Source organism: Lepidochelys kempii, chromosome 9 (assembly GCF_965140265.1).
Source record: "Lepidochelys kempii isolate rLepKem1 chromosome 9, rLepKem1.hap2, whole genome shotgun sequence".
Classification (NCBI taxonomy): domain Eukaryota; kingdom Metazoa; phylum Chordata; order Testudines; family Cheloniidae; genus Lepidochelys; species Lepidochelys kempii.
The window spans coordinates 3,222,880-3,365,281 of record NC_133264.1 but is presented as its reverse complement, the minus strand read 5'-3'; the positions used below and the strand labels follow the sequence as shown (position 1 = coordinate 3,365,281).

The following is a 142,402-nucleotide window of genomic DNA, read 5'->3' as shown; positions in this document are numbered from 1 at the left end:
CAATGACTGATGCCTGCTGAGGATCTGGCCTGAGGTGTTTAGTTCTTTGGCATCAAGTATAATAATTATCAGACCTGCTTGAAATGGAGCTTTCGTTTTTCATGAACATTTTAGAGAAAAACAAAGAAATTTTGCTTTCATTGGGATTTTTTGTGAACAATTTCAGTTTTCACCAAAAAAAATTCAGATCATTTTGGTGGGAAAAATCCCACTTTCTCTACCTTTTAACATTTCCCCCACTTTTTTTCCACTGGAAACCCCTATTTTTGATGGCAGATGTTTTAGCAAACATTGTGGCCAGCTCTAACAACCACAGTGAACTAAATCCTGGTGTTCTTACTCCATCCTTACTCAAGTAACATTTCCATTGAGTAAGAATTGACAGCATATGGCCCAATCTGAGAAAATGTTCTATACCTTTGGCAGGTTTCAGAGTAGCAGCCGTGTTAGTCTGTATTCGCAAAAAGAAAAGGAGGACTTGTGGCACCTTAGAGACTAACCAATTTATTTGAGCATGAGCTTTCGTGAGCGACAGCTCACTTCATCAGATGCATTCAGTATTTCACAATGATTATGACTGCTGGGAAGTAGAGACTCTGATAAAGATTTGGGAGTTGTGGATAATGAGCTGAACATGAGCTCCCAGTGTGATGCTGTGGCCAAAAAGGCTAATGCAACCCTGGGATGCATAAACAGGGGAATCACAAGTAGGAACAGAGAGGTTATTTTACTTCTGTTTTTGGCAGTGATGCGACCTCTGCTGGAATCCTGTGTCCAGTTCTGGTGTCCACAATTCAAGAAGGATGTTGACAAATCGGAGAGGGTTCAGAGAAGAGCCAAAAGAATGATTAAAGAATTAGAAAACATGCCATATAGTGACAGACTCTAGGAGCTCAATCGATTGAGCTTAAAAAAGAGAAGGTTAAGGGGTGACTTGATCACAGTCTGTAAGTATCTACATGGGGAGCAAATATTTAATAACGGTCTCTTCAGTCGAGCAGAGAAAAGTCTAACGCAATTTAGTGGCTGGAAGTTGAAGCTAGATACATTCAGATTGCAAATAAGGAGTAAATTTTAAACTGTGAGAGTAATTAACCCTTGGAACAATTTACCAAGGGTTGTGGTGGATTCTCCATCACTGATCATTTTAAAATCTAGACTGGATATTTGTTCTAAACAATCTGCTCTAGGAAGTATGTTGGGGAAGGTCTCTGGCCTGTACTATACATGGGGTCAGACTGAATGATCACATTGGTCCCTTCTGATCTTGCAGTCGATGACTCTATGAAAAGCAGGCACTATACAGACTGAGTTCTAAACTGCAGACTTTTACAGCTTTGGAGCCACGTCATTCCATGGTGATTTATGCAAAATGCCCATTGACTTTGGTGGAGTTCAATCTGTGGGATGATGGGTGAAGTCTTCCTCTGAGATTGTACCACGCCTGCGACTCCACTCCTGACTGAAGCCTCTGCTTGCTGCTAAAATGCAAACAATAAATCAACATGAATGAATCCCCGGGAGAATATATAATTGGAATTTGCCAGGTGATGGACTGAACCACACCGATGTACTCCGTCATGACGTCACAAGCTGGTGATAGCAGAAAGGCTGCTTGAATGAAGTTGCCTGTTCTGGAGTGCCAGGAATGCTGCAAATGCATCATAGTGTAGAGCTCCATTTTTAACATGCAGCAGCTCATTCTGATTCTGTAACACTTAGTCAACTGGTGAGCACTTACTCACAGGAGTAGGCCCACTGAAGCCAGTTTAAATCAGTGAGTAAATCTGCTTAGAAATCACAGCCCAGTGCTTTGTGTGTAGAGACTAGAATTCTTCTTAAACTTTGACACGCTCATGTTTGTTCCAGACAAATGAGCAGAATTCCAGTTAATATTATTCTTTCCACAGGAACATTGAAGTAATAATAACGTACCCGTAACACAATCAGGCAGCCCCTTTAAGAGCAGGTCCTGCAAGCCCTGGCATAATTGGAGAATTGGCCCTTTAAGAATGGGGAGGACTGGGAAATGTAGTCTCCAGGAGAGATTGTTGGTGGCCATATGACTGGGGGAGGGGTTAGTTGATTGGCCAGGATGATTATATAACGAGCAGCCCGCTGTTCAGTGGGGAGGGTGGGGGGGTGATCTCAGGTTGGTCTGCCCATGGTAGCAGGCTTGGGAAGACAGCTGGTGGAGCAGAGCAAGAAAGAGAAAGGCTCTAGGGACTGGACAGAGAAAGACCCCAAGGAGGGACCAGAAGGAAGTTGTATGTATGGCTGTTGAAGGGAGATAATGCTTGTACTTATTTATGGAGCCTGGAGGGGACTTGCAGCCAGGATAGAACCAAGTCTCCCTTCTGTGGCCCTGCGCCAACAGGGCAAATGGGCTGCTGAGCCCAGGATGGGGCTAGAAGAGAAACTGTAGTCCAGCAAGGGAGAATATATTGTGTGACCCTGTGAGGGTGCAGCTTGGGCCAGCAGAGGAAGAGCCATGTAGTCTAAGGAAGGATAGGAGCTGTTGTTTCCTTTTAGTTTGATTTGTTAAGTCAGGAAGGGGCGGACTCTTGTGTCTTAGCAGGATGGCTGAGACAGCCCAGTGAGCCAACAGCGTTGGGGACAAGGAGAAGACAGTGGGTCAGTTGGAAGGGGGGCGGTGCCTGAGGCATGAAGCGACAGCTACCAAGATGATCATGTCACACGACCTACGTATAGCTCATAAGAGCAAGTGTCCGTCGGGACAAAATTCTCCTACAGCCCTGGCTGGTGAAGGCCAGTCATCTTTAAGCAGATTTAATCATTGAGTTCAGCTGAGGAGGCTTAAAAACCCAGGATGGGCCTGCTTTTTTAGTAAATGAAAACAGGTTTGTGGGATGCTGAGCGGCATGCACTAAGCGAGGGCTTAAGACTGGGCCAAACCTCCAATGGTAGCACATGGTGGACAATGCTAAATATAAATGCTTATACTATAGGATAACTTTGCAACGCGTTGTTGTATGTGGTATTTAGAGCCCAGTCCAACCCCCTCTGACTTCAATGAACTTTGATTGGACCCTTGGGCCCCCATTAACATGAATTCTTGACACACCTTGATGAAAAATCACCTCCAGGGGTTAATTTTTTGGTTGCCATTAAGTTTTAGAAGAAAATAGAACGGCTCAAACCAGTGTCTTTCAACCATTTCAAGTTGGCAGCCACTTATTCAAAGTCAAAAAGCTCTGCAACCCCTTTACATTTCCTATAAAAGTAAGAGTTAAAAAAACGCATCCATGACAATGGCAAGCCTGCCTAACTTATTTTGTGTGGGTTTGGAAAGTTTGACAGAAAATATTTGATCCTGAAGGGTAAGGGCCTGAGGGTAGTGGGGGAGCCAGGTTTTCTTTTCCTTGGATTGCCATGAAGTTTTCAACATCTCATGACCTCCTCTCCCCCATTGCCTTTGACAATCCCTGAGTTGAGAAACGCTGCATTCAATTTAATTATTTATTTTATTTATTTGCATTTAAGATAAAAGAGGCCTGTCTAAGGCTCTAGGTGCACTAACATAATTATACAGTAATACAATTAGATGAAAGGTCACCAGCATTAAAATCAGCAGTTCCACAGGAGCTCAGTCAGCCAGTCACCTACTCTGTTCATCATCTGGGAAGCATGCCCTCAGCCTTCTCCAGCAGCCCTGTCAAATAGGTGTCTTTTGCAGCATGCCCAGAAAGTCACCAGATTTGGGCTTTAGTTGGGGATTGGTTGATTTAGTTGGGGATTAGTCCTGCTTTGAGCAGGGGGCTGGACTAGATGACCTCCTGAGGTCCCTTGCAACCCTGATATTCTATGATTCTATGTTGGATCAGTGGGGGTGGGAAGCAAGTTCTGAAGCCTACAGAGAAAACACCCTGCCAGCCGCTCCCTCTTTTATAACATGGGGGATCCAGCTTGAGCTGCCTGGCTGCCTGGGGCCATGGTAGTGTGACCTGGGCAAGAGAGGTGATCCCCAGGTAGGCTGGTGCCAGAGCAGTTAGGGCTTTATAAACCTTAAATTCCACCTGGAGACCAATGCAGACCCCAGAGCACAGGTGTCACTTGCTCCCAACAAGATGCTCTTCTCCATAAGCAAGTGGCTGTGTCCTGTGCCAGCTTCACTCTCTGAATGGTTTTAAGATGCAGCAGCCCCATGTCCAGCACATTGCATTGCCTAATTGTAAGGTCACAAAAGCAGGGATAAGAGTGGTACACTCCACATCCAAAAGGAAGGGCTGCAGCTTTGGAAACAGGCGTGGATGGGAAGAAAGTTATTTTGCAACAGACATTTACTGTTGTTGTGGTTTATATCGGTTCTGCCACATTTTGCTGTCCTCCTTGCCTGGAGAGGGAGTTATACTTTTTTTCACAGCTGGTTAAAATATTGTCCATTTCTTCTTTTATAACCATCCTCATAAGGGTAGATGGTGGGCCAGTAGATTTAGTTCTGGGGGCTACCAAGTTTCCACAATAGTTTTGCAAGCCAAACACATAAGAGGAAGCTACTTATAAAATTTCTTCTCGTTCCCTACTGAGTTTTGGGAGGGTTATTGCAAAATCAAAGCAGTAGCAGTGACAAAAATACCCTTTCCTTCTTTTGTCAAATAAAGAAGGGGTCTGCAAATGTTCATATCATGGATTTTCCACAAGCAGGAATTTTATGCTTCTTTAAGATTGGGACAAAGAGTACTTTGCATTGTACGAACCCTTTTGCAAATGGAAGAAGAAGGACAGGCAATAAAGAAGATGACAGACTCATATTTTCCTGGTATTTCAGGCAACTAAATGGGCACCATGGCTTTGCCTATTAAAAAATGGCTCTCTGCTTTCACAGCCGGCCCTCTGTGGCAGTGTCCATAATTAAGATAAGCATACATGCCACTGAAAGACCGACGTCCCTAGGACAGATGTACAAAACAGCCTGCCTTTCTATATACACCTCATTTAATTTACAACAGGAATAACCAGCTAATAAAAATGCACTATTTGTATTTTTTCTCTCTAAAGTACATATTGCCCTTCTACAGTCATTCCTGTAGTCCCACGAATTACTGCTGTTTAAAGACATTCCAGGACATCATGTTTTCTCTATTATTGGTTGCAATACTAAGAGCTCAGAGGAAAGGTAATGCTACCAAAGATTATTCCTCTCCCAGGAATGTCTCTGATTCTTTTTAAAAAAAACCCTAGACCTTTAATTACAACCTAATCATCTTGATCCGAGCAATAAATATAACAAATGTGAGGCAAGAGTGTGTGTGTGAGTGAGAGGGAGAGAAAGGTTTAGGGCAAGGATCAGTGGAAAATCTTTAGAAATGATGTAAGTGAAAGCAAAGGCAGGGATTGGAGTTTGGAGACTACAGCAGAGACTATAAAAACTCTGAAAGAAAGCTGAGCGTTAGGGATAAGTTAGGGTGGGAGATCCTAGCAACATCCATCAAAGTTGGGATTGCTTGTATCCAAGGCAAGGTAAGATAAGCGACGAACGGGGCGGGTGGGGGGGGGGTCTGGGATTTTTGTGTGTGTCTCTTGCTTCGTTTACAGAAACCCTTTAAATATTTGCTTTATTTGTCAAGCATATGAACATTGAACATTTTGAAATTAACAAGCAAGCACAAAATACACACAGGCACATGTCTGATGGGAAAAGTGCAATTCCTCTTTGCATTTTGGGGTCTGACAGTAAGAAGCACATCTCTTAGTAATTTGGGTACTGGAAATGAACTAATAATAGAAGACAGAGACATATTTCCGTTAGCTAACGAGTTAGCATTTAAACAAGTGTCAAACAACACATCCCTATTGAAGAAGCTGTTTTCTTTTATGCTTGTGCAGTGCTTAGAAGATGTAAAGTGCTCTCTAGATGCTAAATCATAGTGGTATTTTACTTGTTTTTCCTTGATTTTTCCCTTTTGTGTGTTATGTTCTACTCAGAATAAATCAAATGCATTTTATGGCTCTAAAGGAATTAAAGAGCCAATCTAGTTAAATAGCTAGATTGATTGCTTTGCTTTAATAAATAACGTATTTTTAGTGACATGTTTACATGGCTGTTACCTGTAACATGTTTTAAGGCACAAGATGAAGAAATTAGATCCAGGAAAGCTCTTAGCCAGCAAGTTCTTTATCCATTTCTTTTTGTAAAGCTCCTGTGTCTACAGAAGAGCATTAAGGATAAAGGGGCATCCTAATATCAATGATGGGCCAGATTTGGAATAACTCAGGTTTGCACTGGTGTAACTGAAAGCATAGTTTGGCCCTGTGGTTGTAACTGTGCTTTCTTCATACTGGGCTCAAAATCTCACTCTCTCTCAGCTGCCGTAACTGGGGTCACTTAGTGTGTAAATGTAAAGGACTTTCAGGTCTGCACTCTGGAGACTGCTGAGGTAACAGGGGGAGTTTTCTCGGGGAGCCAACATGGGCTTTGTTCACTGGGCTTCAAATCTCTGCAGTTCTTAAAACCCAGGAGCGTGCACTACATTCTTACTCGGCTGCTCACTTTAGAAGCCGCATCCTCTCTAATGGGTAGAGCATAAGAGTTGAGAATCAGGAGGATTATTCATGACGCTGACCCTGATTCCTTATGAACTTGGGGGGCGTCACTTAACTTCTTTGGACCTCAATTTCCCATCTATATGATGGAGATAATCCTGCTGGCCTTTCTTTGTAGAGCACTTTGAAGTCTATGGATAAAAAAAAACACTGTGAAAGAAATTATCGAGATTCTATAAGTGCAAAATATTACTATTCGGAGCAATGGTGCTTATCAGTACTCACTGCTGATTTCAGATGGATCAGGGTTTGTATAACTCGAACTTCGTCTAACTGCTAAGTGTATCTCTGAGTTCTAGGACTGTTATTTTACTGAGCGGGTTCAAAACATTGCAGTTTACAACATGCATCAACTGTCTACAGCTTGCCTGTAATATGATTGTAACTCACCTTTATATGCTTCTGAGTTAGCCCAAAGAAATAGATCACCTACAATTTCAACCTACAATACATCTTCACCCAGCTGTACATTTTTTCTTCACCAATAACCAGGTTTGATCTTTGTTCAAAAGGGTTACATGTGTCTATCATCCATCCCAGCTAATATTTGGGCCATTGACCTTACCATTGTAATGACATTCTTCTCTTTTTCAGAGCTGATCTCAAGAGCTTTATCTGTATAATTATGGAAGTATATTTTAGCTGGTCATCATGGGCACTATTCTCTGCTGTAATAACGTATTCTGTACTTATCTGTATGCAGAACTTCCACTTATGTCCCTCCACTGTTAAGAAAAGAGAAATTTGCTCTGCACGTATGAATAAAAACCTAGTATCTATCTCTGTACATTTCAGGTCTGTGTATATTTCCTCTTTCTGATTGTTTTAAAGATTTGTTTTCTTTATTTTGAAATGCTGAAGACATACAAGCCTGTGACACTGAAGAGCTGTTAGTTCTTAGCCTGAAGAGCAAAGAAAACTTTTGCAAAAAAAAGTCTTAAAAAGGAAATGTAAAAGTGATTAGAAACATTTAGAAAAGTTGGCCTGCTTATTTGGTAAATATATAAATGATTTAGGAGCTGAGCATTTGTTGGCAATGGATAACAGTCTAATAAAGTTTTGTTTTCCAGAGTGCATACCAAGAATGCTGTAGTTCTTTCAATGATCTTGCCTAGCAAAGGTGGAAATAGGTGCTTCTCATTAATGGCTCTTTTCTTGTATGTTGTAAAAAATCTGCTTATCTAGCACTTTTCCCTTAGCCTTCTAGGTGGATTTTGTCAGAGTCATTTGTGACTGATACATTTTGATGTCCAAGCATGATTGCCTTCAGACAAAGTTTTTTTCATTTGCTGTTATTAAATGTTTGTTTGTGGTGGGTGATAGGTACAGATTGTTCTTAGTTTTGCAAGCTGTCCAAATTGTGTAACTCCTGCTAATTCCCAGGAAAACGTTCCTAGAATATGCTGCATGGACTATTTGGACTGTACAAAATATTCAAATGAGCAAACAATGACCATGCCTGATTATCCTCTCCCTACTGCTTTTGCATCTGTGTAACTCCATGGACCGCAGCTGAGCTACTCACGATTTATGCTTGTTCGAGTTCAGATGTTCACACGGGGGGGTGGGGGGGTCTAGTCTCCTCTTAAAACCCCGGGGTATTTTTTGTATATATCCTGTAGCACTGTTGAGAATTCAACATTCCGAGATTCAGCCCTTACTCACATGAGTAGCCCTACTGAAGTAAAGCGGCTTCTCTTGTGCGTATAACTGAAGGATCAGGCCTTTGACACAGGCAAGTCCCCTCGCGAAGAGAAGCAAAGAGAATGCCTGTTGCTATTATAGGTATGTCTGCAGTGCAGCTGGAAGTGAGCTTTCCAGCCCAGGGAGACGGACACGTGCGAGCTCCACTCAAACTAGTGCACTAAAAATAACAGGGCTTGTATTCAGGTGGATAGCTGGCGGCACAAAATCCAGGTTGCTATTTTGGGTGCTCTAGCTTCTCTGGGGCTAACTCATCCGTCTACCACGGGCTGAGAGGCTCGGGTCAGCTGCAGTGTAGATGTACCCTAGGGGCCCTGTCTTGCAGTCCTCATGATGATAGACTTCCAGCTGAAGTCCATGAGAGTTTTGCCTGAGTAAAGACAGCCAAAGCAACCATCTACATGCACGTGTTCTTGCCACATCTCCTTCTTTCCAAAGTTTAAATGCAAGGAAACATTTAAGCACAATTTAACATAGGCCAAAATAGCAGGAAAAGAATTGCCGAGATGGCAAGATAACACATGCGATAAGAATACAGCATTGGTAACTGTGTTGTTAGAGTGAAGGTATACGTCAAAGTCAAGATTTTCAGAAGTGATTAATGACTTTGGGTGCTCACCTTGAGACACCTTAAAGGAGTCTGATTTTCAGAAATTGCTGAGTACTCACCCTCTGAACATCAAGCCCCTCAGATGGACTCCCAACGTCACTCATCACTTTTGGATTCTTGGCAAAAGTTCATCAATTTTAAATACGAGATTTGGAAGATCCTAGCAGATTTAAGTAGATGAAGCCTGCCATGAGCTATTTCCCTACAGTCTCAGGGGTCTGAACAGTCATTGCACTAACCAGATTAATAGTAAAAGGCAGTTTGAAGTGCTCATAGAGAAAAGCTAATTCTGACTGCATCATATATATAATAAAAAAATTGATGTGGATTTCCAAAACAGCAAATGCATTATTAACAACAGAGACTATCTGGCTTTAACTGTTTATAATTTATGGAATGCATTTTCCAGTAAGTCCCATACTTCAATGTCCTTTTAAATGGACTGCTTTCTGCAGAGTGTGTCATATCTCATCTGTGGGATGAGAACAAAAGAGCAACGCTAAGCTATTTGTGTGCTGGATTCAGCAGTGGTATTTTTCCCCTTCCTCGTACATTTTCATGGTATTACTGATAATTCCATTTGCATTTAAGCAACGCTCCCCAGAAGTTTCTGAAATCACTGAAATTTCTGATATGGGAATATCTTGGCTTTTATGGTAATGAATGCACTTGAGGGCACAGTCCTGCTTCTACAGAAATCCGTGTGAGTTTGCCCATTGACCTCAATGGGAGCAGGATTTTCCCCAGAGCCTCCAGTGCATCTGTTAGTAGCTCATATCCTAGTTTCAGATAAAATACTCTGCCATCTGCATCTTAAGAACAATGGTTTAGACCCTCGGTGGAGAGACTCACAAAACGATACATTTAACTAGCACAGGGAGCAACAGACCACTTTTGATGGCACCTGAATAATTGCAAAATAGTACAATGAGCGGCTTGCTGAGCGTGCACACCACTGCCCTCTACTGGATGGAATTACAATTGCTGAGAATGATGTCAGAGGCCCTGCGTGACTCACAGGTAATGGAGATTCTCCTTTACCTCTAATAGTAGGGGCCTGTGCTTCCAGAGCAGGAAGATCTGAGTTTTCATGTTGTTGCCATGAAGTACCTCATGTCTATGGTGCGCAGCACGGTGACAGTCTGCAGTCCTGATCCTGCCTCTGAACACCGTCCAGGCACATCCCTGCAAAGCCCCATTGACTCCAGGGGCCTGCCCGCTCCTGTTCAATGCAAGAGTAAGGTCTAAATTTCTGGAGGAGTGTGGAGATGTTACAATGTTGCCATTAAAATTTGCGTGTGAGAGTAATCAATGCACAATGGCAGGAGAGTGAAAGATTGCGGTGCAGTGTATGATGTCTTGCCTCAGTTCTGTTGCTAACTGTCAAGCAGGAGAAATAAAGCACTGTGATTTATACTCAGAGTAATCTTCACAGTGGTGTGAAATATGATCATTTGAATTGGAAAGAACAATGATGGCTGTTCACATTTTTGATAGGCAATGGTTTTGAACTCTGTGATGAATTACACTGTCTGGTTCAGCCATCTTGGCTTGGGGATGTCATTTCGCTTTTGTTATAAGAAAAAAAGAAAAAAGAAAAACATATCTGCAGATCCCGCGGGTCTGATGTTAGGGAGTTACCATGTTGCAGATGGTCAAGCGTTCTACTTTGTTTTGGCCTTCTGTTTCCTTCTTGGAAAGGCGCTTCGAATGGTACGTGCAGATTTCTGACAAAGGTTGCTGCTGTTTATCCTGTTCTTTCTTTTATCTGTTTTAATTGGAACACCAACAAAGATGCTGAATTATACCAGGAATTTAAGCTTTGCTGCGTTTTGAGCTAAAATATGGGTGAAACCCATAAATATGTCTAAATTTCAGACATGCGATTTTATCTGTTGAAAGCTGGACAGCATTTTATTTATTTCAGATAACACAGATTCTGAGACGCGCATTCACATGGAGTAGCACCTTACCGCCTCTTGTAGACCCAGTGAATTCAGTGGGAGTATTTGTCGAGTAAGTGCTACTCAGCATGAGTAAAGCTATTGGAATCTAGCCCACAACAAGGAGGACAAATCCTGCCAGGAGCTGTGTTGCTGTCATAAATTTACTCAGAGCAGTTCAGATCTAACTTCACATTTCTCGTCTGGAGTGCGGAAGTAGAACACTAGGGTTCAACACCTACCCGAGATTACGCTTGAGTCATGATTCAAGTAGAAGGGGAACAGACATCTAAAAAATCCAAGTGACAAAGGAACTGAGTAGAATTGTTCAGGCAACACCAGAATATACAATAGATGAACAAAAGAAGAAAGAGAAGTAACTGGTGTAAATAGCTAAACTCTGGGAATATGGTTAAAAGTCGTGGGTCAAATTCATGACTGACACACACAAATGTAACTCCCCTGACTTTGATGAGGTCAGTTGGTGCCGTCATCAATGGCTTTGCCTTCGCGTTCAGTGGCAAAAATGATTTAGGGCAAAATCACTCGCAGAAGGGCAAATCCTGCTTCCATCTCCCACCTCAGCAGGCCCAACATTCAGGGGAAACAATGTGCTTCTCTGCTGCAGGAGAGGGCAGCGTATAGGGGGGCAGCAGGTTCATAGTCCTCATATAGAGAGTTCAGAAGCAAGGGCTGAGGAGTGGTGGGGTTAATATGGTCTCAAGCTGGCCCTGATTTTGCTCCCATTTAAGTCAATGATACCGTACTTTTGCCATTAACTTCAATGGGAGCAGAAGCAGGACCTTAGTCCCTACAATTTCCTTTCCTTCTAATTTTGCTGGAGTTGAGTTCCAGCTAGTTATTCAAATGTCTTTTGGGATGCAGGTGCAATAGTGTTTATTTTTATTAGTATGCCAGATGCCATTTTTAGCTCTTTGGTCTTTGGGATGAATGAATACCAGTGCAGACATTAAGCCATATGAAACGGGTGTATTTAACCTCACCATTTATTTTTACTTCCCTGTATCCAAATAATCAGGATGTGGTTATCTGCAAGGTGATAGATGGCGACTTTTTATTTCAGTGCACAGCCAAGTACAAAAATACACATTATAAAGCACCACAACGGGGTGGGGGGAAGAAACCCGGGCCAGATCCTCAACTGCTGTAAATTGGTGTAGCTCTGTTAGTTTCTGGATCACTGCTCAAAATGGATGGACACTTCAGTCTCACCTTATTCATTCCTTTGTCTCTCTCCTTTGACTCCTCTGGAGTTAGTCCGGTTTATATCAGCCATTTCCTAAACCTTATGGACAAAAGAAAAGGGTATGAAACCAGATAACAGAAGCACATGTAAAAATAATTAAAATAACTCCATTTTTATACCTTCCTCTACAGAGTCCGGTACTAGCAAATATCAGTACAAGGGTAATAGGCAAGATGGCTTGTTGTTCTGATCACTTAAGGAAAAGCCCATGTGAGAAGCAGAGAAACAAAGACACATGGTATAGCTTGACTTTCAAAATAGGATTCCAAGCACTTTGCTTCATCTCTCTTGTAGTGTGGGAAACAAGAGCAAAGTCAAACATTTCTGCTGGGTATAGTCTGCCCGATCTCATGAGAGATCTGCGAAAATGAGGATAAAACAACTCTCGTACATCATCAGAATATATTTACACAGCCTTTCTATTTCTGCCGGCTCCAGCAGGAGAGTCAACAGAGAGCGGCAGAGTGAGGGTTGAATTATGCTTTCTGGGGCTGGGCATGGAAACAGATTAACAAACAGATTAGCAGATTTCTTCTGGGGCTGGAGGCCCCAACCCAACTCCCATGAAAATCAAGGGCAAGATTCCCAGCCAGGTCGGTGTGAGCTGGGTTGGCTCCTGAGCATCAAGGAAGGCAGGATAAGCGACTAAGCTATGTATGAGCCAGGGGCTCTTCCTGGCTTTGCTGAGTGACCCCGGGCAAGTCATTTCCCCTCCGTGTGTCTGGTCTGTTTGGGGCTGGCTCATCCTTGACTTCCATCACCACTTGTAACCGGTCCCTGCTGCCCTTGTCGCGTGCCCTTCCTCCTCGGTGTGTGTCGGGGTGGAGTGATTCAATAGGTTGTTCTGCTTTGCAGATGCTGCAGGTTCGGTTTGGGGTGGTGCACTTTGTCCTGGCGCTTACTCTGCTGCAGGGGCCCGCCGGCACTGCTGTCCTGGCTGAGGCAGCTCCGCAGGTAAGAGGCTATTCCTGACACTCCGCAGGCACCTTCCTTTCCTAGGGAGCTCGGAGCCAGGGACAGCTGGAGAGGCAGGTTTCTCCTTGGGACGGGGGTGAGATGGGCAGCGGGCTCTACGGGAGGTGTTAGACTCTGACTGAGCCATGTGCCGAGTGTAAGGGGTGCCCCAGGAGCAGAGGAGAGGGTGACGTGTGAACCGGAGTCACCATGTCTCCCCTGCCACTCGCTCGCTCCGGGTACTTCATCCCGCCCCACGGAGTAACTTCCCCCCTCCCCTTTGTGCACCAGCTATTCTGGCCAGGGATTAGGGGAGGAGGATGCAAAGCTGGCACCCTCTCTGCCCCATCCGTGACCCCTTGTTCGCCGTGGGGAGGATCGGATGCTGTCCTCCTTGACTCCCAATCTGAGCTGGGGAACAAGGGTGGGTCCTGAATCCCCCATGCAGCTGAGTTAGGGCTATGAAAGCCTAGCTCCAACCCCACTCCCATGAAAATCGATGGAAAGATTCCCGTCCAGTCCAATGGGAGTTGGCTCAGCTCTGAAATGTCAAGGGAGGCAACGCGGCTGGGAGTCAGGAGACCCGTGTTGTTTGCTGGGACCTCTTGGTGTTGTACAAACATGGAACAAAACAACTGTCCCTGCCCCAAAGGTGTTATCTGTGTGGGCCCTTCGCCCGACAACAGGGGAGGGAAAACACGGTGAAAAAACAGGAACCGGTGACTATAAAAACCACTGACGTCAACAGGGGGACACCTTTATTATTAGAATTACAGTAGTGTCTAGAGGCCCCAGAGCCCTATTGCGTTAGGCCCAGTACAGGCACATAGTGTGAACCAGTCCCTGGACCACTAGCTCCCTTTCCTCGCCCACCCCCCTCCAACAGACCATGGCTAACGTGCGCTTCCAGAGACACAGCAGAGGCCCTGGAGGCCGCAATGTTCCCTCCGCACCGTTAAGGTAACATTTGGGAGACGTTACCCAACCCACACCTGAGTGAAGGATGTAGCACCTACCAGGCCAGAAACCCAGCATTCCCTTTCCACAATACTTGAGACTCTGAGAAGAGAAAATCAGTCAGAGGAAATACGTACAATGAGGTGGCCCTCACCAAGGGGTTGACTGTGCTGAAGCTTGTCATGCTATGTCCTGTGAGTAACTGTAATGCCAGGGGGAAGTCCTACTGTAGTATGCCCCAAGTTCCCTTCTAAGATCACCCGCTCAATCTATACGGATCATGTTTCCCTCCAGTGAATGATAGCCAGCTGCAGTACAGGGTACATTAGATATTTAACAGCGCATGCAAATGTAATGGAACCGTTTGGAGTAGGACAAAAACATACAGTGCCTGACTGAAATAGCAGTGTAAATGTAGGTGAGCAGAATGCATTTGCCCTGTCTCTCTGGCCTTGATTACTGTTGTATCTCAATGCGCAGCTAATGAAAGTGTATGATATTGGAGGAAGATGGTAATCTGTTCGTCAAGAGACAAACAGGTGAAATTCATCAGACAAAAGTTGTGATGATCTACCAAGCTCCATGGAGACTGAGTAGAGTAAACAGGCAAATACTTTGCTCAAATGATGGATTCCCTGACACCTTTCCTGGAGCCCAAGGATTGCATCACACTGTTCTTTAGCAGGTGCAACCTGTGCAGGCCAAAGAGCCACATATCATCCTGTTTATTTATTTGAGTGGACTTCAGCTGGGATCAAGAAGGAGCATCGGATGGAGACCTATAGTCTTGCCATGCTTCACCTGCCCATGAAAGCTGTGGGATTCTGTGGGCCACACTGTAAAACATGAATGGGGCACATATGACCCAGAGGCCACACTTTGGGCACTCTTTAGTAGAGGAATTAAAATACACTAGGGCTGGTAGGAAAATGTTTTTATTTTCCACAGAAAACATCAACTTTTTGGTTCAGAAATCAAAAACTGAAAAAATGAGAGCCAAAACCCAACAGATGTTGATTCAGACATGGCACCACAGTGCCTCAGGGGAATTGTAGTTTGAGTGCCTCTTGCTCTCAGTCTCTTCTGTGGGCTGGACTCCCTGGCCGGACTACATTTCCCATGATGCACCATGATCTGCCCTGTTGCTGTGCCACTGTAATGCATCATAGGAGGTGCAGTCCAGCCGGAAGACCTGCACAGAGGAGAATACGCTCATGAGACACCCAAACAACTCCCATCAGGCTCTGAAACAGCATTTCTGAATCAATATGTTCTGTTTTGGAGTATTTCCTTTCTTTGACAAAGTCAAATTTCTCTGCAGAAAGCTGACCCTTTGATAACAAAATTTGTTGACTCAAAAAACCAATTTTGATGGAAAAATTGCAACCAGCCCTAAAAGCCATCAGGAGTTTATAATTTTGAACAGGTCTCAGCTTCTAAGGATTTTGCCTTAATATCTGGCAAGATCTTCTGTTAACGTGGGTTGTATATGAAGGGTTTTAAATGGTCAAAGCTTTCAAGTTTCCTTGAAAGTCTTTTAATCTTCCTTAAAGTCTCATCAGACTAGCGTTCACATGTGCAACAGAGTTTCCGAAATACCTGAAATGAACTACTCTTAAACCCTCAAACAACCTAATAAACACATCCTACCTGTGATCTATGTGGAGTGCATACGGTTCACGTAGCTCTACATGTAGATGGATTTGTAGAACTTCCCTGATGGCTTGTTAAGATCAAGGGAAGCCCATTTGTTCCGGATTACACACTTTACAAATATTGCAGTATAATGCAGCGATTCAGAAGCATCCTGTCTATCCTTAGCAGTGGGATCCATTTCCTCATTCCATCCATGACCATCCAACCGAATGAGATGTTTATAAACTCCATTTCTTTAATGATTTCTGACTGGCTCCCTGAATGCACACAGCAGAAGCACAAAAGGAAGGAGGTTAAAATCTGCATTTTTTCAAATATAGGGCCCGGGTGTGGATATTCTTATAGTAACTCCAGAAGAAATTCTTGTACTATCTTACCTTTATATCTAAATCTGAATCATTCCTGGGATATCAGACCATGATATCCCAGGTACCATGAACAAGACTGCACTCTTTCATGAGGACAAGTTGTTGGCCTATCACTCAATCCCCAACCTAGGGGACCAGTGGCAGCTTTTCTTCTGGTCCCTATCCTTTGACCTGTATGGCTTGGGTGGCCCTACCAGGAGTTGAAGTTCCCACTAGCATAGCTGTCAGCCTTCCCACCGTGTCAAGGTGCTGTCCTCTGAGAAGGAGACATATATTGCCTTTGAAATGCTGCCTCCCATGGAACTGAGCATATTCACACAACTGAATAAAACCAATGCCTAGATCAGAAACTGAAGAAGAAGACGGTATCCAACTGAAAGGGATTGGGGAATTTGAAGTAGGCAGAGAATAATCACCTATATTATCGCTGAGCAAGGCCACTGAGGCTAACATCCTTAATCTGCTGAAACGTGCCATGGACTCTTTTTGACCAAAAGTGGTCAGGGCATCAGCTTTACATCTGCTTTTAAAAAGACTAACCATGGAGCCATATTTTTTGCCTCTTACAAAGCAGAGCAAATTGTTTCATTGTCTGCTTTTATGTCTTTGGTATTGACAGAGGCCAGTCAGTATTTGTCACCTACCCAATATGCATAAATCTAGTCTAGTAAGGGTGTTAACCTCAACGTCGTAAGAACATAAGAACAACCATATTGGGTCAGACAAATGGTCCATCCAGCCCAGAATCTTGTCTTCTGACAGTCCCACTGCCAGGTGTTTCAAAGGGAATGAACAGAACAGGTCAATCATCAAGTGTCCTAAATGAAGTTCAAAAAACATCTTGCCTATCCAACTTCCCTGTAAGTTTCAAGAGCATATGCTGTTCTTTATTTCCTGTCCTAAACTTGCATAAGGCTGCCATGCCTTGTCCTACCTCGGAATTGGTAGCACTTCAGTGCTGGGTGAAATGATTTTGATGTATTGTTTGCATAACAGTTTGCCAGACTTGTAAAGTCATTTGGGATGGAAAATACCATATAGGTATTTATTACAGCTGGTCATAAAACAAAAGTCACTATCCTGAAAATGTCACATTTTTAAGCTGTTTTCATTTCAAAGAGTTTGAAAATAAATATTTAATCCCCCCCGCCAAATTCATAGAATTATTTAATTGAAATTCAAAAAAATATTGAATACATTATTGAAAACGTTATTGAAATGATTACGGAAAGTTTTTGTTTACCAAAAACCCAGGTTTCAGTAAATAAAAAATGTTGATAACCATTTTGAATAACATTTCAGATAAAATTTTCAATTAAAAAGTCATGCAAGCTTTTGTGAAAAATGAAGAATTTCAACAATGTCAACAACCAGACATTAAAAAAATTCATCTTGCAAAAATGACCAGTTTTCACTGAAAAAGGAGGGATAGCTCAGTGGTTTGAGCATTGGCCTGCTAAACCCTGGGTTGTGAGTTCAATCCTTGAGGGGATTTAGGGATCTGGGGCAAAAATTGGGGATTGGTCCTGCTTTGAGCAGGGGGTTGGACTAGATGACCTCCTGAGGTCCCTTCTAACCCTGATATTCTATGAAATTTGCTCCAGGTTTAGTCTTTGTCAGTTCTAATGTATTTACAGGCTGTACTGCTCACTGTACTGATTGAAATTCTTTTCCTGAAACAGAAACATCAAGCAAACCCATCCGCTCTTCCTTTGCAGCCCTTTGACTCTTCCATAGTATTAGGCATGGAAGCACATTCCACATCCAGCGAAGAGAAGTCAGCCACGGACCTGGCAGCTAAGCTGCTGCTTCTTGATGAGCTAGTATCTCTTGAAAATGACGTGATTGAGACCAAGAAGAAAAGAAGTTTCCCAGGGTTTGGGTCTCCCCTCGACAGGCTTTCTGCGAGTTCGGTAGATCTGAAAGGCAAGCAGAGGTAAGCTGAGAGATCGGATGGTACAGTGATGCGCGCTATAAAGAACGTTGATAGATACACTTTCCAAATGCAAGCTACTCATTTTCATTAGCTCACTAGTTCTGTGGTCGGCTGTGGGTAATTCATTTGTCAGCATATTGAAGTCACTGCAGACTACTCATCTTCTCAATGTTGCTGCAAGATTTATAGCTCTTCAGCTATGGTAAGTAATGCACTCTGCAGCTGATTTATCCTTGCAACCCGAATCAACCTACAAGAGACATCTGGGTAAACTTATTCCTCCAGCGCACCCTTTCCCATTCATGTTCATGGCCCTTCAGTTTAAAAGGCTATTTAGGCAGTAAAACTGTTCAAGGAATATATACTGTCTGGGGTTTAAAAGTGAAGGGGGGGAGGTTAAATATTTCCAAGAACAGATGGCTGGTGAGAGGGCATCTTACACAGCAAATCTTGACCGACACTGTAGTGTGTGTAAAAGTCATGGACAGTACATGATAGGAAGGGCATCTTGAGTAAGGCCTTCAGGATCCTGGTCTATTGGTTTCACTGAGATTGGGTCCTGAGCAAAATATGCCTATCCTACAATGCACCTGTTAATATTCAGGCCTGGTACCTTGACTGTTCACCTTAGAGGAGATGGGGCTTTATGTTGGAAAGAGCCAAGGAGATGCAAATTAAGAAGGCAAAGGAGATGCGTGTGGCTGCAGGGCAAGACTTGCAGGGTGTCTGCTGCTCATCGTAACAGAAAGCATTCGCTGAGATCTCTCTCTTTCCCCTCCCCTGCTATTTGCTGCTGGTGACCATCTTCCCTCACCTTTCAGCCCCAGTCCAGCAAAGCACTGAGTGACGTGCTTAAATTTAGGCACTCGCTTTATGTGATTTGCTGGAGAAGGGCCTTTGTATGGATGGGTAAACAAAGTTCTGATCAAATAAAACCTGATCCAAGCCTTCACCCAAAACTCACCACAGACCTGGAACCAGAATTTTTACTGAGGCCTGTAGAAGTTTGGCTGACTGTGTTTAATTTGAAAGTGAAAAATATTCACTGGAGTCAGCCAACGTTTTCCAAAATTGTTTTTTTCAAAGATATTTTTGCAATTAACCAGCTTTAATACTCGCTCTGCACTTCCAGGCTCTGGCCAGTAGGGGGTAAATGATTAAAACCTCAGGCAGGGGTTTTTGCCCTTATAGCTCACTATGAACTCAAAATGGGCCCATTTCTGAGAAAACCAATCACTGCAGTAAGTGCGTGGGGTTTTTAAGCAAAATTTGGCTGTTTTGGGGAGCAAAAATGAGCCCTTTTTTCAAAAGAAAAGTCTTTCCACAAACCCGTGGAAATTCATATTTTAGATGTAAAAATAAAGATTTGATCGAAATTACAGAGAGAGCAAAACACCTGAGGAAGGGGAGGAGGAAGTTTGGGAAATGGGCCGATATTTCTCGTGACATTTCTCAAATCAAAAACAATTTCATCCAGGTCTAGCTGAACTCAGAAGTGCCAGAGTGTCACCAAATATCGCCTTTCATGAGATTTCCAGCCCCGGGTTCACCCGCGAGTGTCATTGCTCGGAGGAGCAGGCAAGCTTTTCGCTCCTGGAGGAACCAAATGTTGAAGCCATTTGAGGTTCTCTGATCGCTACATTTTACACTGCTACTGTTCTCACCAGCATCCTGGGGTCACTCTATACAATCACCACACTAGCGTATAGACCAAGGGAATGCTGTTCGGTCATATGGACCAAATCAGAAATGTTTCTCAGCCTGTATACTAGAGCAAGTGTAAGCCAATGACAGAGTCTCTGCCTTCTCTAGTGGAGGGTACATGAGATGACAGCCTGCTACTGTGACGCCTCTAGCTCCAGGAGGTTTAGAGATCCTGAATATAATGGCTTGAAAAGCTCTCAGATGATGAAAAAGACTTTACACCCTGTATTAATACAGTGCTGTGATATACGCTCACATAAAAAAAACTTACCGCAGAGACTGGGGGAAAGCCTAGCCCCACGGAAGTCAATGGCAAAGTGGCCGTTCACTTCATCCCGGATTTCACCTACTCTTAACGTTAAGAAGCTTTGGAAAGCATAGACAAAAGCAAGAGAAGACAAGCTTTCAGATGAGATTCGAAGCTAAGGAGACCCCAGTGAGCATCACAGAGGCATAAATAATGTTCTAAACAAAATTCCTTTTGATTTTCCTGCCCAAGGCCAAGCCCTGTTTGGTCGGCAGGCGAAGATGCACAGAAGCTCAGCAGACAAAAGCTCTGCAGGGTGGGCTGAAAGTCCCTGTCATTGCTGCAGATGGCCACAGGAGGGATCAGCTCAGCCGTAAAACCTCTTAGCTTTGATCCAGTGCTTTTGATGGGAAACATCAGGCCCAAATTAAAGAATTCTGGGGCCCTGACCGCTATGGAAATGGAGGGGCTCTCCAGATTCCTTAAATTGTTACTGCCCCTTATGTACCCAGCCCCACACAGACCCCTAAATGCCCCCTCACTTCACATCTACCCCAACAACCCTCCACCAGCCCCCACTGATCCCCCACATATGTCCCAGCAGCCCTGACTTACATCCCGCTGACTGCAGGCCCCAACACTGCTGCCCCACCAGCCACAGGCCCTAGCATCCCCCACTCACCGTCAACATCCCCCAACCCCACTGCCCCGCCAGCACTCGCCCCATAGCCCTCACCCACTGCCCCCAGGACCTTCCTGGCCACTCACCGGCACATCCCCACAACTCAGCACTCCACTCCAGGTGACAGTGGCTCCTCCTTATCCCGGCCACCCAGGTCTGCGTGCTCCCATCGCCCGGCCTTAAGCTGGCAGGCTTGGCCTGGCTGCTCCTCCGTCATGATGAAGGGGCAGCTGGGCCAAGTCTGAGTGAGTGCCATTGTGATCTGGCACACAGCGTCATAGCTCTGCTCGATTTGGGGGGTTTTCTGGTGGCTGGGGACTCCTCTGAGATGGGTCCCTCTGCAAGTGCTCTGAGTGCACCTTGGTTAGTCCAGGCCTGGGACCCGTGTGACAGGGGTTTTTTTAAGTTCTAGTTTTACAGTGAATTTAGGCATGGAAGCACAATGCTGAAAGGCACCAGACTGACAGCTCTGAAAAATTAAGTCCTCCTTATATCCAACCAAACACAGACAGAGAGCAGAACTGCACGCTGCCCTGATGCCTCTGATTCCCCCGCAGTGGTGCGTCATCATTAGGAAAAAAGGTGTGTTCTTCACACAAGTTAGGTAACATGAGGTAAAACCCTGGTGAAGACCAGGGCAATTGGCACATTTCACACATTTTAGCAGGATGAGTTAAAGACCTTGGGGGATCCTATGGTTTACCTGAATCCACTAACTCTTGTGAAAACTCCAGACTGCTTGATCTTCACTAGGATTTTACACTGTTAGCTAACTTGAGTTAAGAACATGCCTTGTTTCCTAGTGAAGACAAGGCCTAAGAGAGTGAAGAGAGTTCATTTTCCAGTCCTCCATCTCTTTGTAAAGTTTCTCCAAGGACAAAAGTTAGGATTATTCCCCAGGTGGGAATTCACTAGGTGTTTGCAGAAACACCAGGGTTTTTACTGCAAAGTGGCCGTGCTTTTATGGGTGAAATGCAAGTTCCTCCACTCTCAAAAACCATGCTCAGTTTTTCATGAAACATTGGAAGCAGGGATGGAAATATTCCTTCTTCCCTTGTTTCGTTTTTCCTGCACCTCTGGCCGTATTGGTCATGATTAAAGACGCAAGGGAAGGTTTAGCTAGGAATATCTCGCATTTTGGTTTTGTTCGTTTAAAACCAATGATTGAAACCTCATGCTCATGTTTGTGGCTATTGAGTTGTCTAAACGTCGCACTGCAAACAACCATTTTAGAAAGGAGACTGGAAAACACCTGTTAGGTCTCCTCTATTTCATCCTTTCTACCTCTGCAGGATGCTTCCCCCGTGTACCTTTCCCCACAATGATGGAACGAGGAGTAATGGTCTCAAGTTGCAGTGGGGGAGGTTTAGGTTGGATATTAGGGAAAACCTTTTCACTAGGAGGGTGGTGAAGCGCTGGAATGGGTTACTTAGGGAGGTGGTGGAATCTCCTTCCTTAAGGTCAGGCTTGACAAAGCCCTGGCTGGGATGATTTATTTGGGGTTGGTCCTGCTTTGAGCAGGGGGTTGAACTAGATGACCTCCTGAGGTCCTTTCCAACTCTTATATACTATGATTCTATGATTCTATGATTTACAGACTCTAGTTCTAAATGTCCAAAACAATGGACCAGCCTCGCCACACACACTTCATTTCAGAGAGCGTCCCACAAGCTAATGTTTGAAAGCTAGTGAAGTGACTACACAGAATGATTTTAAAAAACCAAGTCACAGCCAGGAAAGTCTTTGCCCCAGGACATCCTGGACGAGGGGAGAAGTGACCTTAGACCATTGCTGAACCACCCAGCTTCTGGGCTGCTGAAATGGCCTCTGGCATAAGTTAGAGCAGCCCCCGGGGCAGCCCAAATTATCATTGTGCCAAGCTCTATGGCTACTCCCCTCCTGCCCCTGGCATGTCCCCTATACATTAACCCAACTTCTTCTTAACTTCTTCTGCACCTGGGGAATTCACCTGTGGCCTGTCGAGGCACATGTCCTGCCCCATGTGCTGCCAACGTGTTGTCCGGGGGGGACAGGATCAGCCCCTTAGTGTTTATCACAAGAAAGTAAAACACAATGTACTCTGCAATACTCAGCACGTAGAGCCCTGCCCATGCTGGGGCTCAGCCCGGATCTGGGCCCCTGGAGCTTGGAGTCGGCCCTTGCCTAAGGCATCCTGCCCTCCTTACAGCCCTGGTTCTAGAGGAGTGGGGAGCTGAGTTTGAGTTAACCCTTTGTTCACCCTGGCACATAGACGTGGCTTGCAGTAAGGCTGATTTCCTGGGATTCACCCTCTATTTCCCATCCCACTCCTCTTAGTCACACCCCTGCCCTCTCCTCCCTATGGCCTCCCTCAATAATTCCTCTCTGGCCTTGATTTTCAGACCTTTTAGGGACTTGGCTCTACCTACAGCTACCTTTCCTCATAACCCATAATCCGTCCCGCCCCATAACCTTTCTGGGCTTGGCCACCCCAGACGGCAGGGGACTTAGGCTCAGATCCTGCCCTTCATTCCTAACAAATTAAGTTGGTGGCGGTGAGGAGGTGCTCTCAGAGCTAAGGCCACCCTGGAGTTAAACTTACTAAGCTACTGAGCTGAGCTGCTGACGTTTGAGCTGAGGACGGAAGAACGAGTCTGAGGAGGTTTCAAAGGGCCTGGAACTCTGTGGGTTTGAAACGTAACCGCGGATCCAGCCCTCTTTCCTCGAAAGGCCTCATGTTTTAGCAACACCGGCCCTGTCACATTCTCAGCCTCGCCACTGAGCCAAGGGGACGCTCCTGTGGATTCCCCGGGGCTGCCAAAGATGGTTGGAGCAACATGCGCTGCATGCCAGCAAGTGCTGCTCCTGGCGAGCAGAGCTGGCGTGGGTGTGCAGCCAGCTGCCTGCCAGTGGGAGGAGAGGCCCCTCAGGGTCAGCTGGAAAAGCTGACCAAGTTGCAACTGTTCGCTGGAGGTGTGAGAGAGGCAAGAAGAAGCAAGGAAGGGAAAGTGAGTTCAGAGCAGACAGGAGGAAGCCGGGGCAGGGCTGGGTGCAGCCTGGGAACTTGGAGACAAGGAAGCGAAATCTGTTTCGTTTTACAAGCTTGTTTCATGAGCGCCATAAAAAGAGGGGGATCAGTTCAGCAATGCCATGAGGCCCTCTGCGCCACCTAGGCTGGTGCAAAGGGGCCAGATGGGGGGCCTCCTTCCCCACAGAATAACCCCAGCATGTGCGTCTACTATAGCAGGTGCAGAGACAGCTCTCCAGCCCCTTTGCTGTAGCCACTGATGCAAGGGACACTGGGGCAGAGGAGGGAGGGGGCAGATCAGGAGTGGGAGGAGGAAGAGGAGAAGAAGGCATAATGGGAGTGTACTTACCCCTCATCGTGTAGGATGGAACCTGCCACACAACACCTGTTGCTTCTTTGGAACTAGGGGACGAGTCTATCTGTCTCAATATTTCCCTGCCGTTTGCAACATTTGGAGGAACTGTTCAGTTTTGCTGTGACACATTGGCAAGGTCAGATTTGCTGCAGTGACTCAGACTGAGGGTTCATGGTCTTTGGTGTTTTTGTCTCTGACAGTGGACAATGCTGAGTGCTTCAAAGGAAGGTATAAAACCCCACAAAATACCTGACTGTGCCCATTGTACTTTGGAGGAGGGCAGGATGACCACTTTATGGCCGGAAAAATAAGGTTTCCCAGCCCTTGTAACTTAATATTTTATATTTGCCTTAATAATATCCTGCAGCAATGAGTTCCATGGGTGAATTAAACTTTGCATAAATACTATTCCCGTTCATGTTTTAAAAAGCTTTTCCCTCTTCTTTGAATAGTAGATGAACAACTTCCAAATGGGGATAATGGACCAAATTCAGCCTTGCTGTAAACAGCTGCAACTGTCTGCTCCCTGCAGGGGTAGCTTTTCTTATAGAGGCTGCAGCTTATGAAATGCAAAACACCTTATTTTGAGTAATTGTCCAGAGCCTCCAGCTTTAACAACAGAGCTGCCCTGACCAAACCCCATTGCCAAGACTGGTGTGAAATGGAGGAAGCAAAGATGCAACCACTTTTTGGTTATTCCTGTGAAGTATCTATACCAGTTTTTGCCCTGTTTTTTTGTGCAGGAAGGTGGTGGAGTTGCCCAAGCGACGATTTGGAATTCCTCTGGACCGAATCGGAACAAACCGTCTTGCCAGCACCAGGGGTTAGCAGATGGTGCAAGTAAGTCAGGTTCACCAAAGCAATGTTCAGACGTCACGCAGGATCCAATGAGGCTCTCGGTTACAGACCTGCAAGCTCATGTTGATGTCAGTGGATTTGGAAGGTCAGATCTGTGGAAAGGTGACTTCATGTCATCATGACAGGGGACCTGGTAACAGTCTTCAAATATGTTAAGGTCTGTTATAAAGGGAACTGTGATGAATTGTTATCCATGTCCACTGGAGATAGGACAAGAAGTAATCGGTAGCAAGGGAGATGTAGGTTGGATATTAGGAAAAACTTTCTAACGCTAAGGGTAGTTAAGCTCTGGACTAGGTTTCAAAAGGAGGTTGTGGAATCCCCTCATTGGAAGTTTTTAAGAATAGGTTGAATAAACACCTGTCACGGGTGGTCTAGGTTTACTTGGTCATGCCTCAGTGCAGGGGGCGGGACTAGATCACTTCTTGAGGTCCCTTCCAGCCTGACATTTCTATAATTCTGTATAACATTGCTTTATCTCTGTGTATTTAGCTTTGATGCCTTAAGAAGTTAGGAATTTGCAACCCCCACAATAAATCCAATACACCTAACTTTGCTTGGTTTCAGAGTAGCAGCCGTGTTAGTCTGTCTTCACAAAAAGAAAAGGAGTACTTGTGGCACCTTGGAGACTAACGAATTTATTTGAGCATGAGCTTTCGTGAGCTACAGCTCACTTCATCGGATGCATTCAGTGGAAAATACAGTGAGGAGATTTATATACACACAGAACATGAAAAAATGGGTGTTATCATACACACTGTAAGGAGAGTGATCACTTAAGATGAGCTCTTACCAGCAGGAGAGTGGGGGGTGGGGGAGAAAACCTTTTGTAGTGATAATCAAGGTGGACCATTTCCAGCAGTTAACAAGAACGTCTGAGGAACAGTGTGTGGGGGGGAATAGTTTTACTTCGTGTAATGACCCATCCACTCCCAGTCTCTATTCAAGCCTAAGTTAATTGTATCCAATTTGCAAATTAATTCCAATTCAGCAGTCTCTCGTTGGAGTCTGTTTTTGAAGTTTTTTTGTTGAAGAATAGCCACATTTAGGTCAGAAATCGAGTGACCAGAGAGATTGAATTGTTCTCCGACTGCTTTATGAATGTTAAAATTCTTGACATCTGATTTGTGTCCATTGATTCTTTTACATAGATACTGTCCAGTTTGGCCAATGTACATGGCAGAGGGGCATTGCTGGCACATGATGGCATCTATCACATTGGTAGATGTGCAGATGAACGAGCCTCTTTACAGTCTTTACGTAAAAGAATCAATGGACACAAATCAGATGTCAAGAATTTTAACATTGATAAACCAGTCGGAGAACACTTCAATCTCTCTGGTCACTCGATTACAGACCTAAAAGTCGCAATATTACAACAAAAAGACTTCAAAAACAGACTCCAGCGAGAGACTGCTGAATTGGAATTAATTTGCAAATTGGATACAATTAACTTAGGCTTGAATAGAGACTGGGAGTGGTTGAGTTATTACACAAAGTAAAACTATTTCCCCTTGTTTATTCAACCCCCCCCCCCCCCCCCCCCGTTCCTCAGACGTTCTTGTTAACTGCTGGAAATGGCCTTGATTATCACTACAAAAGGTTTCCCCCCCCCCGCCCGCTGGTAATAGCTCATCTTAAGTGATCACTCTCCTTAGTGTGTGTATGATAAACACCCATTTTTTCATGGTCTGTGTGTATATAAATCTCCTCACTGTATTTTCCACTTTACGCATCCGATGAAGTGAGCTGGAGCTCACAAAAGCTTCTGCTCAAATGAATTGGTTAGTCTCTAAGGTGCCACAAGTCCTCCTTTTCTTTTTGTTAACTTTGCTTGTCTTTCATAGACCTTTTTAGAGTATCTTTGTCTGAGGCTTTGAGTTTCTGACTAGGACAATGTAACTTTCACTGCTTTTTTTTTTTCCTGCAGGTGCATCTGTGCTGGATGATTGATGCTGTATTGGGAATGTCACAGAAATATGGAAGACGCTTCAGAGAGTGTCTTGTCATTGAGTAATGATTCAACATTTAAGGAATTGACCTACTGCAAAATCTATTTCACATTGCATTTTACAAACAATAACAGATTCAATCCATCAGATCAGAACATTCTCACAGCGACGTTTTGGTCTGACAATAAAAGGGAACAGAAAATGAGTGTATATAATTTCACTGCATAACCATTTTTTTTTAAACTCATAAAAGTTTCTTATCCTCGCAAGGACTATTAGAATTTTTGAAGAAAAATAAAACTTTTAGAGATGCCAACAGCACTCTATGGAAGGCAGAATTGCTTTGTAAATTTCACTCAAGAGGGTTGGTTATTCGTTTTACTGCTTAAGGGGACAAATCCAGCTTTTATTCAGTCCTTTTTCAGGCAAAACTTTTACTGATATCAGCAGGAGTTTACCTGAATAAAACCCACATAAATACCTTAGGATTTAGCTTGATACTCGTAGCAATCTTTCCCTTACCTCTGTTGTACCTATGTCATGAATCTTTTCATCTGACAGACTCTGAAACTTGGTGAGGCTGTTACTTCCTTTACACCTCTGAGCTGATTAGTTCCTTTCACTCCTTCTTGTGCATAACATGTGATGAACTGGAGGTGCCCTCCATGTAGGAGATGATACAGCCCCTGAGCCATCTTCATAGAGCACCTGGCTTTAGCTCCCTGAAATGTTTAGGGCAAGGAGATTTCACCCCCTCTTCCTTCTCTCACCCTGCAAAACATTACCGGAGCAGAGATGCGGCTCAGTCTCAGTGTTTGGATTTGCATCCTGATCTGATTTTTCCCGAAGCTGGAGGTGTTCAGTGCTGGAATTTGGGTCCAGCACAAAGAAAGGGGAGTCAGCTGGATAGCTCAGATCAGGTCCAAACTCCAAGGGTGATTTGTACCAATCTGTCGTCAGGAATAATCATATAGAGTCATCCAGGAAAGGAACTATGTCAGGAGGGGACCACAGGAGGCTGGGCCATACCTGGGTCTTTCTCTTAGGTGTGACTGAAGCAAGGCAGCAAGCAGCAATGTGCCACAAAACCCAGGTTTAGGCAGGTGGGCTGTGGCCTATGTGGAGTAGTGAATTAAGCATCCACCTTCTGATCTCATGTACTACGCAGAGGAGGGAGACTGGCCACTAGTAGAAAGTTGGCTGAGTAGGGAGGAATCCGACCAGCTCCCCAAGAGGGGCAATGATGTAAGAAACTAATGTTTAATGACAGTTCCTACCCTACCTCCCCCCCTCCCCGCCCCCCATGACTGGAACTGGAGCTGGTTGAAAACAAGGAATTTTCACAAAAATCTTTATTTTTGTCAACATTTCTCATTTAGAAAACTTCTCGATGTTACAAAGCTGTGGCCTAATAGGATTTCACAGCTGTAGCCTGTCACAAATCTGTACTCCAAGGCACTTTGACCTTCACAGCTCCAGCGCTCTGCTGTCTGTTGTATCTGCCTTTGCATGGATTGTGGGATGGCATGCACCAATTTTCTCTGTCAGATAGGAAACGATGGGTTTGGCTGTTAGTTCTCTGCCTTTTTTTAAATATAAATGTAGCTATTAGCTTTTAACCACTAATGTTGTAGCATAGTCACAAACGATCACATCCCCAGACTGAAATCTGCAATGTTACAGAAAGAAAGCAGGGCTATGCCTGAGACGTGATGAGTCGCCTCATTCATTTACTCCCGTTTTTCTTGGGTCTGCTGAAGTTTGTGTTGAATTCTGCTTATTTCTTTAAACGTGCAGTCTGAGGGGGACTCTCTCCCCGTTACACACCTGGGGAGGCTCAGACTGGAGAGATCCAGAGTTAATGCATTATGTTGGGATGCTAAAACTATGTTACAATAAAATGTACTGTGTAACTATTGGCCAGCGTTAGCCCTTTTCTCTGTTCTAACCACAGATAAATGGTGCGGTCTACAGGCATGTACAGAAATATCTCCACTTTGGAGAAGAACATTGAACATGGGGAAGGAGTGTTCTTTGTTGGTAATAGCATGGAACTGGGAGTCAGGACTCCTGGGTTCTATTCCCAACTGCCACTGGATTGCTTGTTTTACCGTGGCCAAATCACATAGCCTCTCTTTGTCTCAGTTCATCCACCAAGGCCTAACTTGAAAGGGTGCTCTGAGGCTTAAATTTGTTTGCAAAGCACTTTTTAAATCCATGGATCAAAAGTCCTACTTAAATAGTAAGCCTTAGGAGGCCCATGAAACATCTGTGTTAAAACTGAAGAGGAAAGAGTAAGACTGGGCACCATTGCTGTTCTCACAGACAAATCACGCTGGCCAAGGTCTTTGTCCATAGCATGGAAGTTAGCAAACACGAGGTGATGATACTGTGACATGTACTGTGTAGCAACTTTACCCGTTTTCCTCTGTTCACAAAACCATTCAGATGCCTTTGTGGGATGTCTGCTAATAAATCAACACAACTGAACAGAACATCTTGTGGAAATATGTTTAGAAATTCTTATGTGGGGTCCCTGAGTATCAGGATTCTTAGAGCAACAAATCAGCTCATATTATTGCCACGGACAAAGTGTGGTTATGGTGAGAAAAAATGGCTGTCCAAGTGGCACCTGAGGGAGATAACATTTTCTTTTCTCCATGTTGCAGAGGAAAGTGCAAGAAACTTTACTTAGGGACTAACTTGCCCAAGGAGGCTGTTTCTACTTAACCCAAGGCTCTTGGTGGTTGGTTTATACTTTCCTACTCAGTCTCACTGTTCCTTGTGGTAAGATGCTGTCCTGGCAGCCTGCATGCAGCAGGGCATGGAGCTGCTCATTCGAGAGAGATAGGAAGGGGGACAAGCTGCCTCCTATATACCACAGCCTCAATCTGATGGCTAAGACACGTGTCAAGCCCCTCAGCTTCCCCAGTCAGCTGCCATGAAAGCTGGTGCCCAAGCCCCATAGCCTGCCCCATGGGAACTTGAGAGGTTGCCATTAAAAGTTCAGCAATGAACTCGATGCAAGAATCACTGGGAGAGGTTCTCCGGCATGTATGATGCAGGAAATCAGAGTAGATGATCCTAACGGGTCCTTCTGGCCTTAAAAATCTATAAATTTAGTAACATTTACCACACCACGGTATCTCATATTGATCACTGCCGCTACCTAAGTACAGGGAAATACACGGTACCTCAGATGCTGCCAGGTGGGTAAACGCCAACCATGTAATAGTTACAACCATTTGATTCCCTTTGCAGACTCTCTATTCCTCATGCTGCTGTGGACACGGCCAGGCTGCAGAACCCAGCTGGCATTTGCTATTCTGGCCGTTAGAAAACCTGGCTCGTCACTGGAGAACCTGCACTCAGTTGAGCTGAAAGCCAGTGAGAGGCAGAAATCTAGAACCCTGAACAGGTCCCCAAACTATTGTGACTACACTACTGTTTTAAGAGAGCTATGGCTCTCAAGAATGGGCTGTGGTTATTCCTGTCTCCCTGGCTTTTGTGATAATAGAGAACAACAAATGAAGGCACGTTTACATAGAGATACTGAATATGTATCCATAACCAGCAGGAGAGGGGTAAGATTCAGGGCTCAAGTCCCAAAGAGTTAACTTTCGCAGCATAATGTACTTTGGGTGTGATCAAACTGAACTAATGTATGCAAACTGCTAATATATGCCAAGTACATTGACATTTGATGTGTGCCAGGTTCGGCATCATAACAAGACATGTAGTTCCCCTGTTCTTGAAGCGCCTCCAAGCTGTTGGTGTAAACATGCACCTTTTGCCAGAGCCCAGGCAGCTGGTGTAGGATAATAACTGATGCTTTGTGGGGAAGTGGTGTTTATGAAGAATGTGTACCAAGAAACCTGCAGTTAAATACTATCGCTAGACAGGCCTGGAGACACATGTCCAATTATAGCCCAAATCATTTCACTCATCCATACTGCAAAGCCAAATTCTGTTCTTATTTATCTTATTGGGAATCCAGTGTTAACTCTATTGGCTTCAGCAGAGTGATCCTGGATTTACACTTGGGAATATGGCCCAGGAGCTGGATGTATTTCATTTGCAAATAATTTAAAAAAATATTCTCCTCCTTGGTTAGTTGAACAAGTGCCACTTTCAGATGAATGCCTGCAGCAGCAGTATGATGTTTTGTGAATTCTATGCGTGTGGGTATAGTTATGGGGCAGAGGGTGAAGCCAGGAATGGGTAGAGCCTGGGTGAAGTCCACCCATGTGAGTCACAACCCTCGGTAGGTTGGCACTCAAAGAGGTTGGACCAGTGGCTTAGCACTGCGGCTTCATCTCTGACACGGAAGTGCACTGATTCCCAAAACTGGTCAAAGGAAGCAGCTGCTACTTTTGTCACTGTTGAATACCCGGCTAGATAAACCCTTGGTCTATTCCACTGTGGCCATTTCTGTGCGAAATTGAACACATGCATCGAGTATGCAAGCGCGAGTATGGAGGGAAGAACAGACCTGGACACCTGGGCCATGCTAATGCAGGAGAAAGAAAACATCAGGGGACTCTGTGAAATATAAATTGGCATTTTACCTTTATTTGACTTATATCCTAAAGGAGCCGGAATTCTGGCCCTTTTCTCCCCTAAAGTAAAGACTGGAGGATACACACACTGCACGCCGACAGGACACAAATAGAGACAACACTACAAAGCTGTGGCAACAAGCCGACCAAATCCGTACAGTGCACTCAGCCTGCTACCATTCGCCTTGTCAGTTAAACGGCAAACACCTCCCCTCCCAGCTCCAGGCCTGCCACCGCCACAGGAGATGGGGGGTGCCGTTGTCCTGGGCCCAGGTTTAGAAGGGGAATGGGACCACCGACACCACAGTGCATAGCAGCCGCAAAGGGCTTTCCCCTCTCACACTCGGGGGGCTAGGTGAGGGTGAGGCACTAGGAGGACCTGGAGAAAAGAGGAGTGGAGGAAAAGTGGAGGGATAAGAGCAAATCGGTGACACGCTGAAAGGAGACAGGGTAGGCAGATGCTATAAAAATGGAACGGGAGAGGAGTATGAGGGAAGAAGGGGTGAAACGTGGGAACTTCCCGGTCTTGTCCGAATTCCTGTCAATCCTGGCTGCGGCCCTGCCTAGCTCCTCGCTGGGAAAAGCACCCAAGGGAGCAGCACGATGAAGGTACAGAAGATACGTAACACAGTGACACCACAGCGAGGCAATTCAGGGCCGGCCTGCTCTCTCTCTCCCTATCCCATCGGGGCTTCACACGCAGTATTTCCAAAAGCAGGCTAGGGAGGCCAGGAGAGAAAGAGAGATGTTAGGAAACAGTCTTGCAGGTGCAAGCTCATGTAAAACTCGACTGGAGGTAGGCAGCCGTCCTGCATTCTTGGCAGGGGGAATGGACTGAATAACATCTTAGATCTTGGCCTCCTCTAATTCATTGTATTCTTGGTTAATTTCCATGTCCTTCCTCACCGTCTCTCAGCCACACGAACAATTGCTCCTTGTTTTGCCCATACGGAGACTCAGGAGAGCAGTGACCTTGGCAAAGGGGACACGTTTTCACTATCAGCTTGTGTAATGTGGGCTGACTCACTCTGCAAAAAAAGGGGTTTCTGCAGAATTGAGAGCCGGGATGTACCAAATAACTCCAAATCCTCTCCTGACTGAAAAGAGAGGTCTGCTGCAAGGCTGCTTGAAGTTTCCAAATGGATTTTAGAAACACTTAAAGGATCCCTGGAGTGGTTCCAGTTGCTAAAATTCCTTTATACACGAGGACCTTCAACAGAGCTATTCCTTACAGCCTGGACTCCACAGTTCCTTTATGAACCAACAAGCTCTTAAAAGCTTCTGATTTTCCACCAAAAGGGACCAAAATAGGACCATTTTAGGATGCTGCCAAAGCCCCTTAAACTATCAAAAGCAAATGGAAATGTGGACAGGCAGTGCCAGTCAGCTCAGGCTAGAAGGAGATCCTGCTGCTAGTCAACAAGGCTGATTAATTAGCAGGCAACGGCAAAGCCCGTAGATGCCCAGCTGGTGACAATGGATGGCTGAGCTCTGTTTGCCTTGGGGTTCTCAGCATATCTGCTATCGCCCCCGGGGGTGCAGAGAGAACACCCTAAAGGGAGCAGGCGGGCAGGAGGGCTACAGGCAGATAGATCCCAGGGGCTCACAGAGGCGGCTCTAAAACCAAAACCCACCACGTTTGTCAGGGTGTGATGGCAGCAGGCCCGCCTCGGCGTAGGCCTCCTCAGAGCCTTCCCCAGCCAAAAGCTCCTCCTTTAACTTCTCCAGCTGTTTGGAACAAGCACAAGGTTAGATTAACCTCTCCTGACCCACCCCCAGCCCTTCTCCCACGAGCCACCCACCCATCTATCACTGCATAGAGTGCTACCGCCTTATTCCTCTTGCCGCTGTGGCTTTGATATCCTCCCCTCATTTTCCACGCTCGTCTCCCGTTCACTTTGCCTTCGGGCAGCAGTGACCCTGTGGCACTGGTTTCTCTGGGGCAGGGATTCCATGTTAAGGGCCGTTCTTTCCCTCTTCTAGAGGCGAGGGCCGTCCGCGGCAAGGAGACTCTGTGCTTCTGCTCTGGCAACATAGCTCTCAGGAAGCCAGATCCTAATATTCCAGATCTCTGGGAAAGGTCCCATCTGAATCAGGGCACTGTGCTGGGACCCGTCTCTATCCCAGTCGCAGCTAGGTGTGATATAGTGACACATTGCAGAGGCAGGTTGGACTGAGAGTCAGGAGACCTGGGTTCTATTCCCAGATCTCCCATGACCTGCCATGTGATCATGGGTGAGTCACTTCCACTCCCTGTGCCTCAGTTTCCCCTCACATGCTTTCTCTCCTATCACAGGCTGGCTGGCCCTTTGAGGTAAGCTGAGCTCAGTCGTGCCCATGATTTAGCAGCTAAGCCTAACCAATGAACTTGAAACATAAGGGTGGATCTGTGATGGCAGCTGGTTGCAATTGACTTAATTAGCTGGGGAGGTGAAGCCAGGAGATTGCTAGTTAAAGCTGGGAACTCAGCAGAGGGAGGAAGACCCAGGAGGAAGGAAGAAGCAGGAGAGCCTGAGGAAGTCAGGCTGAGTTTCCCCATTGAGCAGAGTAGGTTCCTGTGGGGGGGATCCCTGAGATGTGGCCTAAAAGGAGCAGGGAGATCCTCAGAGGTAAGCTGCTGGCATGCCTGGTGAAGGGAAGCAGCGGGGCAGTCCTGCTGGGGAAGAAGGAAGAGAAGAGAAGTTCTGCAGGGTCAGGAGATGCAGAGAATTTCCGTGGCGCCCGAGGGGGCCAGAAGAGCTGCTAGTCTGGGCATTTGATTTGGACTTAAGTTGGATGGCTCTTTTGTTACCCTGGAAGGGGAGTGAACTGTCATGTGACGTGGCCGGAGGGCTGAGGCCCAGAAAACAGAGAGGGAGAGGGGAGAAGACACCGGCTGGGACTAGCCATCACAGCCACCGAACTGGCCACCGAGGGGTAAGAGACCAAGCTCCCTGCACTGTCATGTCCCTAGAGGTGAGGGCTCCTGCTTACACCAGCCTTGTCTGCTTAGACCCTCCGCTCTCTGGTGCAGGGACTGTCGCTCACAGTGGGGTGGATCACCCAGCAAAATGGAGACATGCTCCTGGCGTAGGCCTCGAAGTGCTACTGCGACACAATCATCATAAAGGACCTGGGAAAATTCAGATTAGGAGAAGGACTTTGTGCTGTGGTCCTGTCTCTAATCTGAACCAGTCCCCCCATCCATAGCTCCTTGGTGTGATGGGATTAAACATGACAAAGCAGCAGCTCCTGCCTCTGTAGCTAGTCCCTTCTACCTCTCCCCTGGGAAGGGTTTCCCTCTTCTGGGAACCTTTTTCCCAAGCGTGCCTTTCCAGATGCTGGCCCTTTAAATATGGCCGAGATGGGTCACTGTTGCAGCCTAAACAATGTTCTCTGCCAGCTTGCTCGCAATGCAAAGCTGATGGTGGACTCTCCATCACTGGCCTCTTTTCAATCACGATTGGATGTTTTTCTAAAATATCTGCTCTGGGAGTTACTTTGGGGAAGTCCTAGGGCCTGTACTATGCAAGCGGATCATAATGGTCCCTTCTGGCCTGGCAATTTATGAATGTATTTCTTCCATCAGGTGAGTATTTTAAACCCCTGCTGTGCTTTCCTCTTCCTCTTCCTGAGGAGACGGCCCGTTCTCATGCTGGGGCACTGAAATCGAGGAAAACAGGCCGGGGATCGCAACGTACCCACGAGTCCAGTCTGGGTATTATTGACACTCTAATGGCTTTTGTCCCATTTGCTCTGCATCAATGCATGCGCCTCTCACCTGTTCAAGTTCTTCAAATTTCTTTGCCAGCTCCAAGCCTGGAATAAGAACACAGGTAGTGTTAATATCTGTAATGCTTCCTGAAACCCCCATGAGAAGGAATTTCCTCATTCACCCTTTATAAGTGCAAGGCCTCTTTACCATTGCATTCCTACTTAGCCCTGAAAATATAGGTTAGTTGAAAACCCAACAGAAGAGCTGGCATTCCCTACAAGTTCTATAGGACTTTCCCTTAATGATAAATAAAAAAGGGGGCAGGTTGTCATGTTTGTTTTGTAACTTATAAAACATACCTGATGGGTACAAATATAACAGCTAAAATACGGTCATGTACTGGCCAGTGCCAACTCAGCAGCTCTCCATCACCTTGGATGGGCAAAAGCCAGAACAAATGGGCCTAGCCCCAGGCCCTGAAGGCCGGTAACTCAGGCTTTGTCAGATTAAAGCAACAGGGGAATCATGTGTCTGTGATTAAGTGACCAGAGCAGGAGAGAGCCAATGCAGTCTCCATTACGGTTATGCTGGAGAGCGTTGGTGCCTCCCAGCTCCCGTGTTTTTGATTATTGGCAATCACAGACCTTGCTGTGGCCGATCCACATCTAACCACCCTTCACTCAGGATCAATGTAAGTGAGAGGGGGTGTCCACCCCACACAGGCCCGGAAGGGGTTAAGGTGCCCAGGCAGAGCCAGGGAGCAGGGAGTTGATTGCTGGGCAGGAACACGCGGGGCCAATCAAGCCAGGAAGCTGGCAATAGACGGGCTGCTGCTGGGAAAGGGTCAGTCACTGCCTGGGAAGAGGGAAGAGTGTTTGAGCAAGGAGGGGAACCAGGAGTTGTTCGACGCAGGCCAGGAAAGGAGCAGTGAGGGCTGGGAGAGGAAAGCCCGGGACTATTGGGTGTAGGGCCCCTGGACTGGAATCCAGAGCAGTGGGTGAGCCCGGGTTCCCCTACCAGTCACCGGCATAGACCAGGCAGGGGGCAGTGAATGGGAAGACTGCCTGGGTCGCTGTGGGAGGGGCAGAGAATTGAAGGACTGTACCCCACAAGGGGGACACTGAGTGCCCCGGCCGGAGGGCTGAGTCACAAAGAGGACGCTGCGGTGCCTGGAACAAGAGAAGAGCTGGAGACGTGGAGTGATGGCATGTGACCACGGAAGGGTCGTCGACCTTGAGAGCTAATCCCCAGAGTGACCAGGAGGAGGTGCCAGACAAGCCACGAGTGGTGCACCCCAGGACAGTAAGAAGCAATTAAGCGCCTTGGTGGAGCAACATAGCTAACACAATAGAAAACACTGCCCAAGGGGCGAGGCTACGTGCAAGGCCAGTCAGAAGCTGAGCTATGTGGGCAGAGGTGTTTCCCTGGGTGTTCAGGGCAAACACGGCAGCTGTGCGTGGGGCCTGTCTACAGAGCCTTTGCCGGTGCAGCTCGGCCAGCAAAGCCCCCTACTGGAGATGCAGCTTAGGCCAGTGAAAGGAGTTCTGCGGGCCCAGCTACACCCCCTCCCCAAACGACATTAGATATGCTGCCAAAAGCACTCCCCTGTGGGTGTAGCTACGCTGAGGGCTTTTCCCCACCCCTAGATGACCTGGCAATGTCAGCAGAACTTTGTAGTGCAGACCATCCCTGAGAGAAGCAGAAAAGTGGCCAGAAAGCCAGGAGACATCCAGAGAAGCACTGGTAACATGGCCTTGAGAGGAAGCCAAGAGACAGAGCTTCTTTTGGGCAGAGTGCGGGTTGGAAAGATGCATGGAACCGTGGGGCTGGAAACTATCGGTTGCTGTTTGTTCTTACTGCGTTCAGGGAAACAGGCCTTTGTACAGAAAATAGACAGGATTGCACCAAAGAAACGTCTGTTTCCACCATCAATTTCTTCCCCTAATAGAGACAACCTGCAAGACTCAGAATATTGGCTAACTGCTTGGGCCAAAAGGGGCAAGAAAAGACATAAAGCCAATGCATTATATCAGTCTCGATTTAAAAGACAGCATGGTCCAGTGGGAATTAAGAGAGCTGGCTTCTATTCCTGGCTGTGCCTCCTGTGACACCTTGGACAAATCCCTTTAAGGCTCTGTGACCCGCTTTTCACATCAGCGAAACAGAGACTGCAAAAGCACTCCGAGATCTAGGCATGAAAACTGCTGCCTAAGCGCTTACGATTGTTACTGCACGCCCATCCACATGTTGCGGCATTTCGGGCGTTTGCTTTGGCTCCGGTTCCCACAAGCCAGCGGGCTGGCCAAGGACTGCGGCATCCCGAAAATGAACAGCAGCTGACATTGGAACAGACGGTCTCGGGGGAGAAAAAAGGCTAATTTACTGATGACACTTTGCCTGGGTGGAAAGCCTCTGCCTATGCTTCCCTCGGAGATTAATTGTTGGCAGTTGCCCGGCATAAAATGAAGTCTGCCTCTAGGAGTAATAAATACACTGACCCATAACCCTGCTCATTTTTGAATGCATCCCATTTGTAAGCTGAATTCCTTCATTAGCAGAAGAACTTAATCGGTTTGCTTTGCAGGATCATTCAGCCATTCAGAACTATGTCTGCCTCACTGAGTTTAGCAGAGGTAAGGGTGGAGACCATTGCAGTCCTTGGGGCATGTTGTCCCTGCTTATCCCTGTGTTTTCCTGTTTTCATCTGAATTGTCACTGTGTAGAGAACACAGCACAGTCCTGCTCTGAAGACCTACGCTGCCGGTGAGAACCCATCCATTGACTTCAATGGGCTTTGGATGGGGCCCTCAGTGAGCAAATGTTATCTCATAAGTTTGAATGATGCTCCCTCCTTTTATGCCATGAGAAGTCTCACGATACCCTGCCGCATTCTGGGGTTGGGATCCTGCCGAAATCGACAGGAATGCCTGGAGCCCTTAGAATTACGCTCTCTGGTTTTTGGTCACGTCAGATCTCGCGGGTGGGATAACGCCCCACGTGATAGCTCAGTGCCTCCAGTCCCCGCCAAACCAGAACTGCAAAGGGACGGATCAGCAAGAAAAATCCCATTGGCTGAACTTTTCCCAACTTTAACAATGTCAGGTTCTGATAGGCATTCCCCCTGGTTCTCAGCTCATCCAGAGAAACCTTACTAAGCGTATACTCCGGCTGAGCCCGATCACCTCTTTGCTCTCTGTAAAGCAACTACCCTGGATATAAATGATGATCAACTATTTGTGTGAACTCCTGGTGAAGATCTTGCTGAAGTTTTAACATTCCAGCCAGACCCTGAGCTGCATCCGAGGGCTGCTAGTTGCAGCATGGGGGAGGGGCTGTCAAAAGTGGCTTCCCTCCCCTCGACCCGGGGCTTGCTCTGAGCAGGACCAATCTGCTGGCACAGGATAGAACTCTTTCTAGCAGCCAGGGATCGCTGGGGTGCAGGGACACTTCCGTCAGGCTTCCTGGTCACTAGCCATGCCACTTGTGCTTGCTACGGGGGCGTGGGGGGCTGTAGAAGCGTCTACGGCAATTCAGAGCCACCTGAGAATCCCCCTGTGCTGCAGGAGCCTCCGGGGGCCAGCTAAGATGGCTTCAGGTCAGACTTGCAATGGAAAAACAGCATCAAGTAACCCCAGTGTACCAGACGGTCTGATCCACTGCATGTAGGTGCCAATCCTACAGGGTGCTGAGCGGGCTCCACTCCCATAGCAAGCCTTGGTAATTCGGGTGCTCAGCCCTGAAGGATCAGGCCCTTAGTATTCAAATAAACAAAGCTCCCTCCAGGGAGCTGGGAGATGGGATCGATGAGCGTGTCGCCCGCCCCCTCACTTACTGCTGTCCGCTGGTTGCCTCCAGCCAAGGTTTTGGTTAAGCAGCAGAGTCATCAGCGCATCTTGGTTGTTGGTGTCTCCTCTCTCCAGAAACCCTGGGCTTTCTGCAGCACATAAAACACCTCTCTCAGGCTGGGATGCCGGGACGAATGGGTTCCCCAGCACAAGGCAGGAGGGAAAGAAATCGCTGCTGCATAATGGCAGGTTGGGAGGGATGGGGGGCAGGGAGAGGGAGATATACTGGGGGGGTGTCTCCCATGGGTGGGTGGGGGTTGCAATCCTCACCCCCAGCCCCAGCAGAGCTGCTTCATGGCTGCTACTGCTTCTAACAGGTCCTGGTCAACGTGGTCCCTCCCTGTTACGCGGAGGGGAGTCAGGCAGTGGCATTGCCCAGTCCGTCACCACTCACTGGGGACTCCCTCCCCCCTGGCCCCCCCCAGCTGCCCCCCCCAGAATCGCACTGGAGCTGGGGAGGAGCTGGGACTGCATCCAGCCTGTCTCCCCGAGACCAATACAGGGGTGATCCCTGGCACACACTTACTGGAGTTCCCTCCGGCCTAGACGTAAGAGCCCCACCTCTGTGCTTGAGATACACACAGCACAGGTGACAAAAAGCCTTTGTGTTCGCCCAGTCTAGGGCCAGCCACGGGGCAGCCTGGCCTCAGAGCTACTCCTGGCCGCCCATGGGGCCAGGGACTGTTCCAGGTGCCAGGCAGGGCCAGCCGGTATGGATGTCCAAGACATACCTTCATTTTCCTCGGAAAGCCTCCTGGGCTGACTCTAGGCCACCGGGGGGTTCCCTGTGCACAAGGGGAATCCTCCCAGAGCCTGTTAAATCAACTGCCTGCTGCCAGAAAGGGGACAAGGCCCTCTGTGAAACCCCCAGGCAGAGCGTTCTCTGTATTGCTCCCTTAGCGAGGGTGGGGAGTCGCTGCTCCCTGGAAAGATTCTCTCCAAACCCCACGGATCCACCAATATCTGATCACTGGACAGTCACCATAGACCAGGGCCGTACGCACCGAGACCCTGTAGTACTGCAGAGACCAGGACCTCGCAGCGCGGCCCAGCGGGTCTCGTTTATAGCCTGAAGCGAGGAGTCGGGCGCACAGTCAGCGTTAACTTTTGCAAGGCAAGCAGTGGGGACAATGCATGGAGTGTGCCCAGGCTCCAAACCCATTTCAGATCCCAAAGCTATGGAGGGGCTCATGTAGAGACCATAGATAGGCAAAAATGGTGCCAGAGGAACAGCACTCTTCTCTTCCTGATCCTCCAGGCTCCCGTTCCCTCCGCACATGGAGTTGAGGGGCAATCATTTTACCAAAGTGACTTCACCCTTATCTAACCGTGATGGTCTTAAAGCAAAACATACACACAGGGGCCAACCCATTATTATTATAGCTGATCTCATGGAGCCTAGTGGAGGCTTAGGAGGTGTGGGACGTCTGTTTAGACACAGCTGCATAAATCTGGGGGAGCTGAGGAGCTGTGCCTACTCTGATGATCATAAATGCTGGCCAAATTCGTCCCTGGCATGGTACCTTGACCGGGGTCACTGGGCCTGATCCTCATCTCAGTTGCAAGCTGGAATTAACCCCCTGAAATTTAGCGGAGTCACAAGGGGGATGTGTTTATCATGGTGAGTTTAAAGAGGATTTGGGTTATGATGATTTTGAGGCATGTTGGAGTTTGCTTTAGAAAAAAAATACAGATGCACAATCAAAATAAAAGGCATTATTACAAAACCAACCAGGCAGTAGAGGAGGAAAAATCAATTTAAAAGCAATGTTATTTTCCAGCTGATATTTGGCTGCTCGTTTCCCCCTCACAGGCTCTGTAACAAAGAAGATGAATGACACCATTTCCCTGCAGAATAAGTGCAAGCCAAGACGCACTTAAGTTACTAAAAAAAGAACAGGTGAAAAAGAAGCCACCTTGGCTAAAACGTCTAGTGCTGACACCTAGGACCTGGCAGGTCTTGTACGTTCTGTGTCAGGACCATCACTGGGTAATGCCAGGGCATTTTTTTCCCTAAGAGATTTTCTTTATGAATAGCAAGAGACATTCTCATCAGATGCATCCCTTCCGATCTGACACGATCACTGTTCAATGTGATGTATTATACAGCCAGAAACGGACATAGGGATCGTTATAGGTCACACGAATAGAATGAGGCCTCTCAGTCGCTCACATGTGTAGTAGAGTGAGGTAGTAATGGGTTACCTTATGTCCTTCCCAAGTGAAAATCAATGCTGTAGGGTTGTGTCAAGCAGAAAGGAAAATCCCCCAACCAACCAACCAGCAGAGATAAGTACCTACCTGCGTCATCTAGGCTGAGTTTCAGCTTACCTTGTAGTGCAAGAGGTTTTCCATGTGCAGACAGTATCGACAGCATTATGGAGAAAACAGTTAGGACCCCAAGGCAGTGCTGGACCGAACAGATTTTGTCCATGTTCCCGCCACCCAAAAGAACTCTTCCTTCACGCTCGATGGAGGACTTCAGTGCAACCCGGCTCCAGAGGAGCTCACTTTTAAAAGCCAGTGAATGTGCAAGGATTACAAATGGTCTTTGGAGGAGGGGGAGAAAAAAAATCTTCTGAAATATAATTCAACCTGTCAATATGATTCACTCCTTGGATAATGGACAGATCAACCCAGGAACAGACGTCATAAGGAACACGGTCAATATGTCTCTTATCTGACCAATCCAATGAATGTTCCCTCTCACACACACACGCGCGCATCCATATACAGGTTCTGTGACTCTATTACAGAAATGTATTCCGTGAGCTGGCTCGAAGGGAGCTTTGCAATTTATTATTGTACTCTCCCGCGCCTGTGCTAATTAACCTGAGATGTAGAAAGTGCCAGAATGGTGGAGGGGAAGACAGGGCTGTTCATTTAATTTAACTGATTGCTGGCACTCAGGTGCATTGCTCCATCACAATAACTTTGTTGAGCATTGGCTTTATCATCAACTGGAAAAACGCTGCATTTGATTGCAGGGTAGAGTTTAGGCTGGGGGTAACATTTGACATCCGATATGAAATTCAACAAAGAGGAGCCAGATCCCTTCAGTTTTGTCCATTCGGGAGAAGGAAGGGTGTTTGGATGATCCATTTTGTTGGGCAAATGCCTATATTTTATTAAGATAAAATGTGGTATGATGCACTGTGCAACCTTTCAGTGTCTGTTTTAGGGGTCTGGCTCCATCTTGTTTGGCTTGTATGTATTGCCTTCCAAGCTCTCTCAGTGACCTGTTAGTAATTTTCTACTACAACTTTATGATACCAAGAAAGATGCTGCAAGAACAACCGTCCCGGTAAAACTCTGTTCTCAGCCCCTGCTACGTCCCCCGAGTGACGCTGCAAAGATGAGCTGCAGAACTGAGTCACTCACAGCCTGCGCTCGCAACAAGCTGATGTGGACGCACGGTGCCACTGACTCACCTGATCTTCTTGGCTGCCGCACACTGTCCCGAATTGCCCATCTCACTCCGCCTCATGCTGCCTGCAATTAGCATTCACTGGAAGGCAATACTGACTTGGAGTTGGGATTTCTGGGTTTTGTTTCCCAGCTCTGCCAACGACTTGTTGCGTGACCTTGAACAAGTCACTTGTGATGCCCCAGCTTACCCAGCTATACAACGAGGACTAAACCAATTAATGCTGGTGAAGCCCTTTGAGATCTTTAAGTGCAAGGTGCTATTTAAGTGCAGAAAATGACAGCGGTTGCTCATGAGAATGAGTGACAAATAGCACTGGCTTCTGCTAGACATAGAGGCCTGACCCCACAAGATGCTCTTTTGCAAGGTGCCAGTGGGCCTCAGCTCCCACTGAAGTCAATGGAAGTTGCATTGACAATGTTCAATGCATCCTTGCAGAATTGGGACAATAGCACACGAAGGTCGTGTAGTGCACATTTCCCTCTTGATCTTGATTTGCTGCACCCCTGCTTGCTATACCACTGCCCAGGCTCACCTGAGCAGACGTGGGCAATCGTGCTGGATTGCACTGAAGTTCTGTGATGGGAAGGGCACGACTATAGCTGGGATGACAGCATCTTTATTTTCAGCTGTGTCCTGTCCCAATGCAATTGATCTTCTAGGGCATGTGCAAACCATTATCCTCTAGCCAAATGAGGTGCAACACGGAGGGGAAGGATAGCTCAGTGGTTTGAGCATTGGCCTGCTAAACCCAGGGTTGTGAGTTCAGCCCTTGAGGGGACCATTTAGGGATCTGGGGCAAAAATTGGGGATTGGTCTGGGGGTTGGACTAGATGACCTCCTGAGGTCCCTTCCAACCCTATGATTCTCTGGCTTTGACAGGACTATAAAGCTAGAGGGAAAATAAATCTGTCTTTTGGGGTGTTGACAGAAGGTAGTGACTAGGCTGATTCCCAGGACCAGAGAAGCTGAAAGTTATCCTGCAACTCAATTATGATATGAATGTGTTTAGCATCTTATTAACTGGCCACCCGGAGGCCTAGATTTCAAACAAGGACAATGTCAATTACAGCTGGTTGAATTTATTTTATTTTATTTTGGTCAAAAAGTAATGTAAATGAAAATGACTTCTGGTCAAAATGGAGATACTTCATTTTTGATGAAATTTTCTGAGTTTGTTTAAATGAAAATTACCAAAAGCTGAAAAAAATGTAGGTTTTCAATTTGGAGTTTTCAATAACAAACAAACAAAGAAAAACAACCTGCACAAATCTGAAAAATTCCTGCAAGAAAAATTTTCAAAACTTCCTGCAAAATATTGGTATTTTCCCACTAGCTCTAATTCTGATCTTTCAGAGACCAAACAAACCAGGACTTTCTCCATCATCAGAAGTTAGTGCATCAGCTGAGTGTGATATCTATCCCCTCACTGCCTCTGAAGCTATTATTCCATTCAGACATGAGAAATCCCACATTATCCTGGGAGCATGTCCCCTGATAACACACAAGTTAGCATATGTCACCAGTTTGCCTAAGATCAGTTTAATATATAACAAGTGATTCTCAGGCTGAAATAGTACTACCTTAAGCAGGAACTCACTGTGGATGTTACAACCTTATCAATTATAGGTCAGACTCAAACCACCCTTTTAGAGGGAAGGGTCAGCTACAGAAACACTTGCGGCAGCTGGTTTCCTGGCCCCCTCTCAGCTTGTCTCCAGACCTGGGGTAGAACTGAGTCTTGTATTGATATCAATGGTGGCTGCTGCTCTCCTGGTGATAGGTCTGAGTAAGGTGTCTCTGCTGAATCCATTTGTCAGCAGCCCTTGGTACCAATGAGGCTTTGCTGACGTTTTGTAGTATCTTGTAGAAGGATGCTGGAAAAGCTCCTCGCTGGGGTTTGCTCTTTCATTGCAGAGAATTCCAGGGAGGTAGCACTGGGCTGCTACGACTGTTTAGTTGCCCAAAGTGTCCTTGCATCTATGGTGCCACCTCTCCAACATTGGGCATGTGGGGTCTGGTGCTGCAGTGTGATCACAGTGCGGAGCATGATCATTCTGCCGGGCTCGGATCCTACAATGTCAGGTGTCTGGCCAAATGAAGGACCTGGGTGAAGGTGAATGGGCAGCCAGATATGATGAGACAGATATGAGACTGGCTGGTACAGAATGAGGAGGGATCTAGAGGAGTGGGAGGGATCTGTACATGCCAGCCTGTTACCAAAGGTCCTATTGGGTTCATTGCTGCTGTGGGATTATTGGATGGCAGTGATTGGCCTTAATGAGAAGTTTCCCTGAATGAGGGCTGAATAAAAGGGACTCTGTGTTTGGCTCATTCATCCAGCTGGGAGAAGCTTTGTCAAGTTGCAAAATGTTGACAAAAAAATGTCATTGACATTTCAATTAAATGGAAACAAATTTGGATGAAATATTTGCGATATTTTTCTTGTTTTCAAAATCAGCTTCAGTCGTCAATAATGTCTTGCACGTCATCTGTTGAAGGACTGCCTCCTGTACTTGCAGGCAGCTGGCGCCTAACATAAGAGTTCGCCAACTTTAATCTTCATGGTCCTAATCTGTCATGGCCACTTCTCATGGGCACAAGCTTGTGAAGCTGTTGCTAGCACAGCATAATGTATCTGGGGTCAAAAGGGAAATGAACAACAATGGACAAAACCCACCAGTCCATATTGTTGGGAATATGCAGACCAGGGGCAAGCTGGCTGGATGCCACTAACCTCAGAGGAGCTGCTTCAACATGCACCAGCTCTGTGTATGGACAAGGAGGTTAAGCTCCTCAGTGTAATCCCACCTCCATGTCTTTATGCGTTTGGCTCGTCTCTCTCCGCCCCTTGTGCAGACCCTCTTGGTTCTTGTGTGATAAACCATTCAGTCATGATAAGTGCCATCAATGGAGCTTTGCCATTATCTTCAGCGGAGCCAGAATTTCACCCAGTAGCTACCGGCTGCAGGATCGAGTCTCCAAGTAGCCTAACCTCGGATTCATCCCAAAGCAGCATTCGCACCTTTGGGACAAGCATCAGTCAAAGAGAATTCAACACATTCCTCAGATAACTGCTAAGACATGCCACCAGCCTTGGACTGATGAGAGGGAGAGAACGTGGAGGGGCCGCTTCACACAGCAGAGGTGGGGTTTGGAGAGAGAAATCCTGTCTTCACTGGCACCCGGGAGGCTCTGAAACCCTTCAAAGCTCCGCGTGGGTTCCAGGTGAGCCGGAGCGGCGTGGGCTGGGCTTGCTCCGGCTCCTGTGTTCTCCACTGAGCCGCCGCACGCTGGATCCTGGTGAAAACACCCTGCTGAATGTGCACCTCCCGAAAGAGTCTTCCCGTCCAGGACATGTCATCGCTGCGTCCCCCAGGCCATAGCTAATGACAGTGGTCGGCTGGCGTCACTGGCCAGGGGAGAAGGACGCTTCAGAGAGACATTGGCCTCATGCCCACAGTTCCTCTGTTCATAGAGGCGGGGGTGGGGGTGTGGGGAACGTTGCCCCGGAGCAGGGCCACTGTCAGCTTCACTCATTCTTTCCACTGGACAGGGTCATTCATGTAGCTTTCTCCTCCCGTAGGGCCAGACTGCCCCCTCTGGACCCCAGTACTCCTCCTTCTCCCCGCTCACCCGGTCAGGTCCTTCCTCCCCCCACTCACTCCAGTGCACCTTCCCCTTCCCCCCGGACTCCTCTTCCCACGTGCCTCGCTCCATTCAGGCGTCTCCCCCACTCCTCCTTTCCCAACTCCCTTTCCTCCAGACGGGTTCCCTCCTCCCTGCTTGGCCTGGCTCCTCCCACCATGCCAGGACTTTGCCCTCTCCCTGCCCAGGCTGCCTCCCCACCCCGCCCCACCCAGCCCCACGTCCTCACCCGTAGCTATCCAGTCAGAGTCAAAGGGGAAACAATGGAAAATCCCCTTCCCCCTCCCAGCTGGACACAAGTGTCTCCTCCTTTCACACACATTCAGCCCCCCCGCAGGCACGGTGCCCCCCGCCCCGTGGAAGGGGGCGAGTCTCTGAGTGAGGGAATGAATGGACCATGCCTGTAAAACACCCCTCCGCACACACACGCTCCCTCCTGGGAGCAGCCCTCAGTGGGGCAGGAGCTGTAGTTATTAGAAAATTAGACTTTCTGTTCCCCGGGGGCCGGTTAAAGCCAGTCAATATTTATGAAGCTTTTAATCTGACTGATGCAATTTGTTCCTCCACTACGTGCTTGTTGCTCAGCTCAAAATGACTATAAAATTAGACACTCTGGGTTAACTGTCTCCTGGCAAGCTCTGCTAAGAGAGGTGGAGGGGAGGGGTCCAGGCTGCCCACACGCTGTGGGTCTTGTTCACCGAGGTAACTAACACCAACTAACACTGAGGGAAGGACCTGCCGGCTCCGCACAGGGGTGAGGCATACTGGAGAGGAGCAATGCCTAGTGGTTAGCACAAAGGAGTGGGACTGAGAGGAGCTGGGTTCTCATCCTTGCTTTCTCCCTGACTTGCTGTGCGTTCTTGGGCAAGCTACTTAACCTCTGCCTCTGCTTATAATGGTCACAGTGATGCACACCTATGCCCTGGAGGGTAATTACCGTTGATTAAGTGCTTTTAGATCCTCAGCTGCAGGAGACAATACAATGATACAAACGCACTGGAATTTCAAGAAGGCCACCCTGGTTACAGGCAGAGCAGCTGTGCCAGCTACCCCATCAATGTCCTGACCTGGAGGCATCTCCTCTATGGGGCAGAAGGGGCATGGGCATCTCTATTGAGACTGACAACGGGGAGACAGGTGTGCCGCTCCCTCCCACTATGACCTAGGCGGTAACACCCCCACCCCAGCCCATTTCACAGGGCGCTGAACACAGCATTCCCCAGTCATGACTCAGAATGACCAACGTGGGGTCTAGGTAGCATTTCCATGAACCCCATCACGGGGCTCTGAAAAGGGGCCATCTTCTGCTCTCGTTTACACCAGTGTAAATCTGGATTGATTCTGCTAAAGTCAGTGAAACTATTTCCTACTGTCAGGCTGATACCCACTTGGATCAATCTCCGTTGTGACAAGACTCCTATCCGCCCTGGGCCCAACCCCAGTCCGTGGAGCAGCTGCCGTATCCGACCTCTGAACACAGCCGATTAGCAGGAAGCCATGGAAGTCACGGGAGTGACACCAGATGTAACAAACGTGCATGCTGCTGGCACCAGAGACAGCATCACTACAAATCAGACCCCAGGAACATCCCCGCCACAAACGTAGGCACCAGCCGCTTGAGTAATGGGCGATCTCTCCTAAGCGATGGTAGCTGTAGGCCTCATCATCCTTTCTGTGGGCCAGCCCCCATGGGGCAGCGTTACCCGCTCTGCCATGCATATGAAGCCAGTAGGTCACACAGTGCTAAACCCAGCCGTGGATCTTCCAAGGAGTTTTCCATAGGGCAAGCTAAAAGGGAGGCCAAGGGAAATAAAGGCATTTTAGGATCCTCATGGGCTTTCCAGCCCTCAGGATGTTGCTGGTTTCAGAGCACAGTGTCCTCCTAAAGGCACCCTTTAGTTTTAAATCCTTTTCATCTAAAAATGCATGCCTCTCACTCTCTCTCGCTCTCCCACTCCTATTCCTCTCCCCACCCATCGCTCTGACCGTCGGGATTATTGAGAGTTTTTAGCTGATTGGCTGAACATTATAGCATCAGCGTCTGCTCCGAATGGACACTCAATAAACCGATTCTGGAGGCAAATCTGGGTCGCTCCCCTGTGTAAACGCTGCACGCTGCTTTCCCACTGTGCCCTCTGCACTTCAGCTCCGTCAGCCCTTGGTGCTTCATGTCTTCTGACAACGCTCTTCTGTTTGGGCTTTTATGCCACACCTGTTGGGCATCCAAGCACCCCTCCCTTTGGCCCGTTCGCCGTGGGGAAGCTGTGTCTGTATCCCACGGCAGGGACGAGGTTTCCAGACTGCCCAACGTGATTTCTACTCCCCAGGTGTCGGGGCCAGCCCGGGGCAGGGAGGGCAACAGGGGGGTTGAGGACCTCAGTGCCTTCACAGACCCTGAAGCCTGTCGATGGTAATAGATATTTGTGTCCCTTAAAAGTGTGCCTGGCCCACGTTATATCTGGGGGGCGCTACCTCTAACTCCGTCCTGGAGCTCAAAGGATCGTCAGCCTCAGCCTTCAACCTCAAGGCCACAGCTACAGCATCACAAAGCTGCCTGAGCTCCCCCATCCCCGGCTCTGAACAGATACTGCAGCAGCGGCTGCCAGTCAGCCCTCCACTTTGTGAGGGGAGGTTTCTCTCCCCAGTCAGCCTCATGCTGGAATCTCCCGCACATTGGGGACAGGATTTGGGCCTCCCCTGGGACCTGGAAAGTGCCCCGCAGCATTCAGGTTCTCAGCCCAACCTGCTCTCCGGCTTGAATATCTTTGTTGATCAGTGGAGACGGGCCAGGCTGAACGAGCAGAAAAGAAAGGGCTGCAGGTGAAATGCAAACCTGAGTGAAAAGTCTCAGGCTGTATGACTGGGTTCCACTTGATCATTAATGACAATAGCCGTGAACAGAGAGAGGCCCAAACCAAAACCTGGATCTGAGCACCCTGAACTTTGGAAATGTGGATCTGGATCCAATGCCGAATGTGACAAAGGGCCACCGCTTCCCTCATGGGATCAACGGGTCTCCTAGCTGGAGCTGGGTCTGTATTCTGAACTCACCGGTCCACTGACATAGCACTTCTCAAGCTGAATTCACAGCACTTTACAAACTGGTATAGGTGGCGTGGGTGTCAGGGATGGGCCTTTTCCTGTTCCCATGAAAAAACACCACATTTGAGAAAGTTGACTGAAAAGGCCTCCAGAAACATCTCAGTTCACCCATGCTCAGTCGAGACTTCCTAGAATGGGGCAACTGAATTCTCCACGATTTCGTACACTGAACATGGTCCAGCCCAGGGCTGCAGGAGCTGAGCAGAAGCTGCAATTGTTCCTCCCCTGTGCTGTGGGTCATTCTGGTGCTAAGGCACCAGAACTGAGAGCAGGGAGACTGTCTCTCCTGTGCCCTCAAGGCTCCCTTTGAGGGGGAAGCATGGCTGGACTGCAGTGGGAACAAGAGCTAGACCTGTAGGGGGGGCTGGGGGAGAAGGAGTAGATTCAGTCTAGGAGCCTGGGAGAGGAGACTGGGCCTGGCTGAGCAATCAGCCCGGAGGGGAGTCCGGGGTGAGGAACCTGAGGAGGGAGACTGGGAGTCAGGGTGGGGAGAATACTGACTCTCTCATGGGGATCCTGGAGGGAGACACTGGGACTAGTGGAGCAAGCAGCCTGGTCCTGGGTGGAGGAGGACTGGGAGGAAGAGCTGTGATTGAGGGAAGAGAGAGGACTGGGACAGGAACAAACTAGAAGGGCCAGGGCCCGGAGTCAGGGGTAGGAAGATGTGTTCCTCGTTTTCTGAGTGCCTGACTTCAGATCCTGGGTTCTGATGTGCAGAAGTGCTGAGCGCTCACAGCTGCACCTGAAGTCAATGGGAGCTGGGAGCTGTGCTTTGGAGTGCTAGATCAAGGTGAGTACTCTGAAAAATCAGGCCCTAATCTCACATTAGTCACCCAAAATTAGTGGACATTCTTGACCTTTATCTCTTTGAGCCTCAGTTCTGCCCTGGAAAGTGGGGCTAATCACACCCATTTATCTCACAGGGCTGTTGTGAGATAATTAACTAATGATTGTGGAGCATTCAGCTCCTATAGCAGTGAGCACCATAGAAAAGCCAAATTAGTCGTTCTGTATGTAGAACAGGGCTTGAAGAGTGAGCAGTAAATAAGGCCTCAGTTCATACATTGAACCGTGAGGATAAAACCATTTATTGAATAGCTGCTCATTATGTGAGCATCATCCATCCAGTGCACTGAATGAGGCAGGGTCCTGTGGAAAAATAGTATGTGACCATATAATTAAAGACTATCATAATGCTTATGCAAAAGAGGGCTGAGTTCGGGTTGCATGGGCAACCTTCATTCTGGCATTTCCTCACTTGTAAATGTTTGACTTTGCAACCTTAATAATGTTCTTTGAATACAGTGTGTGTGTGTGTGTGTGTGTGTGAGCGCGTATTAGACATGGAAAGGGGAAACAGGGCTTCTTAAATCCGGGGAAAATTTTTGCAGGCACAAAACTTTGAGTTTGTGTCAACTGGAATTTTTGTATGTGCAAAAACTTGGGCACCCAAACCTGGGATCTAGAGACTACTGTGGACAAAACTGCCCATTCGCCACCACTGCAAAGCAGTCACTTCTGGGTGGTGGTGGTGTAGGCATGGGGTAGGGGGAACATATCTGCCAGCCGTACTGCGCAGTGGGAGATGGGTCTAGGAGGAGAAGTGAAAATAACTTTCTCAGCTGAAAATACCAGTGGGATTTTAAGAGGGTTGAGTAATTATTCAGGCTGGAATATGGTGAGAGCCCCTCCATAAATTGAATTGACCCCATTGCCTGGTGTCCAGTGCACTGATTTCAGCCCCGTTGAACTTTCTCTAAATGTATCTACAGTTTATTAAAATTTTGTCCAGAACCAGGCAGTGTTTGCAACAGTCTGGGTGCAAACTGTGGACCCCTCTCCACCACCTACTATCACAAAATTCTGTTCTCTACAGGTTCCAATACTGTGACATCTAAAGTCCAGATCCTGAAGGATAGTTAGGCTCCTAACTTCTGCTGGGCCTAAGTGCCTTCTAGGTGCATTAAATGATGCGGCTAACATCCATCTGTGACACAGAGGCCCATTGGTGCTGATGGGCAAAGGGTTCATTGTTCTTTACAAGCAAGTTCTGTTTGAGACCGGGCAAACTCAATACCCCTAATATACCACGTTCATGTATTTATCTGCGAAGGGTAGTATGTGAGGCCTCTACTGAAAGCTTGTAACTTATCAATACTCATAATCATTGTGAGATAAGTGTGCGGGTAATGTTTTCAATAGTCACAAATTATGCCTTATGGCCTTGGAGTAAGTCACTAGGGATGCATCTGTCTCATGATGAGCCATCCAAGTGGGAGGGAGTTGTCACCCCTCCCTGGTCAGCTGGTGATGTAATGCAAGGTTCAATTGTCTTGCCCCATCCCAGAACAGTCAATGGAAAACTGTCAAAAACAGTTGCAAACAATCAAAACCACTTGGAGGTAAAAAGGAGCATTACAGGAGACGGGGATCTCCCTGCCAGTGGATGAAGACAAAAGATGGGTTCAGTACGTCACAGGGTGGAGAAAGACTCTCTGCACTCATTCACTGAGGAGACATCTTGTTCTGCGGGGATGTTTTGTGAAAGACAGATCCTGATTCCTGGGAATCCAGCCAGCTCTGTAACAGACTGAACTCGGCGGGAGGGTGGGAGATCTGCCTTATAAGATAGGAAAGGTTGCTGCTGATAAGTGTGGGCCATAGTTCACATTTTTTATGATTTCATTTTGTATTGTAACCATTTGTTTCCATCCCTCCGGGGAGTAACTGCAGCGCTCCACCCAGAAGCAACCAAGGCCAGGTCTACACTACGGACATACGGGGTAGAACTATGTCGCTCAGGGGTCTGGATTTTCCACACTCCTGAGCGAGGTACTTATACCGACCTAACCTCCCATGTAGACAGGGCTATGCTGGCAGGAGGACTACGTCCATCAACACAGCTCCTGCCTCTCAGGGAGGTGGATTAACTACGCTGGCGGGAGAAGCTCTCCCATCAGCTCTGGAGCGTCTTGGCTAGAGGACTGCAGTAGTGCTGTACACGGAGACAAACCCTAATACTGAACAGGGGACCAGCGCTTCCAGTATTTCGCTTGTAAGGCGCTTTGGGATCCTGCAGGACGAAAAGCACGACAGAGCCGTAAGTTGTTATTACAATGCTGCTGGCAGTCTGTAGCAAACTCTGAACATCAACCTGTTTCCTTGGTACTATTCAATTCATCCCCACCTGGAGGCCCTCGGGTCATGTTCTCTTCATTATCTCTTAGATTTCCTGCGCATTCCAGATGATTAGTTCCCTTTTCCTTTCTCAGAGGTCTTATCTAAATATATATTTCAGCATCCAGCGCAAAGAAGCAGGACACTGATGGAGCAGTTGCAAAGGAAATGCTTTGTTTTGCCTGCCGGATGCAGCCTGAGAGCATATTATTTCCCGATGTCTTTTGCAGTGCCTTGTGTCACCACATCGGGTCTCTGGGGGGTCTCCGCAGATATTATATCCTTGCTACAGCAAGACTTGTGGGATCCAGGCTGTTGAGAGTGGATGTAAAGAGCTGCACCAAGGAAGCTAGGCCCAGTGCATAAATTATATGGGTTCTGCCCACCCCAGAACTATGCTACATATCTTTGAGCTCCATCTACCAGCACTTTATCGATTACTTATTTACATATATACAGGCACAGAGCACTCTTGTAACAGGCCTAAGTCACTTCAGGGCCCAGTGGCACTAATATGGTAGCTGCTGACAACAGTTAAATTAGCTTTTGATTCTTTCATGTCTGATGGTTTGATATTGGTATTTTGGGCCCTAATCCAGCAACTGGCTGGCCCCTTGGCCTCATGTGGCCCTAGGAAATCAGTGAAGACTACGGCAGGAGAGTGTCTCCATGGAACAAGTGGCAGAACTGTGGACTTAAAACAGTGCTGTCCTTTTTGACATGAGCAGCTGGTCAAAGTTTAGGGCCTGCGGGTGTTCCAGTTGGCTGCAGGAACTGATGGAGTCTGGTGTGCTCTTTGGTGCAATCTTGCTATTGACAAGGAACGGACTGAATTCTGCTTCTCTGAACACAGAAGGAAACAAGAACAACAAGAGCAGTTTCTTAGCTTACAGCCCTCAAGCTTCTTTAGCTACCATCACACCCCAAAGCTCTCTCTCTTGCTTCTTCGAGGGTCACACTGTGCTTACAGGCTCCTGCTTGGTTGTCTTGCCTCTCCCTCTCCCTTTGGTCTTGTCTGGTCTGATCTTAGGCTTGGTCTGCGCTAGCAATTCATGTCGGTATAACGCCGTCATTCGGGCGTGTGGAAAATCCATGCCCCTGAGCGACACAGTTATACCGATCTACCTCCCAGAGTGGAAATGACTAAGGCTTCTCCCGCCAATAAGGCTGCTGCCTCTCGGGGCAGGGGATTACCAACGGCAACAGAAGCTCCCCCGTCAGCGTAGGTAGTGTCTTCACTGAAGCACGACAGCTGCACCACCGCTGCCTTTTAAGTGTAGACAAGCCCTGAGTCCTTGTGGGATCTCTCCTCCCACACACACCCACCCAAACCAGCGCGTAGGTAAATGCTCCTGGATGGGTTCGCAGAGAGGCTGCACTAGCTATATGCAAGCTAGGAAGCTGCCTAGGGCCATAGATTTCACGGCAGCTGGTTCTGGCCACAGATTTGAATGGCATTGTGACCCAGTGCTCCAGGCGACAACTCCATTCACTCAACTTTGGCCTAGTTCTCTGTCTGTCATGGCAGATGAGCGGTTGAGCCAAACCGGGGTGGCGTGGCACCTCAGTGAACCGGATCACATTGCCACTTACTTAAATTTGGCCCAGCTGCTTCTCTGTCATCATAGAGGGGCGGCCATGCCAAATTTGAATGGTGGGTGTGTCGGGGGGGCGGGGCGGTACACTGAAGTATTGTCTAGGACGGCAGATTGTCTTGAGTGGCCTCTGGGTTCACACACCCTTTGTTTTAGGTGGGAGTTTATGCTCACAGTTATGTTAACTGAATGCTGAGTTCACACCTTTCAGTCTCAATGGGGTTTTAACTCACCCCATAACAAGCTCATAACAATAGCAACAACCTAAGCACCATGTGTGCAGGTATCCAGTTGTGGAAAATTATGCAATTATGCAAAATTATGTCAGACAGTTATTTAATGACAATAGATGCTGAGATTCAAAAAGTTAAAGCTTTATAAACTGGTAAAAGCAAATTGACAACATCACGATGTCAAAATATACAAGGTATATATAACTATCCTTAACCCAACAAATCACACCTGGTTTTACCATTCATTCACTAGTCCATTTGTAACAAGCAATATTTCAAAAGTCTAAGTCACTGGATTTTGACTCTAATAAGTTCTCAAGTAGCATTTTGCTTCCTTTGCCTATCTGTACATTTTGATTCTTATCAATGGAAATGTTTTGTCATCAGTTTGTGTGTGTGTGTGTGTGTACGGTGAAACTGATGACAAACCCACGTTTACTGATAAAAATCCAAGCTTAAATATAAACTTCAAGCTCTTTGCATTAAAGCGGCTGTACAAATGCAAAAAAAAAAAAACCTTCAATTTTCTAGTTGTGCTGTGGTTCTGAATTAACTACATTACATTTAGACAGGATGGGAACAAAAACACACTCAGATTGGGGATTGGTCCTGCTTTGGGAAGGGGGCTGGACTAGATGACCTCCTGGGGTCTCCTCCAGCCCTCATCGCCTGTGGTTCTATGAAATGGTGGCAGCGTTTGGATCCACATCAGAGCTTTGTTGCCGCTTGTGTTCCTTATGTCTCTGGTTGAGCTTTCTGGTCGCTTGCCCCTCCCGTCTTTCCTCCCAGCTTTGTTCAAAATAATAATAATAATAATAATAATTAAAAAAAGAAAACTAATCTAAAGCTGCAAAGCCAGAAATCCAGCCCATTCTGGTGCCAGCCGATTGCAACCCAGACGTGACCGTGGGGGTGTCATTTGCAGCCCCCTCTCTACCCAAAATGCTCACGCATAGGATCAAAAACCCAGGCTCCCACGCAGTCCTGGTCTGCGCCGCCGGGGAGGGAGCCCCGTGCTGCTCTCCTGGGGGGTATGACTCGGACGGGCGAAGGGAACCTGCCGCGCCGCTTTCTGTCCCGTGTCTCTCTCCGTACAGAACGCACCGCGTCAGGCTCCCGGCTCCGGGTGCGGGGGAGCGCGGGCCGGAGGGAGGCGTTAATCGCCCCGCGGCGGTTGGGGCGGGGGGGGGCTGGAGGAGGGGGGGGAGGGGGAGCGCTCCGCGGCTGTGCTTTGCCTTCCCTCCCCCTCCCCCTCCCCCCACCCCTCCCGCCGGGGCCGAGCGCGGCAGCCCCAGCCAGAGCTGCGCGGGATCGATCCCCGCGGCCTGCCGCTCCCCGCGCCGGGCGGAGCGCCCCGCTCCCGGGCCCCGCCGCCGGAGCCGGAGCCGGAGGAGGGGAGAGCGAGAGCTCCCAACATGGCTGAGATCGGCATCGACCAGTCCAAGCTGCCGGGCGTCAAGGAAGGTAAGGCCGCCCCCCCCCCCCGGAGCCGAGCCGAGCCGAGCCGAGCCGGCAGGCGGGGTGGGGGGTTCTCCCCGCCTCGGGGAGCGAGCCAGGGGTCAGCCGCAGGTTGGATCCCCCCCCACCCCACCCGCTGTGCGGGGCTCGGGCGTCCCTGGGAAGTGGTGGAGTTTCTGTGTGTGTGTGGGGGGGGGGGGGTGGTGTGTGTGTACACACAAACTACACACACATTTCGGGGGGAGGGGGGGTGTACACACAAACTACACACACATTTCGGGGGGTGGGGTGGGGGGTGTACACACAAACTACACACACATTTCGGGGGGTGGGGTGGGGGGTGTACACACAAACTACACACACATTTCGGGGGGAGGGGGGGTGTACACACAAACTACACACACATTTCGGGGGGAGGGGGGGTGTACACACAAACTACACACACATTTCGGGGGGAGGGGGGGTGTACACGCAAACTACACACACATTTCGGGGGGAGGGGGGGTGTACACACAAACTACACACACATTTCGGGGGGAGGGGGGGTGTACACACAAACTACACACACATTTCGGGGGGAGGGGGGGTGTACACACAAACTACACACACATTTCGGGGGGAGGGGGGGTGTACACACAAACTACACACACATTTCGGGGGGGGTGGGGGGTGTACACACAAACTACACACACATTTCGGGGGGGGGTGTGTGTGTACACACAAACTACACACACATTTCGGGGGGGGGTGTGTGTGTACACACAAACTACACACACATTTCGGGGGGGGGTGGGGGGTGTACACACAAACTACACACACATTTCGGGGGGGGGTGGGGGGTGTACACACAAACTACACACACATTTCGGGGTGTGTGTGTGTGTGTGTGACTGTTTCTGCGGGCGAAAAGAGGAGCGGCCAGGGATGAATGGGGAGAGAGAGTGTGTGTGTGGGTCAGCGTGTGTCTTGTGCTGTTGTGAAATGTGACCCCCCCCCCTCCTGTGCTGGCGGCCCCTGAAGCAAGCTGCACACCCCGCCTGTGATGGAAACCGCTTCGCCCAGCCTCCCGGCGCCGATCCGGGGGGGCGGCTGGCCATGAACGCCTCCCCCCGGTTTGGTTCAGGGTGCCTGTGGCTGGCGAACAGAAACCCAGCCCCAGCCCCCCCCGTCCGTGGCATCCGATGTGGCTTTGCGGCACCCCTTTGGGCTACCAGGACTGGGGGGGGTCACAAGCTGGTGAAGATCAGGCGCTCCAGCGATGGAGGGAGCCCGTGGGGAGATCCGGCTTTTGGTTCAGAGCCCTTTTTACCGGTGTTGGTTTAAACTTAGGTCGGATGGGGGGTTTTTTTGTTTGTTTGTTTTTTTACCGGCCCTAAAACGGGGACGGGAGGGGGATGGGACTCGGCAGAGGCAAACCAGGCGCTGCTTTCAGCTTCCTCGGGATCTGCGGGTCACTTCCAATTCCGCTGGCCGCAGACCGGACCAGCCGCGCTTCTCCTTCGCTGAACGCCGCAGAGCTTCTGTGTGGGTCCGGGGAGCGGCCCCGGGTTTATTAGTGTCCCTGTGGAAGTGGGGGGGTGTGGAGAGAGGGCAGCGGGGGGCTTCAGCATGGCAGACAATAAGCCTGGCTGTGCAGTAGCTGGGAGCCCGTTCATGCTATTGATATGCAAATCTGCTCTTCACAGCCCTTGCCACCAGCAAGTTAAGGGCCCAGCCTTGGGAACAGAGGGGGAAAGGCAGAACTGTGGAGGGCGAAGAGGTTAATTCTTCCTCTTTTGGGGCAAAGCACGTTGTCAAATGAATGGTGCCCAGGATCTAGTTAAAACACGCTGTGGTCCCATGCATGCTGTGAGATTTAACCACGTTTTAAGGGTGCCCGGTGTGTCATGGTTCAAAGACGTGGGTAAAACATGGGTCAGTCCTGCCCCTGCTGCAAGGCCAAATGTGTTTTTGCCTGTGTCTGGACTAGCCATGTGGTAACCCAGTCCTCTAGCATCACAGGTCTTATCTGTGCTCAGCTGCAGCGGTTAGCTCACGAAAGCTTATGCTCAAATAAATTTGTTAGTCTCTAAGGTGCCACAAGTCCTCCTTTCCTTTTAACTAGACTGCAGTGTAGCTGGGATTTTACCTCTCAGGGCTTTCTTGGGTTTGCATTGTTCTAGAAGGACAACAACCACATTTTTTGTTTTTTTGTTGAAAATTAGTTTAACTCTTACTCAGAGTGAGCGTGATCTAGTAACTGTAGCAAAGGCCTGGGAACTGGGAGCTCTGGGTTCAGTGCCCAGCTCAAACAGTCAGTGACTCAGTTTCTCCAGCTGGAAAGCAGGGATAACAATACCTGCCTACTTCAAAAGGGTGCTGTTGGGCATTATTAAAAATGCTCTGAGGTCTTCAGATGAAAAGTACTGTTTACGGGGAAGATATTGTTCCTGCTTACAACAGAGCAAATCTTTAGTAACGTCACCAGTCGAAGGAGTTACTCTGGATTTACACCAGTGTTACTGAAAGTGGTGAATGTTGTAATTACTGTCTACATCCATTCAAAACATCTTAGACATGTTTCCAAGTCTGTAGCCAATAGTATTTGTTTCATAGTTAATACAAAATAGCAAGCATACACTTGAAGATCCAGTTTAGTCTTAAAAACTTGAGTAGATGGAGGGGAAACAGGCCAAACCCTAAGAATTTTGTGTTAAAGCTTCTGTTTATTGCCAATAGAGAATGGTAGCATTCAGGGTGAAATCTTGGCCCACTTAAGTTAATGGCAAAACTCCCACTGATTTCAGTAGAGCCAATATTTCACCCTTAGTGCCAAATAACAATTTGATTATGGAGTGTTACAACATGGCTAAAATGTGCAGGGTAGGTGGAGCCTTTGTGTTCTGTAAAAAGAAAAGGAGGACTTGTGGCACCTTGGAGACTAACCAATTTATTTGAGCATAAGCTTTCGTGAGCTACAGCTCACTTCATCGGATGCAAAAAATACCTCCCCCCACCCCACTCTCCTGCTGGTAATAGCTTATCTAAAGTGATCACTCTCTTTACAATGTGTATGATAATCAAGGTGGGCCATTTCCAGCACAAATCCACCAATTTTTTCATGCTTTGTGTGTATAAAAAGATCTTCTACACTTTCCACAGTATGCATCCGATGAAGTGAGCTGTAGCTCACGAAAGCTTATGCTCAAATAAATTGGTTAGTCTCTAAGGTGCCACAAGTACTCCTTTTCTATTTGCGAATACAGACTACAGAACACAGGTTTCAGAGTAACAGCCGTGTTAAAGTTTCAGTCAAATACCTTTAATTTACTGGGAACATAATTCATCAGGTTTTATTCTGATGGAAAGCGCTGAACCCCAGTTGCGCTCTGTTTAGAATAGATTGCTTCATTACTGACCTCGCTGTTTCTAGCATCTGCTTATGATACCAGACAAAGGGAAGAAACAGAACAGCTTCCATAACCAGGGAAATATTTGTTCCAGAGGCAGAAAATCACTGTCCGTCCTTTTGGAGAAATGTCCACTCTGTTTATTTTGGACACAGGTCAGTGTGGTGATTCATTAACGGTTTGGAAGACCATTTTGCTACTCTGTTTGCTTCGGTTTCTTTATTTCTTAACTCTCCCCCAGATGAGAACTATCGCTGAGGGTCTAGTCATTGTGACAATAAGATGCCCTGGTACTGCTTGGAAGAATAAGGGTATCGTCACTGTTTTAGTGCTGCGGTCATATAAAATCTCTTCTAAGCTAAAAAATGTTAAGCTGATTCTGTCCTCGGATGGATAATCTAGCTAGATGCTGCAGGAAGTGGTGCTGGTTATTCAAATCTGCAGATGACTTCTTACTAAAGCCAGGTCACTTTTGCCGACACTTAAAAAGAGTAAATGGGATGATCTGGGTAATTAGAGGCTTGTCTGTCTGACATTGATCCTGGGCAAGATAAGGGAGTGGCTTACATAGGGCAGAATTAAAGGAGGGTAATATAATTAATACCAATCAACATGGGTTTATGGAAAATAGGAAGCTAGTTTGACAGGGTCTACTTTTTTTTTAAATGAGACCACAAATTTGGTTGATGAAGGTTATAGCATTGGTGAAATATACTTAGACTTCTGCAAGGCATTTTGACTTGGTACCCCACAACATTTTGATGGATAAAACTAATTTGGCACACACTAAATGAATGAAAAGTTCTCTCAAAATACAATTGTAAATGGGGAATTATCATCGAGTGGGTGTGTTTCTACTGGGGTCCTGCAAGGATCTGTTCATGGCACTCATCAGTGACCTGAAAGAAAACAAAATCAGCACTGATAAAGTTTGCAAATGACACAAAAATTGGATGAGTGGCAAATAACAAAGAGGACAAGTCACTGATAGACTGATCTGGATTGCTCGGTAAGCTGGATGCAAGCAAACAATATGCATTTTAACACAGCTAAATGTAAATGTGTGCTTTTGGGAACAAAAAATGTAGGCCACACTTACAGGATGGGTGATGCTTTCTGAAAAAGATTTGGGAGTTCTGGGTAATCAGTTGAACATGAGTTCCCAGTGTGATGTTGTGGCCAAAAGGGCTAATGTGAACCTGGGATATGTAAACTGGGGAATCTTGAGTAGGAGTCGCTGGAATACTGTGTCCAGTTCTTGTGCCCACAATTCAAGAAGGATGTTCTAAATCAGAGAGGGTTCAGAGAAAAGCCGTGAGAATGATTTAAAAAATGAGTAACCATGCCTTATAGCGACAGACTGCGACCAAGTCACCCTTAACCTTCTCTTTGTTAAGCTAAATAGATTGAGCTCCTCGTGTCTAGCAGTACATAGATAGGGGAACAAATATTTAGTAACAGGTTCTTTGATCTAGCAGACAGAGGTATAACAAGATCCAATGGCTTGAAGTTGAAGGTAGGATACAAGGTGTACGGTTTGAACAGCGATGGTAACTAACCACTAGAACAGTTCAAGGGTCATGGTGGATTCTCCATCACTGGCAATTTTAAAATCAAGATTGGATGTTTTTTCTACAAGATTTGCTCTGGGAATAACTTTGGGGGTGCTCTCTGGCCTCTGCTCTGCAGGAGGTCAGACTAGGTCAGGGGTGGGCAAACTTTTTCACCCGAGGGCCACATCGGGGTTCCAAAACTGTATGGAGGGCCAGGTAGGGAAGGCTGTGCCTCCCCAAACAGCTTAGCCCCCACCCTGTCCCACTTCCCGCCTCCTGACTGCCCCCCTCAGAGCCCCCGACCCATCCAACCCCCCCTGCTCCTTGTCTCCTGACAGGCCACCCGGGACCCCACCCCCCATCCAACCACCCCCTGTCCCCTGACTGCCCCCTGGAACTCCCTGTCCCTTATCCAAGCGCCTCCCCCCTCCCCCTTACCATGCCGCTCAGAGCACAAGGACTGGCATACACGCCTCCCGGCCAGAGCCAGCCACACCACTGTGCTGCCCGGCAGGAGCTTGCGGCCCCGCCGCCCAGAGCGCTGGCAGCACGGCGAGCTGAGGCTGTTGGGGAGGGGGGGGACAGCAGGGGAGGGGCTGGGGGCTAGCCTCCCCGGCCAGGAGCTCAAGGGCTGGGCAGGACGGTCCCGCAGCCCGTATTTCGCCCACCTCTGGACTAGATTATGACTGAGGTCCCTTCTGGTCTTAGAATCTGTGAATCAGTAGTAATATCAGTTCAGGGTTTGATTTTTTTTTTCATTGATATTAAAAGCCGTAACAGCCCTAAATGCAGCTATACCAGCAAAATCACTTTTGTGGCGGTATAACTTATTTCTTTTGGGGAGCTGGTATAGGCTACACCGGAACGCTTTTGTCGGTAGAAGCTGCCTCTACCTAGCTATCCTGGCAAGCCTCTTCCAGTGTAGACTAGGCCTCAGTGCTTCAGCCCGGTATTAGAAGCCACTTTGTTGTTGGAGTTGCCATCTTTTAGACGAGATGCAAAGTGCAGTTTCTGACCATTGTGGTCACTAAAGAAACCATAATAATATTTATCCAAAGTAGTCATGTTAGATGCGGTGCCTGGCCAAGTTTCGTCTTGAGCTATTTCTTGCCTGGGTTCATATTTGCTGTTTTAAGAGGAAACAGTCTTTTTCCTTCCCAGCCCTGAGCTGCTGGGCAATGTTACTGTGCGCTGTTTGTCCGCTGTCAGTTTCCATCCCAGAGGTGCTGCACGGTGGCAGTGAAAAGATCCATATGCATACTTCATGAGGCCTTTTTGACAACCTCTGGGACAAAAGCATGCTGGAGATAGACAATTATTCCTAATCAGTTACTTATGAAACTGACTTGTGATGCAAGTAGTTGCATGCCAGACTGATCCCCATCCCCTAGCATAATACCAGAGGTTAAAGCAAGGGAATTGTGTGTAGGGAAAAACACATTTCCCTGGCTTAAGTAACCAGCCCTTCTCCACAGCTCCTCACCTTGTTTCAATCTGCTTTAGCCACTTCATATCAACTCATGGATGCAGTACACACGTGTATCCTAAGGGGCGCAGGTGGGCTGGAGCCAGGGTGTCACTGGCAGGATCCAAACTGTTATCTCTTAGGGCACGTCTACATTGTAGAGTAAGCCCTGGGTTTGAGCTCAGGCTCAAGCTTAACCCTCCTTCTGCCTACACACAAATCCAGTTAAGTCAGGGATTGGTCCAAGGACCCAGGACCCTACAGGAATGGAGAGTCTGACCCTGAGTCAGTCTGGGATCTATGGTTCAAGCAGTGTAGATGCTGCCTTGTTGGATTTGTGCTCTAGGAGTCTGCCAAAAGTATCGCATGGGCTGACTTTGTTTGTCCTCTGGACAGCCAAGCTAGGTGGTTGCACCATGAACAGAGGGCTAGAATGACCACATTTTGGGAGGGCGCTAGGAAGTCTGGGATATGGGTGGTTGGACTTAGCAAATGCAATGCAGATGCTGGGACCCAGGGTTCAGGAATTCCTGCCCTGGGGTTGCAGATGAGTGTAGATGCTCAAGCCCTAGGCTAACAAACCCAGGGTCTGCTAACTCGAGTTCCCCTAACCCTTGGCTTACTTTGCAGTGTAGACAGACCCACAGGGATCCCCCAGAGCTGCAAAGATGCCACCTCTCTTTCCAGGATAGTCGAGTCCCTGTGGTCCATTTGGTTGCTGCTGCCTCTGCCAGGCTGCGAGTTGTGCCACTGGCTTTGTGACGCAGACACCTGCCGTCTGGGACAGAGACCCAGGCCGCTGACCAGGCAGCAAGGAGAACGCAGCATAGATTCCAAGGCCAGAAGGCACCACTGTGATCCTCTGGTCTGACCTCCTGTACAACGCAGGCCACAGAACTCCCCCGGAATAACGCCTAGAGCAGATCTTTTGAAAAAACCTCCCTGCTTGATTTAAAATGTTCATGTGCTGCCTTATGATGCCAAGTGGATCTGAACCGGTGAACAGCTCTGGAGCCTACTTCCAATCCCCTGTGCCAGCTCTGGTCATTTGTTTCCCCCTCCTGTTTCCAACAGGTACCTGCCCTCTGACATAAACCACCCTTTCTGGGCCCCAGGCTTGTCGCCAGCTGTGTCCCCTAATTTGGAACTGGGTTAAGCTGTCCTGGGTCAAGTGCCATTTAGTAGCAGTGTAGCACATGTGTGCTCTGCCGCTAAGCCCCCAGTGTAGACAAGGCCTGACTGTTTCAGTGCGGCTCTTCAGGGCGGGTGGCCATGACAATGGCTGCATTACAAATTCCGCTCTCATTGAAGACTCTCATTTGACTTTTTTTTACAAACACTGAGCTGTAGTTTCAAAAGCTGCTCTTTGTGCCGATGCCAGCTTGACTGGCTTCTCCACACGTGTCCCTGGCAGGCACAGCTGCTGCCTTGGGGGAACAGGAAGGGCTTGTATGGCTATGTTCTGTCTTGGCCAGGGTTTTCTCGGTGCAGGCAGGCTGCCTGGCTCCCGGCGCAAAGCTCTTTTATATGATTGAATACAAGTTTGTTCTGAGCATCAGCCCTGTCTTCCCCTTTCTCCTCCCCCTCCACCGCCTGCCCTCTGACCGCTGCAGCTTCCCCGACCTTCACGGAGACCCTCGCTAGTAGATCCTCATAGCTGCTGACTTTGAAGGCGGCAGATGCCGGGTCACGGAGCAGAGGTTCTGTTTCTCTCAATCTCTCTTGGAATCTGCCCAGATCTACTGATGCTATTGGCTTATGTCAGGCTTTTCAGTGATTGTCTATGGCAGAGGTGCTCAGACAATGGCCCGTGGGCCACATCCGGCCTGCGGGACCCTCCTGCCCGGCCCCTGAGCTCCTGACCTGGGAGGCTCGCCCCTGGCCCCTCTCCCACTCTCCCCCCTCCCCTGCAGCCTCAGCTCACTGTGCCGCCGCGCAATGCTCTGGGTGGCGGGGCTGCGAGCTCCTGACCTGGTGCTCTGTGCCGCGCGGCGGCGTGGCTGGCTCTGTGCCGCGCGGCGGCGTGGCTGGCTCTGTGCCGCGCGGCGGCGTGGCTGGCTCTGTGCCGCGCGGCGGCGTGGCTGGCTCTGTGCCGCGCGGCGGCGTGGCTGGCTCTGTGCCGCGCGGCGGCGTGGCTGGCTCTGTGCCGCGCGGCGGCGTGGCTGGCTCTGTGCCGCGCGGCGGCGTGGCTGGCTCTGTGCTGGTGCTCTGGCCACTGGTGCTCCAGGCAGTGCGGTAAGGGGGATGTGGGGAGGGTGGATAGAAGGCAGGGGAGTTTGAGGGGTGAGCAGGGGACGTGGATGGGGTCAGGGCGGTCAGCGGGCGGGGAACAGGGGGGTTGAATGGGGGCAGGTGTCGGGGGGGCAGTCAGGAAGGAGAGGAGGGGTTGGATGGGGCGGCGGGGTGCAGTCAGGGGCAGGGGTTCCGGGGGCAGTCAGGGGACTGGGAGAAGGGGTGGTTGGATGGGGCAGGGGTCCCGGGCTGGGAGGGCAGTCAGGAGTGAGAGGCGGGGTTGGATGGGGTGGAGGGGGGCAGTCAGGGGCGAGGGTTCTGGGGGTGGCCAGGGGACAGGGAGGTGTGAATGGGGCAGGGGTCCCGGGGGGGGGGGGGCATTAGAGGACAGGGAAAAGGGGTGTTGGATGGGCAGGAGTCCGGGAGGGGCCATCGGGGTGAGAAGCGGGAGGGGTTGGTTAGGGGGCGGGGGCCAGGCCACACCACACCTGGCTGTTTGGGGAGGCACAGCCTCCCCTAACCGGCCCACCATACAATTTCAGAAACCCAGTGTGGCCCTCATGCCAAAAAGTTTGCCTACCCCTGGCCTATGGCCTGTGTTGTGTGTCTGCATGTAAATGGGGGTAGAGGGAAAACAACTTGGTGTCTTTCAGGACTGGAAATAGGTTCAGAATTTTAGATTATTGGTATGGGAGCGGGGAATCTCCTTAGGATTTCTCAGAGGTTCAGTATGGAAACCCAAACACCTTGCTCATTAAGGTTTCACTTTGGTCTCTCTGAAGCCAGAGCAAGCAGGCTTTGGCCTGTCAGTTTTAGTGTCATCAGGACAGCAGTTGTTCAAGCGGTTGAAGATCTGCAAGGTCATTGCTAAAGCACCTGTTGCTGGGGTCTGGGTGACTGACTTCTAGCGTTCGCTGTGCAGGGTCGTGGTTTTCTGCTTCGTGGCTTCTTCTTGGAAATCACTCTAGGCCGGCGCTTGGGGACTGGATGGCTCGGGGGGATATGTTCTGGGTTATATAGGGCCTTCCATATCCGGGGCACTGTTTCACATCGGACCCTGGTGAACAGTAATTGGTTTTCTGAAGTGCACAGATTCCGTAGGGGCTTGGCTGGGACTCATCACGCCTGTGACTAGAGCTGTGGGGAAGTTGCCGTGTGAAGCTGTTCATCTGAGCGTTGCTGGCCTGGGTGTGAGATTTGCATGAGCCTTGTAGAGGGTTTGGTCTGGGCTAGAAACAACTGGTTCCTTACTCCAAAAACTTTTCCCTGAGCAAACAGGCTCGAGTGTCTTCTCCCATCCCCCCTTTTCACATGACAGTGCTACGGATTGTCTGTAGCTAGCCAGGGACATTGCGCAAGGAAGAACAGTGTTTGGCTGAGGGCTGTCGGTACGCTCACCCCTGGCTCCAATGTTTTCTGCAGGCAGCAGCCAGTTGATTCCTTTGCTTCTGCATGGTATAATAGGGGTAAGCCCCATCGTTTTCAGTTTAAACCGATTTCTACCCAAAAAATCCCAGGTTTTACAAAACGTTTTATTTGTTTTTTTTCTAATTTTCACCCTACGTTTGTATCATTCAAATATATAAAAATAACTTGTTTTATTGTGAAAATACAATACGTTGCATGAGAGAGCTGTATTACGATAATACATTAGTCTGTGTGTATAGGCAAAGCTGCCTGTTGAGTAAGGCTAGGTATTAGTCTAGACTCAGGATACACACAATAAACAAACAGGGATGCACACAAGCTCTAAAGGGTGTGCACCTCTGAAGCTACTGATGAATCTCCCGCCCACCACGTACACATTTCGAGCTGTTAGCAGATAACGATTTAAAGATCTGACATACTAAAATGGGAAGAAAAAAATTTAAAATAACAAAAACAGGAGAAAAGGACGAAGTTGAGTGTATGCGCTGCAAATGGTGTGGCCCAGGTATCAAATGTTAATATTTATAGCCTAATACTTCTAAGTCTACAGTAAACTGTTTATTCAAATAAAAGTTTTCATTTGTGATTTAGGGATATATTGTTTTCTTAAACTCAGAGGTGGCGTTGTGTTTTTGAATTCTGTTTTAGTTCTGCAGCAAACCACATTGAATTCCATTCATCAAAGCATTAATCTAATCATTGCTTCCCCCCCATCCTTCCCTCCACCAAAATAACCCAGATATTTTCCTAGACAAATTATTAATAGTTTTTTCCCACTGATTTCCATCTATTTTTGTTGTTGCAGGAATAAACATGGGTAAATTCCTGGGAAAAATAAAATAATAACCAAATCGAAGGGCCCTAAGTATGAGGTATGTGAGGCCTCAGGTTCAGGGAAGCAGTCTCTCTCCTGCCCTGATCCTGAAAGGAGAGCAGGGAAGACTCAGGTGCCCCCTCTCCTCCTGGACTGTAATAGGCTACTTCAGGAAAAGCAGGGCCATGGGGCCTGCAGGAAGGCGGGCGACCGTGATACTTTTCAGTTTAGAAGGAAATGGCCCTGTTTTGCAAGGGTTTGCCCTCTTGTTGTCTCGGAGACTTCTGAGTTGAGCCTGTTTGTTCAGAGAAAAGTATCTGGCGTAAGGAACGAGGTGTTTCTAGCCCAGGTCAAATCCTCTGCAAGGCTCACGTGACTCTCACACCCAGGCCAGCAACGCTCCGATGAACCGCTTCACGCAGCATCTTCCCCGCAGCGCTAGTCCCCAGCGCATGAACTTGACAATCCATTTGCCAGACAGCTGGTCAGTTTCACACCAGCCTACTTGCTTCCTCATCTAGATTTAGCTCAAGCTCAAAACATGAAAGCCTCTGGGGGAAGGGAGGCGGCTCTTATGCTTAAAACATTGAACTAGTACCTAGGAGATTTGGGTTCAGAGACTCCCTGTGTGCCCTTGGATAGATCGTGCAGACTCTTTGTGCCAGGTCCATGTCTGTCATCCCTTTTATCTGGCGTGTCTGTTTGGATCATAATAGAGAGTCACCGTGTGTTTGTGTGGTGCCTCGCACAATGGGGCCCCGATACGGCTATTATGGTTGTAATAACTTACATTCTGATCCCAGTGTCTGTGCCCCCGATGCACTGTCTGACCTCACGGATCTCTCTGTGAATCAGTTACTCTGCCTTTTAAATGCACCGTGCCTCAGGTGGTATTGTGGGGATTAACTAGTTAGTTTCAGAGTAACAGCCGTGTTAGTCTGTATTCGCAAAAAGAAAAGGAGTACTTGTGGCACCTTAGAGACTAACCAATTTATTAGAGCATAAGCTTTCGTGAGCTACAGCTCACTTCATCTGATGCATATCGTGGAAACTGCAGCAGGCTTTATATATACACAGAGAATATGAAACAATATCTACTCCCACCCCACTGTCCTGGGGTGGGAGTAGGTATTGTTCCTGCTGCAGTTTCCACGATATGCATCTGAGGAAGTGAGCTGTAGCTCACGAAAGCTCATGCTCTAATAAATTGGTTAGTCTCTAAGGTGCCACAAGTCCTCCTTTTCTTTTAACTAGTTAGTGTTTGTAATGAGCTTTGAGATCTCTGAAGGCAGGTATTGAAGGAGCCTGATCCAAAGACTCTCAGCAGTGTTCCACTGACCTCAGTGAACTTTGCATCGGGCCCTGATGATGATTTGATTTGTGCGCTAACCCACGGTACAACCAATTAACCCAACAACTCTTTGCCGTCCAAATAAAATAGTCTAACTTGAACTTTTTTGGCTTGAGCTGGTGATGGTGGTAGATTTAGTCTGTGCACTGCTGACAGCTTTCCCTGTGGTCACCGCTATGTGGGATAAAGCTGAAAGTGTGGTAGGAGTGAGTCACTTTCCATTAACTTCCGTTTTACAGGCTGTTTCGAAAACCGTGTGTGGTAAAGTGTGGAGCCCACATGTGCGTGGGTGCAGTGTTTATCTCCTTCTTCCCCCACACCAAGCAACTTCTTTGAACCAAACTAATATTCTCGGGGGACGGATTGACTTATGAGAAACTGTTGAGACATAATTATGTGGAGTTCAGCTAAGTGATGACTAAGGGGGAAGGGGACATAAGTCTACAGATATTTGAAGCATATTAGCACCACTGAGAGATGGGAATTACTCAGTGTGCTACAACAGGCCAGAACAAGAGTTAATGAGAGACAATTAAGAAAAGAAGCATTTGGTCTGAATATTAAGAAGTTTCTTGACAGTGAGATGTGGTCTGCAGAATCCACTCCTAAAGGACATGATGGATGTTGCTTTTACAGCTAGACTGGACGAGACACTAGAGCGTGTCCCCATCGGAAATGCTCCTAGAGAGATGGGCTGAGATGGCCACATGTGACATGCGTGACTCCTAGAAAGCGCTCCACGGGTTCTGCGGCAGCCTCTCCCACCGCTTTGAATAGAAACCTCTCTTCTATGCTCCTCAGTTTTCCCCTTAACCTTTCACTAGAGTGTGGCTCTTTCTCCTCACAATACAATAATGCTATAGCCTCTCCCATCGTAGAAAACCCACACACCCTTGACCCCTCTTGCTCTCCACCTATTGCCCCATCTCCCTTTTATCTCCAAGCTGACTGGACATGCTGTTTAGTCATTGTCTGGAGTTTCTCTCCTCCAGTTCCATCCTAGACCTTCTGTAGTCTGGCTGCTGCCCCTTGCACTCAGCTGAAGCCACTCTTGCCAAAGCCTCGAATGACATCTTCCCAGCCACATCTCAGGACCAGCACTCCATGCTCAACCTCCTTGACCTGTCAGCTGCATTCAACATCACCAGCTGAGCTCTTCTTCTTGTAATCTTGTCTGAGCTTCTGTGACTCTATCCTCTCCTGGTTCTCCTCCTACCTCTCCCTTTGCTCCTGCGGCATGTCCTTTGGGGATCTTACCCGTCCCCTCTCCAGATTTCTGTGCGGGTTCCTTAGAGCTCTGTCCTTGGTCCCCTTCTCTTCTCTTGCTACATCTTATCTCTGGGTAATCTCATCTGCAAACACACATTCAACTACCATCTCTGTGCTGACGACTCCCAGAACTACCCTTCTACTCCTGACCCGTCTCCTTCTGTCCAAAGTAAAATCTTTGCTTGTATCTCTGGCGCCTCTTCCTTGTGAATGTCTAGCCATCAGCTCAAGCTCGAAGTGGCTGAACCAGAGCTCCTAATTCTCCCTCTGCCCCAAGCCCTGCCTGCTATGTCCTTTCTACAACCCTGTAGACAATAGCACCATTCTGCCTGTCACTCTGTCCCGGAACCTGGGTGTCATCTTCGACTCTGACCTCACGCTAGGTCCTCACTCCAGGGTATGTCTAAATCTTGCCAATTCTGTTTGCATAATATCTCGAACATATGGGCTTACGTGTACATCCACACATCTAAAACTCTTGTCCATACTCGCTAGAGCGGGGTCTGTATAATCTGTAATGACGTTACTGAAGTCAGTGAAGAAGCTCTATAATCTTTCCCAGAGGAGCATAGAGAGCTCTCTCGTTCATTCAATCCTGTCCTCCTTATATTTTTTTCTAAGTTTTACCTCTAAGGATTGAGCCAGTGGTGACATGTTGGGAGAGCTGACACTTCATGTTATCCAGCGAACTCTTTACCATCCCCCTTTCCATCTGTCTGTGCATCTCTCTCCTGAGTGGCCATGTGAGCCCCTTCACCAGGCTGCACGGTCGAGGGCTTAAAAATGCTGGCGAAGCATCCAAGATGCATGACCCTGTCTCTTCAGAGCGCTGCCAAGCGTTGCACTGGAGCCTGACAGGCCTGCAGATTAGAAGAGAAAGCAGCTATTTGAGTGAGGAATTTATTTTTGGATGTAGCAGAAATGAGAAGCGCAGCCCGTCGGGGAAGTCCAGCATGTCCCTTGCGTGGCACAACGTCACTTGGAAATGCTGAAGAGAAAGCGAGTTAATGTAGGAAAGCAAATGCACCAGAGTACAACATGTTCAGAGGAAGTAAATGCCCCAAAGAGTGCAAATACTGAGTGAGATATTAGCTCTGTGGCTGTCAAACCTTCAGGCATGCAGCTGTTCCTAGTGCTCTGGGTAAGATATACTGGGGTGCATACAGAAGTGCCCTGATTCTCTTTGTGAAGGGCCTGATTCTGCACTCACAAGTTAAATGAAAGCCTAAAGGTAGGTAGGCAGTGGGCACCAAGTCGTACAGAGCTAATCCACTGAAGACACAAAATGCTGCTTAATCATCTCCATGTGACATTTTTGGGGGGACCGTTTTGTGCACGTGATGGAGCCGCAGGCTATTTGGCGTTCAGCATCCTCAACTCCTGTTGCTTTCCTTCGGAACTGAGTGGGGGCTCTTGGATTTCCTAGGACTGGGGTCAGTACACACGGTGCCCAATTCACTCCTCCCTGCTCCTCGCGTAGACTGCAAAGGGGATGTAAAATGTTACCAATTCTGATCTGCACTGGGGTGCTGGGCAACGATAACCTGGACTCCTCGGAGAACGTCTCTGTGCTCTGCTGTATCACTGATCGGTTTAGTATAATGCTTGGGGGGCCTGATCCTGAGTCACTGACGTGAATGGGGGTTTGGTCATTGAGTTCCGTGTGGGCTGGATCAGGCCCTGGTGAGAATATTAAAAAAATCCAACCTTGCAAAAGGCCTGCTGCAGTTAGTGATGGGGGCAGGTTTCTTCCGGTATAAGCCAAAACGATGACTCCTCAAAACCTTTCTCCTGGGTGGGCTGGCTGGGGTCTCCCACCCTACCATGCAGGAGGTACCAGTGTTTCCTGAGTAATTATAATCTTGTTCCTGTAACCTCCTTCGCCACCCACCTGCGTTCTTCCCGGCCCCTCCCCCCCGCATTGCATTTTGGGTGAAGTTATGTTGTAAGCTCTTAGGGGTTGGAACCATTTCCCATTTGTGCTAAGAGGCACTCTTCAGGATTTTCAAGAGGGTCTAGTGACTTTGGCAGCCCAATTTGACTGCCCTTAAGGGGGACTGATTTTTCAGCCAGCACTGAGCACCTAGCCTGGAAAATCTGGCTCCTTTTAAGTGCCTCAGATTGGGCATCCCAAAACAGAAGTACCCCAAGTCACTAGTCATTTTCAAAAACCTGAGCAGCTCGGGTCTTTAAATTCTGTGGCCCAGGGCCAGAAGGGAAAGAGGAGAAAGTATTAAAGTCTTATTTCAAAGCCATTCTCCCCTCCTCTCCCCTCCCCACCCACCCCACTCCTCCTTCCAGGAACCGGTTTTTCTGACTCCAGAGGATAAAAAAGGCCGATCTCTCTTTCCAGGATCCAAGCGTTGTTATTCCAGAGAACCCTAGGGATTGTCAGTCTCCTGTTTTGACCATGGAAAAACTCATCTCCTTGAGCTATGGGTGTGTGCAGCAGACGCGCACTGAGCTGCGGGAAGTTTTGTAAGACTTGGTGTGCAGGTCACATTGACAGAAGTGAGTGTTCACAAGCAGGCTCAGAGAGAGCATTTCACAGAGGGAGGAGGGCTGGTGGGTTTAAAAAGAAATACTGTTACTCTGATGCTTTAACTTCAAAATATGCGTTTTGTGTCCAGTCTGGTGCTGGTGAAAGGTGCCGGACTGACACTGGCCTAGGAAGAGCATGATCCTGGCCACTTAACCCTGACCTGAAGACACTAACTCTAGGGCAGAGAACATAATTCATGCTCCGTAGCCCAGTCCACGTCTGCTGAGACTGGCAGTCAGGAGGCCAGTCTCTGCAGAGGTACTTTTCCTAATGGACGTTTGTCCACTAGGCACTGGGCTGAGACTGGGGTGGCCAGGTGTCTGGTGTTCAACCGGGAAGTCTGGTCAAAAAGGGGACCTGACAGTGTCTGGTCAGATCTATTGACCGGACACCCAAAGTCCGCTGACTGCAGGCGGGGGAGGCAGGCAGGGAGGTGCTGAGTCATCACCCGCGCCAGCCCCTGCTCAGCCAGGACCACCTCTTACCTGCATTGGCAGCTGCCGCTCCTAACCCTGGCTCTGCAGGCAAGTCCCTCCTGACCCATGTAGGGCAGGGGGAGTGGGGGAAAGCCGTGAGCGAAGGAGGGAGAGGGAAAGAGGAGCGAACGGGGGCAGGACCTCAGGGGGAAGGGGCAGGGCAAGAGCAGGACCAGGACCTGGGGGGAAGGGGCAGGGCAGGGGCAGGTCCTCAGGGGAAAGGGCAGGGCAGGGGCTGGCCCTCAGGGGAAAGGGGCAGGAGAAAGGGAGGTTCCGACACTCCCGCTGGGGTGTCTGGTTTTTAGATATTACAAAACTGACAACTCTGAGACCCTAAACTCAGTTTGCCCCGGGGCCAGCAAACATCCTCAGATGGCCACGCTGCTCAGTTACCATTAGCATGGGCTGCATTTGAGACTGTGGCTTAGAAGCAAAAGGCTCCAAGGACTGATGTCCTCCACTTGAGCCGCCCAACCCTGTTTTCCACACTTTACCTGGCTCCTGCCAAAGCCGAATTCCTCTCTCGGCAGCAGTTTCCTGATTTCACGCCCCTGCATGGACTGCGTGAAACAAAAAAAGGTCTTAACGTCATCTGTAGAACCCAAGTTCAGGCTGTCTAGGGTTGTTATGGGCAACATAAAGAGGTGCTTGTTCGTACCATGCATTAGCGTGCCAGCCCTAGGATCTTATCTTTGCAACAGGGGAGAGAGGGAGGGAGGATGTGAGATCAGGGCAAGTGCCTTGCAGAGCAGTTTCACTCATTATTTGGGGGTGAATGTTTCCTCTGGAAACTGCCTTCTGGCTCTTTCTCGGTTATCTCCAATCCGGTGTCGTCTGAGTCACATTTACCTCCGTGATTCAAGGAAGTATTTTGCAGCCTTCAGAGAAGTCACCCAAATTGGAAAAGAGACTTTCAGGAGAGTTTTTTAACAACTCAGCATCTTTCCAAATCCGTTGGGCTGGAGCTGAATGCACCTGCCGCTTTCAGCCTAACTTGTCAACAGTTTGACAGTTCTGGGGTTTTTTTAGCTGACTAAACTGCTTTGTCTTGTCCCTTCTCTACTCCCTGCTCAGGCTTTGAGATTCTAGAAATGCAGATGTTCCCCACCAAGTGTGACTCTGACTTGCTAGCAGCTCCCATGTTTTGTAAACAGAGTTTGTTTTGTGAATGGAACAGCTGATGGAAAATAGTAGGAAAAAGAGAGCTAGATTTTGGTACATACAAAAAGAAATCATAGAATCTTAGAATATCAGGGTTGGAAGGGACCTCAGGAGGTCATCTAGTCCAACCCCCTGCTCAAAGCAGGACCAATCCCCAATTAAATCATCCCAGCCAGGGCTTTGTCAAGCCTGACCTTAAAAACTTCTAAGGAAGGAGATTCTACCACCTCCCTAGGTAACGCATTCCAGTGTTTCACCACCCTCCTAGTGAAAAACTTTTTCCTAATATCCAACCTAAACCTCCCCCACTGCAACTTGAGACCATTACTCCTTGTCCTGTCCTCTTCTACCACTGAGAATGGTCTAGAACCATCCTCTCTGGAACCACCTCTCAGGTAGTTGAAAGCAGCTATCAAATCCCCCCTCATTCTTCTCTTCTGCACACTAAACAATCCCAGTTCCCTCAGCCTCTCCTCATAAGTCATGTGTTCCAGACCCCTAATCATTTTTATTGCCCTTCGCTGGACTCTCTCCAATTTATCCACATCTTTCTTGTAGTGTGGGGCCCAAAACTGGACACAGGATTCCAGATAAGGCCTCACCAATGTCAAATAGAGGGGAACGATCACGTCCCTCGATCTGCTCGCTATGCCCCTACTTATACAACCCAAAATGCCATTGGCTTTCTTGGCAACAAGGGCACACCATTGACTCGTATCCAGCTTCTCGTCCACTGTCACCCCTAGGTCCTTTTCCGCAGAACTGCTGCCTAGCCATTCGGTCCCTAGTCTGTAGCTGTGCATTGGGTTCTTCCGTCCTAAGTGAAGGACCCTGCACTTATCCTTATTGAACCTCATCAGATTTCTTTTGGCCCAATCCTCCACTTTGTCTAGGTCCCTCTGTATCCTATCCCTGCCCTCCAGTGTATCTACCACTCCTCCCAGTTTAGTATCATCCGCAGATTTGCTGAGAGTGCAATCCACACCATCCTCCAGATCATTTATGAAGAAATGTCTGGGAGGAAGGCTGATCAATTCCTTGGCTGTAGAAATGGGCATTAACTGGGAACACAGCAGAAAGGCCACGTAAGCTACTGGACTCGATCAGATGGACGTAGGTGTAGGGTTTGAGACTTCATGGCATTTGTGTGGCATGTGAAACTCTGTGTAACAACACAGGGAGCTGATCTTGTTGTCAGTGTATTGGACCTGTTAAGGCAGCTGCCATTTGGTGCAGCATGGTACAGAGGGGACAAACGCACACTGTGCTCTCCCCTGTACTTTACTTTTGCTCTTTCTTTGTTGTGTTTCTATAAATAAATAATCAGTAGACCTAAATTTGCCTCTGCCCCCTGTTGACTCTGTGGTTATCTCACTTTCTCTGCTGCAAAGGAGCATTGGAAATGCTGACTTAAGATGATGAGGTAATAGGGAAAGCTAAGAAAGCTGAAGTGTCGTTTAAATTAGTATGTATTTCATGCCTTTGGTTTGTCTCTGCCCTTTGGCAGGTTGAGATCTGAGCAGGGACCCCAGGGACTCTGTAATAAACCACAGAGGCTGTGCAGCTTCATGAGGGTCTCAGCATTTTGGGTTTCATTCACTCCGCTACAGCAGACCTGTACATGGGGCCTAGGTGGCGATCCGTCCATTGTGTGACCCCTGCAGCAGGGCGGATTCATCCTGAACGCCATTGCTTTGCTTTGTCCTTTGTGGAGGTGGTCTCTGGAGGCCTCTCCCATGAAGGCACTTCCTGCAGCTGTGGGAGCTAGAAAGAGCGTCTGGGATTCCTAGACTGACAGCTCTGCCCCTCCCAGCTGGGTGGGAAGTGTTTAGCATGGCCTAGCCCCTTGCTGTTGCAAGGCCGGCTTATTTGGAGGAGAGTAAACCTGTTGTCCGACAAAGCATAACGCAAACTTGCCCGTTAGAGCATCTCTGTTTGTGTCCCTGCTGCTTCTACGACTGTCTGATAGCCCCCAGTGTGGGCCTACAGAGGTGAAGTCCAGTTAATTTGTGATATGGAATGTGCATTAATCTGTTTTCTTTCTTAATGCATGTAACTTAAGGACATGGAATTTCTTTGGTTTAGGTTTGTTTGCGGAGATGGAAGGGTGAGCTTCTCCATTACTCTTTGGGCCATGCTGTCTCTCAGCTAGAACTCTGTGTCCAGCAAATCCCATGTAACTAGAGGGTATTGCATATAGATTTAATTGTGCAGGCTGAGGTTGGGGAGCTTAATTTCAAAGGGCCAGGCATGGACTGAGAATGGTACAGGGAACTAGTCACTTGTATTTGCCCCCAAAACATGACGCATGCCCATAGCGAAGGCTGTGCGGGTTTTCTTGAGCTTGTTGGCCGTTGCTGTCATATTGACTTCTTTCCAGTATCACAGGGCCAAATCCTGACAGGTGCTGTGCACCTGCAATTGTTCCTAGCTTCAGCGGGAGTCACAGCTGTTTGGTGTCTGGCCCATCGGAAGTACTTGCCCTTCTGTCTTACTTTCAGTGTCGTTCTCAGAACAACGGGACCTTGGCCATAAAGCACACAGCTGAGTTACAGCGGCCTCCAACCCAGGCTGGTGTCTGATGATGGCAAAAGGCTTCCTCAGGCAGCCTTTAGCAGCCCGGAGGGAGAACTGTACTTGAGCGGTCAGAGAGCGGATTTAGAAGAGCAGATGAGCACGTTGCATCTATGGCCAAGTGGATTCTTCAGCGCTGCAAGCATGAGTCCAAATGCTTGCTTGAGCAAATACAAGGCTAGCCTCTGTCGCTCTCCTCCTGGGATACCTGGCTTACTGAGTAAAGCTGTGCTCGGTGACCAGCTCCTAACACTTTGGAGGTACTCCAAGAGATGCAGAGAGCTGCAGTGCATCTCCCCAGCAACAAAGGGAAAACACGCCAATATTACAGCGCTGTTGCCAGCCCCAAATGTTCAAAAATCAGGAGTCAGGCTCACCTCAAATCGTGAGATTACAGTATGTAGTAATAGTAGATTTGATGTTCTTGTTATTTGCCTTCTGCTTTTTGATCCTTTAGGGTGCACTGGGGTCACATTTTGAAGCTTTCTCCACAGCCACCAGGGCTAGAAACTTACTTCTTCTTTAAGAAACAAGGCTGAAATCCTCACGTATCCACTTGGCTCCAGGAGCTGGGGCTTTAAGGAAAATACTAATTATCATGAGAGTTGGCAACGCTGCTTACGGCGATGAGTGTGGTATAAGGATCTATAGAGAATAGGACTAAAGACTTGGGCCTGTTGTTTAATGGTTCTGTCTCTCGATTTACCCAATTGTGTAATGGATAGACTGGAGTTATGTGGCTTATTTCTCTAGTGTTTGTGAAGTGCTTGGAAATCCTCTGATAGATGGTTCACTGCTGCAGTAAGTGCAAAGCAGGATTGCTGCTTTGCAAAGATTTGTGTGAATTTAGTGTATATTTAGTGCATATGAAAATGAGGGACTGAGTTGACAGATTTATGCAGGGTTCGCTTCCTCCTCTCACACACAGCCCCTGCTATTCCAGTCCTGGGCCTCCCATGCGCATCCGTTGCTAGTCGAGATTGTACTGTGTTTTTTGCAGTCAGCTGGCCAAATGGGAAGCTAGAGAAAGATTTTGTTTGTTTATACATGACTTGTTTCCTATGAGCAGTTAACATTAGTCAGTGGTTTGTATCATCTTCCTTAATTTTGTTACTGCTATAGAAAAAAACATAAGAGAACCATCCAGAGTGGTATATGCTGAAAGTGAGTCACAGTGGGATCTTACTGCTGTAACCCTCGTCCTCTTCTCCATCTGACTCTCACTCTTATTCAGGGCCTGATCCAAAGCCCACTCTGTATTTAATGTTTGTTATTACTACTTCAAGCCAGGGGTGCGGAAGCACCCCTAGTTCTAGCTCCCCTGGCTGGATTTGTCTTACAGATGAAACATCCAGCCACACTATTCCTGTCCCCTTGTGGTATTAGGTGTGTACCACTTCCTCTTCAAAACTATTCTGAACTGTTGGTATGCTCCGTGAAGCAGTGGCCACTTCTACCCGGGAAATGACAGCATTTCAGTGTCGGGCGAAGTGGTTCATACATATAAGTTCAGAAAGTTTGCTGTGATTATTGTTGCGTGAATAATTGACTTTTTTCAGTTCAGGAGATGAAATGAAAAATAATTCAGTTAAAACCAAAACTGATTTTTCTGGGGGGGCTATCTCACCCTTTTGAGTCTAACAAAATGCTTTGTTCAACCCAAAATGACGCGCTTCCCCCCCATTTTTACATTTTCTGTTAGCTCAATTTAAAGGATGCAAAATACCCTAAGTTTCAAAATGAAAATCTAAACTTTTCATCTCTAAATGGCTGAAACAAACTATTTTAATATTTTTTGTTCTTTTTTTCATCTGAAACTTTCTCATAAATTTGGATAGAATTCTGCATAGTTTCAGTGCCCTGAAAAATGCATCTTATGGAAAATTTACTATTCACTGAAATTTTTTTACCCAGCTATAGTTATGATTCCTTGGAATGGTAGCACTCTATAAACGTAAGAGATTCCTCTTTTGTGTCTTATTGTCCATCACATTGGCCTGTCAGAAAAATCAAAGTACTATAATTCTCTAGCCTTGATTTTGCAAGCTGTCCTGTGTGGAACTCCCCCTAAACTGGATAGATACCCAGTGCATGGAAGACCTGCAGGATTGAGCCCATGTTTGGCATGGTTAGGGGCACAAGTCATAGTTTATTTTCAAAAAGAAAAGGAGTACTTGTGGCACCTTAGAGACTAACCATTTTATTTGAGCGTAAGCTTTCGTGAGCTACAGCTCACTTCATTGGATGCATTTTCCACTGAATGCATCCGATGAAGTGAGCTGTAGCTCACGAAAGCTCACGCTCAAATAAATTGGTTAGTCTCTAAGGTGCCACAAGTCCTCCTTTTCTTTTTGCGGATACAGACTAACACAGCTGCTAGTCTGAAACCAGTTTATTTTCAGTTCATACAGATGTTGGCACATACATACTATGGAGAGACTGAAGTGTGTGTGTGTGTGTGTGTGTGTGTGTGAGAGAGAGAAAGAGAGTGTGTTACTAGTCTGCTGGCTATCATAACAAGTTAAAAATAAACCGTAGTGTTTTCCCATGGTGTGGAAATAGCATCCCTTTGAAATTCGAAGTGTGAAGGTGTCAGGCATTTCCAGAGCTGTGACATGCAAAACATGTTCCTCCCAGACTGGAGCCAGAGGGAGGCCGGAGTGAACCTCTTCCTGTCTAATTTGTCTCCAGGCCATTCTCAATTTCTTTTTTAAGAATTTATACTGATAGCTCCCTTATTCTTATGCTAAGGACCTGATTCTGCACTTACTGAAAGTTTTGCTGTTGTTTTCCATGGGAGCCCACACTTGTAGTAGGCCTGATCCTTCAGGGTGCTGAGTACTGCTGGTTGGAAAATGGGTTATTTTTTTTCCTGCTGAAATCTTAAAAAGCCCTCCCCACTCTCTTGCACCCCCCCCCAATGTTTTCTGTCAATTTTTTCCACAGAAAATGTTGACTGTTTGTAAGCAAACCAACAAACGTCCTCACAGTTTTGGGTGAAAATTTAAAAGGTTACCATGGAAAATCTTGTTTTATTGGAAACCCAGTTTTCCGATGAAAGACTGTTTTGACGGACAACATTCGACTAGCCCTGGGGCTGAACCCCAGCTCCCCGCATCCCCAACCCTTCATCCCTAACCCCTGCACCCCTAGGGGGGCATGGAGAAACTTTGGGGTGGGGGGGGGTGAGCAGTAAGTGTGCGTCACTGCTTGCCTCCCCCTCCCCCATGTTCCTCGGCTGGGAGGGAGCCGGGAGAAATCTGGCTGCTGCCCTGCCAGCCAGGAGCAGTTTCTGATTCTACGCTGGCGGTGTGCACCTCTGTGCTGCTGCACCCCCCTCCCCCCCCCCCCAGATTACCGGTGCCCTGGGCAGTCACCCAGGTGGCCCACCCCTAAGGCCGGCCCTGCCTGGCTCCAACCCTTTCAGTATAAATCCGCCATGTCATGTAGGTGCACGTGTGGTCTGAGATGTCTGTGCAATGGAAATGAGTGTGCAAAGGGGATTAGATACTCCGATTATGGGGATTCTTGCCCACGGGCAGAGGGATCAGCTGGGTGCTACAATAGGAAAGGTCTACTGACACTGAGTGTGCATGAAGAGCATATTCTTGCTGACTTGGAGAGGGCTGTTTATTTTTACTGCCCTCCTCTGGGGCACTGAGTGAAAATAATCCATTAATGCCACATGGTTGGACCCCACCCAGTCAGTTCCAAGGAGTCACCACCGAAGGACACTAGCCTGACCTAACTCTTTGTTCATTTGAAAGGCAATCACGCACATGCCACACACAGGAGAGCTGAAATGCAGCTTCCGTAAGAGAGAAGCTTAAACAAAAACGAAAATGTACTTGTATTTTCATTCTAGTTTTCAAATCAAATCATTTGACGCTATCCCAAAAAAGCAAAAAAAAAAGTCCCAAGGACTTGAGTTGGGGGGAATTGAGAAAAAATTCTTACCCTGGACCAAGTCCCACCCTACTCAGCTTGGTCGGACTCCCCAGTTCAGGGTGCCCATGGTGGCAAAGCAGGGAGGGTCCTGAGTAATAGAATCCTAGAATCTCAGGCTTGGAAGGGACCACAGGAGGTCATCTAGTCCCACCCCCTGCTCAAAGTGGGACCAACCCCTAGCTAAATCAAGTCCATATTGCTAACCCCAAATGTTCAGAAACCAGAAATCTGACAAAAATCATGAGATTGGCTTTAAAAATCACAAGATGGTGTAAAAATAATAGATTTGGTGTTTATTGGCCTCCTGCTTTTTGAGCCTTTCGGGTGCACCAGGGTCACGTTCTGAAGCTTTTTTTTTCTAGCCCTTGTTTCTGTAAGAAACCAGGCTGAAATCACCACCTATCCACTTGACTCCAAGAGCTGGGGCTTTAAAGAAAACACTAATTATCATGAGACTCGTGGCAAAACCCTCTCGTGATTGTATGGCAAGTCTTGTGTGTTCATGGTTTGTCGTAAGCCTTTGGACGCTGAAGTCAGGTGAGCAGAACACTCGGCTTTTAGCACATGGTTGCAGAGAACAAGTTTGCACGTGACCCCCAAAAGGTGCAAAAGCCAGAGGACAATACAAAGAGCATGATGAATCTCACTTTTTTTGCATCTGTCTCGTGGTTCTCGAATGCTTGGAACCGGCTGTGTTGAAAGCATGGGCAGGGCAGGACGTCATAAGAAACATGAGCAGAGATGCAGGCACTGTGGAATGGCTCGGGGCTGAAGGTGAGGACAAGGGAAGGAAGTGCATGCTAAAACTACTCACTTAGTGGGAAAGGAAAAAGCTCACCCTAGAGCCCAGCAGAAGGTCGGGTGGGGAGGGGGGAGATTGTGTCTGATTTATTTGCAACTGTTTGTCTTCCCCATGCTCCTGGACCCTTTGTGTTCCTGGGATTGACCCTCTGCCCCTCTCCTCCCCCCACACAGTGTGCCGAGACTTCGCCGTGCTGGAGGATCACACCCTCGCGCACAGCCTGCAGGAGCAGGAGAGTAAGTGTCTGGTGTCTGTCCCTTGCGCTCAGTTTGCATTGAGTCTGTCCCAGCAGGGTCCAAAGTGCAGAGACAGGGGAGCAAAGAAGGCAGAATTGTCGCTGGAGCAACGGTGGGTTTTCTATATGGGATTTAAATGTTTTGCTCTTGGATTCTGTCCCCTTACGATGTCAGTGTTGCTAGCAAAACCTCTGCTTTTAATTGGAATCAGATTTTTCTTCCCAATTTAATTGTTCAGATTATTCTTCCTACCTTTCACAGTGGTTGCACACTGTTAAACAGCTGCTGTGTTACACCCCAGTGATGGCTGCATTTGAGTGGTGGGTGAAGTGATCTCTTTGGGCCTAAATCTCTTTGAGGTGGTTTTGGTAAAACGTTACACCGGTGGTGTGTTTTTGTTTTTAATATATTGGCCCAGGTTTTCAAAAGTGCCTAATGATTTCAGAAGCCTCAAGTTTTAGGTGCCCAGCCTGAGGCACCTTAAAGGTGCTGCCTGGCATTTCCCTGACGCAAAGCACACCCTCTTTGAAGCCCGCCTGCCCATTTATGTACCTATATTGATTCTGACGTTCCTCTTCCATTTCTTTCCAGTTGAACATCACTTGGCAACAAACGTTCAGCGCAACCGCCTGGTGCAACATGACCTGCAAGTGGCCAAGCAGCTGCAGGAAGAGGAGGATCTGAAAGCACGAGCCCAAATCCAGAAGCGCTACAAAGACATGTGAGTGGGGGATGGAGTCACACAAGCGCTTGTTTCACAGGGTCGCTGCCCTCCGAGCTGCTGCTGTGCTTTCAGCTGATCACTAGCAGAATCTGTGCCAAGGCCAGTCAACTTTTTGCTCTTCTTATGCTCCTGTTTCTCTCTCCCCTGTACGGAATACAAATCAACGTCCGTAAACTCTATCTGGATCAACCGCTTATGTCAGGCAGCGTGGTTAGTCGGCTCGGATCTGCTTTTTATGGTTGAAAAACGTTTTCTGGCTGACAAGTTTCACCCAGCTCGGGTTGTGGGTTCTAATCTTGGCTCTGCCAACTCATTTGCCTCCTGGCCTTGGGCAGGTCATTTCTCCTTTGTCTCGTTTGGCCTCTCTGTGAAGTGGGGAAGACTTAGCCACTGCCGTCACAGCTGGCGAATGTTTGACATAGCTTTGAGCATATAAAGTGCTACAAAAATGCCAGGTATTGTGATGAATCCCCCTGTTATAAGAGGTGCAGATATCGGCATGTTCCCATTGTGAGTGTTTTGTGCTACTGAGTCGTGTAGGTAGCTGTGTATCTTCTGACATTGCTTCCTATGTACTACACCTTCAGGTTTTCAGGAGTTTGTGGAGGCAGGCACTGTTTTGTGATGCAGCGTGTTTCAGAGGCAACTTGCGCTCTCCCATGGAGACTTGATTTTTTTTTTTTTTTTGTCTTGTTGTTTTCCTTAATCTTAGATCAAAATCTCTCAGACAAAAGAAGGGTTTCACTTTGTGCTTGGACAAACATAAATCACTCTCTGACCTAATCGTTTAACTCCCTGTTCACCCTATCGGTTTTGATGTCCCTAAAACACTTTGGCTGAATAGAGGTGAAGGAAGAGTGAATGTATGTGTGTATAAAATACATACTTACTTTTTCTAGCCTCTGTCTGCTCTGAACGTGTGAACTGCACCAGCGTGTGTGTACACAAGGTTCACATTCCAGTCTACAGCGAACATCACTGTTTGCCGACTAGCCCCATTTCTCAGCAGGTTTTGATGCTGCTGGGGCCCTGCAAATGGGAATTTCCAACCCAGCAAGCTGCTGGGCTGGCAGAACGGTTGAAGCTTCCTGCTAAAGGTTGGAAAAGCATCGTGTCAGCAGCACTCCTGTGTCCTCTAGCCTCTCAGCAAGAAGAGATGTGCAAGGCTGGGGATGTTACGGGGTGTGCAACTGGATCTCTGTTTCTTAATCCTCTGTTGGCTCCTGCTGCCTCTTTCCTGAATCATAGAATATCAGGGTTGGAAGGGACCTCAGGAGGTCATCTAGTCCAACCCCCTGCTCAAAGCAGGACCAATCCCCAAGCAGGACCAATCCTGCCTGTGAGCATTAAGCCCCGTTAGAGAATGACTTCACCGCCACAGCTAAACCAGGAGGATTTCTCATTGGAAGGGGATTGGTGAGTAAGGAAGCAGGAACAGACAATCTCTTAAGAAATCAATATCTTAATATCCTAGCTTTCTGAGGCTTTTTAAATCCTAGATTTCCAAAGTTAGGAAGCACTGGGGAAGATAAATGCAAGGACAGAAACACTTGGAAACGGATTTTTTTTTTTGTTTCAAGTTTTTAATGAGGTATCAGGTCATCTTTTACATTAAGTCTAAGAGCTCTTCCTAAATGTGGTTGAATAACCTGCTCATCCTGCCTGTCCTAATAGCACCAAAGCTCACAGGTTATTGTGTGTATATATACATGCACACACGCACAACCTGCGCTGGTATGTAATTTTGCTTTTCACGGCACTGCTCCAAATTCCACAAAGCATCTATTAAAGGGACCATTTTAAATTTAATTTATCTCTTCCCCTACCCTTTCTCTTTGTGCCACTCTACCCCACTCCAATTATTTGCCAAAGCTCATATGAACAGAAGTATTTTCATGAAACAGATTTCTAAAAGTAATGCAGTAAAAATGGAGCATAAACCTATGAAGCATTTTTCAGAACAAAGCCCAGTGGGTTCTGGCTATCCGGGGATGAAGGACAGTTGAAGTCCGGAGGTGCTGGCACCTGCTCCTTCCATTTGACTTGTAGGGGCTGAAGTTCGCTTAAATAAAAATGGAAAGTTCTTCACTACACTCTGTCAAGTGATTAAACCAAGTTCCCAGTTATTACCGGCCAAACAGTGAAAGAGAAAGTATAACCCATCGGTGCAATTCAGTGGTTAAAAAACAGCTTAGTATATTGCATTCCAAGAGACTCATCAGGAGCAAGAAAATGCTTTTGCTTTTGTGTAATTTTTTTTTTTTCCATTCCCACACAGCCAAGCACACTAGAAAGTGCTGTGAGTAGAGAGGAAGTGACTTTGGCTCCCATGCTCGGGGAAATGATTAGCTGTGTCTCTTAGCCATCTGCTGGAAGTGGTGTTTTTTACATTGAGCAGACTGTCTGGCACTGGTGAATGGAGCTCCTCAGCTCTGCTTGCAGACGTCAAGGGGGATTGCAGGCACTCGGTACCTCTCAGGATCTGACTCTTTAGGTTTACTCTTCCTGGATCTGTGCCATGTCCTCTGAGGTTTCGCTGAGTTTCTGGTCCTAAAGGACCCAGAATGTTAGAGAGAGAGAGAGACAGACAGACAGACAGACACTTCCGCCTCCCCTGCTGTAGCCTGTTGGACAGCAGGTTTGCATGGGATTCACTTGAGACTGTAAATCCCTGCTTAGATCAGGTTTGCCCAAGACCAAACCATGGTCCATGCTTGGAGCCGGGTGAGTTCACCTGCATTTGAGGGCTCCAGAAGGAAAGTTTCACACCCATCCAGTTGTAAATTCAAATGTTGCTAGTGCAGGAGAACTGGAAAGTGAAGGTGACCAGACACACAAGTGCATCGTATCAGGCTAGTCTCACTGTCTGAGCTGAGTGAAATGCAAAGAGATGCAAACCTCAGTAACAATGGAAAATCGATGAGAGGTTTAAAATTCTTTCTGAGTGATGTAGGTTCTGTCCTTCATCTCCTCTTCTCCCTCTACACCATATCTCTGGATAACCTCATCTGTAAACACAAATTCAACTACCATCTCTGGGCTGATAACTTGCAGATCTACCTGTCTACTGCAGACTTGTCTCCTTCAGTCCAAACTGAAATCTCAGCCTGTCTCTCTGACTTCTTTTGGGGGATGTCTAGCTGCCAGCTCAAGTTGAACATGACTAAAACACAGCCCCAATCTCAGTGCCCCTCTGCCAAACTCTTTCTGCTGCCTCCTTTCTCAGTCACTGTGGCCAGCACCACCACCCCACTTGTCACTATGCCCAGAACCACAATGTCCTCGCATCCACGCTCTATTCAAATCACAGAGAAAGAATCGGCAAAAACGTCTCTAAGATGTGACCTTTTCTAGCCATCCGTTCAGCTAAAACTCTTGTCCAGGCTCTCGTCATCTCGCACCTCCACTACTGCAACGTCCTTCTCTCTGGCCTGGACAAATGGAGTCTAGTCCCACTCGCATCCATTCAGAATGCTTCCTACCCTGCAACTTTCACCCGGTCACCTCTCCACAGCCTATCCCTGCCCTGCCTATCCTCTCTCTTTCGCTGTCAAGCTGTCGATGCTCTCCTCTGATCGCCCTGTGCTGCCCGACTCTACTGCCCAGCTGTTAAACTTTCAAACGCCTTCATACTTTCTTCTGTGCTGCCCCTCCTGCTTGGGAGGAGCCCCCCCAAAACATCCACAAAGCAACCTCCTCCTCCCTCAAAACTCTCCTTCACCATGATGCCTGCAAAAAAACTTGAGTGGTTGGACCATTGGTGTGCTGGGACCACTGCCTCTCATGCTGACCAATACTGTCCCTTGTTTCCTGGTACTCCCCCATCTGTCTGTCTGTCTCCATCTCTTGTCTTTTGTCGTCCACTTAGTCCCTGCCGCAAAGAGCTGACTTCCTGTATCTTTGTTCTGTGTTTGTACAGCACCTTGCACGATAGGAGCCCCAGTCGCTACAGTAATACAAAGAATAAATAATGCTGGTCCTGGAGTCCGTTGTGCTCTGTCTCTGCAGTCTGGCTGATGTCCATGTTGTTTGGCGCGTGTAACCTCTTCCTCCTTCTGCCTTTCAGAGAACGGCAGGACTGCGAGATAGCTCAGGAAATTCAGGTGAAATTGGTGATTGAAGCAGAGCAACGGCGCAGACAAGAGGAGAAAGACGAGGTAACCCTTCAAGATGTGGGGAAAGCAGGGCTATTTTTATTAAAGCGGTGCAGGCATATTCCAGCCATTGGCCAAACCAACCCTGAAGATTGTGTTTGCCCGGTGGGGGTTGGATTATGCCCAACTCCGTGTGGATGTGCAAGATGGGAGATGCCATGCAAGGGGAATTCATGCAGCCCCTTATGTCCCTGTGCAAGAATGGAGCATAATCAGTCCTTGTGCTGAAGGTGTGCGAGAGCTGTGTCAATCCCCTTGCACTCTAGGTGGTGCTGTGCCTGCCTGACACACAATGCCGTAAGGAGAACCTCCTGGGGTGGTGTGACAACGCACTGCTTCCAGGGCAGCCAATGGATGAGAAAACACAGTCTGGCCATAAGTGTCCATGTTCTCTGAAGGGTTTGGACTGAAATCGTTTTGCTGAGCCCAACTTCCAGGCTATGTATCCGGGGAAGCCACAGAGCGAGGGAAAAGCTGCATCACCAACCAGGGAGCAGCACCCTTATTTAGGAAAAGGATTCTCTGAGGCCCAACTTCTCCTCTGCAGAGTAACAGATGTGCTGTCTCTCTCCTAACTCGGGGAAATAGAAATAGGAATTAAGACTCTAAAGAGAGGCCATGATAGCAAGCGGCGCTTGCTCTTTGGGGAGTTGTTACACAGCAGAGGGCATTGACCACTGTATGGTTTCTAGGAGAACTTCAAAGAGCAGAATTTCTCCCTTTCATTTGACGGTCAGCTTGCTGGGAATATGATTTTGTAGCTTTCTTGGACTCCAAAGCATCATCCCCGCTCATGACACTAAACAGGTGATCTACAGTTGACCAGACAAGCACTTAAAAGCTAAGAGGGTGTGAACATGCTCTCAGGAAATAAGCGAGTGATATTAACAAACCAAAGGGTGTGTGCAGTAAACTTGCCTAGCTGGACAATGGGTGGGGCATTGCAGAGCCTTCCCTTGGCTTTCCCAGAGCACTGTGTTCTGCTCTCTCTGAGACCACATCCTTCCTAGCTGCTGCACAAATAGAACTGAGGTAAACGCAGCAGGTGCATCCTGGGCCATAGTCAGGGCAGCAGTTAACAATCTGATGAAATGATCGTAAGTGGAATAATAGCACTGGCCTCCTTGATACAGCAAACAGAGGCCCTTATGGATGAAAAGTGCTCGATAAGAGCTACGGGGTCGTGGTATTATTGTAGTCTTCTTCTAGTCAGTCGTTTTCCCTCCACCCGGCACATGGGAGGTAGCTGAACTTAGGTGAAATTAACTAAACACTGGATTGGCCTGTACCTATGGCTGCAGATCACTCCTATCCTTGAGCCTGGGTTTCTTGCCTTTTTTTCGGGTAAAGGGACGGAGAGAGACCCGAGCCCTATTTAGATGATCTGGATACGCGGTGCGCTTGCATGTATTTATGTTAGTGTATTTTTGGTACTCAGCCCCGTAGTATGGATTGGGCGGAGTTCAGAATGCCACACTCTGGATTCTGGCTCCACCGGAATCCCTTCAGGGTCACTGGGGCTCCTTATGGAGAAAGGGGCTTCTCAGCAGGAGTCAGAGTTGGGCCCTTTGTGATGGGACTGCATAACCCCTTGTGCAAAGGAAGAACAGACACGGACCACGTAGTGGAATTCTTTCGCCTGTGCAGATTTGGGCCCTGATCCTGAAAGCTGGCCAACATAGGTAGAGCCCCAGTGACATTTTGGATCAGGATTATATGGTGGTACTGCCCGTGTTAGCAGGGGACTGGACTCAGTGGCCCAGGAGATCCCTTAAAATCCTGTGTCCTATGTCCCTAAGTAAAAGGGGTCTATTCCTGGAGATCAGCTTGCAGGATGGGGACTTCATTAGTAGTTCTGTTGTAGTCTGTACTATAACTTTGTGAATAAAATCCCTGGAGCCGTGCCAAACTATTTATGCTCATACTGTACACGAGGGTGTATTGTTTACTGAGCATATCTGGTAACTCCTGTCACGCTGATAGCATCCCATGACTGCAGATTGCAGTGGCTCTGTGCTAAGGGCATTGCCGCTGTCTGTCGCACAGGGTTTTGCAATGAAGCGCTTGGCCTACCTGGTCAACGATCCACTTTCTAAGAACCAGCTGATACGGATTTACAAGTCCAGAACTGTCCCAGTCCAATAGGTAACATGCTTAAGTTGATCTATTTATAGACTTGCTGTACTCAATAGAGATGGGGTTGTCATTAACTCAGTAAGGCAAAAGGATGTTTTTGTAAATGCCACTTGGTGCCCCCACCTGCCGTACAATGCAGATTACCGTAAACGGCTGATTTAAACCCTGAAATAATGGAAATCCCATATCTGAATTTAAATCCCAGCAGTAAGTCCTTCAATGCCACAGCAGAAATAGAAGTATATCTGGCGTGTTTTCAGTAACAGTATTTATCACCACAATACTTTGCATTTTTGTAGCGCCTTTCTTGCTAGCACTTCAAAATCCTCACAGCACCTTTGGGAAGAAGGTGTTGCCCTCAGTTTCTTCATCTGCAAAATGGGGACAGAGAGGAGAAGGGATTTTCCCTGGTATCTCAGTGAGTCAGTAGTAGCCAGGTCCTCTGACTTGCTGTGTCCTCTCCCTGACTGGCATTTCTAAAATCCTCCAGCTGCTTCATAGTTCCAGTCTAGGGCATGGAGAAAACCTAGGGAGTTTAGACTAGCACAGTGCTAATGTAGTTCCTATGCTCACTTGCACGAGGGAATTTTTATTACACACCGGCAGGGTCCACAGGCCAGTTGGTGCACGACAAGCTGGTGTGGACTGAAATTTCCATCCCTCTGGTGTAGACTAACGCATTGTGCAGACAGCTGGCATTCTCTCCTCAGCTCTCCCATTGGGTTCACTCCAGGTGCAGGGGGTGTCTCCTAACGAGGACGGGGTATTTAGAGAAGAGGCCAGGAAGACTGTGGTCTACGGTGCTGTATCAGCGTCTTTGCCCACTGACGTGGAATGGAGAGAGAGTAGGACTTCAGTGCTTCGCTCCTGAGGAATCCTTCCTTGTCTGTGCTGGCTCTGAACCATTGTGTGTCCCAGGTGCCATTGGGCGGCTGCGTTCAAGGCAGACTCACCTGAAGCTGTCTTCAAATCACATGAAACATGGCCTCAGACCCTGGGGATAGAGGGCCAAAATGGCCGCTCACTGTCTGCAGACTTGGCCCACGTCCCAGGGATGTTGGGACTTCTCTCTGCGGTTCCAAAATGGGGGGTGTTGGATCCCACCATAAGGCCTGCCTGCCTGGCCACGTTCACTCTCAGCCCTTCTGGATTCCAGGGGGTCCTCATGTCGTATTCCTCATGTTCTTTTTCTTTAGCTTTCTCTCTCTCTAGACATGGTTTAGCTGGCGACAGCTGAGTTCATTCCCTCTGCTTTTCTATCAGCCTTGGTGCACCACGTTCTGGCCTTCACTTTACAGTGCCCCAAGACAGCATCTTCTCCCACCAATTCTGCTGCCAGAATCTAGTGTTGAGTTTCTCCTCCTCCTCCTCTTCTTCCAGCCCTGATCCCTCTGCTGCAAATCAGGCTGCCCTGGGAGTTGCAGAACATGGGGTCCCACAAAGAAGAGGCCCCCAAGCAGCCGGTTGCTTTGTAGGCACTACAGTCTCGCCCTCCCAATAATCACGAAGGAAAACCAATTAGGAAAGTGGCACACTCTGTGGTCTTAGTGCACCTCCGTGGACAAGCAGTGACCGCACTGGCTGCAACACCTCTCCACCAGGCACTGTTCCTTTCTTATAAAGATCCCTCTCGAGTTTCTTTCCCTCCAGCCCTTGGCCATTACATTGATGCATTTCTGTGCTTGACGTACCACAGTCCCTGTAATTAGCACCCAGTTTGAAGCAAGTTCATACCTGACTTTGGAAACCCCGGCGCTAATAAACAACTCGCATTTGGCAATGACGCAACCCAGAACTATGCTAGTGGGAGGAAAAACAGTGGGGTAAAGAGGAAGGTGCTTTGCAGTGCCGCGTGGGTGGGCATGCGAAAGGGTTTTATTTTTAATAGCCTAGCTGTGGATCCTGAAAGCCTGGAGCTTTAAAATTCAGTCTCACCTTCCTTGCTTTGGATATTCTGGCTTTCAGGGCTGGACTATGCATGTGATCACCTTCAAACATCAGAACGGGCACCTCACACCTTCCGCATACAATTGTAGAAACATAGGACTGGAAGGGACCTCAGTAGCTTATCTAGTCCAGTCCCCTGCACTGAGGCAGAACTAAATATTATCTAGACCATCCTTGACAGGAGTTTGTCTAACCTGCTCTTAAAAACCTCCAGTGAGGGAGGTGCCATGGTCATAACCAAAGTGATGGGGGCATGACAAATGGCTATAAAATTATGAAGGCTATAGGGATGGGAATTCTCATCCTACTATTCCCAACCCCTTTCCTTCCACCCCTCTCCCCCCCCTCCCCCACCCCAAGAAAGAAAAGAGAGAAAAAATCCAACTAGCTATGAAAGCAGAGCTTTGACCCTGGAAAGGGAGAAGGGTCAGACAGGGATTTTGGTATTGCTTTCTTGATATTTTTTGTTTGGTGGAAGGCGCTCAGATACTATATTGTTGGGTGGAAGTATATACAACCCAAAGTAGATAAAGTGAATTGGGTGCTCCTAATGAGCCATTCTTATAACACAAAATAAGGGGGGTTCAGTGAAATGGAAAGGCACCAAATTTAAACCCAATAAAAGAAATAGTTGTTTACACGACTCATAATTTACCTATGGAACTCGCTGCCACAAGAAGATACTGAACTAAGAGCTTAGTGTAGGATTCAAAAAAGGATCATTCATTCAGATAGTTATTGAGAAGATCTCCAGACATATTTGATATGAGGATTTAAAAGAAAATGTGTTTTGATTGGATGTGGAAACCCTCTTGCTTCAAGGTATAAGGCAACCAGTAACTAACAGGTTAGGGAGAAACTTCCCCTCTGGGCTGGTTACTCCATGAGTGACTATTTCAGAGTTTCTTGCACCAACCCTGAAGCATCAGGCAGTGGCCACTGTTCAAGCAGCATAGTGGAATTGATGGACCACAGTATGGCAGTATGTGGTCCAGTATGGCAATTCTAATCCTCCTATAGCCATTTCAAGCTCTGCTCGTGTTGGGTATTTGAGGAGCAGCTGCAAGATCTGTATGTAGCTAAGGCTGGAGACCTGCTGATTTGAATGTGAGGGAGGTGGGCCTACCTTTTACAGACAGGAAAAGTGAGACCCGGGTGACTTGTCTGACCCTATCGAGGGAGTTTGCATCAGGGCTGGGAATAGGACTCAAGAACTCCTGGCTCCCAGCCCAGTGCTCAGACCTACGACAGTCAAAGCTCCCTGAGCCAATGGCTCATCAGACTGATTGGTTAAGGCACATCAGTTTCAGAGCTGACTATCCACAAGGGAGCGATGTGGCCAGTGTCAGGTCCGGCTGCCTTTGATTGCCCTAACCCCATGGAGCACCCGGTGCCCATTTTGTAATTGGAGGTAGCCGTTTGGTGTTAGAACGAGCGAGACTTGAGCCCACGGCCTCCAGGATTGCAGCTGAACTTCTTAACCACTCCGCCAGCGCACCTACAATTGGCCTCGCTTAAAATAAAATCAATACTTACTGCCTGCAGTAGCTAAAATTAACCCATTCAGATATTCACAACTTCAGAGGAGAGTAGAACACCACAGCACAGTCAGTGCCGATTCATTCCCTGGCGCCCCTTGCATGCTGATTTGTGCACTGGGGGGTTGGTGGGCAGGAGGCTGTCCTGCAGGATCCCTTGTCCCCAAAGGACAGGAGGACAGAGCCATGTAGTCCCCTAATTCATTCCCTTTGGTAAAGAGAGAACTGGGGAGTGTACTAGCCAGCATGTGGGTCAGGTTATCGCTTGGTCTCCTTGTGCCTTTGTCTTCCCTTGTGTAAACTGAGGGTAATGAACTAAATCCCTGGGATGTTGCGAAGGTGAATTCACGGTCTGTGATGCTCATTGGGATCTTTAGATAGGGGGCCTTCAGAAATGTGAAGGATTGTTACTTACAGCATATCGCAGGAGAGGCATCCACAGCTGTTACAGGTACAACTTAGCGTCTCCTTGGTGATAATAAGTGAAGGAGAGAGAGAATTCCCAGTGCTCTCTGGAAATGTCCTGACTCTGTCTCTCCTCCACCTCTAGGACATTGCCCGCATCCTACAGCAGAAGGAACTGCAGGAAGAAAAGAAGAGTAAAAAGCACTACCCAGAACCCCAGGGACACACCGCTCATGAGGACAGTTACTACCCAGAGAACGGAGGTAACCTTTCCTCTCTAGCGCAAGGATCACACGCTCTGTAGTACTGGTGATCCTGAGCTATACAGTTTGACCTTCTGCCGGAGAGCTGGGATTTTGGTTTAAGTTCATTTCTTCTGCTCTGCTTAAGGACCCAGTGACATCTATTGGGGTTTTGTCATTGACTTATTGGGCCCTAGGCTAGAATCAGGAGATTAGATAAAACCCTTGTCCCCATTTTTATTTTAATGTTCCGTTAAAATGGGTTATAAGGTGGGGATGGTATGTGTGTAAAACCTGCTTGTGGTTAAAGATGATATGTGGCAGACAGTATATGTGTCTAATTTATTAACATGGAGTGTACTAACAAGAAAGCTTAAGGTAATTGAGGCACTACAATTTTAAGGACAGTGTTTCCATTTTTGATTTGTGTGGTCATCTGAAATACCCACAGTGGTCTAAGTGTGTAATGAATAACTGGTCTATGGAGTGGCCTTTCAAACAAAATTCCTATCAGGTATGTATCCAGCATTAGAACCAGTATATTCAACTGGTATGACTTACTGGAAAACAGGAGGGTCTCCAAAGAACAGCTTCACCAAGATTATCACTCTGGTCTGTTAATCATGGAAAGAATATAATCTGCAGGGCTGTTTTTCCTTGGGGACCTGCTTTTATGATCAAACACAACCTCCCTCCAGGTCAGGGGAGAATCAGGGTGTTTAATTATTGAACAGCCTGAAAATTGCTCTATTTGTTGGTGGCGGTTCTTTCTGACTTTCTTCCTCCTGAAAAATGTGTGTTGGGAAAGGATTTGCCATTTTTTGATTCAGGAATTGCACAGTTGAAGAGCAGACCTCTGATTTCTGACCTTAAGATCTGTGTCTGATTATTACATATTTCATCTGCCCTCCCAAGTAAAATGTTTAACTAAAGTTCAGTCAGAAATAAGCTTTAGGATGGCCAGAAAGTTCATACCACAAACTGTGGAGCAGCAACTAGATGGAAACATCAGAATGATGAGATCTACCATACACAGAATGTTCTCCCAGTGAAAGTGGTGACGGACTCCCTGCTGGAATCTTTTAGAATGCGACTTGGGAAGTCAGTGGGGGACATGCTGTAGGGGAATAATCTTGCTCTTGCTGGGGTGTGAGGATTGGCTAGATTTTGCAGCAGAAGTTAGAGATGGAAAAGATCTATGATCCTCTGAACCTGTATGCTAAGAAGATATGCAGCATCATGCGTGATGCACCTGGAGGGCAGGATATCCTAAGAGAGGCTGCAAACTGGCATGATGACATTTCCTCCCACCAGACTTCTTCCACCTGTCATGATCCAGCCGTGGGAGGGGCAGGGTAGAAGGTCCTTAATCAGCCAGTAATAGTGGCCTTTTTTTCTCCTTGCATTTAGCAACTAGATAGCTAACCGTAGTGCGTTCTCTAGAAGCACCGAGAGCATCTAGCATGTTGCTCTGGCACCTGTGAAGTACCTGAGCGCAAGGTGGTAAGGACCCAGCATTATTGGTTTGCATTATCCTCACTTGATGTGGGTTCTAGCTGGAAAGTGTTGTGATCTGCATCCAAGCTTCCCCCATATTCAGAGTGGGTGTGGATCTGAGATTCTAGTTCAGAACCATCCCTATTTTTAAAAGGAAAAATAAATACAAAAGAAGAAAAATTCTGTCCTGGAAGAATCTGTCCCTTGGAAAATATTGTCCTATTCACCCTGTCTCTTATTGTTTGATAAAGTGGCACCAACCCCTAAGAGTGCTTATGTTGCAACTGCTGCAGGGCACCACGGTTACTGCAGGTTGGGTGGAAGCTAACTGTCCTGAGATTCACTGACACCAAATCTCCTGCTCAGGTTGTCTGGCATGGTAGAGTTACCCACACAGAAACAGTCCTTTCCCAACCGAGCTTCAGCATTTCATGCCATCCTTCCCTTTCTTTTCCCTGTCAGAGGTGATTACTTGGCTTGTTTTTGCTTTTTTCTTGAGCTGTGCAGACAAGATTAAACGAATCACAGGTGATGCTGGGTTGTAGGCACTTGTTTGTGTTGTGCAGAAACTGACTCCTTGCTTTCCGACTTTCCTTTCATTTCTAACCACTGTTCAGTAAATCATCCAGATAGCGCTTTTTTTTTTTAAAAAGCGCTATTCATCATCTGCAGATAACAGTTGCCATTTGAAATTGTCCAGGAAAACCCACCATTTAACAGACACTGCCATACTTATCCTTTCAGCTCTTGGTTTTTTGTTCGTTGTTTTTAAAATATATATCTATCTTGCATAAAAGTCATGCAGATTTGCTTTCAAGATTGGTTTGCAGTAGGCTGCATTTCTTTATAGCTTTGAAGAGATTTTTCTAAACAGTATGATTTAAAGGGACCCAGTTGTTTTGATCCCCAAGTCTGGCTTCTTGTTTCAAAGGATAGTAACAGTTTAACTGTGCTTTCCTTAAAACAGAACACAAACAATGTGCAACAGAACATCCTTAAAATGAGCATTGCTATTATATGCAATGTTGTAGCCATGTTGGCTGCAGGATATTAGAGAGACAAGGTGTGTGAGGTGGTATTTTTTTTTTTTTTTATTGGACCAAGTGCTGTCGATGAGAGAGACAAGCTTTTGATCTTACATAGAGCTCTGCTTCAGGTCTGGGAAAGGTACTCAGGCTATGTCTACACTACAAATTACTTTGGTACAATTTACGACGCTCAGGGGTGTGAATAATCCACACCCCTGAGCGACCTCTGTTATACCAACCTAAGCACTGGAGTGGACAGCGCTGTGTCAATCGCAGAGCTTCTCCTGCCGACATAGGTACTACCTGTCGTGGAGGTGGCGTTATTAACCCAGCAGAGCTCTCTCCCGTCGCTTAGAGCAGGGGTTCTCAGGAAAAAAACTTTGGTGTTCCTGGTGTCCGCTCTCTCACTTTTTCCTGAAATACTTAATTAGCTTTAGGAAAACCAAATAAATATGCACATAGACACCTCCAAATCATTGAGGTTTGTTTATTGCTCGTTAGTAAGTCTGTTGTGAAAAGTGATGTTAACAAACATGCAGCTGTCACTTTTCAGAGCTTTCTATTTACCTGTGGGACACTGGTTACGTCTACCCTGGAATAAAAGACCCAGGGCATGGCTGTGGCTGGCCCAGGTATGGTTTGGGCTGTGGGGCTAAAATTGCTTTGTAGATATTCAGCGCAGGTGGCCGGAGTCCAGGCTTGGGGTCCCAGAGCCAAGCCCGAACATCCACACAGCCATTTTACAGCTCCCTGGCCCAAGCCCTAGAAGCTCAAGTAAGCTGACCCAGGTCAGCCACAGGTGTTTGATTGCAGTGTAGACATACCCTCTGAGTACACTTCCCATACCTGAAGAAAAGCTCTGCGTAGCTTGAAATCTTCTCTCTCACCAACAGAAGTTGGCCCAACAAAAGAGATTCCCTCACCCACCTTGTCTCTCTTAGCTATTATGAAACTGTGTCCACAATGGAGAAGGAAAGTCCCTCGCTGTTTCATTGTGCTGCAATCCTGCTTACAGTTATCTCTGCTTAGTGTGAATTCTTTCTCATGGCTGTACTCTGAGTTCTTCACTGTACTGCTGTATGCAGCACTTCACTCTGCCCCATGACTTTTCTTAGAAATTAAGTCGAACAGAAGATTGGGGGGTGGCACATTTCCAACTCCCCCACAGTTAAATATTTGTATTTAGTTGTCACTGTGAAAGCAAAACCAAAGAGGATTTCCACCCGCTTCGTGGAAAGCTCAGATGAAGCAAATCTGCGAAACAACCAAGGGAAATATATATATATTTTTTTTAAACTACATTGCTTAGGTCAGGAACCATTTTCTGAACTTAGTGTGCAAGTTTTGTCAAGTACCATCCGGCCCTTAAATTTCCACAGTGATACTTAGAGTCTAGACTTGAGTTCTCTAATGTGGGAACTAGGGCCCTCAGCCCTCCTGCTTTCTGATTCACAGAAGGGAGGGTTGTTAGTCTCGGGTTACTTTTCGAGCAAGGTGCTCAGATACCATGGTAATGGGTGAGCTTATAAAAAGGTAGAATTGGCCTGTCTCCAAGCTGCCTTAATTTCACAGCATGGAGCTTTATTCCTTCCCCCAAGAAAACACATGGCGGTGATCTTCTCTCCCCACCCCTCCCCCCTTCAGAACAGGTTTCAGAGGAACAGCCGTGTTAGTCTGTATTTGCAAAAAGAAAAGGAGTACTTGTGGCACCTTAGAGACTATAAATTGGTTAGTCTCTAAGGTGCCACAAGTACTCCTTTTCTCTTCAGAACGGAGACCGAAACATTTCTGGAGGGCTGAGTACATCTCTCCTCTCCCCCACCCTTCCACCCCTCTCCACTGAGCTGCCCTTTGCGAACCTGGTTCTGGTTGGGTCCAGGAGCAATCGGAAGTAAGGCAGCCCTGTGCAATGGGCTTGTCCCGTGCTCTTTGTCAGCCCAGCCGGCAGCGAGAGGTCCCCCCATCTCTCGAGTTATCCAGCCTTGTTTTTTCAGGCGCTCAGGCTTTAGATGAGGATCCAGATGGCTGGGTGCTTAGCAAACCAAAGCTGCCCCACGTCAGTCCCTCCTCCACCACTTGTTCCTCCTAGTTCAGCTGCTTAATTAGGTCCCCATTGTGTTGTGTAACTCTCAGCTGCCCCCCGTATCTCAGCCTCCCGTTCTGACCCTGCATGTTTGTGCTGCCCATCTTACCTGCTTCCATGTGGAGCTGCCTTTTCCGCTAGTCCTGCGTCACGCTTGTGCCATCACATGCTGCGTGAGCTCGCCCCTATTCGTTGGCATTAACTTGTGTGTCACTAACCTGCTTCGTTGTTTGTCCCATCCCTCGTCGCTCAGCCCACCTGAAGGGTAGCTCCAGGGAGCAGGTTTCTGAGTGCTCGCGGCCCCGCCGAGCCCGGAGTGGTGACAGGCACGCGCGTCAGCGGAGAGAACCCCAAAGAGCCTCCCTGACTCTTTCTGACAACGCCACTGAATGCGAGCACCCTGCCGCCGAGGCATCTCAGAGCTCTCCTCCGCTGAGCAAGAGCAGGGACGGCCAGCAACGTAGCAGGGAGCGGCGGAAACCAGCCAGCCGGGAGAGGCCTCGGAGACCTCCCAGCCTTGACCTGGACAGGACAGCTGACTATGAGCCCTGGGACTGCAGCAGCAGCTTGGAAAGGAAGCCACTGAGCCGTGAGAGATCCAGGAGACCTCCCAGCCTTGACCTGGACAGGACAGCTGACTATGAGCCCTGGGACTGCAGCAGCAACTTGGAAAGGAAGCCACTGAGCCGTGAGAAATCCAGGAGACCTCCCAGCCTTGACCTGGACAGACCAGTTGAATACAATGCCTGGGACCACAGCAGCAGCTGGGAGCGGCGGGAAAGGAAACCAACTAGCCAGGAGAGGCCTCTGAGACCTCCCAGCCTTGATCTGGGCACAGAGGTGGGACGTGCCAGCTGGGAGCAAAAAGAAAGAAGGCCATTGAGCCAGGAAAGGCCTCGGAGGCCACCTGCTCTTAAACTGGACCTGGAGACTGACCAGGCAGCCTGGGGCCACAGCAAAAGCCAGCAGCAGAGAGACAGAAAGCCGCAGAGCAAGGAGAGAGCGAGACGACCTCCCAGTCTTGATCTGGAAGCAGCTCAGGACCATAGCAGCAGCTGTTTATCATACCCGGAAAACCACAGGTCCCACCACCAAGACCGCCTGTCCCCTAGGGGGTCTTGTGAAGTGAGGCTCCGTGACGCAGAGGAATTTCACAAGCAAGATCATAGGAGGGGTCAGGAGAGCGATTATAAAAGAGCAGGACACGGGCCAAGAACGTCTCCCTCCCCCCACACTGAGAACTGGGAAAGGGACAGAGACCGCCATCGAGACCCAGGTAACACAGAAAGGTGGGTGGGGGAAGGATCCCAGGGTATGAGGCTGATTTGTCAGGTTGTCCTGGTTCTTCTCAAGGTCCCTGTCTAGAATATCTGTCTGGGCCCCATCTGTCTAGACCGCCAGTTTGTTTCCTAGGCTTGCGTTAGAAGTGCCATTGGAAAGTTCCCGGGTCTCCCCTGCTCCAGTGTGATAAAGATAGTTCTGCGTCGACTCTTTGGACACGACGGTGATCGGAGCTGCCCAAGTACCTAGAGAGACAGAAAATGGTCTTGGCTCTTGTTCTCTGTACCAGGACGGCCCCCTTCCTTAATAAGACCCTCCTTATTCGTATTCAGACTCTTTCTGGTATATGCTAGTGGGCGGGTGAAAAGGAATTGCTATGAACTCTATTCCCGCTGTCTAATGGAAACAGCCTTTTACTAATAACGATAATTACCGTATCTGCTGTCTCCTGGCATCAAAACAAAAACAGTGAAGGCCAGGGCCTGAATGAGCCAGATTCTGCTCTCAGCCACGCTCTTGCCACCCTATTCTGTTAACTGGAATTGTAAACGAGGGCAGAATCTGGCCCCCCGAGTGAGGGGTGTGCTCTCTTTGGGGACAGCTTTTCAAAAGCGCTCAGCACCTAGCTGTTTCCACTGTCCTCAGTGGCTCCTAGCCACCTCCCTTAGGAGCTCTTGTTTTTGAAAGTCCAGCTGTGTGTTTAGATGCCTTAGTGGGAGCCACGGAGTTCGGAGTGGCTGTACAAGATCTTAGCTTTTTGCCAGAGAGAGAGAATTTCTGTTTTGCTTTTGTTTTTTTTCTAGAGAAGCGTTTCCTGGTTCATTGTGTGGTGTGTGCTGTACATGCTTGTAGAGCACATGGATTAAGTGCACTTTAAAAATCCAAATATGCCATTAGAATTTAAACACCTACTCTAACACCTCTGCTATCAGCGAAGCGACAATGGTCTCGTTGCTAAAGAAAAAAAGCCAGGAGTTTGGAGACTTGGGGTCTAGCTTCAGCTCTGCCCCAGACTTAGTGGGAGCTTGCACTCGTCACCTAACTGATCTGCACTGCAGCGTCCCTCTCCGTAAGGTGGAGATGATCCTGCATATCCACCTTGCAGGGTGTTGAGTCTTGTGCTCTTAGAAGCTTTTAGAAGTTTGTTTTTTGGAAATGCAAGTTATTGATAAGGTGTGTGTATCAATAAGGGTCACGGTCATTCCTCTGGGAGACCACGGCATAGCATCCCACTGGATGTATAGCGACTGTACAATGATGAAAATAGCCAAGCTATACAAGTAGCAGCTCATCTCCTCTTCCTGTGGGTCTTAATTATAGCTGGTGCTTTGTGCCAGAGGTTCCTCCTTCATGTGGGCAGGAGTCATATGGAAATTACCACTGTATTTCTATATTCGGTCTGTTTAGCTTAACAAACAATTTATTTAGCTTAACAAAGAGAAGCTTAAGGGGCAACTTGGTAACCGTCTGTAAGTACCTACATGGGGAACAAATATTTGATAATGGGCTCTTCAGTCCAGCAGAGAAAGGGATAACGTCATCCAATGGCTAGAAGTTAAAGCTAGACAAATTCAGACTGAAAATAAGGTGTACATTTTTAACAGTCAGAGTAATTAACAGTTGAACTACTTAGCAAGGGTCATGGTGGATTTTCCATCACTGATCATTTTAAAATCAGGATTGGGTGTTTTTTCTAAAAGCTCTGCTCTACGAATGATGTCTCTGACCTGTGTTATCGAGGAGGTCAGACTAGATGATCACAGTGGACCCTTCTGGGCCTTGGAAGCTATGAAATAAACGTTTCTCTTTGTATTCTGAGGAAAAAAGACTAGCTAAGCCCTGGTCTACCCTTAAAATTTAGACTGGCTGAGCAACATTGCTCAGGGGTATGTACAATTCACACCCTTGAGTGCTGTAACTACGCCGACCTAACCCCTGGTGTAGATGTGGCTGGCTTAATGGAAGAATCTTCCCATTGACCTAGCTACTGCCATTTGAAGAGGTGGATTTACCTACATGGAAAGAAAAACCTCCTCCCTCCTTGTAGGAAGAGTCTGCGCTACGGCGGTAGGTAAAGATTATTAATTTTGGAGCAGATCGTAATTGCTGAATTGAGGGTAGAGAGAGATGATCTGATATTCAGAGAGAGGCACTTGCTGGATGATCCTGAGATCAGAGTATTGTAGCCCAGCATCTGAAGATGCGAGCTAGATAGGGCTCTCATTGATTGATTAAGTGCAGCATCCTTGTATCTGGTCCAACAGGAATGAGGACAGCCCCTGAGCTTCCTCCGACTCTCTCTCCAACTCCTGGTCCAAAGGGAGACTGGACTGGCTCTAAAAATGTATCCTTGTGGAAACCGTCTAAAATAGGGGTGGTTTGACCCCACTTTCTGCCCAGAACAAGAACTGAATCTTGTATGAGCTTCAGAAAAGTATTTGTTTAATTATTTTCTCTCCCAAAGAATTTGCTCCTTGCTGAATTTGTGAACCAATCGGGGGCAGTAATGACCAGACATCTCACGCGAGCCTGTCCCAGGCTGGTTCTGCAGAGCCCAGCATTTCAGAGAGGCTTTTTCTACATCACTGTCTCCAGTACTGGATCTCTGGACCTTCTGAGCAGAGCCCGTTTGGGCTTCTGGGAAAGTAGCCGATTGCAGTTGGGTGGATGAGGGTGTGGGGGTGGTCCCATTCCAAGCTGCGTGGGAGCTGAGGGATTTGATTTCTCTCCTGGTTTTGCAGGATTGAAGTCGAGGGGGATGAAAGAAGCTGTTCATGCCAAACCCCGAGTGGCCCGTAGGGACCTGGAGCTGCATGATGCAGAGATCGCTAGGAAACTGCAAGAGGAAGAGCTTCTGGTGAGCAGAGATGGCAACAATTAACTAACGAGTGACTGGGGAATTAACCCCTTGGCCAGTGTCAGCTGCTGTTGAGAGCTAATGTGCAGCTGTCATGTAAGGGGCCAGATTTTTAAAGGTATTTAGGTGCAACGGGAGTTAGGTGTTTAAATACCTTTAAAAACCCATCCCTAAATGCTTTGGATCCTATTCCATGCATTGTAACTGTGACCTCGTGTAGTTTTCAGTAAATGCAACTCGATTTTTATCATTTCTTTCACGCGCACTCAGTCTTTCCCAGAGCACTGGGTAGAGTCTGGTAAGGACAGAGGCAGACACACCTTAGGCGGCTCAGGCAGGTGGAGAGCTGAGGTGTGATCAGCAACAGGGCCGAGGAAGGAGACAGATGCAAGAAGGGCAGCATGGGAAGATGGGAGGTGCAGTGGAGGAGTCTGTCTCACTGATGCTGGGAAAAGCTATGCAGGAGACTGGATTGGACAGGGAGGGGAGCAGGATGAGTTGTGGCTGGGGGAGGGCCGGGGGTGGGGTAGTCTGGAGGGTTTTAAAAACAAAGCTGGTCACTTTAACCTGGCTCGTGAGACAAACGCGGAGAGGGTTGATGTGCTTGGGGAGCAGAGAGCAGTGTGCGTCTAGGCAGGCCCCGAGCAGCATGGTTTTGCTATTGTTTGATTGATTCGAGATGTCTCAAATGTACTGCTTTCCGTTCTCTAGGCCAACCAGGTTGATAAGCGGGCAGCACAAGTAGCCCAGGATGAGGTGAGCCCCTGTCCCTCTAAGAGTTTAATCATTTGAACCAAACTGCTGAGAATCATGGTGCATGAGAAATGTCGGCCTGCCTCTGGCACTTTCCCCCGTCCTCCATCCTTGCAGGGCTCCGCCTGCTTGTCACCTCTTTTCACTCTCTCGCGACTTCAGGGCAGTCCTTTTCTTCCTTTGCCAGCTCCTGATGGTGGCCACGTAAGAGTGACTCTAGTAGCCCTGAGGGGGACTGTCCGAGAAACCCCACCCGGTGGGGAGAAAGAAACAAAGGGCAGAAAGGGGGTGTCCCGATCCAGACTGGTCTGCCACCAAGTCAGAAACAAACAGTGATGGGCGATACGTGCAGTGTCTCATCTGCCCCATCCCTGCAGTGTGGCCTCTTCTCTGGGCAAGTCCTGGCCCCTTCAAAGTCAATGGAACTTTTGCCATGGACGTCAGCGGGGTCGGGGTTTCACCCTTCATTGGTTGTTAACTTTGCTGACACTTTGCATCATGGCGTGCCCATAAAGCAAATGGAATCGAAGGGCAGGTCTGGCCGTTTTGTCCAGCTTCCCGCTCAGTCTGGCCATTTGAAGAATGTGGCCACGGTGAGGTCAGCTAATAAGATGTGCCATGAATTCCAAACCCAGGGGCTTTGCCGCTGTCTCGTTCTGCAGCCAGCCGGATGGGGGATCAAAGTGCCTGTGATGGCAAGTGGGCAAAAAGCACCATCCCTAGCTCCTCTGATAACAGTGGTAATTGTAAAGCACAGTGGGAAAGCATTGAAAATTCAATTGGCTTGAAATCAAAATAAAGCCAGAGCTCTCTCTGCGTGGGTCTTGTATTTTTTCCTGGTAGGAGATAGCTCGCCTGTTGATGGCGGAGGAAAAGAAGGCTTACAAGAAAACGAAGGAACGAGAGAAGTCCTCTCTTGAAAAGAAAAGGCAGGACCAAGACTGGAAGGTATGCCTGGCTTCAGAACACCCCTACAAAGCGAGTGGTGGTGGTCCCATTATCCAGATGGGGTAGCTGATGCACAGGTGAAGTGGGGTATCTAGAAGTGGTGTCAGTCCAGATTGCAAGAGGGGCTGTAGATGCCAGCACTTGGAGGGTTAAAACAGGAGAGTAGCTAGGATGGAAAATGTTAAAGGGCTTGATCCTGAAAGGTGCTGAGCACCATGACCTGCTGCACCTGTTTAAGCCCTCTCACGTTGTGAGTTCTCAGCATCTCATCTTGGCCCCAAGCCCCTGAAGAAATTCTGCAGATTGTGTCTGAAACCCTGCAGATTTCCTCTGGCTTAATGGATATAGTTGTGTCCCCTGCTAGTAACAAGCCCCAACAGCATAACAACCTGCCTCGTATTTACAGCAAAAGGAGCTTGGCTCACGAAGTCGGTGCTTTTAGTTTTGGAGTCGCCAGGTTTGCTCCCTGCTGAACGGGTGTGGTCACGGCTTCTTTCATGCAGTCGTAGGGGGCTACTTTGGACAATCTGGCCCATGTTTTGTAAGGAAAGTATATGGCTCCCCAGTGACCTGCCCTCTTCTCTTCTCCCCCTCAGCGTGACACAAGTGAATTTGCGCGTCCAAGGTCAAGAGAGAGGCTTGAACCTCAGAGACTCAAGAGTGACAAACCTGCGCGGTGAGCTGCACTCCCAGTCTGTAAAACTGGGCAAATCTGCCGAGGAAACCATCAAATGGTTGAATCTCAGGGAGCAGATGCTGGAAGATGACATGGAGGCGGGGAAGTGCAGTGGTTTGAACACTGAACAGGGATGGAAGGTGCAGGGTCCTGTGAGGTGCTCCTTGAGGTTTGGTGTTTGCTTATATGGGTCCGTGGCATTTAGCCACTGTAGGGTCCCCATCTTATAGTGGCAAAGACAGCTGAGTTTGGGCAGCAACACTTGATAAGTGGACAGTCGGCTCTGAGTGGGCTAAGTATGTCCAGGAGGTGGAGTGGCTGCTTTTGAATGCCTGAAATCAAGTGGACGCCACAGTTGTCTCTGTGCAGCGTTAATAAATGGAGACATGTGCACTGCCGTCCCCCCTCCCGACTCATAGACACGCTCAAGTCAGACAGCTGCCTGAGTACAGGCAATCCATTGCAACTGGTTGAATCTTACGGATTCACCACATTGCACTTCAGTGGTGGAGGCCCATATTCCACCCTTCCCACGCACTGATACAGTGCTCGCAAGACAAGCCCAAACGCTGGGGTTGAACGTGGTGGGTTTAAGCCCTGTTACTGGGACGAGACTAATAAAGACTTTTTTAAAATGAATAAAAGGTAAGGCTGGTCGGGGTGGGGGGAGGAATCAATAAAAATATTCGACTTTCAGAACTTTGCAAGGTTCAAAATGTACCTATTTTCACTGCAGAATTTATCCTGGTATGTTTTTTTTTATCGAATTTCCCAATTGAAATGTTTTGTTTACTGAAAACACATTGAAACCATTATCCAATGAAAATTTTCAGTTATATAAAAGCGACATATTTGGAGAACCTTGAGGAATGTTTGTGAGAAAAGGCCTATTTTTAGATGGCACAATTTTTCATTCAATAAACTCTGACCACATCTATTAAAATGCGACTATTTAAAAGCCTTAAAGGCTGGAAATAATGCCTAAATTAACAATGGTAGTAATTAACCATTGGAAACAACTTACCAAGGGTTGTGGTGGATTCTCCATCGCTGGCCATTTTAGAATTGGGACTGGATGCTTTTCTAAAAGCTCTGCTCTGGGACTTATTGTGGGGCAGGTCTCTGGCCTGGGCTATGCAGGGGATGATCACAATGGTCCTTTCTGGCCTTGGAATCTGTGAATGAAATCTCTGAATAAAAGGCAAAAGTTCAGCCAGGAGAGCAAACAACACAGACGCCTTTGCTGCAAAATTGCAGGATTGTGCTCCGGGGTATTATTTTGGGTGCTTCATCGTTGCTGTAATTTTTTCCCTGACTGTCTCCTTTCTGTTCTTGGCAGGCCGCCACCACCTCCAGTCACAGAACTGGCTGACTTTGATCACAGTCGTGGTTTTACAAGCCAGCCTAGCTCTGTGCGTCAGTTTTCTAAACCGGAGTCTTCTCCGAAAGGTAAGAAGAGAGGCCCATTACTGCTTCAGCACTTTGTTTACTTCGGTGACGCAGTTCAAAGAATCAGCCTGAAAAGTATTACTCTCTGGTGGCTGCTGGGTGTGGATAGATAGAGAATATCACATTACACCTTGCAGACACATGATTCTGCTCAATAAGCCATCTGTTCTCAAGTCCCTGCCGCAAAGAGCTTACATCTAAGAGCTAAATTCTGCCTCTTGAGAACACGCAAGAAAGAACAAGAACAGAATGGTCTGGCAACTTCATTTTCATGCGTGACTAACTCAAGGCACAGGATGAGACTGAATGGTGTGAAGGCAGTAAAGCAATTTGGGCTTCAGCTGACTCATCCTGCTACATAGAACAATCCTACACACTAGGAAACCTTCCAAGAGTTGTCTGGCTGGTGGATGACAAGGCTGAGGCTTTTCTGTACAGCGCTAGACTTGCCGTGTTCATCAGTCTGTTTGTGGTTTTTCCATAGCCCTTGTTACTAGAGCATCTAAGCACGGTGCTTTCTGAAACTGCTGGGGACTGGGGTCCCTCAGTTCTCCAGCTTCCATAGCTAGGTGCACAAGACAATGGAGAGGAAGGGTTGCGGGGGCTAGCGTATGTGAAAGAGAGGGGAATGTTGGGGGCACTTGGTATAGGTTACTAGATGTTGAATCAGTGCCTAGTGCCATTCTCACAGGTGGGCTGTAGGGGGCCATTCACAGACTGAGCAATTGAAGGGTTTGCCTTCTCTGTGGACCTATCCAGGTGTTTCCCAAACCTTTTACTGACCCTAATAGTACACGTTCCCCACTTCTGAATGTTTGAATGCACCAACGCTCAGACAGTTAAACAAACCTCGGGGCTGCTAAGAACTAGAAGAAAGCTTTAGATCCGGCAATCCTCACTGTGCTATATGCCAGTGGTTCTCAAACGTTTGTACTGATGACCCCTTTCATGCCCAAGCCCCTGAGTGTGACACCCCCGCCCCCATGCAAATTAAAAATGCATTTTTTCATATTTAACACTGTTATAAATGCTGGAGGCGAAGCGGGGTTTGGGGGTGGAGGCTGACCGCTCGCAAACCTCATGTTATAACCTTGCGGCCCCCTGAGGGGTCACGACCCCCCAGTTTGAGAACCCCTGCTCTGTGCTAACTGATTTTTCCCTTTTGTTTTATAGGTTTCCATTCCAAGCAGTAAAAAGCTAGACTTCGCATTGATACTGACGCTCTTCTGTAGCAGACATTACTGGAATTCCCAGGAGAGCTTCTCATTTCCTTTACCCAACTCGAGTTCCATCCTCAGGACTTCTTCCTTTTTAAATATCATGCCAATAAGTAGTATATGTTCATTCCGGTTTCCTGGTTGTTTGTGATCACTTTAGTAGTGCAGTAAAATCTAGCCACTGTGTAGCTGGCCAGCTGTACCCAGCTAGCTGACCTGACAACACCTTTACAGCCCTCTAAATCCCATTTTAGCTACAGCTGCATCTTGGACAATTAGTGGCTTGATCTTTGGGAGAGAGAGAGAGACAGACAGACAACGGGGGGGAAACGTGTGAGGTGGATTATGGCAATGCAGAAATCCAAGGAATAGGATGGAGATTAACACGTGACTCAGATGACACACAGCTTTCTGTTGTAACCAGGATTGCACATCTCCCCGAGTCCTGAGTGAGAAACCGGAAGCAAATCAACACAGAGCAACTGCTGTTTTCCATGGTAGTTGGCATGAAGGTGAACGCGTCTTCGTACATCTACCAGCAGGCTGCTCAGACGTCACGCCCTTTGGAGAACCCCCTGTTCTGTCTACCAAGTCTCTGCTGTGCTGTCGCTTCTTAGGAAACACCTTTTGGGTGACCCATGTAACATGCTTCTGTGTCCGAGTGAGGCCTCTGAATAAGGGGTTATAAAACTTCAGCTCATGCAGTACGTCTTGTATGTATTGCTTTTGAGAAGTTCTCAGTTTCTTGATGCAGCTGTCTGGTGGAGCCAGAGGGGAATATAAATTCGTGGGCCATAGGGCCAAAAGGGACCATTATGATCATCTGGGGTGACTTCATGCACGGCATGGGTCAGAGAACCTCACCCAGGAAAAATGTGGGGAGCTAGTATTCTTTACACCATTGAGCCCAATCACTTGTGGCTGAACTAGAGTGGGTCTTCTAGAAAAGCATTCAGTCTCTGTTTAAGATGCCATGTGAGGATGAAGTAATCACTTCCCAGAGTGCAGGAATCCTCCCTCAATTGAAGATACCCACTTAGGTTCTCTCCTGTACTGATTTTTGTGCTCCCCGCCCCATGGGAGATGAGTACCTCCTGAACCACCTCCCAGTGCTTTCAACCTCAGCGTTTTTGTCAATCTCTATGCAAATACACTTGAATTGCAAAGCTGACCATAGATGTACAGTAAGTTCTTAAGCCTGTCCAGCCAATAAGGGCTAGATGGCCAGTCCGCAAGTCAGTGGTAGGAATCTGAGGCAGTGGACTGGTGAGCAGCCTGGGAGGGAAATTCCTTGATTTGCTGCTACTCCAGAGAGGTAGTAAACTGCACCGAGTCTGTACTTGGTGCATCACCTCCCAGGGTCAAGATGCTGCGGGGCGCACGGAGAGGTAGGGAACGCAGCGGCTCTCCAGAGCCTGCTTGCATGAAGCGATGGTGCACTTCACTGGCACAAGGGAGTAAGGAATGCTTCTGTCCCCTCTGCTCCTTATAGCAGTCTGCAGGAAGGGCTACAATCCAGCCCCAAGGCCACATCTTCGCTAGGAGGAAACAATGTGTTCTTAACTCCAGCTAAGACAGGGCTGTCTGTAGCTGTCCCACGAGTTAAAGGCTATGGAGCAGCCTAGGGTTTACCCTGACTTTCTAACTTATGTGAAAACTACAAATTGCCCTGGTCCTCACTAGGATTTTACCTCTGATTAGTTACCCTGTGTTATAACAACAATACCTGCCATGCAGCACCTTTCATCAGCAGATCTCAAAGCAATTTACAAATCATTTTACAGATGGGGAAACTGAAGCATAGAGAGGGGAGGTGACTTGCCTAAGGGCACCCAACCGGCCCGTGGCTAAGCTGGGACTGGAACCCAGTTTTCTGAATCCCAGTCCAGTGCTCTATGTGTCAGGCCACACTGCCTCTGTTAGCTAGCATGAGTCAAGAACACACCTTTGTTCTGAATGAAAAGAAGGCTTCGGTGAGTTAGAAATAACGTGAGGGTTTTCTGCATTGTTGGTATCCCCCACTGTCGAATGGACTCACACCGACATCTCCAGGCTGCAGACGAGCGTGCCTGCTTTCCCCTCTGCCTCTCTCCAGGGGATTCTGAAGCTGTCTCTTCCTCTTCTCAGGAAACAGCCCAGGCCGTGGCTAGATTTGACTGCTCTTGTCTCCTGCCCTTCTAATTGCCCCACATCCATCTCGTCAGGAGCGTTAATGGAGTTTTAAAGGAAACAGTCCCAAAATGCACAGTGTGTTTTTTATTTGATAATCTTGGCATTTGGAAGGTTTTTATGTTATGAATGTTTATTTTTATATTTCATGGAACAGTCAGTGTTTCTACTGCTGAGAATGTCACTTCCTTTCCTGCATCCCCCCAACCTGTATGTATTGTGAAACGGAACAGGGGCCGGGGTGACAATTCTCAGATGGTCCAAGACCAGGTCCTGCCCCTTGGGTCATCCGGTAGTTGCCAAATCAGAATATGGTTGCGTTTTACACTGGCTTTGTGCAAGTATAAATGATGTCACAAGGTGGGGAGGAGAATCCAACCCCTGGAGCTCAGCTACTGTCGGGGTTTGGCAGTTTATGATGATTTCCCCTCCCACACCCTGACTGGAGGCTGCAGTTTCCATCTTATCCCCATTAGGAAAGTCTTTAGGAGCCCCATCCTGCTCCTGTTTCCGGGCTCGATTCTGGAAAACATCCCTATTCAAGAAGGGTGCTCAAGTCCCATTGAAGTCAATGGGACATAACATGGTTAGTTAGGTGGCAAAGCTCCCATTGACTTGAATGGGAACTGGATCAGGCCCTAAGAATCCATCCCTGCTCCTGTTGAAGTCAATAGGCATCTTTTGTTGAGCAAGGATCAGGTCCTAAATAGGTGGAAGATCGAGGACCTGATTCACCACAGGCCTAAGCAGCCACGAATGACTCTGCTGATATCAGTACAGTGGCCGCTGCTTACGCCAGACATAACATTGGCCCTTAGAGCTAAAGCTCCAGCTGCTTGGTTGGTGTCTGTGATGATTCTAATAAGACCCAGCCAAGGCTATGTGCTCTTTCCCTGATGGAAAGCCAGGGAACCAACCTTTCTGTTGCCCCATTTAAGTAGCTTGGCCTATTGCCTTGCTCTGGATTAAAACGTATATGGCAAAAGGCCGGGGAAACCTGCCGGTGTCGTTCCCACCTCTGTTGCATTTCTTCCTGTGTGCTTTATGACAAGTAACAGAAAGTCCATGGTAGTGAAGCATGTTGCTTCCCGAGTTTCCATAGCCGGCAGGCACACGTTACTAATGCTTCCCAAAGCTTTGATTTACATAGCTCACTTCTTACAACAAGAGTGGGAAGCAAACGAATTTCCATACTCAGTCTTGGTTGATGCTCTTGCCACCACTTGGTCTTCCGTCCAAAGCACAACAGTTGTAGCCATCTTTGAGGAGTGCGGTTAGGCAAATGGAGTGATCGTGCCTTAATCCCGGGGTAGTTGACACCATAGCCATTCTGATCAGAGTCAGTGTGCTATAAAATAAACCCAGCCTGCCATCTTAAGACATGTACTGTACAATGAGGAGAATGGAGGATGCCAATGGGAGACAGAGGCAGCAGGTTAACCTCATGGTTTTTAAAGGACTTTCTTGAGTGAAAAATCGTGTTTTAATTGGTAGGTTATTTTTTTATCATTTGGCTTCCCTCATGGGGAGGGAGGGTAGAATCTACAACAGCTGAAGCTGCTTAGCTCCACAAAGGGATCTTGTATGTACAGTATTTTTATATTGCAGCAAGGCAGGCTTTTATGATGGGAATTGGAACAATTCATCTTTAATACAGGAAAAAATGGATTTTTTTTTAATAGCCCTCAACTTTGTGATTTTCATTTTGTGCCAAATTAGACCAGCTGTTCCAGCGTAGGGTATTCATTCAACTTGCCACACTGGATTGATGTATGTATGTATTTTTATTTTTTTTTCAGGATTTAATGTTTGATTAAGATTAGCCTGTATGCAAGCTACCTGTGGATTTCAAATTGATGATTTCCGTGCGTGGGAATGTTTTGGAGGCAGTACAGATACAGTGATTTTATTTTAAGGCTGCAGAATGCCCAGCCTTACTGTGTCCTCTTGTATCCCAGCATGGCCAATCAGTAAAATAATCAAAAGTGGCCTTCTTATGCAGCATATCCTCCCGGGCATCTGCCGCCCTGAGCAGGTTCTCAGTGCTGTGAGCCTTGGAGAGCCAGTGTGGCTGTGCTGAGATACGACAGGGATGGGCACAATATTTAGGCCTAGATAGAAGTGGGTTGTCCCACAGGCCTTGCCCCCTGGGAAGCTCGATCCAAGCAGAGTTGTTGTTATGGAAGGGATCCTGCAGCACCGGGGAACAACCTTTGATTTTGCACTTGCCCCATCATTGCCCAGACCTGCAGTTGAATTTTGCCCATCTGCCAGTGCAGGGGACAGTTCTTGGCCCTTGTCTCCCGGGTTCCAAAGCTCTCTTGACTTTCCCTAATGTTGGTTTGAGAGACCTCTATGGGGCAGCACTGATTCTGATGGGAGGTTTGGCAGTGCAGCTTGGAGCTGTATATATCACTCGATAGCTGGTTGCTTCTGTGGAGAAGATATTTTTAATCACTATAAGTAGCAGTTGCACAGTTTATTTTTTAAGATGATGCTGTAACAGACCTTGTGGTTCTCTAATAATTTCACGGTCGTTGTCACTATGCTGCACACAATGGCTACAGCAGGCCTAGAACTCAGCACCTCCTGCGCTGAAAGCACAGGGCCTTGCCTCTTGAGCTAGAAATGTCTCTCCATTACCTTTTAGCAGCACAGGGTCTATAATAAGACGCAGTTCAGACTCTATCCAGCAAAGGGCAGTGGTGGAGACAAACCCTGCCCCCTTAACTACAGTCCTGTCTCTGTCCCAATAAGCCGTTTCACTGTATCAGTGTTCTCTTTAAGTCTATTCTGCTGCGTCTCCAACTGTGTTTATGCACTGCAATACAGCTAACCACCTCAAAGAAGTAACTAATGTAGCTCTTCAGGGTAAACTTTCAGCATGGGGCAAGGAGATATTAGCCATAGAGTAAAATTAATTAGTCAAGTGGCTAAATCCCTCAGAGCTGCAAATATACCCTGTGCTCTAACAGCTAGCCCATAAATGTAAATTGGACACTGACAATAATCCATCTATGCAACCCTGTTATTTTTTGACTGTTCGTCCTCTAGTTTTATCAGGTTTAACATAGAACTTCTGAATGATATTTAACCAAAGTATCACGTTTGTGTGTATAGCATGATTTGCTTCTTTTTTCCTGAACTCATTGAATGTAAAGAGAATATCGCCTTGTCCATCTTGTTCAATAAACCGTAGTCTTTTGTTATCCACCTGCATCCATCTGTGTTCTTCTCCAGCGATGCATAAGGCTATTGAACTTAATTATTTTTCTTGATGTGAGTCAAAAGACTTGCTAAGTACATTTTCCTTGTCAAGTGTCCACTTTTTGTTGCTTCTGTAAGAGCTGGAAGGTGTGAGATTTCACATTCCAGTTCGTTCCATCCTTGGCTTCTTTTGGTGCTTAGCTTATAATAGCAATGATTATGTTCTTCCAACTTAATAGAAGTAGCAAAATATTAGTTTATATTTTAACTTGATTGTATTGTGTCCAGAGGGATTGAGAAGGGGTGGGTAATGTCATGGAAGGAATCTGGCCTGTGTCACTTATTGAGACTGTGATACTGGAAAAATAAAGCAGTGGATTCATTTGCAAGGTGTTTTGTTTTTTTTTTAAAGTGTGGTTTATAATTGGCAAATAGTCCAATTGAAACTTCCCGAGTCTACCTAATCATAGTATCATAGAATATCAGGGTTGGAAGGGGCCTCTGGAGGTCTAGTCCAACCCCCTGCTCAAAGCAGGACCAATCCCCAATTAAATCATCCCAGCCAGGGCTTTGTCAAGCCTGACCTTAAAAACTTCTAAGGAAGAAGATTCTACCACCTCCCTAGGTAACTCATTCCAGTGTTTCACCTCCCTCCTAGTGAAAAAGTTTTTCCTAATATCCAACCTAAACCTCCCCCACTGCAGCTTGAAACCATTACTCCTTGTCCTGTCATCTTCTACCACTGAGAATAGTCTAGAACCATCCTCTTTGGAACCACCTCTCAGGTAGTTGAAAGCAGCTAACAAATCCCCCCTCATTCTTCTCTTCTGCATACTAAACAATCCCAGTTCCCTCAGCCTCTCCTCATAAGTCATGTGTTCCAGACCCCTAATCATTTTTGTTGCCCTTCGCTGGACTCTCTCCAATTTATCCACATCCTTCTTGTAGTGTAGGGCCCAAAACTGGACACAGTACTCCAGATGAGGCCTCACCAATGTTGAATAGAGGGGAACGATCACGTCCCTCAATCTGCTGGCAATGCCCCTACTTATACATCCCAAAATGCCATTGGCCTTCTTGGCAACAAGGGCACACTGTTGACTCATATCCAGCTTCTCGTCCACTGTCACCCCAAGTCCTTTTTCGCAGAACTGCCTAAATAAGCCTAAAATGGGATTAGGGAAGCAGAAAAGGGATGTGATGTGATCAACCACCTTAGAGGCGCCAAAGACTACTTTCCAAATGTGTGCAACTGAAACATGCAATCAGACACGAAGCTGCTCCCAAGTCACAACTTAATTTGTAGCTGAACAAGCTAAAATAATGTGAGGGTCCTAAAGACTGGATCAAGGTTTGGAGTTCAAACTGTAGACCTTCCTTAATCATTTGTTCATTCATCTCCCGCCTGTTTGCTAAGTGAATTCACGGTGCTGCTGCAGAAAAGAGTAGCCAGAGGATGTTGGGTCACTGCCAGGGTCATCAGAGGCAGAATCCTTGTCCGCAAGAGACCACCTTTCATATCAGGCCCTTTCATAATGAGTCAGCCTAACTTCCATCCTTAAAGGGTCTTTGTGAGTTTAGGGGCCTGGTCTTCCGCAGTGCTGAGTGCACTAAACTTCCATTGATTTCAGGGGGCTTCATGCCGCAAGCCATGTCCTCTCCTGGTATGACATCATGCTGATTTACCATTCCCACCATCCTGTCCCCTCTCTTAATTAAATACTCCGGAGCCTTGTGGACTGCTCCGCTGTGTGCACCTTTGCCATTTCCCAGCTTCAACCTCTTGCCCTCGGGTCAGGGTTCCCTTCTAAAGCCAATTCCCATGGGGGACGGCAGAAGAAAAATTACCAATGTGTTGAGAAAATGAAAATAATATGGAGCAGTTAAAAGCTGGAAGGCAGCTGGCTATAAATAAATGGCATTAAGTTAAAAATTGCACATGTGTTTCAATGTGCTTGCAAATTATTATCAGCATCGTGCTGGTCCGTGAAATGCCTCTTTCTTTTCTCCGGGCACTTGTCTATAAACAGCCCTGTGCTAGGAGATCAGGGGACATATGCTGGGGACTGGTAAACTGGGGGTTCTGAGGGGCAAGTAGTATACCGGAGAGGCAGTATTCGTTGCCTGCTGGGAGAAAGACGTATGTGAGAGAAGGGGTTTGTGACGGGTTCTACCCAGGGTGCTGCTTGAAACTGGGGTCCTACTGAGCCCACCTAACCCACCAGCCTGTGCTCCCTTTTCACTGCACTGCTGTGACAGGCTCTCAAGCCCCCTCCAGCGCTCACACACACACAGGTAGGGACACACCCCGCTGCAGCTTCACACACATGCTGAGATCAGCTCTGTATGGGAAGGCTCAGCTAATGAATTGCCCAATACTCAAGTGCACACCCCCCTCTAAAGGGTAAACCCAAAATTGTAACGTCTTGCGTTGCACAGAGAACTATACAGTGCAAGCTCATGAAATTCGCCCCGTCCCTCAATGTGGAGAGGGATATGCACAGTTTTCTGCCGCAGGGTATAATTTCCATACACACTGGTTTTAGACCAAACAAAACAAGTTTATTAACTACAAAAGATAAATTTTAAGTGATTATAAGGGATATCAAATAGATCAAAGCAGACTACTCAGCAAATGAAACAAACTACTTACGCAGTCTAAGCTTAAGATACTAAATAATCTAGTTACAAGTAGTACTTTCTCACCCTAAATGTTGTTTTAGGCAGATTACAGAGATTCTTGAAGGCCAGCTGCACTTACTGGCATCTTACACCTTCAGATACTCCATTCACTAGCTGGACAACCTTCCAGCCTGGGCTCAATCCTTCTCCCCTCATTCAGTCTTTGACTGCTGTAAACATCTAAGAAACATCTGAGGCGGGGATTCAGTTAAGAACAAGCCATGATTATGTCCCTCCTCTGCCTTAAATAGGTTTTACATATGGCAGGAATTCTTTGTCTTCCAGTGTGGTTCCTAGCCCTGCTCAGTGGAAAAATACTAATATTATCATGGAGTCCAGCATCAGGTGCCTTGATCACATGACCTTGCAGCCATACTTCCGAGGCTGTTTGTAGTGTCCCCAGGAAGGCTCCCCGGTGAGAGATTAGCATCTTCTAAGACCTATTGTTCTTCCGAATGGCCCTTTCCAGCCAGCAATCTAGACTGATTGTATTCTGTCTAGTGGGAATTCCCCAGGGGTAAACACATTTGTAATAGATGCATAGACAATATTCCTGACTTCAGATACAAAATGATACATGCATACAAATATGATAATCATATTCACTAAATTAGAACCTTTCCAGTGATATCTCACATGCCTTATCTTGCACAAAATACATCATAATTATGCCATACTCACATCATAAAAATTTTACTATGAAGAATATTGGGCGTAATGAACATGGAAACCAAGAGAGAGAAGCCAGTCGGGACTCCGCAATTGCTACCACTTTATTGTGGAAAGTGCTCAGATATTATGGTGCTTGTTGGTACTATAAAGCCCTAAAGATGTAAAGATAGTGGGTGGGGGAGGTATAGGTGGGCCAGACTGGGTGGATGAGACAGCTTCAAATTGGCTTGTCCCACTGGCTCCAATCAGGCATTCTGCCACATGCCTTGTCTTGAGATCAGGAAGGGGGAAGCTCTTTTGGGACATCATAAAAATAGAGTGGAAGGAAAATGGGAGAGACATGGTAGCTGCCACTGGGGGATGCAGGGGCTACATTGGAAAGCAAATAAACAGCAGGAAATAACTCCACCTGGAACTATGTTTGTTGTATTAGCAACCTTTCATACGAATGTCTGCCATTGGCTTGGTACTGAGCCTCTAGTAGAAAATGTCCAGTTGTTCAAATTTCCATCTTGCCAAATACATTCTGTGCTTTAAAACCCCTTCTAAATTAGAGCTGGGGCATGTCCCACTGTACACACGGGTGCAGAATTCGCCAGCTGTATTACCTACAGAATAAGATTCCACTCGTGCAGTCAGTGTGAAGCAGCTACAAGCATGGGTGAGAGCTTTTTCTGTGCAGAATATCAGCAGGTTGAGTCATAGCTGAGATGCATGGTCTGTTACCATCTAATTTTTAAATTCTTGGCTATTTTGACTTCATGAGTGACATGCCATGCTGTTGCATGAATGTATCTATGCTATGCCAAGAGTCCTAGATCTTTGGGATATCAGAAGTAACTCAACCAATGACCACCCTGGCTGTACAGCTAATTTGGATGCAGCGATTTAATTGGTTGTACGAGGGAGACTGCACAGATGTTGGATTACTTGGCCCAATTGCTACAGTTCTTTAAAAACTCAGACCACAACCAGTGCACAAGATTGTCGCAAATGCACGAAGCTCCTCCCTGCAGCAAAAGCCTCTCAATTTGCCACCCACGCAAATCAACACAAATGTCCCAGCACAACTCACCTAGACACAAATCACCACAACTGAAATAATGCCAAACAAGCATAGGTCCCCCACTGCAGCACGCCCACCTCCTTTGCCACCTGCACAAATCAACACACATCTTCCAGGACTGTCACTCTGTCATTCTGAAGCCTAGGATGTCTGCTGCATTGCAGTGAAGCGATGGAAACAGCTACAGGTGTGGTTAAGAGCTCCTTTTGTTCAGAATATCCCCAGGTTCAGACAACACCAGGCTTCATGAGAACCAAACGGGACGGTGGAGTCCAAAGGCGGTGGGAATCATAGAATATCAGAGTTGGAAGGGACCTCTGGAGGTCATCCAGTCCAACCCCCTGCCCAGAGCAGGACCAATCCCCAACTAAATCATCCCAGCCAGGGCTTTGTCAAGCCTGACCTTAAAAACTTTTAAGGAAGGGGATTCCACCACCTCCCTAGGTAACGCATTCCAGTGCTTCACCACCCTCTTAGTGAAAAAACTTTTTCCTAATATCCAACCTAAATCTCTCCCACTGCAACTTGGGACCATTACTCCCCGTTCTGTCATCTGCTACCACTGAGAACAGTCTAGAGCCATCCTCTTTGGAACCCCCTTTCAGGTAGTTAAAAGCAGCTATCAAATCCCCCCTCATTCTTCTCTGAATGTGACAGCTGCTCAGAGAAGGATGGAGTCACAGCTCTGTGGAAACAAAGAGATGTCTGTGCCTCCAGCCAGGGGTCAGCTCTGTGTACAAACTTTGGGGAACATGTTCAAACAGCATCACTGCTCTCTGCAGTGCAGTGCGTGGAAGAGCAAAGGACAAGGAGTAATGGTCTCAAGTTGCAGTGGGGGAGGTTTAGGTTGGATATTAGGAAAAAAATTTTCACTAGGAGGGTGGTGAAACACTGGAATGCGTTGCCTAGGGAGGTGGTGGAATCTCCTTCCTTAGAAGTTTTAAGGTCAGGCTTGACAAAGCCCTGGCTGGGATGATTTAATTGGGGATTGGTCCTGCTTTGAGCAGGGGGTTGGACTAGATGACCTTCTGGGGTCCCTTCCAACCCTGATATTCTATGATTCTATGATTCTATGAAACAAGTGCTTTTGGTTTGGGCTTTTACACACACATAACTTTATGAACTATATCTGTGGACCAGCATGGGCTTTCAGCTCAATATACTATGTATCAGGAGGAGGGAGATCCATGTGATAAAATGCAACCACTGTAATAAATAAATTTGTCACGCCCATTTGACCACCAGCCCATCTGTGGGACTTGTTTAGTGGCTTGGGATGTTAGAATGATGTCAGAGAGCTGCTAGTTACTGCTTCTTTTTTTTTTTTAATCAACCTGTCTGAGAAATGTTTGCTCTTTCTCCTCCAAAGTGTGAAATTTCTCAGCCTTAAAAAAAGAAGCAAATACTATGAGGGATGGCTGAAAAGATCATTTGATTGGAAAAGGGATTTTTAAGCTGTACCAGCATTTTTGTGAAAGAAAATCCTTATTGGTTGAAATTTTCCAGGTTTTTGATTAAATGATTTGCAATGAAATTTTTGTGATGCAACTTTCATGTTTTTACTAGAATGGAGCCTAAATGAAAATATTTCAGTGTTTAGTTTTTTAAACTGAAAAATTCTCTATGCAAATTGTTCTGTTGAGACCCTGGAAAAATCTGTGAAATTTAGAATAAATTTAAAGTTGTTCATTATGTTCAAATTATCACAGAAAAGCAGTCTCGTTTTCTCCATCAGCTAGATAACACTTCAGTATCCATTCTCTGCGCGATAATACTTCCCTGCCTCCCAGAGCGGCTGTGAAGATTGAAATGCTAGAGTGAGACATGAAGTTAACTGAAAAAGCAAAGGGTAGGATGATCGCCCATTTGACAATTTTTCCTGGATATTTTGGGTTTAGTTTTGGTTTTTATTAAGGCCTGGTTTCCACCCAGTGAATGAACTGGTATCACTATGAGATGCAGAATTGTGATTTTTAAAACAAATCTATGTAGATTATACCCTTTCAACCCCTTACCCGGATGCAGTCATGCTGGTATAAAGATGCCATATACCAGAATAGTTCAGTCCGGTCCCTGTACAGCTATACCAGCATAAGCAGCTTTATGCCAAGATAACTGCATTCATGCTGAAGGGGTTGTAAGCTACACCAGTGTAAAGTGGTGCTTATTCTGTGCGCTGACAAGGACGCTAACTATTGCCAGGGTTATATCTTCTGCCGGCCACTAGAGGTCTCTCCAATATACAGGTTTCAGAGTAGCAGCCGTGTTAGTCTGTATCCGCAAAAAGAACAGGAGGACTTGTGGCACCTTAGAGACTAACCAATTTATTTGATCATAAGCTTTCGTAATATACAGAGAGACCAAGAGCCCTGCTTTCAGTTCCAGCTATCACTTCCCTGCCCTGTTTTGGGACAGTCTCTTAGAGGGGATGAGATAGGAACTGAAAGCTTCCTACTGCTCTGAAATAATTATAGATTAGAAGATGAGGTTTAAAAATTTAACCCAGCCCAAGCGTCGTCATCCCCATGCCCAATAATAAAAGAAGCCGGAAGAAAAACCCAGGGGATCTGCAGTACCATTGGATTCAGCTGGACTTTTCTTGCTGAGGGCGAATGGGCCAATTGAATCGCTGGTGTAGCTCAGCTGATCTCAGTGGAGATACATGAGGGCTGAATTTTTTGGCATCTTGTCTGCAAACCAAGAAAAGAGCAGATGAAAGCAGGGCAGGGCACATGCTGAGTGTGAGCTGAGGGGCTCTAGACCGTGGCTTCCATCCAGACAACCTCTGACTTTAATGGCAAGGCCAGGCTTGTATTGCTCATAAACTGAAATGAAAAGCAAGTTCTGCTCCTCTATGGAGGAGAACCAAATACAAGCAGCTACTGAGACAGCGTGGTCATTTGCCACTAGCCCTTGGTCAGCATCTGAGCAGGAGGTTCTCTCCCCAGGCCAGACAAGAGCCCGGCTAGGATGGGCAGAGCAGCAAAAGGCAACCGTGTGGCTTGCACTGTACCTGCTACATTCAGCAAGGGATGCTGCAGCTGCTGGAAGCCAGGTTTCTACTAGTGGCGGCCAGAGGCAGGGCATCACCAGGGAAGGCCTCCATTTACGGATGACTGCGATTAGACTGAGCCTAAATCTCAATGCCGGTGGGAGCCCCTCTGACACCTGTCCATCCCCACCCACCCACCTTTTGAACCACTGCGGAAGAAGACACTCGATGCAGATGGCAGCAGCTTGCTGGAGAAATGAGCTGAAAAGAGAGTTTGAAAGATCTTCAATCCATCTCTAATCCTGCAGGACACTCACCTAGGGCTGCCAGGTGTCCCCCGCTCATGTGACAGCCATGCATTTGGCTGCCCTGGCACCTATTCCTGCACACTGGTGGGATCCTCATGCGTTTAGCTGGCCTACAAGCAGAGCTGCAATTCCTCCCAGGGCTGCGTGATAGGTCCTGGTTTGAGGCAGCCCGTCTGACACTCGCCTGGCTGTTCCACTGCTGGATCTGAGGGGAGATGGCCACAGCAGTGGTAGCCAGAGGCTGGGAAGGTGGGGGCAGCAGGTGGCCAGATGGCTACTGAGAACAGAAGCTGATGGAGCTCAGTAAAAGCCCCAGGCTCCCCGCAGGGAGCTGCCTCTACCTAGGCAGGCTCCCAAACCCCCAGGCTGAGAGAGAGAGAGAGAGAGACACCCCCACCCCGACCAGACCCCAACCCTCTTCCAAAAGACACCCACTTACCCTAGCACAGTCCTAGCTAGGGGCCTGTCTGAGCTGAAATGGCAGCTGTAGCTAGTGCGACTCTGAGCTTTACCAAGGGGCTGGGCTACCCGCATGAGACGGAGCCAACAGGGGAGGGCGGGCAGCGTGTGGGAGGGGAGGGGATTTTAGGCTGAGGAATGAAGACGGTTGCATTGCTCTATGAAAGAAAGCGGCCAGTGGTTTGTATTGGGTCTGGACCTCATCCATGAAGGATGCCGAGGGATGTGTTTTACCTTCACCAGGCCTGCTGTATGTTTTCTCCCCAGCTGCTCAGACCCTCACCTGCCATGGTGCTTAAGAGACGTGACTTTTTGGCTCTCACAACATCTGAAGACTCCTGCCTGATATCTACATCATGGGGAGATGCTGAATAGCTCTCCAGGGAGGAAAGCGTTGATATACGTCCATCGCTGGACCCGTAGGTGGGGCATCACAAGGGCAGATACCCCTCAAGGAGGGCACTTCATGGACAAGAACCATGTGCCCAGTGTTGTGCCAGCCACAGAGAGCACCACACAGTGTCTGCCAGATTTTCCACTGAATGCATCCGATGAAGTGAGCTGTAGCTCACGAAAGCTTATGCTCAAATAAATTGGTTAGTCTCTAAGGTGCCACAAGTCCTCCTTTTCTTTTTGCTCTCCATTAGTCAGGCAGTTCGCGGCTGGCCAGAAGATGGGGTAGCCTCAATGGGATGCAGAGGGAGGAATTTTGTTGTTGCTGACAAGCAGTTCTTAGCAGGGGGGCTGTGCAGAGCTTTGCAGGGGGAAGGACAGGCAGGTTCACTGTATGTGACGCGCACAAGTGAGGAGCACGAGACCTGCACAATGCAAACTGCTTACACCACAGCTCAGGTGTAAACACAGGGGGCAGCTGAAGTGTGTCTTGAAAATTGTGCATTGGCTAGAGGAGTTCATGGGGCCTGGTTCTCTCCTGCCTTGCACCTTGCATAGCTCGTTACACATTAGTTAAGAGGGCAGCAAGCGTTAGGAGCGGTGTAAAGTGAGTGCAGAGTTCTGATCTGGCAGCATCTAACTCCCGCTTAGCACAGAGGACAGTGATGACCCAGGCTGGGGAGAATCGCTCAGCATGGTTCTAGCTTGGGCGGGGGCTTGGCAAGGACCTTGCTTTTTCCTCTTCCAAGCCAAAGGGAGGGAGCTGGGTGGATAAGGGTAACTCGGGGCAATCTCTTTGCTGAGCCCGCACCAGCCACAGCAGCGGTCAGACCAGCCCTGCAGAAAGGGCCTGACACACAGGAGTGCTGGCCAGGAACCAAGACTTTGCTCTTCATGCGAGGGGGGGGGCAGGGGTAGGGTAAAGTGTCTCTGGGGGAAGTGGATGAATAATTACAGCACCTGGGACACAGGGCGGAACAGCAGCTGTTGTGGGTCTCTGGGAGGGAGGCAGGGACTGGGGGTCTGGCCTTCCAAAGACAGGAGCCCAGAGGGCAGCAGTGTCCCAGGGGTGAGCTGGGCCCAGCAGCAGCATGGGGTAGCTAGGACAATGTAGTGCAGAATCTGGCTCGAAGCCTTCAAGAGGAACAGGCGCAAAAGTAGCTGATGGAAGGTGGCCTGTCCTTGTGCAGCTCCTTGAAATGTCTGCTGTGCTTTTACATGAAGGAGACAGCAGAATTCTAATAATTCCTGGTGAAAAGGACACGGTTGCCATCGACATCACACAGATAAATGAAGCAAATGTTTTCTTCTCTCTGGCTTGCCTAGCCTGGGAAATAAGCTGCTTTCTTCACAGAATCAGAAAATATCCGGGTTGGACAGGACCTCAGGAGGTCATCTAGTCCCACCCCTTGCTCAAAGCAGGACTGACCCCAACTAAATCATCCCAGCCAGGGCTTTGTCAAGCCGGACCTTAAAAACCTCAAAGGAAGGAGATTCCACCACCTCCCTAGGTAACCCATTCCAGTGTTTCACCACCCTCCTAGTGAAATAGTGTTTCCTAATATCCAACCTAGACCTTCCCCGGCTGCAACTTGAGACCGTTACTCCATGTCCTGTTCATTACACTTAGATCAATCAAGCTAAGGTGCTTTTTTAATTCAATTTAGATCAATTGAGCTAGCGAGCTTAAGTCAGTTGAAAACCCAGTTTGACAGCAGTGTAGATGCAGTGTTGACACCTTCAACTGGATTTTAGCAGGGCAAGTGGTTGCATTAGGGGCTTTGCCTGAGCGGATAGCCCAGCACAGGTTTAAAAAGGAAGTCACTTTTTTTCTGCACTCATATCTTTTGCTTTTTGTAAACATTCTGGCAATTCACTGGCCAGCGCATTCACAGACACAGCAAATACTCACAGGAAGTGAATTTCGAATTTAAAAAAATCACAAGGATTGACACCAGAAACCTGAGTTGAAGAGTTACTCTCACCCAGTCAGGGAAGGGAATCCAAGGTGACCTACCTAGCCAGTCAAAATAGCTGGAATTCTGAATACTGAACACTAGCAACAAAACTGCTCACAAACGAGCCATAGCACAGAAAGTATTTGCAGAAATGAGAACCGCAGCCAATGGGAGCTGCAGGGGCGGTGCCTGCGGATGGGGCAGTGTGCAGAGCCGCCTGGCTGCGCCTCCGCATAGGAGCTGGAGAAGGGACATGCTGCTGCTCCCTGGAGCCACTTGAGGTAAGTGCCACTCAGAGCCTGCACCCCTGAGCCTCTCCCCACTCCCCAACCCCCAGCCCTGATCCTCCTCCCACCCTCCAAACCCCTCGATCCCAGCCCAAAGCACCCTCCTGCACCCAAAATCCCTCATCCCCAGCCCACGCCCAGAGCCTGCATCCCTTCCCGTGCCCCAGCCCTGATCCACCCTCTGCCCTCCGAACCCATCAGTCGCAGCCCGGAGCACCCTCCTACATCCCAGTCTCCTCATCCCCATCTCCACCCCAGAGCCCACACACCCAGCCAGAGCCCTCACCTCACCCCCTGCACCCCACTCCTCTGCCCCAGCCCAGAGCCCCCTCCCACACCGTGAACTCCTCATTTCTGGCCCCACCCCAGAGCCCGCACCCCCAACCAGAGCCCTCACCCCCTCCCACACCCCAACCCCAATTTCGTGAGCATTCATGGCGCACCACACAATTTCCGTACCCAGATGTGGCCCTTGGGCCAAAAAGTTTGCCCACCCCTGATCTAGACCATCCCTGGCCGGTGTTTGTTTAACCTGCTCTTAAAAATCCCCAATGATGGAGATTCCACAACCTCCCTAGGCAATTTATTCCAGTGCTTAACCACCCTGACAGTTAGGAAGTTTTTTTCCCGTCGTGGGCTTTTTTCCCCATGGCAGGCTTTCCCCATGGTGGGCTTTTTTCCCCATGGCAGGCTTTCTCCCATAAACAGGCTTCCCACCTGGTCTGGTTGAACCCATTGTCAGGTGGCAGCAGAGTAGCTCTGTCTATGGTCCCTTCAGTTTTTAGGCTCTCTGCTGAGCTTGCCAAGGAAGAGATTCAGCAAATGTGCCAAATGCGGTGACCTCAATCCTGCAAGGTCTCAGCGAAGTTAGGGGACTGCACATGCTTTGCTGGATTGGGTCAGAGTTTATAACACCCTGTAGAGTTAAGCCCCATCTGGGAACTGGACTGAGACCACTGGCTCATTTTATGTAGGCCACTTAACATCTATCCAAGGGAAATAGCTTGTGGTCACCTCCTGGTAACTGTAATGGAACCAGTTAGTCTCTAAGGAGCCACAAGTACTCCTTTTCTTTTTATAATTGAACCAGTCACCTATAGGCAGAAGGCTCCATATCTCATTTCCAAAATAATGTACTTATTTCTACAGGCCTATGGCTGGAAACCAGCAACTGTGACAATTCATCCTCTGGGGGTCCGGGAGCCCCATATTGGAATGTGATGGTGCACTGGTATTTACCATACACGTTGTTGATGTGGGTTTATAGGGGAGTGGGTAGGAACACCTATAGTTAGTTCTTAACACTTTTAATTGCTAGGGATTCTTGCCACCTTTCTTTTTAATGATACTGCACCAAAGATCTGTGCATATGTTCTTTTCTTTATACAATTACACACCAAAGACCTATGCTAAACAAACTTTATGTAGGTGGCAAAGCCAAGCACTCAACATTTAGGAAATGCCAGAATTCAGGTTTCCTGTGCAACCTTAATTCAGCTCCCCTTGTGCGTATGCATCATGCTACAGCCTTTAATGACATGATCACATACTATTTTCCCCCAGGACACCTGAGTCATTCAGTGCACAGGTTGAGTGTTCTGGGGGAAGAATTAAAGCTGCCCGAGCTTGCTCAGAGCCTCTGTGCTGGGACTCTGAGTAGAGATTTTTGGGGAACACTGTTCCACTGCTGTGTTGTCAATTATGAGTTTCCCATACCAGATAAAACCTTGATGTGTGGTGACAATTAAATCTCATGTAAGGGAATCAATTAATGTCCACAAGTAATCTGGCTATTTAATATACAAACACAGGGCTGCAATTCCTGAAAACCCCAGGTTATCTTTCATCCAACTCCCTAACCCTCACACAGGCAGGAACACAGCCTGCTTTCACTAAGAGCTTCCTGCTTTCTGAGTCCCACACTTTGGGTTTACTGCTTATAAGAGCCCTTCCCAACATGCTCTCCTGGCTGCTGGCCCTTTAAATCTGGGGGAGAGTGCTGGCTCCAGCCCTAGGATGGCTGCTGGGTCTCTGATTACTGCAGGCTGCAACTCCCTCTCTCTCAGCTAGTATGTGAGTATTTTGCTTCTTGTATGTTGCTCAGTTTTTTGCTTCTCCCTGGGGAGGTGACAGGTGCTCGAGGATGCCAAAAGCATCAGACCATCTCCTAGTCTGTTATTGTCTGTCATCAACACCACAGTCGTTAATCCAGAGCACCTGCGTGTGCTGCTGCGTCCTTGGGAAGGGAGCGACCAAGGGCTTCTCTGGCTTATTTCGTTGCTGTGCTCCGGGGAGGCCTGGCCTGCTCTGCTGCAGCCTCAGGCAGTGTCCTGTCCTATATACAATGTACCACTTACAGTCTGCAAGCTTGGCAACTTGGTTCTCTGGGAATATGCCTGGGAGAACAATGTGCTGGTCCAAACGGTCGCTGAAGGGGAACGTCCTCTGCTGGAGCTCAATGGGTTTGCAATGGGAGAGGGTGCTCATGAGGAATTGTTTGCAGCTCTCATCTGGTTGGGTTTGTTACACATGAAGCAGTAAAACCAAATCACTGTATTGCAAGGTGTGCTTTGTTCTTTGTTTGACTCCGTTCACTGTTCAGAGAAGAAGCCTGGGATTGGTATGGTCCTGTCACTGCTGCTTGAGAGATGATGGATGCCCTGGTGTTCAAAAGCGCTAGAGAATATCCTGTAGAGAAAAGCTCTGCCCATGGCTGTGCAGATAGACAAGTTACTAGAGCAAAAGTATTTTATCTGCTGCGCGGGAAAGCGGGCTCAGTGCATGCAGAGCAGAGAATGGACCAACGACCTGCCCCAAGCAGTCTAACACAGAGAGTTGGTCTGTTCCAGCTCTGTTTTCTACAATCAGATGTCCCCCACACTTGGCATTAACTGCTCACTATTATCCTATTACGAACCTTTATTCTTACTGTGTATTACTGTGTCCTCTACTAGTCATACCGTGAGCTTTCTCTCAGCTGGTTTTTGCACTGGTGTGTTCAGGTAACTGGAGCTACCTCAGTACCTAGAGAGAGAAAGATGAGAACTCAGTGTCACTCCATATTCCTACCTAGACTGTTAAGGTTGCTATGCCCCTCCCATAGTCATTCCCACCCTTGGGGAGTGAATATAAAAGGCTGCTAAACTCTACCAAGGTCTTGTCTACACTTAAAAGATTTGCTGCTTTCACGGTGCTGGCATAGTTAGAAGAACAAAACTTTCCCAGTGTAGATGCAGCTGTGTTAGTACAAAAATGCTTATGCTGGCATAGTGTACTCTGCTCTGGAGCAGAATAAGCTAAACCAGGCTAAAGGATCTTGTACCAGGATAATGTGCCAACATGAAGACTGTTCCCAGCACAGCTGTGCTGGTAAGAAATCACCCCCTTTACTGACACACTTATGGCAATAAAACTTGTGAAGTGTAGATCAAGCCTGACACTGGGAGGAGTTCACATCCATGCTGCACGCCCTTCTGGCTACAGAAGGTGCAAGACTGTGGAGAATAGCCTTCCACGGGAAGCAGTGGGGGCAAAAGATCTATCTGGCTTTAAGATTAAACTCGATAAGTTTATGGAGGAGATGGTATGATGGGATAACATGATTTTGGTAATTAATTGATCTTTAAATATTCATGGTAAATAGGCCTAATGGCCTGTGATGGGATATTAGATGGGGTGGGATCTGAGTTACCCAGGAAAGAATTTTCTGTAGTATCTGGCTGGTGAATCTTGCCCATATGCTCAGGGTTTAGCTGATCGCCATATTTGGGGTTGGGAAGGAATTTTCCTCCAGGGCAGATTGGAAGAGGCCCTGGAGGTTTTTCGCCTTCCTCTGTAGCATGGGGCACGGGTCACTTGCTGGAGGATTCTCTGCTCCTTGAAGTCTTTAAACCATGATTTGAGGACTTCAATAGCTCAGATATAGGTGAGAGGTTTTTCGCAGGAGTGGGTGGGTGAAATTCTGTGGCCTGCATTGTGCAGGAGGTCGGACTAGACGATCATAATAGTCCCTCCTGACCTTAGTATCTATGAATCCATGATTATTATGCAACATGTTCATTATGGTAATGCCTGAAGGCCCCCCAGGAATGGGCCCGTTGTGTGGACACTGTACAGACCCAGAGTAGCACCTGCCCATTGCTTCGTATTCAGAACTCTCAGATGCCATTGAAGGACTGAAAGACGTCAGGGAAATGAACAGCTGCCGAATGGTGGGAGAGTGACTGGCACACGGCACCTTGGACGGCAGGCCCAGTGTTGACTCTGCTTAGACCTGGGTAAAACACTAGTCCATGAGAGATTTACCTGAGCTGGGGCGGCTGCAAGGCTGGACGCTGCCAAACCTATGGGGCTGGCTCTCCCCATGTCTTTCACCTGGCATTGTTATTTACAAAGTAATTGTGAGTTCTCACGTAGTCGCATTTACCTCTCTCTGGATATCTGATGCAGTCACTGGACAATCAAGCTGCTGCCTCATTACACATACTTCTTCTTTCTCTGCCTTCCACCTTTCCAGCAAGTTAGAGGCCTGGTTTCCCCCGGCACCAGCTTCACACCCAGGCCCCTCCATTGACTTCTCTGAGTTATTCCTGAGAGCAGAGTTAGGGCCCAGTCCCTGCTCTCGGCCTGCCAGTCCTGCAGCCTCGCTCAGCCGTTCTAGAATGAGTCCCCTTGCTGAGCTCGCAATCTGTGGAGAACAGGAAAAATCAGCTGGAAAGGGACATGGCAATTTGCTTTAGTCTCCAGATAGCGCTGGAAACTAAAGCTCTCTAGCCATGGAATAGGGGCAGCAATATAAGCTTCCTCCACAACATTCTCTGCCAATATGCCTCTACCCTCACTTAGAAAGACCTCGTGGCTACCGTGACCATTCAGTTCTTGGCCTCACAACTGACACTGACAGTTGTGACGGTGGGTTTTGTTGTATGGATATTTACCCACCTGGAAATGGGCAGAGTCAGCCAGATGTATTGCATGGGGACCACCCATCAGTCATCAGATGATAGCGTTTAGATTGGGCCAGATTCCGGTGGGCTGGCATACTTACTGTGAAATTTGGGGAGTGCAACATACAATATCTCAAGCAAGTATAGTTTGGCTCACACTCTAATGATTGGCTTGGTCCTTCGTAATCTGGTAAGAAAGCAGGTTTACTGCGTGGGGGTGTGTTAGGAGAGCCACCAGGCACAGCAAGTTGTAGGTGACGCAGTGGACTACCCACTCCACCAGAAACAGTGACTGAAATTGGTTGATGTCATTCCAGGCACGGTTTCAGGTGAGGTGGATGCACAACCTCAGATCACAGAGAGAGAATCAGCTAGCGTCTATCACACCAAGAGGCAGGGTCTGTATCTTGGCTCCTCACTGCTGTTTCATCTCCAGAGATTTTGGGTGCTGTGCAGCAAACACACACCACCTGCAAAAGAAACAGTGTGTTGAGAAGACAACGTGCTGTTCAAATAATACCGTAAGGCCTGCAAGTAAGGGCTCCTGCTGGATTCGTGCAGCACCCTGCTGTCCGGTGTGGCTGGAAGTGTGCTGCACGCCATGGCCGTTGGGAACCTCCCAGAGACAGCTGGGTAGAGAAAGCGGCCACTCCTGCTCCAAATGTGCACGCCGCTACCGTCTGCGCGGATGGGGAGCTGCGGTTAGCAGCATAGGGCTTATCGGGGCACCGTTGAGCCGTTCTCATTCCACCCAGGAGAGTGGCACGTGCGCTTTTACCAGTTGTCGCCGTGACAATTGAGCAGTTGGGAAAAGGTGCTGAGTGGCCACCCGGGAGTGTGAAGTCCTCTGTCGATCCACAGAGCAGACAAAGCGTGAGCAGTGACAGTGCAACCTTCCCCCCTGCTCGGACCCGAGCCTGCCTCACCCCCAGCCTGGAGGGGTGGGAAGGGAGTCCAGTCTCCACGTCCGCTCAACTCGTGGCTTCTCCACTGAGGCGGCCAGAGACACGGTGTTTTGTTTGCTATCTATTGTTATCGCTCCGAACCCCGGATGGCCTTATTCAGCTTCTCTCTGTGTTACGCAGGCAAAACGTGGCTGGGAGTTTGCCTGCGTGAAACCTGGGGATCCGTTCTCCCCTCCACATGGGATCCTGGGGAGGAGCCTGCCTGGGTGGAACAGGCAGTGATAGGGTCTTGCATCTCACCTTGCCCGATATCCACTCTGGAGGGTCCCCGTGCTGCAGAGCACAGCTCCTACAAGCCTGAAGCGGGTCGGCTGCCCCCTCCAGACGGGGTTTCCTTCACGCACTGGGAGAATGGGGCCCTGGGAGGGGATTTCAGAATCATCCCCTCCTTGTTATCAAAGGCCACATTTCCTCCTCCCCCCACCCATCCAGCGATTTGGCTTCGGTTTACACTGGCTGTAGGGCAGACCTAATGTGTTGCCCCGTGCTGGGATCAGCTGCCGATTGCTTTGAGACTAAGTTCCACCCTTTCCCCCTTAATCCAGACTGAAGTAAGGACCATTCCAGAGATCCCTCTGTGCCCTCCAGCGGCTGTGCATTGCAGCTCACCATCCCAGACGCTCTTGGTGAGCTACAGCCTACCTGTTACCCCTCCCCAGGCTACACCCCACAGCAAAGCTACAACCAGCTGCCATAGATTGATGAGAAATGGCAGCAGTGTCTCAAATGAGCCTTCCGCTAAACAGTGCCCGCTGGGAAGGAGTCTCACTATTTTAAAGACAGAACGCAGCATTCTTGCTATTTGTTGTTTACTGGCATTGCAGTAGTGCCTTGCTTCCCTGGCTCAGGGCTCCGTTGTGCTAGGTGCTGTACAAACACAGGACAGAAAAATGCTCATGGCCCCAAATTTTTAACCATCTAAGACAAGAAACAGCCAGCTGGGGAGCAAGGAAACAATGAGCCGAGAGCAGAGAGGACACGTCTTTCTGAACTTCTACTGGAGCTGCATGTTTCTCTGCTTAACAGCTGGCGAGACCCAGGCCTATGAAAGCGACTGTCACAGAGCTGAGGGGCTGTGTGGGCTCTGCTCCTGGCTCTGCAATGCGGGTGGTGGAGCAGGCCACTGTGACGGTTCAGAATTACCCTGTTCCTTGTGCACTGGGGAGCTGCTGAGCACCATAGCTTCCACTTCTCCCTCTTGCACGTATATTCACCCAGTATGGATTATGTCAGCATCATATTACCGAGGCTGCCTGCTACTTAGAAGGTCAGCAGAGTGTCTCATTGAAATATTTATGTCCAGTGCCATTACTTCACCGAGGCAGTGAGCTGAAATGAATGAGCATTGAATTATGCCCTAAATGCACATAAAACATGCCTCAACCTAATGAGTCTCTCAGCACATGACACATTTGTGGCCCGTGGTATCCTTAATTTTTCATGGACCACACTGTGGCTTATAGATGTGGCTAAAGGGATTTCCTTGTAACAGAACTGGTTTTGCATCAAATTACTATGTGTATTTCTTATTTATAACTTGAGGTACATGAGAACATAACTGGGGTCATATTTTCATCTCAGTGCAGGGAACTAAACACAATGCACAATACGCCTTCCCAGCCCAGGCGAGATCATAGAATCATAGAATCATAGAATATCAGGGTTGGAAGGGACCTCAGGAGGTCATCTAGTCCAACCCCCTGCTCAAAGCAGGACCGATCCCCGACTAAATCATCCCAGCCAGGGCTTTGTCAAGCCTGACCTTAAAAACTTCTAGGGAAAGAGAAAGAAAAGGAGTACTTGTGGCACCCCAGAGACCAACCAATCCACTCGAGCACAAGCCTTCATGAGCCACAGCTCACCTCAATCGGAAGTGAGCTGTAGCCCACGAAAGCCCACGCTCAAACAAATTGGCCAGTCTCCAAGGCGCCACAAGCACTCCCTTTCCTTTTGCGAATACAGACTAACACGGCTGTTACTCTGAAACCTAGGGAAGGAGATTCCACCACCTCCCTAGGTAATGCATTCCAGTGTTTCACCACCCTCCTAGTGAAAAAGTTTTTCCCAATATCCAACCTAAATCTCCCCCACTGCAACTTGAGACCATTACTCCTTGTTCTGTCATCTGCTACCACTGAGAACAGTCTAGAGCCATCCTCTTTGGAACCCCCTTTCAGGTAGTTGAAAGCAGCTATCAAATCCCCCCTCATTCTTCTCTTCCGCAGACTAAACAATCCCAGTTCCCTCAGCCTCTCCTCATAAGTCCTGTGTTCCAGCCCCCTAATCATTTTTGTTGCCCTCCGCTGGACTCTTTCCAATTTTTCCACATCCTTCTTGCAGTGTGGGGCCCAAAACTGGACACGGTACTCCAGATGAGGCCTCACCAATGTTGAATAGAGGGGAACGATCACGTCCCTTGATCTGCTGGCAATGCCCCTACGTATACATCCCAAAATGCCATTGGCCTTCTTGGCAACAAGGGCACACTGCTGACTCATATCCAGCTTCTCATCCACTGTAACCCCTAGGTCCTTTTCTGCAGAACTGCTGCCGAGCCATTCGGTCCCTAGTCTGTAGCAGTGCATGGGATTCTTCCGTTCTAAGTGCAGGACTCTGCACTTGTCCTTGTTGAACCTCATCAGATTTCTTTTGGCCCAATCCTCTAATTTGTCTAGGGCCCTCTGTATCCTATCCCTACCCTCTAGCGTATCTACCTCTCCTCCCAGTTTCGTGTCATCTGCAAACTTGCTGAGGGTGCAATCCACACCCATCCTCCAGATCATTTGTGAAGATATTGAACAAAACTGGCCCATGTGAAATGGTGTCATGTTTGAGGCATTTGTTGACAATGTATGGTTTAAAGCTGTAATTAAGGGAATTGGAATTACAATTTCCCCATTGGATATAAATTTATGATTTGGAGAAACTTTGGCAATGCTGCTTTCTACGTGAACTCTTCATGCTAGTCAGGAAAAATAAAATATTTTCCTTCAGCACTAAATTTACAAATCCTGTCATACAGAGGCCACTACAATTACATTTGCTCTAAGGTTCCCTCACACTTGCAGGTCAGAGCAGGTTTCCTGCTATATTAGAAACCTGCAAATAAACTCTACATTATAGCTTGGACCTTGTAATACATTGAGTGCAGCTGTAGAAATTAATATGTTTAGATCCTTCCACGTAAGCCAAAGAAGTTTGATAAACTTTTACAAACCCAGATATTCTCTGTAGATAAGATGCTAAAACGAATTCCACTAAGGCTGCTTTTGATAGTCCATGTCATCTACATGCGGTGTGACTGAGAAGAGAAATCCACTTTAGGGAAATCTCCCTGCACGTAGAGGGATGCCATTCAGCATTCTCCAACTTCTGAGAAGGCTGCTACCTGTGTGGGGGAAAAAACAGGAGTACTTGTGGCGCCCCAAAGACCAACAAACCTACCAGAGCACAAGCTTCCGTGGGCCACAGCCCACCCCATCGGACGCACCGAATGGAACACACAGCAAGAAGACATACATACACATACAGAGAAGGTGGAATTTCATACAAACTGTAAGAGGCCAATCAAGATCTTGTCCACTGTCTAAATTATCACTACAAAAGCTTTTTTTTCTCCTGCTGATAATAGCTCATCTGAATTAATTAGCCTCTTACAGTCTGTATGGCAAATTCCACCTTTTCTCTGTGTGTGTGTGTGTGTATATACATCTTCCCACCACATGCCCCACCCAATGCATCCAACGAGTGGGCTGCAGCCCACGAAAGCCCACGCTCCAATAAATGTGTTAGTCTCCAAGGCGCCACAAGTCCTCCCGTTTTTTTGCAGATACAGACTAATACAGCTGCTACTCTGATACTTGTGTGGGGTGAGTTCTGGGGGAGAGGTGACTTCAGGACTCACAAGCCACAAAGAGCTGTTTTAGATTACTGCTAAGAAATGGATGCAGAAGCAGAGTCACCATCACCCCTGTTTTCTGTTTATTAGAAAACATTTTAGTGCATGTGCTCTCTGCACTGTTCCTGACAACTCAGCAGCAGGTGTCATCTGAGGGTTCCTTCACTGCATTAACACAAAAGAACTTGTGCACAATCCCCAGACTGTGAGACAGAGCTACTCTGAGCCAGTATGCCCTGCAGGAGTTCTCCCCAGTGCTGATGGGGTACAGTTACTGCTTCCTTGGCAGGAGAAGCACACATAAGCCTCTTGACTTCATGCACACACAGCCCACTTGATTGATGCCCACAGTGGCAATAATACCTTGGAGGGGAGCAGGGGAATGGAGCATTTTTTACTGCACAGCTGGTATAATGGCTACATTGTGAGATCTTGGGGGAAACAGACAGCTGCCTTCCCACCACATCTTAGCACAAAGGTAGTGTTGTTGCACCTACAGGCTGAAATGCATTGCTCAGCAAGACAGCATTGGCAAGACAGAAAACACCATGAGATCTTCTGCTTCATTTCCATTTGACTGGGTAAAATATGCATCATGTCTGTAAAATATACCAGGATAGGGTAAAGGGCTGCTCTTGTGGTTGAAGCTCTAAAGAGCTTAAAACCACTGGTATCCATTTGGTGAAATACTTAATAGAAGAAAATTGACACCAGTAGACACTGTGTTGGTGTGCCAGAGCTCTTTAGCCAGCTAACTTGAATTGTTTGCTACACGATAGTATGTGTAGTTACACGGGACCACCACTGGGTGACAGCATCAAGGCGAAAACGTCGCAAAGACACAAAACTAAAGTGGGCATATCAGACATTAATACCCTGGTTTTCAAACATGTTTTATAATCTTTCAGTTTTTTTTTTCCAGCAGACCCTACACTCTTTCATAGTGGATGAAATTCCCCCGTGTGCAGGTCAGTACAAGGTCCATGCACTGCCTAAGTCCCATGTAAGTCCTGCTTTGAGGACATAATGGAGACTCAGTGGTACACAGACATTATTAGTCTAGCCTGCTCCCTAGGAATTTCACCCACTGAGACTAAATGAGAGAGAACTTCATGGGTCCTTTGGTTTTGCCTGCCTTGCCACCCATGTTCTTCTGAGGCTGTATCTACGGCCATTGTCATTAGGAGAAAACAACAAGGAGTCCGGTGACAACTTAAAGACTAACAGATTTATTTGGGCATAAGTTTTTGTGGGTAAAAAACCCACTTCTTCAGCTGCAAGTGGTTTTTTACCCATGAAAGCCTCTGCCCAAATAAATCTGTTAGTCTTTAACAGATTCCACCAGACTCCTCGTTGTTTTTGTGGATACAGACTAACACGGCTACCCCCTGATTAGAAGAAAAGTTATTCAGCTGTAGGAAAAGTTTATTCTTCACTTTTTGTTAAAGGAAGAAGAAAGGAACATTCACAAAAAACATAATTTTTTGTAATAGCTTTTTCCTAAAGCTGCAACACCACAGAATTCATTCCAGCAGGACAAAAAGGAAATGGACTGTTCTTGGAGATATTTAGAGCACAGGGGAAACCACAGTATTATGAGGATTTGCTTCTCAAAGCAATGACTGCAGTGGTGTTTTAACACGCAAGGTAACCTCACTTAGTGAAACCTACTGGTTGGACAGTAACACACGCAGAGATTTCCTGTTAAATGAGGAGTTGGGGCCAGACTCTGTTAATCCAGAAGAACTCCAGGGAAGCCAGTGGAGTTACTTGGGAATTGCACTGGGTAACTGAGATCAGTAGCTGCTGGCTCACAGACTTATCCCCTTACTTAAAACTGTTTTAAAAGATCTTAACATCTACTTGAACCTTAATATCCCTGGGCGGCTATAGTGTGCCAGGCAGCAAGGAAAACCCATTTCATGCAAAGAGGAATTTATTAACCTAGTTTTACTGGATTATGTGGAAATCAGATGAGCATCAGTTGGGTTGACTGGAAGATAAATAGTCTACAGGGACTTTGCAGCTGTCCAGCTCAGGAGATTCCTTTAGCTTGCTGGAAATAGTTCCAGCAGCATCTTTGTGTCACTGAGACGTCAAGAATTTCTCCCCTTTAGGACATGAGTGGCAGGATGGTCCAGTGGTTAAATGCCCAGGCCAGGGATTCAGAAGGGCCAAGTTCAACTCCCACCTATGCCACAGACTTTCTGGGTGACATTGGACAAGTCACTTAGTGCACCTACCTCAGCTTCAAGCAGCAAATTGAGAACAAGGATATTTGTCCTGTCAAACAACTCCATTGACTTCAGTGAGGTTTTTGCTTCATTAAGGGCATTTTGGATTTGACACAGTAAATAAGCAGGATCCATTGGTACACAAGGCATAAAAAGACACACGGTTAGTAGCAAAGTTATTAAGATAAACCACAGCAGGAGAGGCCTAATCAGAGGTCACGTAGTCAGACACCACTTAACAGTGCAGCACCATCATTTCTGACACAACTGAAATTTAGCCTCATGACGATCAATTGATCTTGAAGATTAATTGTCCCCAATAACATAGTTTTATTCCAAGCTGAAATACACAAAGGACAATTGTCCTTTGAGTTTAATGGATCTGTCTCGCTTTGGTATTCACGAAGGTAAAGCTGCTCCCCGCATCTGCTGTTTGTCTCAAACCAAAGGAAGGCAAATGCAAGCAGCAGGGAACTGGCGCAATCAAAGGGATGGGTTTTGTTCGTAATGGGATTCCCCAGCCCTGACCTGGAGGGAGCACATGGTAGGGTAGGAGGGTCACTGAGTCCCCATGGCCTGTTCACTCATTGTCTCAGTGCTGAGATGGCTGACAAGGGGTCCGTTCCTGCCGCTTTGTGGCCGTGGTTTTTGTGGAGCAGAAGCTCCTGCCCTGGTAATGTTCTCAGGGAGCACAGTGAGAACCCTTTGCTGGTTTGTCTCACGTATTTTGGCCCTTTATAGAACCGTGGGCTCCATTGGCTCTCTGACGGCAGTGCCGCGAGCGCTCTGACCTTGCTCTGTGTAAGCGTGTTCTACGCACAGAACAGGGGAAAGTGTGCTATGATGGGTGAACTGGAAAAAGAAGGCCCGGTTCAGGAGCGGGACTGAGTTTGGTATCGCACCAGGGTCTCAGGAATATAAAGGTTGCAACCATGCAGACTCTAGAGCCTCAGCATAGAACACTGTCCTCTTGGCCTGCCCAAAGCGACTGGCCTCTGTACAGAGGCCTCAGTGACGCCAGGTGTCCAGTTTTCGGTCAGAATGTCTGGTCGAAAAGGGAAACTGGCAGCGTCCGGTCAGCACAGCTGACTGGACACTTAAAGTCCAGTTACCTGCAGTGACCAGCCTCTTCCACCGGGGGTGGAGCCTGGGGGGAGCCGAGCTGCTTAGCAGCTGCTGCTCTTCCCACCCCCCCGCCTGACGGAGAGAACTGGCGGGCCCCCGAACTGGGCTCCAGGGTAGGTACTAGTCCCATTCGGCGGGGGGGAGGGGAGGGAGGGGGACGGACAGGACCTGTCTGCCCCCCCCACCCCCTGCTGTGCCCTGATTTCCCTGGCCCCTCACTCTGGGGACCCCCCTGCCCTATTGTGCCCGGATTTCCCCAGCCCCTCGCTCCGGGTACTGACCCTTGCCGTGCCCCGCTGGGCCCCGACTGGGCAGGCAGGCTCCACGTCAGCTCCTCCCAGCCTGGCTCTGCAGGTGGCAGTTGAGTCCCAGGGTGAGCGACAGGGGTAGGGGTGGAGAGCGAGCGATGGGGGGGGGGAAGGTGGGGCAGGGCCTTGGGGAAGGGCAGGGGTGTTCGGTTTTCAGGGATTAGAAAGTTGGCAACCCTAGAGGCGATGCATGGGGGGGGGGCAGTATGTAGGGTCACATGCTCCCCCGCCCCAGATTTGCTGCTTGGCTTGTATTGAGCATGCTCAGTAACACTGCGGAAGCCGGCTGTCCTCACTCTCCCCCCGCACTGTCGGCAGGCGGGGGTCGTCTTTGCTTCTGTATCTCAAAAAAAGCTTATTTCGGTTTCCTGTCCAAGACGGGAGGAGCCCCACAGAGGTGTGGGAAGCCAGGGCCATTAGCCTGGAGACTGCACACTTCCACCCCGGCATTCCCCTCTGCAGCCAAGTCCAATGGCCATAGGGCCCTTGGCAGAAGACTCTGAGCTGAATTTATCTCTACCAGGCATTTTCTGTGGGCCCCAGAAGAGGGGCGGATGGTGCTGCAGAAGCAGCTGAGCCCTGGGAGTGCAGGCTTCAACCTCAGAAGAGCTCCTTGGGTTAATTGATCTAGTGAGAATAGGCGGAGCCAATGTTTGTCTTCATCAGAGTGGATTGCATGAAGTGAGGGAGAACACTGTTGTATCCTGCTGGATAGGGCACACCTCAGCTTTCCCCTTCCCCGCAGCCTGTTGTGGAGTGCTGCTGTTACAGCTGCCATATTCCACCTCAGAGGTGGCTGCATATCAGTGGTGGGCAAAGCGATTTGTAAATTCATATGCCAGCTGAGCTGAGATACTTAGGTTTGTAAAAAAATAACTTGACACTTTTTAATGCTCACATCTCAAAGTGTTTCACAAGGGTGTACAAGTATTATTATCCCCATTTTCAATGTGGGGAAACCGAGGCACAGAGTGATTAAAATGACTTACCCAATGATGCAAAGGGGAGTTCAGAGAACAGAACACAGATGTCCTGATTCCCTCACTGGTGTCTTTTTCACAGAACCAAGCTCCTTTCTGATGCCTCTTGTTCTGCAGTATATTCACAGTCACTGTCTGACACTGTCTTTGGCCCCTTCTCTGTTGTCTCGCTGGTTGTTCTTTTGAGGCAGTAGGGGGTAAGGGGGGACTACTGTCCCCATGCATGTGGGGCTGTGAGTGCTGAGCTCCCCAGGAACCTTTGTGAATCTAATATCTAGGGACAATATCAGATTTCAAGATGTTAATCTCCCTTTTTCCCCTTCGCTGCATTTCTCAGATCATGCGAATGCAGCTAAATCCAGAGCCATCAAGTTCTGCCTTGAACATGGGTGTCGTCAGGCTGCAGTTTGTGTGTTTCATTTGCCCTCTAAAGTTCCTTCCTTTCTTTTGGAAACCGTCTCCCAGAACATGGTAAACCTCTGCATGACACACAGGCATGGGGAAGCATTAGCCGCTGTCCGATTACTCTGGGCTTCTGCCTCTTTAGGGTTAGAGAAGGGAGCTGCTTTTGAATTCACTTGGTACTGATCCAATGTGGCAAATATGGGGCCAGATTCTGGCCAGCCACTGTATGGATGTGCAAAGGGTTAGCGGACACAGGGGGGGGGGGGGTGCCTGCTCATCCCTATGGCCTGGGTGGGTCAGTCCCTACTCCCTCTGGAACCGCTGAAGCACTAGCTGCCCAGAAGAGGGCAGCAGACAGGAGAGCAGGGCCATGAGTGCCACCCTTTTGAGGCAGCCCACACTGCTATCTAGACACTGCGCCTCTCGGGTGGTAGAGGACAGCTCTAACATGTGTGCCCTACAATTCTGGCTCAAGTTGGGGGACATCCTCACAGGCACTCCAACTGCTTTGCAGCCCCAAACCTACCTCCCTTGGCCCCAGTAGCTTGCAGGGTAACATCTCATCCATTATGTCCAAGTCAGAAAGAGTCCAAGAAGACTTGGCTCAGGCTGGTTTTGGTTTATCCCTTCTCCTAGCCTCCATTGGCACAATGTCTGCTCAGCGAATTAGCTCTGCAGGCCAGGGACCGTGTCTTCACACCTGCTTGTAAAGCGCCTGGTGCACTGCAGGTGTTATAGTAATCATATACAATGACAGTGAATAACGTTTCAGAGCCACAAGGGCTTTAAGGCTTGGAAAACGAATGTGCTAGACTTAAAACTAACGTTAATGCCAGAGCCCTGGCATTTCTTCCTTCTAATATTTAATCTGCCAAGACATTAAATATTTTAACTTTAATGTAATTAACTGAATTAAATTGAACCTGCTGGAGTCAGACATTGAAAAAGCCCTAGCCCCCACCGCCAAGTCTTGCCTCATATATCCTAACCTTGCTTAACACAGGGCTGGTGAAAATCCCACTGGGCCAGCTCATTAGGTAGAAGGTTTTACTTGAGTAAGCGGAGTCCAACAGAGCTATATGAGGCTCCCACAACTGGTACATTTCTTCCCAGGATCTCACATTCAGCGCGCACAACTACCAGAGTTCAGACCTACCAGCATCTACGGGTCCCATGGCTTTTCCACTGAGGTCAATAGCTGAACTCCTCTATGGTTAGAAGCTGGACGCTCATGAAGAGGCAGTCGCTGAGGAGAGCTTTGCTGAGAAAGGCCTTCAGATTTCCAGAAGAAAAAGAGGGCTTCTTCCCAAGATCACAACAATAGCAAACGACTTTCATGTTTCCTAGGGTTTTCTTCTGGTTTGTTTTGTGTTGCTGATAACAGTGTAGCAAGGGCTCAGGAAAAACTGGTTTACTTCCTGAGGGAGGGAGGAGCGGGGAGAGAAGAGGACAAATACAAGGGAACAAAGTCACACAGTCAGTTTTTTAGTTAAGTAAGATCTTCCTTTAATGAACCATACAACAGCCTTGGTCCTGCAATTGGATCCATGCAGGTAGCCCCTACACCAGTGCAGAGCTCCAGTGAGGTGCAGAGGTTTGTTGTAATGGGCCCAATTGCAGGATCAGGGCCAGCGTGTGTGGAAAGTCCTCGCTCTATTCACAGCAGGGGTGTAAATTCATCAGGACTCCTGTAGAGCTATGTAAATATCGGATTATTTGGTTTGTTGGCAGTACTGAAAAACAACTGTTTCTTGTTGACCCTAAATAATTTTTTTTGGAATTTTTCAGTGAACCAAAAAGTAAAAAAAAAAAACGTTTTTTTTTGTTTGGGTTGAACCCCAAACAAGAGGTGTTATTTTGCTTTTGAGCTTTTTGAAAGATTTAAATTTTTTTAAAATAAAATGGAAGTACATTTTAAAAGGAAAAGTCATTTTGAATTGAAAAATTGAAACATTTTGTTTTGAAAATGATGAAATGAAACGTTTTACTACTTTGGGGATTTTTTTTCCCGCACTGAAACAATTCAGTGAATGCTATACAAATCTGTGAAAGGTTTCAGTTGTCCCAAACCTGCATTTTTTGGCTAAAAAAAAAAAAGTTCTGGTCAAAATTTTTTGCCCAGCTGTCTAACTGGATTTTTTAATATGAGCTCAGATTCAGCAATGGAAATGAGGAAAAGAAAAGATTTACAGAGCTAGTTGAGATCAGGTCAAGTCTAGCTGCAATAAAGATGTGGGGAGGGGTGGGGGGGTAGAATTTGATCTTTTGCTGTGTCACACTGAATTGTGAGCTATTTTTTCTCCACACCTGAACATAGCCATTGTATGGACAACATACCCCCGTAGCTCAATGTCTGTACTTTGACCGGTTAAACTTTTACCCGCAATCGGGGAGACTGCAGATGATGTATTCCTTAAGCCACCAGTTCCTAAACCGAATTTCGCACCCCTTGATAATCTGTACCTTATCCCCTGATAACCAGAAACCTCTATGCTTGAACTCTGTACCGTTTTCTTTTTATTTCAACATCATCTTAATACAATTATTAAATCTGTTCAAGCACCTCGGAAACTCTGAGAATGAGTCAGGAGTGAGGAATGCAGTGAACCAGGAAACAAGGGGCCCTAATAAAACAGCTCCATTGATCAGGTGCCACATAGCCTCAGGGCGACTTGAGCAAGAGCTGTTGTGACAAAAGCCTCACACTGAGCTTTCGCAAAAAGGACAGGAGGACGTGTGGCACCTTAGAGACGAACCAATTTATTTGAGCATGAGCTTTCGTGAGCTACAGCTCACTTCATCGGATGCATACAGCGGCAAATACAGTGGGTAGATTTTATATACACAGAGACCATGAAACAATACCTCCTCCCATCCCACTGTCCTGCTGGTAATAGCTTATCTAAAGTGACCACTCTCCCTACAATGTGTATGATAATCAAGTTGGGCCATTTCCAGCACAAATCCAGGTTTTCTCACCCCCCCCCCCCACACACAAACTCACTCTTCTGCTGAAAAAAAGGGGAGGGGGGGTGTGAGAAAACCTGGATTTGTGCTGGAAATGGCCCACCTTGATTATCATGCACATTGTAGGGAGAGTGGTCACTTTGGATAAGCTATTACCAGCAGGAGAGTGAGTTGGGGGGGGGGGGGGGTGAGAAAACCTGGATTTGTGCTGGAAATGGCCCAACTTGATTTTCATACACATTGTAAGGAGAGTGATCGCTTTAGATAAGCTATTACCAGCAGGAGAGTGGGGTGGGAGGAGGTATTGTTTCATGGTCTCTGTGTATATAAAGTCTGCTGCAGTTTCCACAGTATGCATCCGATGAAGTGAGCTGTAGCTCACAAAAGCTTATACTCAAATAAATTGGTTGGTCTCTAAGGTGCCACAAGTCCTCCTTTTCTTTTTGCAAATACAGACTAACACGGCTGTTACTCTGAAAACTGAGCTTTCTGGGTACCTGCAATTTCCCCCTAGGCACCAATAAACTCTATTAAAGATGACACTATCTCCTGCCCCCCCCCTCGTCCGCCCCCCTCCCCGTCCTCCAAGTCGTTTGCAGCCCATCACAGACAGAAAGTAGTAACTGGCTTGAAACAAAATTCTACATCTAAACCTCTGGTGCCATATCCTCAATGGTGTAAACTGGTGGAATTCCATTGACTTCAACAGAACAAAGATGATTGACACCGGCCGAGGAAGACGGAAGCCATACCAGGTGATCTCTGCATCTTCTCAAACCCGCTCACCTTTCAGGTATGCCATGAAATGCTTGCAAAGGAGCCCAGGGGGGCAAGGAATACATGAAAAAATGATCTGGCAAATAATTCTGAATAACAAATGTGTTTGAGAGAATCATGCTCCATCCATGGACAAGTCTCCAGGAGAAAGCGGTGGGATGGGTTCAATACATTATCTGCTGTGAAAATTAGCTCCTCTCTGTCTGGGGACATAGCAGGTCCCTTCAAGGCTGTGCCTGTGCTTCTGACCTTTTGGCTTCTTTTAGAAGCCAAGCCAGCTCTTGTCCTCTTAAAACACCTGCAGACCTGTACAATACCCATCTTGCATCAACCGATTTCTGATGAAGGGACCTGTCTGATTACAAAGAGGCTGATCTCAGGGAATGGAAGCTATCAAAGATCTCCAGGATCAGTGTTATGTCCCAGTTGTTAAATAGCCCCTTGGAGGAGCCCCTTCAGCGTGTCAGACCCCCAAGCAGTCCCACTCTTCTTTACGGTAGACCATGAGACCCCAATGCCTCCGAGACTGAACCCCTAGGCTCCAGTCTTCCTGTTACTAACCTCGAGTTCTGCCCGGTGAGTCCACCTGGGACAGACTCTTGGTCAGAGGCTTTTTGCCCTCTTCAGGGACTAGTGCACCTTGGTGAGTATTTGCAGGGACACCAGGCAGCCTTTCAATAGCGAGTAGGGTTTATTAGTCCAGGGGAACCCAGCGTCAGCAGCCCTCAGGTTAGCGCAGAGGAGCAAGGGTTCAAACAGCTAGTCAGTGTCAGGCTCCACCCAGCCAAGCTGCTTATCCTGCCCTCCTGTCACCTCTTGGTCCACTGTCTTCCTCCTGCAGAGCCATGCTGAGTTGACATGTTCGACCTGCCCAGAGGGGATAGGTGTCAATGCTTCAGTCTTTGTGTTCCCATTGCCTTTCTGGATCCTCCATTGATATGGGGCAGTTTAACAACCTAGTCATAGTACCCCCCAGACAGTTTTGTGACTAACATCTCCTGTCTCCATCTCTGCCTCAAGAACAGCCTCTAAACCCTTTACACTCCATGTGCAGCAATGCAAAGCAAGAGGGAAAGTGAAGCGCACACAGGAATGGTAAAAGTATTACAGAACATCGGCCAGCCCAGAGAGTCAGAATAGCTGTTCGGTTTATCAATTTAAATGATCTGGGTCATTTGGAGGGAAGATAATTTCCAACGAAATGAACAGATAAAAGATTTCAATGGAGTTTGGTCCCGCTCTTTAGAGCTGATGTGCCGTGTGACTGAGCTGTGTTACGATACGTACAGTGTCTTGCTGGGAATCTTAAAGAGCAAGCAGTGAGCAGTCATTCATAACAATATCTTACTGAATGCAAATCTGCATGTGATGCTCACTGCTCTCTTGATAGGGAGTGCGGTCTGGTGGGAAAAAGCCTGATTTAAAGCCCATTTAAGTGATTGGAAAGACTTCCATTGACTGCACTGGGCTTTGGATCAGACCCTGGGGCACAGGACTCCTGGGTCCTATTCCTGCCTCTGGCTGCTATGGGACCTTGGCTAAGTCTCTTGTAGGTATGCTTTGTCAGACTTTTTCCAGTTAAACTGCTCCAGCAAGCTGAGTTTTCTCGTTGGTGAATTTCTTTTGCACTGAATTCTTACCAGCCTGCCAATGTGCTCAGACACAGAGGAGAAAGCATATTTGGTAAATCCAGCGGAGTGAATTGCCACACCTCACTTTTCCCATTGGTAACTACAATGCTTGTCTATGGTCCCTTACAGGTTTGTGGTAAGGCTTTCATTGGTTGTGAAGTGGTTTGAGATCTTTAGTAGTAAGATGCCATTTAAGATTCCGATCGAGCCCATGTTTTGTCAGTGGTGATCACTTTTAATTATAAACAGCAAATAAAATACTGAAAACTGAGCCATCTGATGCTAGATAACAGAAC

The 142,402-nt window shown here is 47.8% G+C and overlaps 3 protein-coding genes across 6 annotated transcripts; 2 read left to right on the top strand and 1 right to left on the bottom strand.

Moving 5' to 3' along the window:
* The first annotated feature begins 5,426 nt into the window (after positions 1-5,426).
* Positions 5,427-29,240, top strand: OSTN (osteocrin). The gene is made up of 5 exons (XM_073358731.1): positions 5,427-5,481; positions 12,944-13,042; positions 17,742-17,959; positions 24,698-24,794; positions 26,743-29,240. The coding sequence occupies exons 2-4, from the start codon at positions 12,944-12,946 to the stop codon at positions 24,780-24,782; spliced, it is 402 nt and encodes a 133-aa protein (XP_073214832.1). The 5' UTR covers positions 5,427-5,481; the 3' UTR covers positions 24,783-24,794; positions 26,743-29,240.
* A 2,722-nt stretch (positions 29,241-31,962) lies between these two features.
* On the bottom strand, positions 31,963-41,311 carry UTS2B (urotensin 2B). The gene is made up of 5 exons (XM_073358730.1): positions 41,194-41,311; positions 38,850-38,951; positions 35,084-35,121; positions 32,958-33,051; positions 31,963-32,042 (listed from the first exon to the last, which is right to left on the bottom strand). The coding sequence occupies exons 1-5, from the start codon at positions 41,294-41,296 to the stop codon at positions 32,017-32,019; spliced, it is 363 nt and encodes a 120-aa protein (XP_073214831.1). The 5' UTR covers positions 41,297-41,311; the 3' UTR covers positions 31,963-32,016.
* A 13,774-nt stretch (positions 41,312-55,085) lies between these two features.
* Positions 55,086-111,442, top strand: CCDC50 (coiled-coil domain containing 50). Of its 4 annotated transcripts, XM_073359019.1 has the most exons (12): positions 55,095-55,508; positions 80,680-80,742; positions 81,334-81,463; positions 85,533-85,623; positions 91,792-91,909; positions 96,750-97,772; positions 100,519-100,634; positions 101,346-101,390; positions 102,231-102,335; positions 102,932-103,011; positions 104,351-104,460; positions 105,634-111,442. In XM_073359019.1, exons 1-12 carry the CDS (start codon positions 55,460-55,462, stop codon positions 105,651-105,653), a joined length of 1,950 nt encoding a protein of 649 aa, XP_073215120.1. In that variant the 5' UTR covers positions 55,095-55,459; the 3' UTR covers positions 105,654-111,442. The 4 variants fall into 4 exon arrangements, with proteins under 4 accessions (XP_073215123.1, XP_073215122.1, XP_073215120.1 ...); XM_073359021.1 differs by lacking the exon at positions 101,346-101,390 and having other exon boundaries at positions 55,090-55,508; XM_073359023.1 differs by lacking the exon at positions 96,750-97,772 and having other exon boundaries at positions 55,124-55,508.
* The last annotated feature ends 30,960 nt before the right edge of the window (positions 111,443-142,402 follow it).

What these genes read in the sequence shown, in the direction of transcription:
- OSTN (XM_073358731.1), top strand. Translation starts at nt 12,944, where the DNA reads ATGCTGCAGGTTCGGTTTGGGGTGGTGCACTTTGTCCTGGCGCTTACT. An exon ending in TGGCTGAGGCAGCTCCGCAG is followed by an intron (nt 13,043 to 17,741) that starts GTAAGAGGCTAT and finishes CTTCCTTTGCAG; the next exon opens with CCCTTTGACTCTTCCATAGT. An exon ending in GATCTGAAAGGCAAGCAGAG is followed by an intron (nt 17,960 to 24,697) that starts GTAAGCTGAGAG and finishes TTTTTTGTGCAG; the next exon opens with GAAGGTGGTGGAGTTGCCCA.
- UTS2B (XM_073358730.1), bottom strand. Translation starts at nt 41,296, where the DNA reads ATGGACAAAATCTGTTCGGTCCAGCACTGCCTTGGGGTCCTAACTGTT. An exon ending in AAAACCTCTTGCACTACAAG is followed by an intron (nt 38,952 to 41,193) that starts GTAAGCTGAAAC and finishes TATGTGCTGCAG; the next exon opens with AAAGCCCAGGGTTTCTGGAG. An exon ending in GAGGCAACCAGCGGACAGCA is followed by an intron (nt 35,122 to 38,849) that starts GTAAGTGAGGGG and finishes TTCTTATTCCAG; the next exon opens with GCTTGGAGCTGGCAAAGAAA.
- CCDC50 (XM_073359019.1), top strand. Translation starts at nt 55,460, where the DNA reads ATGGCTGAGATCGGCATCGACCAGTCCAAGCTGCCGGGCGTCAAGGAA. An exon ending in GCTGCCGGGCGTCAAGGAAG is followed by an intron (nt 55,509 to 80,679) that starts GTAAGGCCGCCC and finishes CCCCCCACACAG; the next exon opens with TGTGCCGAGACTTCGCCGTG. An exon ending in CAGCCTGCAGGAGCAGGAGA is followed by an intron (nt 80,743 to 81,333) that starts GTAAGTGTCTGG and finishes ATTTCTTTCCAG; the next exon opens with TTGAACATCACTTGGCAACA.